This window comes from Leucoraja erinacea, chromosome 4 (assembly GCF_028641065.1).
Source record: "Leucoraja erinacea ecotype New England chromosome 4, Leri_hhj_1, whole genome shotgun sequence".
Taxonomy (NCBI): Eukaryota; Metazoa; Chordata; class Chondrichthyes; order Rajiformes; family Rajidae; genus Leucoraja; species Leucoraja erinaceus.
In genome coordinates, this window is record NC_073380.1 from 7,796,810 (window position 1) to 7,910,505 (window position 113,696).

Sequence of the window (113,696 nt, forward strand, 5' to 3'; positions counted from 1 at the left end):
CCGTTTTGTTCCCAACCCTGACCAGATTGATGCCGATGGTGACAGCAGAGGAAACAACTGCAAGGTCGACTTTGACAACAACATCCCAGATATCTATGACATGTGCCCCGAGAACAGCGCCATTAGTGAGACTGACCTGAGGACGTTCCAAAGGGGACGATGCAGATCTTTCCTAACTGGGTAGTACGCAACAAGGGCAGGGAGTTACTGCAGACCGCCAACTCTGACCCTGGCCTTGCTGTCAGATTTGAGGAGTTCAACGCCATCAACTTCAGTGGCACCTTCTACGTCAACATAGACTGCAATCTACGGTGGCTTTCTCTTTGGCTTCCAGTCCTGCTGCCGCTTCAAGGTGGTGATGTGGAAGCCAAACCTACTGGGAGTAAATGCTGTCCAAACCCACGGATACGCTAGCGTCTAGATCAAGGTGATGAACCCCACCACAGGACGAGAGGGGAGGAAGCACCTCACCTGTGCAACTATCTAGGAAGAGACTGGCAACACCCTCAGACAGGTGCAAACTTTATGGCACAACCCCAATATCGGCTGAAAGGATTACACTGCCTACAGGTGGCACCTGATCCATTGACCCTAAACAATGGGCTAAGTGTTCGGCTGGCGACCGGAAGGTAGCCGGTTCGAATCCCGCTTGGAGTGCATACTGTCGTTGTGTCCTTGGGGCAAGACACTTCACCCACCTTTGCCTGGGTGTAAATGTAATGTTTGAAGCACTTTGGGGTCAATGCAAGTGACTGTGATATAAATAAGATTATGGCTCTATCATTAAGCTCATCAGGATGGTTCTCAATACTTGTGAGAACTGGTTGCGTGTATTGGTTTGATGGACTTTTGGGACTGTGATACATTATGGTTATCATTCAGCTAATTGCTCTAAAAATTGTGGTGGGAATGAAAGAGTTAATAGTCAAATCTAATAGTCAAATCTAAAATGGAGTCGTTCTTCTACAAAAGCATGGACTAGTAGAACAAAAGAATGGCTCGGTGCCAAGTCTGAATGACTTTGTAAATTATATGGAACACAATATGGAGGACAAGTTGTCTTTTCCATAAAGACATTAAGATGGCAACCTGCAGTAATAACATGTGCTTCATTCAAGGCCATAAAGAAGCCAAGAATGAAAAAATAGCTGACGCTCCAGAGATAAGTAATAACTTGATATTGGATGAGCTTGATTTGGACCCAGCTTTCCTATATTGTGAAAGGCTACAGAATCTTTCAGTCATGCCATATTCAGACTTGGTAGGAGTGTTTTAGTGATAAGAAAAATGTATAATTGTGCTAACTCTCCTTTGTTGTGTGAATGGGAGCCCGAGAAGCACTGAGCAACGTTTAAGTTCATTGTAGATCTTTGCCACTCCCGTCTGACGAATCAATTAAAGATTGCCATGGCCTACCTTCAACATTTGTTGCTATCTGCTTTTTAAGAAACGAACTTTGACAGATAGCACTACAATTTTTGCACCACTTTACTCACAATTGTCTTGTGGTGTGTTGTACCAAGTTTTGTTCAGATTTATTTTATATTTTACAAGTTATTCACATTTTTTACTTTACAAAATCCCAATTTGAGAAAAAATTCTTCCCTCTGCACTGGCAGTTACAGCTTTGACATCACAATGGGATTGTAGCCCTGCCCGCTACAATGTTGCAATCCCAGGACACGGAGTCCTATCAGCCCTAGCAATTGCATTTTTTTTAAAGTTTAAAATGAGGGAGGGTGAATAAGGGGAATTGAGCAGCCCCTGCGCTGTTGGGGACCATGGGTGAGTGGTGGAATATTGCGTTGGGGGAACGGGTTGCATTGGGGGAATGGGTGAGTGGTGGAATATTGCTTTGGGGAACGGGTTGCGTTGGGGGACCAGGCCTCCCATGTAATAGGTCTGAACTGGTCCACTTGGTCTAACATATGTAAATAAAACAGACAAAACATAATAGTGCAAAGACAAAAACAATACTGCCACGTCTATGTAGTTGGGAGCTTATTTGGAAATTGTAGTGTTTAATAGCCTGATAGTTGTTAAGAAGCTGCTCAGGAACCTGCATGTTACAATTTTCGGGCTCCTATACCTTCTTCGCAATGCAGGGGTGAAATGAGTGGTCAGAATCATGATGCTGGCTGCCTTTTTGAGGCAGCAACTGCTGTAGACCCCTTCGATGGTGGGGAGGTTAGTACCTGTGATGGACTGGGCAGTGTTCACCATTTTCTTTGCAATCTTCGTTGCTGAGCATTTGAGTTGCTGAACCAGGTTGTGATGCAACTAGTCGATATGCTTTCTACTGTAAACCTCTAGAAGATCAAGAGTATTCGTTAACATACCGAAGTTCCTCAATCTTCTAAGGAAGTAAAGGCATTGATGGGCTTTCTTTACGATTGCATTAATGTGCTGAGTCTAGGACAGATCTTCAGAGAGTTGAAGTTTTTGGCTCCACTACTATCCCGTCAATGAAGACAAGTTTGTGGAGCTTCGGCCTTCATCTTCCAAAGTCAACGATCAATTGTTGACTTTGGAAGATCCTTAGTTCCTTAGTTTTATGACGTTGAGAGCAAGGTTGTTGTTCTGGCACCATCTTCCTCTTATAGCCAAACTCCTCATCATCTGTACTCCGTCCAACAACAATGATGTCATCGGCAAATTTGAAGATGGTGTTGGAACTGTGTCTGGCTACACAATCATGAGTATAGAGCGAGTTGAGTGGGAGAGGGGGTGAGCACTCAGCTTTGAGGTGCTCCTGTGCCAATGGATATTGAGGAGCACAATTTGTACTGATTGTGGTCTATTGATGAGGAAGTCGAGAATCCAATTATTGTGGGATGCGCAGAGACCCAGTTCCGTGAGCCTGGTAATCAGTTAATTATGCAAGGTTTAATCGTATAAATTTTTTCCATGTTGTAATATGCAATAGATCTGAGCATACAGTATTATATTTTGTGCTGGATATAAACATTGGAACACACTAGAAACCCAATCATTCAAACGTGTGTCAAATTTATTATAACCTACATCTTTTCAGATAACTGATGAGACTAATTTGCTTGTGGTATCAATGTTTTCCAATCTCAAATTTGGGGGGAAATGTTTTTTATGACTAAATAATGGTAATGTGTAAGTTAATAAACAAAGTTTTTGTGTACAAGGAAGAACTTTGAACAAGTCAGGATGCAAGTTTTAATGTGTTTTGTAATGAATAGACATTAATCAACAATTACATACTTTCACTTTTTGCTTACCAATGTTAAAATCCCAAAAGTATGATTCATCGTTTATACGAACCAATCCATTGAAGAAATCATTTTAAATTGGAGTAATATTAAAATAACTATTAGAGCCTGCAAAATTACATTATTGCAAGCAATTTCCATTTTTATTAAGTTACCTTTTTTTTTAGCCATTTCTTCAGCCTCAAAAAATTCCCTACTCTTCTTCAGGAATATGATTTAAATTCTTCTCCAGCATAGTCGTCAGAAATCAGTAAATTGATGAGAACAAAACTATTTAAGAGTTGGTCTCAATTACAACAACCCTAAAGATGTTCCATTTTTTAATTGAGTTTTTAATAACATATATATCATTGGTTAACAATTTTTCTATCCCCAGTCAATGTTTGGAGAGTCATTCTATGACATAAATATTTCATAATTCAGTACCTGTTTAAAATAAGATTTTTTTTCTTGACATTTCACTTCAGCCTTAATCTTGCATATAATTCAATCTTCATTTCACACTCGAAAATATTCAAAAACTACAAATCGCTATCTGTAAGAAATCTTCAATGTCATCGGCTGTTCAGCCTGCTTTGTGAAATCATTGAATGCTGAAGATAAACTGGAGCTGATATCCAACAATGACCAAGGTTAATAAAAGTGAGATTGTATACAGATGACTAAATTCCTATTGGCAGGTAACTCGGAGAAATTGCATAACATAAAAAAATTATTGGACTACTTCTATACTAAATGACAAGAAATATATTTTATAATTCATTAAACATATACCCATCTTAATATTGGTGATAATAGAATACATATCAATTACTGCACTACAGAACATATATCACTGTTTTACAGAATATTTAATACTAATTAATGTGCTTATAAATTGCATATAAATCAAACATTCATCAACTAGGGCACATTACTTCCAGTCATTATTTATCATATAAGCAATTGGTAATATTTTTCATGCATTTGGATATTAATATTTCATTTTTAATATTTCATACATTAAGCTATTTTATAGATATTTTACATAATTCATACTACACAATTTTTCTACTACAATGAAGGTCACTTTCAGTTATTATTCAGAACCCACCATGAAGCTGTAAAACAAAATAAAGAAATAATTCACTGAGTTGCATTGTATGAATGTTCATGTGTAAAACATATGCATTGTGAACCATTTAATTGGAACAGCTACCCAATGGACATCAGATTTGAATTCACAGACAACCCATTTCCTCTGGATGTTTTGCTAGACCAACATCATACTTTAGTGCCCTTCTCCTATATTTATCTCATTTTGAACTATCCTTCAGCTGGTAAAAATTGTCTTCTGTAACCCTAAAAACTTAATTTGTGGTCCCTTAGGCTTTTCTAACTATCAAATGAAAATGTTGCTTATTATCTATATTAATTTAGATTCATGGTATTATCTAGGCAACTCATCAATGTACTCTTTTGATTGTTTTGATAGGATTCTTTATGAGTGCCCAGGGCCATACACAATTAGTTAGCTCCCATTGCAATCAAGTACAAATTTATGCTTCAGTCCCTTATTTGGCTCTATTCCAGAAACATGTACATTAAGGTAATACATCCGTTTTCATAGAATATAATTCTTTATGTATGGAAAACGTAAGATTAGTAATGTGCTTTGTCAAGCACATTTGCATCGTACCAGGTACAAGCATTGTTGTTATTAGCTCTGGAGTATCCAAGAAATCCACATTGCTCCTTTGGAAGGTCTTGCTATCATTGGTCTGGATGTGCCTAAAGTAATTAGCATGTAAATCAAATAAAATCAATGACTAAATTGTCTTAATCTAACTAGTACACATAAATTACATATACCAGATAGCATAAACCAATAAATAGAAGAGCAGCAATTGATGGATGTGCAACTTCAGTCATTTTACTTTACAAACTTACATTGATATTCAGTGGAAATACAAAAACTAGTTTAATCTCTCTCATTTAGAAAATGATATGTTCCTCCAATAGTTTGTCTGAATTGAATATCTCCCACTTGTTAGTCATAGAGATATACTGCATGGAAACAGGCCCTTCCATCCTGACCAAGATGCACCATTATCGCTAGTCACATTTGCTTGCGTTTGGCCCATATCTCATCCAAAACCTCCCAAACCATGTACCTGCCCAAGTGTATTTTACATGCTGTTATAGTACTTGCCTCAACTACCTCCTCTGGCAGCTCGTTCTATATATGTATCACCCTCTGAGTGAAAAAGTTGCTCCTCAGTTTCCTATTCAATCTTGCTCCTCTTGCCTCAAACATATGTCCTCTTGTTTTTGATTCTCCTATCCAAAGTAAAAGACTGCATTCACTCTATCGATTCCCCTCGTGATTTTATACACCTCTATAAGATCATCCCTCGGCCTCCTGCTCTCCCAGGAATAAAGTCCTAGCCTACCCAACTTCTCCTGATAAAGCTCAAGCTGCCCCTCATGTTGTGGCAACAATCAGAAAGGAGGAAGAGAGAAAACGGGGAATTATAGACCAGTTAGCCTTACATCGGGGAAGTAAGGGGAAGATGCTTGAGTCGATTGTTAAAGATGTTACAGCAGCTCATTTGGAAAGCTGTGAAAGGATCGGTCAAAGTCAGCATGGATTTATGAAGGGGAAATCATGCTTGTCTAATCTGGAATTTTTTGAGGATGTAACAAGTAGAATGGATAGGGAGAGCCAGTTGATGTGGTGTATCTGGACTTTCAAAAAGCCTTTGACAAGGTTTCACACAAGAGATTAGTGTGCAAAATTAAAGCACATAGTATTGGGGGTAGGGTATTGACATGGATAGAGAACTGGTTGGCAGACAGGAAGCAAAGAGTAGAAATCAACGGGTCCTTTTCAGATGGCAGGCCGTGACTAGGCAGTGACTAGTGAGGTGCTGCAAAACTCGGCCCTGGGACCCCAGTTATTTACAATATATATAACATCAAGTTCAAGTTAAGTTCAAGCTACATTTATTGTCACGTGCACCAATTGGTACAGTGAGATTTGAGTTACCGTACAGCCATACGAATAAAAAATAGTACACGATGCACTATAGAGTTTAACATAAACATCCCCACACAATGGAATCAACGTTCCCACTGTGAGGGAAGGCAAAGTTCAGTCATCTTCCTCATTGTTCACCCGTGGTCTCATGGATTATCATTGGTCTTATATTAAATGTGTGGATGAACAGGAGATAAAATGAGGTAGGTCAAGATATGAGTGATTTAATGGAAATGGAAGTAGGTGTTCTTGATGATGGAGAAAATATCTGATTGTTTTTTATTCCAGAATCAAATATAAACGCTGTCTAATTTAGTTCTTCTGGTGTTTGGATAGAGTGTAAGCAGGATTTGTACTGTTGCTGGTCCAAAGTAAAGGGAACTGAGTACGAACCGTTTCAATCAAATTCCTGGGTAATACATATCACCACCATACCCACCTCTTTAAATATCGCTCATATTTACAGCTATGGCTTGGCAAAACAAAATAGGAAATGTTATTCATTTACTTTTTGGTATTCCAACAAAATGTATTTTCCATCCAATGCAACCCTAATTTCAAGTTACTTACATTTTCCAGAGGTTGGTGTTTTCCCAGAATTCATAAAGTATAAAGCGGGATTCGTTTGTTAGCTTCTGTACAGAAATACTAAGATACAATAATTGTCAATAAATCAAATGGAATATAACAATATAAATCAATTATTGGTAAACAGTTTGTGGTATGGAGCACAGCAAACTATCTCAAATTTAGAAGATTTTTCAAATACGCACTTGGTATTTCGTCATAATCATACAGCACAGACGCAGGCCCTTTGGCACAATGAACGCGTCCATGCCAACCAAGGTGCCTCATCTAAGCTACTCCCATTTGCCCGAAATCTGCCTAAACCTTTCCTGGCCAAATATCTTTGAAGGAATTTAATATTTATTTATACAGGCTTTTAGAGTATCATCATTAATGGTTAAACCTCTGCTTTCTTGATTATTCTCCTATAGGTTCATTCCAATCCTGTGACATGACTATATAAATATTTAGGCTGGTACACCAGTGCTGTTTTGGAGGGTCTATTCTGCTGGAAGAGGTTTGTTATGTGAATTCGTCCCTCAGCCCTCACCCAGCTGCTCTCTCATGGTCCATTTCAAAGAAAGTTGGGGACATTAATCCTGGTATCTTGACTAATATTTATCCCTCATCCACCCTCTTTAAAAAGACCTGACTGTCATCACAAAACTATTGTTGGAACTTGCTGTACAAAATATGTCTGCTCTATTTAAATTAGTGGCTACAGTTCAATCATACTTATTGTTTTGCATGACATAGAGAGACATCCTGAGACTATGGAAGATGCAATATAAATGGAAAACTTTATCAAAATATAAGTTATTAGATTGAAAGTATTATTTCATATGAGATTACTTCATCACCAGATATATCTTTAAAAGTTAACATATGAATCAAAATGGCATGCAAACATCTTTATGGCCCTGTCCCACGGTACGAGTTCATTCCAAGAGCTCTCCTGAGTTAAAAAAAAATCAAACTCGTGGTAAGCGCAGAAAATGAACGTAGCGGATACGTCGGAGCTCGGGGACGTCTCTTAGTGGCTTGTAACGCTAACGGCAGATACTCGGGAAGACTCGCTAATGGCAGGTAAGCTCGGGAAGACTCATGAAGGTTTTTCAACATGTTGAAAAATGTCCACGAGAGCCCTGAGTACCGACGAGCGGCCATTACTGTAAATCTCCGAGCTTGAATCGGGGCAAACTCGGGAGAGCTCTTGGAATGAACTCGTACTGTGGGACAGGGCCATAAAGCTTGTATGATGAAAGAACTTAATTGTTTGAATAATCATGTTGCCGGTGGCAATAAATCCACTACAGTTTCAGCTCACGGTCCACATTTCAAATAACGAAGATATTCTGGTGTATCGAAATATTACCAAAATAAATATTCAACAATTTTCTTTCAACTCTCAGTGGAAATTCCTAATTTAAGTACGGATCCACCGCCAATTCTCCGACAATCTTGGTTCCAGAGCCTTGCCATAATATTTGTTTTGCGGAACAATAGAGATCACAGCTTTGGGTTGTCGAGATGCTGGCCCCGCAAATTTGGCCTCGGAAGTCGACTACGGGAACGTTCTGGCAGGGCCGGATTTTCAGAGCCTCAGCTGCAGGGGGCAATCCTGCTGATCGGCTACGGAAATCGGCTATGGGAATGGTCTCTGGCTGTCTCCGGCCAGACTAGAGTTCCAGAGCCCTGGCGCCAGGGGGCAAATTCAACCCGCCAATCTGTCGCAGAAGTCCCGATGAGGTCGAGGTCGGCCGCCTCACCCGGCCAAGGCACCACATTTTGGAGGGGGTCATCGGGGGGATTTCAAGTGCTCTCTTGTAATTTTGTCCGGATTAATGGAGGTGCCGGACCACCAGTTATCGGAAAATTAGTGGTGGACCTGTATGAGGTATAACCATAATTTTCATGCTATAAACTGGACGAGCATGCATTAAAAATCATGCAGGAAATGAAGGCCTACAGCATTTCATTAAAATGTAACTTTTAAAAATTAAGCCAGTATAGCTACTCTATTACATTTCCGATTGATAGGAATCTTCACTGAAACTAGTTCAAAAGCAGACCCCAAGGTAAGTGATGCAAAACTGTTTCATAAGCTGTGAATTTATAACTCGTTTTTCTGAATACCTTTTTATTCTAATCACTGCTGAAATAAATTATTGCATTGTGAAGAGCAAGGACACAGTTCAACAAAAGTTCTGAGACAGACCTTTATCTTCGTGAACCTGCATCCAGTATTCCCGAAGTGGCGTTCTTTATAGCAGCAAGACCAAGCCTAGACTTGGCGACCATTTTGTCGTACACTTGTGCTCAGTCCACCAAGGCCTACTGGATTTCCCGGTTGCTAATCATTTTAACTCCTCTTCCCATTCCCACACTGACCATTCTGTCCTGGGCTGCCTCTATTGCCAGACTGAAGTCACACGCATACCAGAAGATCAGCACTACATATTCTGCTTGGGTAGATTACAACCCAGGGGAATGAACATTGAATTCAACAATTTTAGGTCCTGCTCTCCTCTTCCCCCCCCCCCACCCCCACCCCTACTATTACCCCATCTCTTCCCTGTGCCTCTCCCCTTCCACCTACATTCCTTCCACTGACTTCACAATTTGCAAATCTACAGTGCATTCAGAAAGTATTCAGACCCCTTCACTTTTTCCACATTTTGTTACGTTACAACTTTATTCTAAAATGGATTAAATTCATTTTTTTTTAAATCATCAATCTTTACACAATACTGCATAATAAAAAAAAGCAAAAACAGGTGTTTAGAAAATGTTGCAAAGTAATTAAAAAATAATAACTGAAATATCACATTTGCATAAGTATTCAGACCCTTTACTCGGTACTTTGATGAGGCGCCTTTGGCAGCGATTACAGCCTCAAGTCTTCTTGGGTATGACACTACAACCTTGGCACACCTGTATTTGGGTAATTTCTCCCATTCTTCTCCGCAGATCCTCTCAAACTCTGTCAGGTTGGAAGGGGAGCGTCAATGCACAGCTATTTTCAGGTCCCTCCAGAGATATTTGATCGGATTCATGTCCGGGCTCTGGCTGGGCCACTCAAGGACATTCACAGACTAATCACGAAGCCACTCCTGTGTTGTCTTGGCTGTGTGCTTAGGGTTGTTGTCCTGTTGGAAGGTGAACCTCTGCCCCAGTCTGAGGTCCTGAGCGCTCTGGAGCAGGTTTTCATCAAGGATCTCTCTGTACTTTGCTCTGTTCATCTTTCCCTCGATCCTGACTAGTCTTCCAGTTCCTGCCACCACCATGTTTCACCGTAGGTATGGTATTGGCCAGGTGATGAGCGGTGCATGCTTTTCTCCAGATGTGACACTTGGCATTCAGGCCAAAGAGTTCAATCTTGGCTTCATCAGACCAGAAAATCTTGTTTTGGTGCCTTTTGGCAAACTACAATTGGGCTGTCATGTGCCTTTTACTGAGGAATGGCTTCCGTCTGGCCACTCTACAATAAAGGCCTTATTGGTGGAGTGCTGCAGATATAGTTATCCTTCTGTAAGTTTCTTCCATCTCCACAGAGGAGCTCTGGAGCTCTGTCAGAGTGACCATCGGGTTCTTGGTCATCTACCTGACCAAGGCCCTTCTTCCCCGAATGCTCAGTTTGGCCGGGCGGCCAGCTCTATGAAGAGTCCTGGTGGTTCCAAAGTTCTTCAATTTAAGAATGACGGAGGCCACTGTGCTCTTCGGGACCTGCAATGCTGCAGAAATTGTTTTATACCCTTCCCCAGATCTGTGTCTCGACACAATCCTGTCTCGGAGGTCTACGGACAATTCCTTTGTCTTCATGTCTTGGTTTTTGCTCTGACATGCACTGTCAACTGTGGGACCTTATATAGACAGGTGTGTGCCTTTCCAAATCATGTCCAATCAATTTAATTCATCACTGGTGGACTCCAATCAAGTTGTAGAATCATCTCACGGATAATCTTGGAACAGGATGCGCCCAAGTTCAATATTGAGTGTCATAGGAAAGGGCCTGAATACTTATGTAAGTGTGATATTTCAGTTATTTATTTTTAATTACTTTGCAAAAATTTCTAAACACCTGTTTTTGCTTTTTTCATTCTGAGGTATTGTGTGTAGATTTGTGATTAAAAAAAAAAAGAATTCAATCCATTTTAGAATATGGCTGTAACGTAACAAAAAGTTGAAAAAACATGAAGGGGTCTGAATACTTTCAGAATGCACTGCATATCTCACACCTTTTGATTTTTCGTCTCTGGCATTTGTCCAACCATCTACCTATTTTTTTTTAAAAAACCTTCCCCCGTATCCACCAATTACTTTCCAGGCTTAGTCCTGTCCCTCCTCTCTTCTAACTTTCTCTACCCCTCCCCCCCCCACCTCACCACAATCATATAACCATATAACAATTACAGCAAAAAGGCCATCTCGGCCCTACAAGTCCGTGCCGAACAAATTTTTTTCCCCTTAGTCCCACCTGCCTGCACTCATACCATAACCCTCCATTCCCTTCTCATCCATATGCCTATCAAATTTATTTGTAAACGATATCAATGAACCTGCCTCCCCCACTTCCACTGGAAGCTCATTCCCCCAGCTACCACTCCCCCTCATATTACCCCTAAACTTCTGTCCCTTAATTCTGAAGTCATGTCCTCTTGTTTGAATCTTCCCTATTCTCCACACATCAATCATTTTAAAGAAGGGTCCTGACTCGAATGTCACCTATTCATCATTCTCCAGATCTCCAGAGAATAAAGACCTAACTTATTCAACCTTTCTCTGTAACTTAGTTGTTGAAACCCAGGCAACATTCTAGTAAATCTCCTCTGTACTCTCTCTATTTTGTTGACATCCTTCCTATAATTGGGCAACGAAAATTGTACACCATACTCCAGATTTGGTCTCACCAATGCCTTGTACAATTTTAACATTACATCCCAGCTTCTATACTCAATGCTCTGATTTATAAAGGCTAGCATACCAAAAGCTTTCTTTACCATCAGCCTGAAGAAGGGTCCTGACTCGAATGTCACCTATTCATATTCTCCAGAGATGCCTGACCTAATGAATTACTCCAACACCATGTGTATTTTTTTCTAAACCAGCATCTGCAGTTCCTTTTTTCCACAAAAAAAAATATGATGTGAACTTTAATATTGCAGTGCAGTAAAAATAAATTTGACACATTTCCATACTTACTGCAAGCATCCTGTTTGTGTGGTTGCAGATACCACATACTGTCTCAAAGCTAAACGGAATACTTCCAGTTCTTCTTCCAGTATTGACATCTGTCGCTGAACAATAAGAATATGCTGCGGAAAATAATTCATTTTTACAATAAGCAATTACAAAATAAAAAGATCTTAAAGTATTGTTATCAATTGCAAATATGATGAACATTTGACTAATGAAATTTGTATTAGTTCATAGTCGTCAGTGTAGAACTACAATGACTTCTTCAGAAATACATTATTTATTAAAAAAAATTATGTATCTGTTAACACTTAATTCTCATCAAATATGATTTTGCGATTTTATGTTAAGTCTAGCTTTAGTTAGGTGAGAAATAGACAATAGACAATAGATGCAGTAGGCCATTCGGCCCTTCGAGCCAGCAACGCCATTCAATGTGATCATGGCTGATCATCCCCAATCAGTACCCCGTTCCTGCCTTTTCCCCATATCCCCTGACTCCTGCTATCTTTAAGAGCCCTATCTAGTTCTCTCTTGAAAGTATCCAGAGAACCGTCCTCCACTGCCCTCTGATGCAGAGAATTCCACAGACTCCCAACTCTCAACATCTCCATTCTAAATGGCTCACCCCTTATTATTAAACCGTGGCCTCTGGTTCTGGGCTAGCCCAACATCGGGAACATGTTTCCTGCCTCTAGCATGTCCAAACCCTTAATAATATTAGATATTTCAATAAGATATCCTCTAAATTCCAGAGCGTACAAGCCCAGCCGCTCCATTCTCTCACCTTATGACAGTCCCGCCATCCCGGGAATTAACCTTGTGAACCTTCGCTGCACTCCCTCAATAGCAAGAATATGTTAATTTTGAGAAACAAGTTGGACTCATTTTTGGAGATTAAGTACTGAGAGCCAGTAGCAGGAGTAGCTGAGATGTAAGCGTGGACCGATGCACTGTACTTTGTGGATATGGGTCCACATTTCTTTGTGCAGATGTTGGGAGAAGGAGGACCGTCATGTGCACTGGGATGTAAGGTTGTCAGACCAGAAACAAAGAGGACGTGGCAGACGTTACTTGTGGAAATTACTACCTGTAGTAATTTGCCCTGGCCACACCGAACATTGTGAGGTTAATGTAAACCTCACAATAAAGACTGCATGGATGAACTACAACAATTGTTCATCCCAGTTTGGCAAAATAATAAATCAGGGAAGGTAGTGCATCCGTGGATAACAAGGAAAATCAGGGATAGTATCAAAACAAAAGATGAAGCATACAAATTAGCCAGAAAAAGCAGCCTACCAGAGGACTGGAAGAAATTCAGTCCAGCAGAGGATGACAAAGGGCTTAATTAGGAAAGGGAAAATAGATTATGAAAGAAAACTGGCAGGGAACATAAAACCGACTGCAAATGTTTTTATAGATATGTGAAGAGAAAAAGATTAGTTAAAACAAATGTAGGTCCCTTGCAGTCAGAAACAGGTGAATTGATCATGGGGAACAAGGACATGGCAGACCAATTGAATAACTACTCTGGTTCTGTCTTCACTAAGGAAGACATAAATAATCTGCCGGAAATAGCAGGGGACCGAGGGTCAAATGAGATGGAGGAACTGAGTGAAATCCAGGTTAGCCGGGAAGTGGTGTTAGGTAAATTGAATGGATTAAAGGCCGATAAATCCCCAGGGCCAGATAGGCTGCATCCCAGAGTACTTAAGGAAGTAGCTGCAGAAATAGTGGATGCATTAGTGATAATTTTTCAAAACTCTTTAGATTCTGGAGTAGTTCCTGAGGATTGGAGGGTAGCTAATGTAACCCCACTTTTTAAAAAGGGAGGGAGAGAGAAAACGGGGAATTACAGACCAGTTAGTCTAACATCGGTAGTGGGGAAAATGCTAGTTGGTTATTAAAGATGGGATAGCAGCACATTTGGAAAGTGGTGAAATCATTGGACAAAGTCAGTATGGATTTATGAAAGGTAAATCATGTCTGACGAATCTTATAGAATTTTTAGAGGATGTAACTAGTAGAGTGGATAAGGGAGAACCAGTGGATGTGTTATATCTGGACTTTCAGAAGACTTTTGACAAGGTCCCACATAAAAGATTAGTATGCAAACTTATAGCACACGGTATTGGGGATTCAGTATTGATGTGGATAGAGAATTATCTGGCAGAATTGAAGCAAAGAGTAGGAGTAAACGGATCCTTTTCAGAATGGCAGGCAGTGACTAATGGGATACCGCAAGGCTCAGTGCTGGGACCCCAGCTATTTACAATATATATTAATGATCTGGATGAGGGAATTGAATGCAACATCTCCAAGTTTGCGGATGACACAAAGCTGGGGGGCAGTGTTAGCTGTGAGGAGGATGCTAGGAGGCTGCAAGGTGACTTGGATAGGTTGGGTGAGTGGGCAAATGCATGGCAGTTGCAGTATAATGTGGATAAATGTGAGGTTATCCACTTTGGTGGCAAAAACAGGAAAGTAGACTATTATCTGAATGGTGGCTGATTAGGAAAAGGGGAGATGCAACGAGACCTGGGTGTCATGGTACACCAGTCATTGAAAGTAGGCATGCAGTTGCAGCAGGCAGTGAAGAAAGCGAATGGTATGTTAGCATTAATAGCAAAAGGATTTGAGTATAAGAGCAGGGAGGTTCTACTGCAGTTGTACAGGGCCTTGGTGAGACCACACCTGGAGCATTGCGTACAGTTTTGGTCTCCTAATCTGAGGAAAGATCTAAAAGGATCAGGGGGTTAAAGACATTCTTGCCATAGAGGGAGTACAGAGAAGGTTCACCAGACTGATTCCTGGGATGGCAGGACTTTCATATGAAGAAAGACTGGATAGACTCAGTTTGTACTCGCTAGAATTTAGAAGATTGAGGGGGGATCTTATAGAAACTTACAAAATTCTTAAGGGGTTGGACAGGCTAGATGCAGGAAGATTGTTCCCCAAGATGTTGGGGAAGTCCAGAACAAGGGGTCACAGTTTAAGGATAAGGAGGAAGACTTTTAAGACCGAGATGAGAAAAACATTTTTCACACAGAGTGGTGAATCTGTGGAATTCTCTGCCACAGAAGGTAGTTGAGGCCAGTTCATTGGCTATATTTAAGAGGGAGTTAGATGTGGCCCTTGTAGCTAAAGGGATCAGGGGGTATGGAGAGAAGGCAGGTACACGATACTGAGTTGGATGATCAGCCATGATCGTATTGAATGGCGGTGGAGGCTCGAAGGGCCGAATGGCCTACTCCTGCACCTATTTTCTATGTTTCTAAACATAAGGAACTGCAGGTGCTGATTTACAAAACAAGACACAAACCGCTGGAGTAATTCAGCAGTTCAGGCAGCATCTCTGGAGAACATGGATAGACGATGTTTTGGGTCTTCCCACTTACTGTTATATAAAGAAGATAGACACTGCTAAACTGCTGGAGTAACTCAGTGGGTCAGTGGGTCAGGCAGACTGTCCGATGAAGGATCTCGACCTGAAACGCCACCTTTTCGCCAGGGATGCTACCTGACCCGCTGGGTTACCCCTGCATTTTGTGTCTCTCTTTGGTATAAACCAGCCTCTGCAGTTCCTCCGCACACATATGTCTGGGAGTGGCCCGGGATGTAGTGAGGGCTGGCATATCAAAGCCTGGGAATGGCCAGGATCAATGTTCCGATGCCTCTTGAACTCACCTTGGAAAGTGATAAAGCTAAATCCTTCACGTACACAAATGTGATATCTATTTTCACAGCTGTCCTCTTAAATTAGCACTGCTTCTCACAAACCTCCATAGCTTAAAATATAGATCACGTATACTCTCCCCACACTTTTGGTATTTTATCTTTGTTTTGCAGGATAAAGTTACGGACGGTCATATAAATTAGGAATAGAAACCCTCTGAGCAAGTTCTGCCATTTAATAAGATCATGTTTGAACTGACTGCAACTATGCAATTCTGTTTATCTATGGTAATTGTTCTTTATCTATCCATGTCTGCCTTAAAAAATATTCAGACTCTGCTTCCACAGTCCTTGGGGAGTAATGTTCCAATGATTCATGGCCTTAGAGAAAAAGGTTTCACCACATTACTGTCAAAAATGAGCAACCTCTATTTTGTAAACAGTAGCACATAGTTCTAGATTCTCACCCAAAGGAAACAGCCTCTTTAAATCCACTTTGTCAAAACCTTTCAGAATCTCATAGAATCCTGGGGGTTAACATTTTGGATGACTTATCCTGGGCCCAGCACATAGATGTAATCATGCTAGTGCCTCTACTTTTGGGGGGAATTTTGAAGAGATTCAGCGTGCCCCTAAATACTCTAGCAAACCTGCAGATGCATGGTAGAAAGTATCATGCCGGGTTGCGTCATGGCCGGCTACGGAAATTCCAATGCAGGAACACAAAAGACTGCAGAAAACGGTGGACATCTTTCTGTCCGTTACGGGCACAGCTCTCTTCATACTGAAAGCCTTATGTTTCACACCAGGTTCATGAAGAGCTTTTCTACAACTGTCAGGTTCTTGAACTGACCTGCGCAACCCTAATCCTAGTTCAGTATTCAAAAAATACAGACCACTTCTTGCACTACCATCGACTTGATTTTTGAATTATTTTGCACAAATGTCTTGTTTTTTGCACAGTGTTCGGCAACTGTGGCAGGTCTTGAATGTCATCACTTCCTACTAGGCAAAATCAGAGTGACAGCTCAAGTGACAGCGAAGCTTCACTCCCTGACGAGCTCAATGCATTCTATCCACGCTTTGATAGGGAGAACACTGATGTGCCTTCCCAAGCCCCCATACTTGGTGATGGTGTCACAGTCACAGAGGTCAACGTCAGAAGATCCTTCTGGGCGGTGAACCACCAGAAAGCGTCTGGACCTGATGGTATACCTGGTCATGTTCTTGTGTCCTGTGCAGACCAACTGGCTGGAGTTTTTGCAGACATTTTCATCCTCTCATTAATGAGGTGTGAGGTTCCTAGCTGCTTTAAGAGGGCCCAAAAAGAGTAAGGTGACATGCCTCAATGACTATCGACTGGTGGTACTAATGTCTGTGGTGATGAAGTGCTTTGAGAGGTTGGTTATGGCGTATATCAACTCCTACCTCAACTAGAACCTAGATCCATTCCAATTTGCCTACCGCCACAACATGTCAACGGAGGATACGATCTCACTGGTTCTCCACTCTGCACTGGACCACTTGGACAATAAAAACACATATGTCAGGCTGTTGTTTATAGATACGATCATCCCCTCCAAGCTGGTTACCAAGCTCACGGAACTGGGTCTCTACACATCTCTCTGCAACTGGATCCTTGACTTCCTCATCAACAGACCACAGTCTGTTCGAATTGGTAGAAATATTTCTTCCTCAATAACAATCAGTATTGGAGCAACTCAAGGCTGCGAGCTCAGCCCCCTGCTCTACTCACTCTATACTCAGGATTGTGTAGCCGGACACAGTGTGAACTCCATCTTCAAGTTCACCGACGACACCATTGTTGTAGGACGAATTACAGATGATATTGAGTCAGAGTACAGAAGTGAGATCGATCGACTGACCAAATGGTACCAGCACAACAACCTGGCTCTCAATGTCAGTAAAACCAAGGAACTGATTGTGGACTTTGGAAGAAGAAGGATGAGGACCCACAAACCTATCTATATTGACGGGACGATGGTGGATAGAGTCAAAAGCATCAAATTCCTGGGCGTGTATATTTCTGAAGATCCTTCCTGGACCCAACACACTGATGCAATTATAAAGAAAGCACATCAATGGCTCTACTTTCTGAGAAGATTGCAGATACTCTTTAGGAAAGCTCCCCCTCCCCTCAACTCTGTCACCATCAACAACACCGCAGTCACATCTGTGTAGTCTTTCAAGTTCCTTGGAGCCATCATCTCCAAGGACCTTAAGTGGGGGGCCATCATCGACTCCACAGTCAAAAAGGCACAACAGAGGATGTACTTCCTGCGGCAGTTGAGGAAACACAATTTGCCACAGGCAATGGTCGTCTAATTCTATACTGCCATCGTAAAGTCTGTCCTCACCTTCTCCATCATGGTCTGGTTTGACTCAGCCACCAAACATGGCATCTGGAGGCTGCAGCGAATCGGCCGATTAGCTGAGAAGGTTGTTGGCTGCAACCTTCCCCCCATTGACGAACTGTACACTGCAAGGGCCAGGAAGCGAGCGGGTGAGATCATCTCTGACCCCTCTCACCCTGGCCACAAACTCTTTGAATCACTTCCCTCTGGAAGGCAACTCCGGACTGTCAAAGCTGCACAGTTAGACATAAAAACAAGCTTTTTTTCCACGAGTAGTAGCTCTATTCAATAACCAAAAATCTGTAGCCTTCTTTTGATCTGGTATTATTTCATTCACATGTTTAAACGATAATGTTTTATTATTAATGTTTAATGTTTTATGTATCATTGTTAATTGTCACCGTATGTCACTTGCGAGTGGAGCACCAAGGTAAATTCCTTGTATGTGAATATACTTGGCCAATACACTTATTCTTTCATGTCATAGAGGATTCTCTTGAACTTTTACAGATGTACAATAGAGAGCGTATTGACTGGGTTATATACATGCATTGAACTATTTTTTCTCGTTATTATATTGTTCACAATGTACTATGTTTACATATTCTGTGTAGCTGCAAGTAACAATTTCATTGTTCTATCTGGAACCAATGACAATAAAACTCTTTAAGAAGGATTTTGGCCCGAAACGTTGCCTTTTTCCTTTTTTGTGTACCTACAATAAAACTATTGACTCTTTGTTTTTTATTTCACTGTATTGTAGAAATATGTGTGTAATTTACATATAATTTCATTATTTTTGTGTGTGTCTATATGCCTATGATGCTACTACAAGCTAGATTTGCATTGAACCTGTAGCTCATTGTGATTGTGCATATGACAACTTGACTGGAACTTGGTTTCAATCAAGTTCTCTATCTTCTGAACAGCAGATCCAAGCCTTATTTTCATAAGATAACCCACCTAATGAAGTATTAATATGATAAACTTTCTCTGGATTTGTTCCAATGCATTAAAATGTGTGCAGTACTTGAAATGTTGTCTCACTGAATAGACCTCATTATTTTGCGTTCCATTTTCCGAGCAACGAATGATAAATGCCTGTTTGTTTTCCTAATTACTTGCAGTATCTGCCTGATAGCTTTTTGTGAATCATGTACCATGAATCATGTTCTGCAGATCCCTTTGTATGTTAGAGCTCTGAAATCTCTCATCATTTAGATCAGATGCTTTTATATTTTTCCAGCCAAAATGGACAATTTCACATTTTCCCATGTTATACTTAATTTGTCAGATCTTAGGCCACTCATTTAATCCACCAAATAGCCCTCAATGACTTCATAACACTATTTGTAATCTCTTTTTTACCTGCTCATCAACTCTCCACCCACGTACACAAGGGGTAACAATGAACTCCAGGAGCATGGGTATAATGGTAAAAGAAGCATGTTGCTTTATTTTAGTTGCTTCCATAGCTGATGGGTATCTGGGTATTAAACAAATCGAGTACCTGTGCTGGCAGTGGAACTCTAGCAAGTGCAGAAGTCCGGGTGGTGAAGTTTACTAATTGCACATTCACAATGTTTTACAAGACTTTCGACTACTGTGGGACATACAACATATCCATGGAATTTTCCTAAGGGTCTATAGTTACCCAAGCTAGTCAGATGATACATATAGTGCCTTTAACATTCTCTTGAAAATGTTCTTTCACATTAAAATGTAGCTATTCTTTACACCCTAACATATTTGTATAAATATCTGCCGCTACATCTTGACTATGATCAGCCATGATCACATTAAATGGCGGTGCTGGCTCGAAGGGCCGAATGGCCTACTACTGCACCTATTGTCTATTGACGGACTGATCACCTGGCTTAATTTGTCTAATTTAGCTAATTTTACTCTCAAGCCTACAGTATATAGGAGCAGCGTAGCAGTGCTGTAGAAAGTGCAGCTGACCACAGCTCCAGTGAACTTGGTTCAATTCTGACCTCTGCAAATTCTCCCTGTGACATGTGAGTTTCCCCTGTGTGGCCTCACTCTGACAGTGAAAACGCACGTTGGAGGAACAGCACCTCATATTTCGCTTGGGCAACTTATAACCCAGTGGTATGAATCTTGATTTCTGTAACTTCAAGTAACCCTTACTGTCCCCCTCTCTCTGTCCCTCCCCTGTCCTAGTTCTTCTACCTGTACCACTGTCCTCCTGATTCATTTCTGTATGCCTCATTGTCACCTTCCCCTCAGCTAACCATGAACCATTGTACATTTCCTTGATCATCATCTGCTTTGATCAGTCCTTTTCATACCCTTGTAACCTTCCATATCTCCAGTTTCCCCTCTCCTCTGACTCTCAGTCTGAAGACGGGTCTCCACGCGAAATGTCACCCATTCCAGAGATGCTGCTTGTCCTGCTGAGCTACTCCAGCATTTTGTGATTATCTCCTTCCTACACATATTGAGTATAGAAGTTGGAATGTTATGTTAAAGTTGTACCAGACGTTGGTGATTTGGAGCATTGTGGTCAGTTTTGGTCTCGCCATTCTAGGAAGGGTGTCATTAAGCTGGAAAGAGTGCAGAGATTTGCCTGCTTATGTGCTGTATGACTATAGTTAGATTGATATACCCCATTTCAATTATTGCCGTACATTTCTTACAAACTCCTATTATTATTTCAAAACACTAAGTAACTCAGTGGGCCAGACAGCATCTTTAGAGGACATGGAACATATGATGAGCGTTTGACGGCACTGGGCCTGTACTCGCTGGAGTTTAGAAAAATGAAGGGGAACCTCATTGAAACGTACAGAATAATTAAAGGCTTGGATAGAGTGGATGTGGAGAGGATGTTTCCACTGGTGGGAGAGCCTAGGACTAGAGGTCATAGCTGCGGAATTAAAGGACGTTCTTTTTGGAAGGAGATGAGGAGTAATTTCTTTAGTCAGAGGGTGGTGAATCTGTGGAATTCTTTGCAACAGAAGGCTGTTGAGACCAAGTCAGTGGATATATTTAAGGCAGAGATAGATAGAGTCTTGATTAGTACGAGTGTCAGAGGTTATGGGGAGAAGGCAGGAGAATGGGGTATTGAGGGAGAGATAGATCAGCCATGATTGAATGGCGAAGGAGACTTGATGGGCTGAAAGGCCTAATTCTGCTCCTACCACGTATGACCTTATGAACGGTCTCGATCCAAAAAATTACCGATCCATGTCTTCCAGAGTTGCTGTCTGACACACTGAGTTACTCCACTACTTTTGCATGTTGCTGACGGTTCGAGCATCTGCAGTTCCTTGTGTCTCCTATTATTTATTCCTTTATAAGATATCTTAATGTGTGGTTACAGTTAGATGGCATGCACACTACTCCTATAAGTGATTTCTTGCCTTTATTGTTTTTTATCCTCACTGAAATTGCCTCTACGTCCAGGTTTTCTAAACTTATGACACCTTTCTCTATTCCGTTAAGAACGTGTAATTAACGGAGCCGCTCTGCCACCTTTTCTCTGTTCCATGAACTTCATAAATTTTGTTCACTCTTCAACATTTAAATCATAATCTATGTAACCTGCAGGTATGCCTCTGTAATGGTTACTTTATGTGCTTTCAAATACTAAACCTTTAGTTTTGTCCTTTATTATTTTTGTATCCTCTAGCCTTATCTACAGACTTACTCGTAGATTTGTAATCTCTATCCTTTACAGTATGGTTCCCATTTCCCAGAGTAATAGCTTTTTCTCTCGCCTTGACCCTTTCATTTATCAAGTCTTTGCAACTGTGATCCCTTACCGTTACTATTTAGTTTAAGATTCTGTCTAGTTACAGTACGTGGCTTGCTAGAACTCTGTTCCCAGCACAGTTTAGATGCCAATTATCACAACAATATATCCTGGGATGGGAACATACCCAGCACACTGGAAGTAGTTCCAAAGGCACAAGAAGCTGCAGGAGAGGATTCTCCTCAGAAGTTAAGAGAATATGGGTATGTTACAGGTACAGATAACTAAATAAATGAACGACAGGATCTCTCATATGCCTCCTTCCCTCGTTGTGATTACATTTCCTCAGAGGACCTCTAAAGGCCTGTCCCACTTGGCCGTCATTTACGCGACAGGCCGGTAGTGACTGAAGCACGACGGTCCCGTGCGTCATCATGCGTCCGCACAGCCGTCTGGAGCACGTGGCGTCATTTGAAGATGGACACAAAATGCAGGAGTATCTCAGCGGGACCGGCAGCATCTCTGGAGAGAAGGAATGGATGATGTTTCGTGTCGAGACCCTTCTTCAGTCTGAAGAAGGGTCTCAACCCGAAACGTCATCCATTGCTTCTCTCCAGAGATGCTGCCGGTCCCACTGAGTTACTCCAGCAATTTTGTGTCCATCTTCAATCGTCTTGGCCCCGCTCTGGGAGTAGGAGTGGGAGCGGATCCGGACTGCAACGGCCGTGAGCCTCAGGCCGAGCTCAGCAATTGTTTGCCTGCTTCTGCTGCTGTTGCAGGTGAGACGTTGCGCCGCGCCATGGTCTTGGGTCTGTCCCACTTTGGCCGTCAGTCACGTGAAATGCCGGTGGCGCGCGAAGATTTCATGCAGGACGAAGTCCACACTCCTCCACGCCACTCCACACTCCTCCACACCACTCCATGCGCCCGTCCCCGCGCTACCCACACGCTACCTACACACTAGCAGGTCATGTAAATGGTGCGCGGATGACAGCCAAGTGGGACAGGCTCTTAAGCATGGAACCATTAATTACCCATGTTGTGTCCATAGACGTTTTATCAAACAAAATTTGGAACTGAGTCAGTTAAGAGTGGGTTGGATCACTTTGTGCAGTTAGTAGCCTCAGGTCAATTGTTTTATACTTCGAGTCGTAGAATCATAAACTTAGAAACAAGCCCAATTTGTCCATGCCAATCTAAACTAGTTCCATTTACCCGTGTCTGGCCCACATCCCTTTAAACCTTTCCTGTTTATGTACCTGGCCATGTACAGAAAACATTAGCAAATTTGCAGATGACACAAAGCTGGGTGGCAGTGTGAACTGTGAGGAGGATGCTATGAGAATGTAGGGTGACTGAACAGGTTGGGTGAGTGGGCAGATGCATGGCAGATGCAGTTTATTGGTGATAAATGTGAGGTTATCCACTTTGGTAGCAAAAACAGGAAGGCAGATTATTATCTAAATGGTGTCAAGTTGGGAAAAGGGGTAGTACAACAGGATCTGGGGGTCCTTGTTCATCAGTCTATGAACGTAAGCATGCAGGTACAGCAGGCAGTGAAGAAAGCGAATGACATGTTGGCCTTCATTACAAGAGGAGTTGAGTATAGGAGCAAAGAGGTCCTTCTGCAGTTGTACAGGGCACTAGTGAGACTACACCTGGAGTATTGTGTACAGTTTTGGTCCCCTAATTTGAGGAAGGACATTCTTGCTATTGAGGGAGAGCAGCGTAGGTTTACAAGGTTAATTCCCAGGATGGCGGGACTGTCATATGCTGAGAGAATGGAGTGGCTGGGCTCGTATACTCTGGAATTTAGGATGAGAGGGAATTTTATTGAAACATACAAGATTATTAAGGGTTTGGACATGGTAGAGGCAGGAAACATGTTCCCAATGTTCAGGGAGTCTAGAACCAGGGGCCACAGTTTAAGAATAAGGGTTAAGCCATTTAGAACGGAGACGAGGAAACACTTTTTCACACAGAGTTGTGAGTCTATGGAATTCTCTGCCTCAGAGGAAGGTGGAGGCCAGATCTCTGGATACTTTTAAGAGAGAGTTAGAAAGGGCTCTTGAAGATAGCGGAGTCAGGTGATATGGGGAGAAGGCAGGAACAAGGTACTGATTGTGGATGATCAGCCATGATCACATTGAATGGCGGTGCTGGCTCGAAGGGCCGAATGGCCTACTCCTGCACCTACTGTCTATTCTCTATTATTGCAAAATCGATTAGAATATCACTGATTTGATGATGGCAAATCTCAAAGAACCTTCTACTCCAGTTAATTTAATTCATGATGTCTGATGACCAGAATTAGAATTTTATATGCTGATGACATTAAAGTTTGAAACATTTAACTGGTTCCCCCTAATTTCTCAGACATCAACTTTCTCTTTCTCTGGCATCAAACTGTTGAGCTCCCTTTTCGCCCATATTCCTGCTGGGTGCAATTTGACAAAAACATTCAACTATGACAAAATAATTTCTGGCCTGTGTAATATCTCAGATTCATTCTGTCCTCTCATACATAAATGGTTAAGCTATCATTTACATGCTCTCAACAATGGAAATTATTTTTAAAAATCATTTGAAAAAAACTTACAGACTTAGCATTTTCCTGCATTACTTCTTCCTCCAATGGTTCCAGCTTCAAGTTCTATAAACAATACCAATAAAAAACAATGAGACCGGTAAGAAGTTAAGATTGAATATAAAATAACATTCTGTTCTTCAAAAAAACTCAAGACAGGGTTAATTAATAATTTCATACATAGAGATCCTTTGAGGAAATGTGCCGGAGTAACTCAACAGGTCAGGCAGCATCTCTGGAGGACATGGATCGGTGATGTTTCATTACGGGACTGTGAGACTGAAGAAGGGACCTGACCCGAAACATTGCTTATCCATGTCCTCCAGAGATGCTACCTGATGTCTTGTAAACCAACATCTGCAGTTCCTTGTGTCTCCATTCTGTTCTTCCATCCATGCAAGGAACACGGTGGGGAAACCACTTAAAAGTTACATTATAAATTGACAAGCAGTAAAAACAACTCTTGGATTTAGACAGCGTAGGAGATTTTTTTTCCATGCAGTAATCAGACACCACCATTCCAAAGAATATAACTACTATTACTGTAGTTTTATTACTATTACTGTACTATTGACGAGTAATTACTTTTATTTACACTTTGACAACAAGCAAACTTATTACTATTGAGAAATCCTTTGGTTTTCAAAATCCAGCAACTTGTTAGTTATGTCTGAAAATCTCTCACCCCAACCCATTTCTCCATTGACGCAATTGTCTTTAGATAATAGACAATAGACAATAGGTGCAGGAGTAGGTCATTTGGCCCTTCGAGCCAGCACCGCCATTCAATGTGATCATGGCTGATCATCCCCAATCAATACCCTGTTCCTGCCTTCTCCCCATATCCCCTGACTCCGCTATTTTTAAGAGCCCTATCTAGCTCTCTCCTGAAAGCATCCAGAGAAGCTGCCTCCACTGCCCTCTGAGGCAGATAATTCCACAGACTCACCACTCTGTGAGAAAAAGTGTTTCCTCGTCTCCGTTCTAAATGGCTTACTGCTTATTCTTAAACTGTGGCCCTGGTTCTGGAATCCCCCAACATCGGGAACATGTTTCCTGCCTCTAGTATGTCCAAGCCCTTAACAATCTTATATGTTTCAATGAGATACCCTCTCATCCTTCTAAACTCCAGAGTGTACAAGCCCAGCCACTCCATTCTCTCAGCATATGACAGTCCCCGCCATCCCGGGAATGAAACTTGTAAACCTACGCTGCACTGCCTCAATAGCAAGAATGTCCTTCCTCAAATTAGGGGACCAAAACTGCACACAATACTCCAGGTGTGGTCACACTAGGGCCCTATACAGCTGCAGAAGGACCTCTTTGCTCCTATATAATGTGATATTCTATAACACAAGGCGGATTAGGAACATATCTTTTGCCTTACGGCAGAAATATCTGTACTTTGCATCAATATACACCTTAGAAGTTGGACATGGAGAATAGTAAGATCTGTGTGAGCTATGCAAACATTCTACCGCATGTTTACTGTACATCAAAATGAGGTGGGGATTAGATCGATCGCGTTATTTAAAGAGGTAAGAGAAGAGAATGCTGGTGCCTTGACAGAGGTCTTTGCATCCACTCTAGCGACTGGTGAGGTTTCAGAAGAATTGGGAGTAGCTCCTTTTATTCAAGAAAAGGCAAACAAGATAATCCAGAAAATTACATCAGTAGTAGAGCAGCTATTGTAGAGGAACCTCAGGGATAGGATTTAGTTTAGTTTGTTAGTTTTGTTTATTGTCACATGTACCCAGGGAACAGTGAAAAGCTTTTTGTTGTGTGCTATCCAGTCAGCGGAAAGAATATACATGATTACAATCGAGCCATCCACTGTGTACAGATACATGATAAAGGGAATAATGTTCAGTGCAAGATAAAGTCCAGTAAAGTCTGATTAAAGATCGTCCGATGGTCTGCAATGAGATAGATGGTAGCACAGGACTGCTCTCTAGTTGTTGATAGGATGGTTCAGTTGCCTGTGGCAGGTCATGTCTTATGAACTTGATTGAGTTTTTTGAGGATTTACCAAAGTTCTTCATGCTAGGCTGATCCAGAATATTAAGACATGTGACTAAGATCAATGGTGGCTTGGTAGATTTGATTCTAAATATTTCTTCACTGGCTGTTCTGCTTGTAGTGAATGGCCAGAGACAGAGGGTGGTGGTGGAGGGATGTTTCTTTGATACAAACTGGTGGTCTGTGACCAGTAGCATTCCACAGGGATCAGTTCTGGGATCTCTGCTGTGTGTGATACATATAAATGATTGGATGATAATTTAAATGGGGTCATTTGTAAGTTTCAGGGGATACAAACATAGGTGGAGTTGTGGATTGTGAAGAAAATTGTCAAAGGATATTGCAAGATGTAAGATCAGTTAGAGATGTTAGCGGTGTAATGTCAGATGGAGATTGATCCAGCCATGTGTGAGACATTGTATTGCACATTGGGAGGTTAAATGTAAAGGTCAAGTACACAGTTGGTGAAAGGATCTTTAGGAGCAAACTTTCCAACCTGTCTACTTGTGTTGATACTTTCAGGAAGATTGTCAATAGCTGTGAAAGTGGCAACAAGTTGAAAGGGTGGTATATAAGGAAAACATTCTGCATGTTTGCCTTCAGTAGTTGGGGCATTAAGTATAAAGGTCAGGATGGCACTTTGCAGCTGGATAAAGCTTTGTTTGGACTGCATTATTGGAGCATTGTGTGCAGGTCTGGTCACCCCGTTTTAGGAAATGATGTGGAGGCTATGGAAAAGGTGCGGAGAAGGTGTGACAGGGTACTGCCTGGATAAACGTACTTAAAGAGAGGCTGGACAAACTTGGATTGTTCTCTCTGGAGGAAGAGGAGAGACCTAATAGAAGTATCTAAACTTCTAAAAAGTGTTGATAGGCTAGATGGTCTGAGTTTTTTTCCCCGGATGGAAATGTCAAGAGAGCATAGGTTTTATCTGAGATGGAGGACTTTTCAAGAGATGTATGAGCGAAGATTTTTATACAGCGAGTGTAAGGCGCCTGAAACATTTACCAGGAGTGTGGTGGATGAGCCAGAAACAATGGCAACATTTAAGAATAATTTAGACAGGCACATGAATATGCAGAGAATGGAGCAATAGAGATACAGTTCGATACTCTTGTCCACAAAGACATGTTGAGAGAGATAAACCAGATTTAATTGCTGTGGTATGTTTATTAACTATAATAAAGGTAACAATAAGCACCTTTTACAATTACATGGATAGGACAGGTTAGGAGGGATATAGACCAAAGGCAGGCATGTGGGACTAGTGTAGCTGGGACATGTTGGCCGGTGTGGGCAAGTTGGGCCGAAGGGCCTGTTCCCACGCTGTATCGCTCTATGACTCTAAACGTCAAAATCAACTAATTGGATGGGGAAAGGTGAGCTATTAAAAATTAAAAAGTAGGTTCAAAAATAAATGACAAGAAAAAACAAATGTTTCACATTGATAAGAGCAATCTGTGTACAGGAGTTTTATACAAGATAATTTCTTATTCTATGTCAATTCGCAAGACCATTGTTATATATAACTTGCATTCTGGATAGCACATACCTTCTTTTCCAGGCGATCAATTAGCTTCTGAAGTCTGTTTATCTGGGTCATCCACTGGATGTCCTCATCTGCACGGACACAAACACATGAAAAAAATATTTTACCCTTTTAAAGTGCAATGTGAAATCTAGTGACATGAAGTGTAACGGTCCAGATTTTTCCCCTTGGCAGTTACTGACAGAGTTCATGGTGAATGTTTATCTGGTGGACAAGTCTAAATATTCCTTCCCTCGTGAAGGAACCTAAGGCTGGTGGCGAATAGCTACCAATGGCATTTAGGATTAGATTAAAGGTTCAAAGGTTTCAAAGGTCTTTTATTGTCACGTGTATCAATTAAGGTACAGTGATATGAGAATTAGCAAAACTGTTCTTTGCTTCTCAGTTTATCAGAAGAGAGGTACTGTAGGTCTTAATTCTGAAGCAATTTAATTTTTCCTTAAGCATCACCTTTAAAACAGTATGTCGGAAGGAACTGCAGATGCTGATTTAAACTGAAGATAGGCACAAAAAGCTGGAGTAACTCAGTGGGTCAGGCAGCATCTCTGGAGAAAAGGAATAGGTGACGTTTCGGGTCAAGACCCTTCTTCAGACAGATTATTTTTTTGTTAATTAATAATGTTTTGGAGCCATCTAACTAAATATTCTGCCATTCTTGTGGTTTGCATTTGGACATATCAGATTCAGATTCAGATTTAATTTTAATTGTCATTGTCAGTGTACAGTACAGAGACAACGAAATGCATTTAGCATCTCTCTGGAAGAGCGACATAGCAAATGATTTGAATAAATAATAATAAGTGTCCGGGGGGGGGGGTGATTGGCAGTCACCGAGGTACGTTGTTGAGTAGAGTGACAGCCGCCAGGAAGAAGCTGTTCCTCGACCTGCTGGTTCACCTGCAACGGAGAGACCTGTAGCGCCTCCCGGATGGTAGGAGGGTAAACAGTCCATGGTTGGGGTGAGAGCAGTCCTTGGCGATGCTGAGCGCCCTCCGCAGACAATGCTTGCTTTGGACAGACTCAATGGAGGGGAGCGAGGAACCGGTGATGCGTTGGGCAATTTTCACCACCCTCTGCAATGCCTTCCGGTCGGAGACAGAGCAGTTGCCATACCATACTGTGATGCAGTTGGTAAGGATGCTCTCGATGGTGCAGCGGTAGAAGTTCACCAGGATCTGAGGAGACAGATGGACCTTCTTCAGTCTCCTCAGGACGGAGACAGAGCAGTTGCCATACCATACTTTGAAGATATGGGATCACCCACTTGGGAACTCAAATGTTAGGATGGCCAATGACTACCAGATTATCCGTGACTTCTTGAATAGTTAAAAATGATACTTTGTTTTAGTCAAGGTAAAACGCCAGTGCTCATAGTGCAACACACCAATGTGATTAAAAAGACAGAAACAAAATAAAGGTTAATCTACAAACACTGGAACATCAGACCAGCAGTACCAAACCTGAGTTTAAGATGCTGAAATTAGAATTGTTTGGAGACAGGCTATTATATCTCTGAAGTCTTCGAATGGCTCGTTTTCCTGACCAGTTGATTGAAAGTTGCTCCGGTTTTACTGGGCCTTGTCTACAAATGACAACAAATAGAAGTTAGCCTTTCCGTGAAGTTATCTCCAGCCTTCTTTTCTTGAAACATGTAGCGGGGTGACGCCTGTTTGGTGGTGAGTAGTCGCCCAAAGAGTCGTACCTTTTTCTGGTCGCCGCTGGATTTTCAACATGTTGAAAAGTTTTGGCAACCTGCTGCGACTATGACGGGTGCCGGCAAATCGCCGAAAAAAATCGCGTAAGTAGGACAGACCCTTAAAGGTTAAAAGCAGTTCTCAAGGACGGTGATGCTGTCTAACTTTCCATTATACCCATGGAAAAATAGCTAAGGAAGATCCATATTTCTGCTAATTTGTTCCTAGTGGAAATCAAACCTTTCCTTAAAGCCACTGGAATATAAAATATCTTCATTTTATCTTAATAATTTTGCTACTTGAAGAAGTGCTACATATTCTGAAGGGTAGCTTAGATGATAAATCTGCATTTCCTCCTATTTATGTCAGTACCATAACCCATCTTCTGCCATATAAACATTAGTCACAGAAGCAGTAAACTTTGACTGAAAGCCACAGTAATATAGCCTGGAGTTCTCAACATCCTGTCAGGCATGATTACGTCTGTCCTTATTTTTTAAACAGCAAAACGCTGGAGCAATATTCTGCAAAATGATTCCAGGATTCTACATCAGACACAATTAGTATATTTAAGAGGCATTTTGACATTCAATTAAATAGGCTAGACATGGAGGGATACCATCTTAATGGGGGAAATGGTATTAGTGTAGATGAGGATAAAGGTCGGCATGGACATGGTGGTGCAAAGGGCCAGTTTCTCTTCTGTATGACTCTATGATCATGACTCGATATCTGTTGCCCAATTAATTTATTTTCCTAGATACTGTATGAAATTATGTTGGCAAGTTATGTGGGGGAAGATGACAGTTCCTCTAGTAATTGTTTCCGTAAATTATTTGGACATGGAACAGCACAGCATAGAAACAGACCTTTGCCCATGATGTCTGTGGCAAACATGATGCCAAATTGAACTAATCCGTTATTCTTCCATTGCCAGCATATCCATGTGCCTATTTAGAAGCCTCTTAAATGCCACAATCCTATTTGCCTCCACCATCATCCTGGCACCAAGCTCCAGTCACCCACCCAGGAGTTAAAAAAACACAACTCCTTTAAACATTTGCCCACTAGTGGGAGAGTCTTGGACCAGAGGGCACAGCATCAGAATAAAAGGATGTACCTTTAGAAAGGAGATGAGGAGGAATTTCTTTGGTCAGAAGGTTATGAATCTGTCAAACTCATTGCCCCATATGGCGGTGGAGGCCAACTCAATGGGTATTTTAAGACAGAGATTCACATATTCTTGATTAGTGAATATGTGTATGTAATGTTAAAATTGTACAAGGCATTGGTGAGGCCAAATCTGGAGTATGGTGTACAATTTTGGTCGCCAAATTATAGGAAGGATGTCAACAAAATAGAGAGAGTACAGAGGAGATTTACTAGAATGTTGCCTGGGTTTCAGCAACTAAGTTACAGAGAAAGGTTGAACAAGTTAGGGCTTTATTCTTTATTCTTTGGAGCGCAGAAGGTTAAGGGGGGACCTGATACAGGTCTTTAAAATGATGAGAGGGATAGACAGAGTTGATGTGGACAAGCTTTTCCCTTTGAGAATAGGGAAGATTCAAACAAGAGGACATGACTTCAGAATTAAGGGACAGAAGTTTAGGGGTAATATGAGGGGGAACTTCTTTACGCAGAGAGTGGTGGCGGTGTGGAATGAGCTCCCAGTGGAAGTGGTGGAGGCAGGTTCATTGGTATCATTTAAAAATAAATTGGATAGGCATATGGATGAGAAGGGAATGGAGGGTTATGGTACGAGTGCAGGCAGGTGGGACTAAGGGGAAAAAATTTGTTCGGCATGGACTTGTAGGGCCGAGATGGCCTGTTTCCGTGCTGTAATTGTTATATGGTTATATGGTTATATGGTTATTAGTAAGGATGTCAGGGGTTATGGGAGAAAGGGAGTAAGAATGGGGTTGAGAGGGAAGAAATGGGGTAGATCAGCCATGATTGAATGGCGGAGAAGACTTGATGGGCTGAATGGCCTAATTCTGCTCCTTGAACATGCATTTAAAGCTGTCTTTGAGATTTCCACCCTGAGAAAAAGATTCTGATTGTCTACCCTATCAATACCTCTCATAAATTGATACAATTCTATCAATTTGTTCCTCAGTCTCTGGCCAAATGCAAATTTGTCCAACCTCTCCTAGTAGCTAAAAACCTCTAATCCAGGTACCCTCTTCTGATGTCATTGTTAACGGGTTCTTCAGTTACATGCAGAAGCTCTAAAAGTGGAGGAAAGAACTGCAGATGCTGGTTTAAATCAGAGGTAGACTCAAAATGCTGGGGTAACTCAGCAGGACAGGCAGCATCTCTGAAGTGACGTTTCGGGTCGAGACCCTTCTTCAGACTGAACAAGGGTCTCGACCCGAAACATCACCCATTCCTTCTCTCCAGAGATGCTGCCTGTCCCACTGAGTTACTCCAGCATTTTGTGTCTACCTGCAGAAGCTCTAAGTTTGCCTTTCACTGCTTATGGTGGATTTCTCCATTGCAGTGTACATTGAAGTTTTGTGTAAGAAGTTCTTCTCACTTAAAAATACAAAATCTGTTCAAACAATCTGGACTGGGTTGGCCCCAATGCAGGGACATCATCTTCTCAACAAAAGGGACATACCCTCTTGTAATGGGAAGAGCATAAACAGATATAAAAATACTTAAACATTTTCCAGGAGATGATCATTTAAAGATAGAAACATAGAAAATAGGTTCAGGAGTAGGCCATTTGGCCCTACGAGCCAGCACCGCCATTCAATATGATCATGGCTGATCAATCTAAATCAATATCTCGTTCCTGCTTCCTCCCCATATCCCTTGATTCCGTTTGCCATAAGACTATATCTAACTTTCTCTTGAAAACATCCAATAAATTGGCCTCCACTGCCTTTTGGTGGCAGAGAATTCCAGATTCACAACTCTCTGGTTGAAAAGGTTTTTCCCTCATCTCAGTCCTAAATGGCCTACCCCTTATTCTTAAACTGTGACCCCTGGTTCTGGACTCCCCCCAACATCGGGAACATTTATAATGGTAAGATAACTGATGGCATTCAATGATATCTTGAATTTGGGGGAATTTTGTCAAAATTATTGGGATAATTTACTGTATAGATTTCTCTATGAATATTGTGAGACAATTGCTATTGGGGGATACATATAATAAATCATTCCATCAGATCTTTTAAATGCTTGCTTGATGTACCTATTTGATTGGCTAATTTTAGAAATGACTTCAGAAACATCTGGAAATATCCTTACATCAGAGAAATTGCGGTTAAGTGTTGTTACAACAATGAGGTCTAAGACATTAGATGCTTCCATGCTAAGCATGCATCATTGTGCCCAGAATAGCACAAGAAGCACAACAGGAAATGGCTTGACCTTGGTCATAGCTGCAACCTGGAAGTTTATACAACCTTAAAACCAGGGAGATGAATGTTTCACAGGTCAGTTATAAAGACACAATATACAATGTTTTAAATACGCCTCTATCTGGTAGCATTGACCAAGCATTCAGGATTTCCTGAAAGTGAAACTTCATTGCTTAATCCTCGAGAGACACAAGGAACTGCGGATGCTGACATCTTCAGCAAAACACGGTGCTGGAGTGACTCCGCAGGTCAGGCAGCACATGTGGAGGGAAAGGACTCCATGACCAGGCGACGATGCGGGTCGGGACTCTTCTTTAGTTTGAAGAAGGATCCTGACCCGAAAGATTGCCTGTCCATTCCCTCCACAGATGCTGCCTGACTCGCTGTGTTCCTACAGCATAGAAACATAGAAACATAGAAATTAGGTGCAGGAGTAGGCCATTCGGCCCTTCGAGCCTGCACCGCCATTCAATATGATCATGGCTGATCATCCAACTCAGTATCCCGTGCCTGCCTTCTCTCCATACCCCCTGATCCCCTTAGTCACAAGGGCCACATCTAACTCCCTCTTAAATATAGCCAATGAACTGGCCTCAACTACGCTCTGTGGCAGAGAGTTCCAGAGATTCACCACTCTCTGTGTGAAAAAAATTCTTCTCATCTCGGTTTTAAAGGATTTCCCCCTTATCCTTAAGCTGTGACCCCTTGTCCTGGACTTCCCCAACATCGGGAACAATCTTCCTGCATCTAGCCTGTCCAACCCCTTAAGCACTTAGTGTTTTACTTAATCTTGTATACCTAGAAGATTAAAAAAAAGATACAATTGGCCTACCCATCATTGAAATTCTTGTAAGTGTTTTGATGTTTCAGTGGCAAAAAGTATTTGGGGAATTGAACGATATAAAACAAATTCAAAAATGTATTTAATTTTTGCATGTAAATTTACAAGAATAAACTGCTCAGTGATAATAATTCCCCGTACTCCCACTTCCCAGCTCTAAATACTTGCATGTTGACTCGAATAGATCAGTTAATTATATGTTTTCTTTGAAGTTACAAATATATTTTTGTTGGAAAAGATCTCTTTCAGATTGAAGGTAGACACAAAATGCTGGAGTAACTCAGCGGGACAGGCAGCATCTCTGGAAGGAAGGAATGTGTCGAGACCCTTCTTCAGACTGATGTCAGGGGAGTGGGTGGGACAGAGATAGAAAGTAGCCAGAGACAGTAAGACTGGTCCCAATTCCTGTACTCAGTACCTTGACCAATTTTGTCAAGCACGGCAAACACTTGTCCACCAGAGTGGCCACATTCATGGAACAGGTGCCTGAACCCCTAGGTCTCTGTTCTACAACACACCCCAGCACCCAACCATTTGCTCTTTCAGATTGTCCAGCTAATTAGGTCACTCGTTATAATATTGAGTGTTCATAATTAAAAAAACAGTTAAATTGATAAAAGGCCTCCAGACTCAAATGTTATCCCCGTTTCTCTACAAAATTGCTGCCTGACCTGTGAAATGCTTCCAGCATTTTCTGTTCCAGTTATTAATGTTGTGGCTTGGAAAGGGGGAGAATTGCAATTTTTATTCTGCTGCACCAAAGAAATGTTGAAACTGCTTTCACTCTGTAAACAAATAACTTTCCAAACTTATTTGAAGGCCTTAGGTGCAAGGTGAAAGGGAAAAGACTTAATAGGAACCTGAGAGGCAACTTTTTCCACACAGAGGGTGGGTATATGGAACGAGTAGATAGGGCCGCAAATATAATAACATTTAAAAGACTTTTCGCACAATCTCATCCTTTTCAATGACTGCAGATGCTGGAATTAGTGTCAAAAAAGGAAGCGCTGTTGTAGGAACTCTACGGGTCAGTGTCTGATCTGATTTCCTTTAGCAGTACTCCTTTTTTCCTTCACTGTGGGGTATTCTGGTATTAACACTTTTTTGCCCACCGTAATGGCTTAAGTTTCATCACTTCAGTTTTTGGTGCTATACCTACTAATTTTGTGACATCTTTGGTTGAGAATGGTTAACATCTGAGACAAATACTGAGCAATTTCAGGTGGTTGTGTGCATCCTGTGGAGACTTCCCACCAAAATTGCAGATGGAAGCCGACAAACCCCCCAAAATTAAGTATATATTATAAGATTAAATGTTATATTATGGTGTGGAAATCAAATCAATTAAGTTCTCTCTTTGAAGTGCAATCTCATTGATAATTGCTCGTCTGTATACATCTGCCTTTTCTTGAAAGATCAGAATGTGAACAGATTGTATAAGAATTATAAATTTATTACAGCACACAATAATAGACACTAGGTGCAGGAGTAGGCCATTCCGCCCTTTGAGCCAGCACCGCCATTCAATGTGATCATGGCTGATCATCCCCAATCAGTACCCCGTTCCTGCCTTCTCCCCATATCCCCTGACTCCGCTATCTTTAAGAGCCCTATCTAGCTCTCTCTTGAAAGTATCCAGAGAACCGGCCTGCACCGCCCTCCGAGGCAGGGAATTCCACAGATTCACCACTCTCTGTGAGAAAAAGTGTTTCCTCGTCTCCATTCTTAATGGCTTACCCCTTATTCTTAAAGGGGTAAGCCATTTAGAACGGAGACGAGGAAACACTTTTTAATGTAGGGATAACTTGAGGCAGTGTGTCTTAAATTTCTTACTGGTATAATGGTACTAATAAGCATAGTTTATTTTAGTCAGACAACAGTGTGAAGAAGGGTCTCGACCCGAAACTTCACCAATTCCTTCTCTCCAGAGATGCTGCCTGTCCCGCTGAGTTACTCCAGCATTTTGTGTCTACGAACCTGAAAATCATCTGTTTATTCCCATTCTTTGCTTTCTGATAACCAATTTGAGTTCCTGAGTAACTCCTTGTTTGCCCTGAATCAGCTCCATATCCTACTTATTATCCTTTTACACAGTAGAAAACTTTGGATTATGTTATATGTCAGCTGTCACTCTACTCTCATTAAGGATTTGTTTGACTTGTTTGTCTTTTTACTCCTTATTTCATTTCCTCTCTGCATAACAGCCTGGTTCCCAGTTCTTTCACTGACCCACCATACAGTATATTCAGATAGTCTTATTCTAATATGTAGCCAACTTTTGAAAGAACATCACCTTTTTTTTCCCAAACTGAAAACTGATCATTAAATGTGATTGGCAATTAGTTTAGAGATACAGCATGGATACAGGCCCTCTGGTCCAACAAGTCCATGCCAGCCATCCATCATCACACTAGTTTTATGTTATCCCATTTTTTTCATCACACCAGGAGAAATTTGTAGAGACCAATTAACCTACTAACCTCCACGTCTTTGGGATGTGGAAGGAAACTGAAGCATCTGGAGGAAACCTTTGCTGTCACAGTGAGAACATGCAAACTCCATAAACAGCACCAGAGGTCTGGATTCCGCCCTGGTCTCTGACATACAAATCAGCAGCTCTACGCACATATATGGAGGCCCAGTGTAAAGCAGTGACGACAATTGGTGTGCAATATAGGAGTGACATTGCTGTTGAAAAAATGGCAAGAACATAAGCTTCACAAATGGCGTGGATCTTGAATGCTTTTACAAGAGGGAAAAAGTTCACCATTACCGTTATAGTTCTTGCATATTCTGATATTTCCTTGCCGGCTAGCTCTTCTCTGTCATTCACACTATCCTAATACTTCCTGCATTGTATTTTTGAGTGCAGTATTTTAATGGAGCTGTGGACGGGTGCCAGTGGTACTGCATCTAATTTTGTTTTACCGGGGCAGGTTTGTTCCCTATTTTGGCAGGTTCACAGATCTCATATTGCAGCCAGACATTTTAATGATCTATGCAGCTTGGGATTGCAGCAAAATCTAAGTGATCCAAGTTCTCTAAAATGTCAGCATGAGCCACCTCAGTTCTGAATTGATCATTAGACCAGGTAACAATATCGCAAACAATAACTGCAACCACTGACAATGTTTTGTGTTAAGTATAAATGGAACTAATGTATTAATTCAAAATTAGTCTAAAAAAATTATGGTCAAATATAAATTGGTGACATCTAATACACTGCAAAAATTCTTCAGGCATGTTACCACAGGGATGGAAAACTGCCTCGCCAATTAAGCTCTGCTTGATCCTACTGGGAAGACTGGAGTCAGGGATGGGCTTGCTGATTTACATAGAACATAGAATAGCCCACAGTGTCCATGTTGACCATGATGCAAATTTAAATTGATCTCATCCACCTGCACATTGTCTATATCCCTCATCCCCTGTTTGTTCACATGCCCATCTAAATGCCCCTTAAATGTTATTATTGCATCTGCGTCTACCACCTCCCCAAACAGTGCATTCCAGGCCTGTACCACTCTCTATATAAAATAAAACTTGTTTTACAAATCTGCTTTAACCTTTCGTCAGCTTCACTCCCAAAAGTTGGCCTCTGTAAATAGATCCCAGGGAGTGGGTGAGAAAGTAAGTTAACAGGGATTCCTCAACATTTTCACCTTGGGGGAAAAAGACTGCACATCTACCCTAACAGAAATCAATCCAACTTAGTCCAACCTCACCTCATTGTTAGTGCTCTCTAATCCAGGCAACATCCTTGAAAACCTATTTTGCGCTCTCTTTAAAGCCTCCACACATATCCTGTAAATATGTTCAGCTCAGGTCTACAGATTCATGAGATTAACTTGGTTGCAAACTGGAGAAAAGGAGAAGGTAAAACTGTACTGTTGAGCCATTGCAAACCCCACCAAAGGTATCGAACCTCTACCCTGTACAAACAGCAATGAAACTGCTGTCAACATTACTGCTGTCAATTCCACGCTGCTTCAAGCTGTGGGCCCTGCGGATATGCTAGTCTTCTCATTTGCACCCTTGCAGTTGTGAACAAGATGTAATCATGATGAATCCAGTCTCCATCCCTTCCTCCCAACAGCTTTGACTCTGACATCGGGAGGAGAATGAGGAGTGCAGGGGAGAGATAAGACTTTGCCTTCCATCACAGTGAGGAGGAGATTCACTGTGATGGATGTTTGTGTAAATTGTGTTGTGTCTTGGTTCTTTTTCTTGTGTGTATGACTGCAGAAACCAAATTTTGTTTGAATCTCAAAGGGTTCAAATGACAACAAATAAATTGTATCATGGTTCATGGGGAGACGGGCAGACGGAGCCATGCCCCATCAGCACAACCCCCCAATAAACGCTGCATTTCTCAATGCACTTCTTTGAAACCCTTTGAATCTTCTCTTGTGCAGTTTCACTGAGACTTTGATAAAATTCATAAAGGGCTGGAAAACTAAAGCAAACTAACTCACTTATATAAATAGAGAAAAGAGGCCTTAATACAGTATATACTACTTCTGGTATATTTCTGAAGTGCTAACCTATCTTTTCCCTTTTTGGATTCTGGCTGGCACTCTCTCTATTTTTAGCATTTCTGCATGTATTTCAGGATTATGCTTGTTTGAATGTAATCACTTTCACATCTTTTCTGTAAAATTATTTTGGTACATTTGGTAATTAACATTATTGGCAGCACTTGCAAAACAAAATTGATGACTAATGTTTGTAAAAGTAATGCATTGCCTGACTTGAGCTACAACGGTATACATGAAGATGGAGCATATTCCCCTGCCTTTTCTCTTTAAATTGCCCACAAATTATTATTTGCTTATCCAATATTGATTTCACAGAGAAAAGCTGTGGTGTAGAGAAATGGGATGAAGCTGACATGACAATGGGGAGGGCTGATTCTGTCCCCATGACACCATGTTTGCAACCTAGCAGTTGAACTGAAGAATCTTCCCAATGTGCTTGCACTCTTAAATGCCTGTTTTTGAAAGATATTGGCAAAGGCCTTTAAACACATCTGTTGACTTTTGTTTTCTCTGATGTGAATGTATGATCTTAAGACCATCAAATAGAATCAGGAATAATATCATGAGAGGAATAGATCGAGTAGACGCACAAAGTCTCTTGCCCAGAGGACCAGAGGACATAGGTTTAAGGTGAAGAGGAAAAGATTTAATAGGAATCTGAGAGGTAACTTTTTCACTCAAAGGGTGATAGGTGTACGGGACTAGCTGCAAGAGGAGGTAATTGAGGCTGAGACTTTGACAATCACAATGTTTATGAAACAATTAGACAGATACATGGACAGGACAGGTTTCGAGGGATGTGGGTCAAACGCAGGCAGGTGGGACTAGTGTAGATGGGACACGTTGGCCGGTTTGGATGAGTTGTGCCCAAAGGCCTGTTTCCACACCGCGAGAAAGTGAAAGAATATATGCTTTAAAGAAGAACAATGTGTGAGTACAAATGTGTGGAAATACATAGATATGGAATAAATGGTAGCAATAAAACCGTGGCAATGCTGATTCTAGGCTCACCTTTCCTGGCGCGTTTGCTCCTCTGTAGTTTCCATCGCACATTCCAAGGAATTCTGCAAAGACTGAAACTGGTTTACAGTTTCTTTCAGCAGAAGACGTGTCACAAACTGTTCCAAATTACTTGAATTCTCGTAATCCTGTAAAAAAAATAAATAATGCAGAGACTAAACTAGCAAGATCAAACCACATTTTACTGAAACAATCCTAAATAAGGTGAGTGGGGCGAGATTTAATAGGAACCAGAGGGTGGTGGAAAGAGCTTCCAGAGGAGGTAGTCGGGCAGGTACTTTAACATGTAAAAGACATTTCGACAGGGCATGGGTAGGAAATATATAGAGGGATATGGGCTAAAGAAGGGCAAATGGGACTAGCTTAGATGTATGTTGCATCTTGGTCAGCATGTTCAGGTTTGGCCGAATGGCCTGTTTCCATGCTGTATGACTCTATCGCTCCATAAATAATAATAATTCAGTTGGTATCGTGCTACAGAGTGAAATTAATGCAATTGAACTGTTTTTTGAGCAAGCCAGTGCAATTTAAAGCACTGGAGGAAATGGGGTTATTCAGTAGCTTTGATTTGATTTGATTTGAATTGATTCAACTTTATTATCATTGTCCATAGTACAAGTACTTAGACAACAAAATGCTTTTTCCCCATACAGCCATACGAATTAAAAAAAATAAAAGCACAGAACACAATAATCCATAACACAAACATCCCCACAGCGGTACCAACGTTTCCCACTGTGAGGGAAGGCACCAAAGTTCAGTCAACCTCCTCGTTGATGTTCTCCGATGTTCACCCGTGGTCTGGGCCTCCTGAGCTCCCTGCAGTCGCCGCTATGGGCGGCCCGATGTTCAGGCCCTCTCGCCGGGACGATGGAACTCCGACGTCGGAACAGAAGAACATCCTCAGCTTAGACACCTGGCCTCTCATTTCTGCCATTTGGGGTGACATGGTCAATCAATGCGCACTTGTGTTTCCCATTCTGAATTAGGTTTTTTTTAAGCTGGAAATTGATAATGTATTAAATCTATTCTTTAATTGATTTGGTAGTTAAACTTAAGTTTGTTTGCATTTCACAAATAATCATCAACGCCGCATCAATGTCAGCGCACGTGCGCCCCTCCCCTCCCCTCCCCTCCCACCGACTCTCTCGGGCAGTGCACCTGCGCCGCTCTCCTTGCTCGACCCCGCTCCCCCTGGTTGGAGCTGTTCCGCTCACGTGAGGCGCCGCCAACGGCGGTGGGGAGGGGGGGCTATAAATAACGGGAGCAGGAGAGAGGCGGCGATTAGTTGAGGCGAGGATTAGGTGTGAGGTGGAGTTTAGTCGTGAGGTGGGAGGTTTAGTTAAGTTGAGGTGGGGTTAAGGTGTGAGGTTTATTTGAGGCGCGAGGTTTAGTGAGGTACGGTTTATTCGAGGCGAGGTTTAGGTGTAAGGAGAAGTTTGGTAGTGAGGTATCATCGAGGCGGGGGGTTTAGTGAGGCAAGGGGATTAGTTGAGGTGTAGGTGAGGAGAAGTGAGCGTAGGTGAGGTGAGGAGAAGTGGGTGTCTGAGCACAGGAAGGGAAACCAAGGTGCTGCTGAAGGAGACAAGATCACAGCCTTCTGTGGCAGAGAATTTCACAAATTCACTGCTGCGTGAAAACGTTTTTTCTCATCTCAGTGCTAGGCAAAGAGACATTTCAGGTAACATATTTTTTGTAAAGATGTTTTCAGCTGAATGAGGCCTCATTTATTGAAACATTTAAGATTGTTAAGGGTTTGGACACGCTTGAGGCAAGAAACATGTTCCCGATGTTGGGGGAGTCCAGAAGCAGGGGCCACAGTTTAAGAATAAGGGGTAAGCCATTTAGAACAGAGATGAGGAAACACTTTTTCCACACAGAGAGTTGTGTCTGTGGAATTCTCTGCCTCAGAGGGCGGTGGAGGCCGGTTCTCTGGAAGCTTTCAAGAAAGAGTTAGATAGAGCTCTTAAAGATAGTGGTCAAGTGATATGGGGAGAACAAGGTACTGATTGTGGATGATCAGCCATGATCACATTGAATGGTGGTGCAGGCTCGAAGGGCCGAATGGCCTACTCCTGCACCTATTGTCTATTGTCTATTTCATGAAATGTATATCTCTTGGCTGTTATTTTACTGCTTATGTGTTAGAAAAATTGTAAGCTTCTGTTATGTAAACTACCAGCAGAAAGCTTGAGGGTAGACAAAAATGCTGGAGAAACTCAGCGGGTAAGGCAGCATCTATGGAGCGAAGGAATAGGTGACATTTTGGGTCGAGACCCTCCTTCAGACAGAGGTGGGGGGGCGGAAAGAAGAAAGGAAGAGGCGGAGACAGTAGGCTGTGGGAGAGCTGGGAAGGCGAGGGGAAGTAGGGAGAAAGTAGGGAGGAACTGAAATAAATTTTCATTAGGCGAGAAATAGTATTGGGTAGGCTAATGGGACTGAAGGATGATAAATCCCCGGGGCCTGATGGTCTGCTTCACAGGGTCCTAAGGGAGGTGGCTCTAGAAATAGTGGACGCATTGGTGATCATTTTCCAATGTTCAATAGATTCAGGATCAGTTCCTGTGGATTGGAGGATAACTAACGTTATCCCACTTTTCAAGAAAGGAGCGAGAGAGAAAACAGGGAATTACAGACCAGTTAGCCCGACTTCAGTGATGGGAAAGATGCTGGAGTCAATTATTAAAGAGGTAATAATGGGGCATTTGGATAGCAGTAAAAGATTAGTCCTAGTCCGCATGGATTTATGAAAGGGAAATCATGCTTGACTAATCTTCTGGAATTATTTGAGGATGTGACAAGTAAAATGGATGAAGGGGTGCCAGTGGATGTAGTGTATCTAGACTTTCAGAAAGCCTTTGATAAGGTCCTGCACGGGAGAATGGTGACTAAAATTAGAGCACATGATATTGGGGATAGGGTGCTGACATGGATAGAAAATTGGTTGGCAGATCGGAAGCAAAGAGTAGGAGTGAACGGATCCTTTTCAGAATGGCAGGCAGTGGCGAGTGGAGTACCGCACAGCTCGGTGTTGGGGCCGCAACTGTTTACCATATATATTAATGATTTGGAAGAGGGAATTAGGAGCAACACTAGCAAGTTTGCAGATGACACAAAGCTGGGTGGCAGTGTGAACCTTGAAGAGGATGTTAGGAGGTTGCAGGGTGACCTGGTCAGGTTGAGTGAGTGGGCAGATGCGTGGCAGATGCAGTATAATATAGATAAATGTGAGGTTATCCAATTTGGCGACAAAAACAAGGGGGCAGATTATTATCTCAATGGGGTTAGGTTAGGTAAGGGGGAGGTGCAGCGAGACCTGGGCGTCCTTGTACACCGGTCACTGAAAGTTTGCGTGCAGGTACAGCAGGCAGTGAAGAAAGCTAATGGAGTGTTGGCCTTCATAACAAGAGGATTTCAGTATAGGAATAAAGAGGTTCTTCTGCAGTTGTATAGGGCTCTGGTGAGACCACATCTGGAGTATTGTGTACAGTTTTGGTCTCCTAATTTGAGGAAGGACATCCTTGTGATTGAGGCAGTGCAACGTAGGTTCAGGAGATTGATCCCTGGGATGGCGGGACTGTCATATGAGGAAAGATTGAAAAGACTAGGCTTGTATTCACTGGAGTTTAGAAGGATGAGGGTGAATCTTATAGAAACATATACAATTATAAAAGGACTAGACAAGCTAGATGCAGCAAAATGTTCCCAATGTTGGGCGAGTCCAGAACCAGGGACCACAGTCTTAGAATAAAGCTGAGGTCATTTAAGACTGAGGTGAGATAAACTCTTTCACCCAGAGAGTTGAGAAGTTATGGAATTCCCTGCCACAGAGGGCAGTGGAGGCCAAGTCACTGGATGGATTTAAGAGAGGGTTAGATAGAGCTCTAGGGGCTAGTGGAGTCAAGGTATATGGGGAGAAGGCAGGCACGGGTTATTGATAGGGGGCGATCAGCCATGAACACAGTGAATTACAGTGCTGGCTTGAAGTGCCGAATGGCTTCTTCCTACACCTGTTTTCTATGTTTCTATTATTCTCTGTTTCTAAAGCAAAGACTACCTGAAATTGGGGAAGTCAATGTTCATACCGCTGGGGTGTAAATTGCCCAAGCGAAATATGAGGTGCTCCACCTCCAACAGAAAGATTGAGTCACTTTCAATTTATTGTCTCCTTCAGCAGCAACTCGATCTCCCTTCCTGAGCTCAGACACCCACTTCTCCTCTGGTCACCTACACTCACTTCTCCTCACCTACACATCTTCACCTCGACTAATCCCCTCGCCTCACTAAACCTCCGGCCTCGACGATACCTCACTACCAAACTTCTCCTCACACCTAAACCTCGTTGCCCCCTGAACCCCCACTGGAGCGTTGACCCCTGAACCCCCACCGGAGCGTTGCCCCCTGAACCCCCACTGGGGCCTAGCCAGCCTCCTGGACCCCTGGCCAATACTTTTTTTCTGGAGGTGAATATCATGCTCAGTCCACATTGCTCAAAAATCTGGGGTCTACTGTATGAGAAGGTTTAAAAAAAAAATAATAATATTAATAATATAGTGTAATTCAATACAAAATAATAGTTAAAATAAAAATTTAAAGGTTATTAAAGTATGATGTAAGCTAGCCGTAAACGAAAAAAACTTTCAAATTAAGGATGTTTCATTCTAAATATATTTAATATAAAAGAATTATAATTTAAAACACTATGAACATTTATGACAGAATTAAAACTTGTGGCGATCTGTCGTGGAACAACCCCATTGAAGAAGATTACAGTGGTTACCCAGACCTCGTTGCTGGTTGCCAATGGGGCCCCCATAACAGTTCAAGCTTCAGGGCCCCAACAATGTAAGTCCGCCACTGGGCATTGGCCAAGAATAATAAGGACACATGGGACAGGTAAAGGCAGCTGGGATCAAGTATATCCCTGGAGGAGTTTTGGGGAACTAAGGAGCAAAGTAAAAAAGGGCAAAAAGAGGCCAGGATATAGTTATGGCAGATAGCATTAAGGACAATCACAAGAGATTTTATAAATACATAAGGGAGAAAAGGGTAACTAAAGAGAGAGTGGGTTTCCTCAGGAATCAAAATGGTCAACTCTGTGTGAAGCCACAGGAGGTGGGCAAGATCCTCCATGAGTATTTTTCCTCTGTATTTACCGAGGAGAAAGACAGGAGGACAGAGGAACTTGGGGCAGTCAATGGAAGTATCTTGAGAGCTGTCAATGTTAGAATAGAATAGAATAGTTTCTTTATTGTCATTGTAACATGGGCCATGTACAACGAAATTTAAAATGTCAGCCAGTCAGTGCAGCATTCAAACATTTCTAAAGTTAACGAAACATCCACGGTAAAATAATAAAGATAAGCAAATAAATAAATATCACAGACAAAGCACGCATACACACCCAACCCTCCATCCTTCTGTCGATTTCACCGTTACCACAGTCCCTTAGTCTGTATCGCCCCTGCGTTCCTTGGCGGCTACATTTAGTGCTTTTATAGCAGTGGGGTAAAAACTGTTTTTTAGTCTATTTGTCCTTGTCCTTGTAGATCTGTACCGTCTGCCTGACGGCAACAGTTCAAACAGGGAGTGTCCGGGGTGGGAGATGTCCTTTATTATATTCTGGGTTTTTTTGGTGCAGCGGGAACTGTGTAGGTCCTCCAAGGTAAGGAGAGGGCAGCCGACAATCCTCTGGGCGTTGTCAATGGCCCTCTGGAGCGCTTTCCTCTGAGCCGCTGTGCAGCTGGTGTACCACACGCATACACAGTATGTTAGTATGCTCTCAATGGAGCACCGATAAAAGGACAGCAGCAGCCTCTGAGTGATGTTGTTCTTCCTGAGCACCCTCAGGAAGTGCAGTCTCTGCTGGACCTTTTTCAGCAGCGCAGTGGTTTTCACGCTCCACGTCAGGTCCTCCTCAATGTGGATTCCCAGGAAGCGGAAATCCGCCACCCTCTCTACACAGTCCCCTCTGATGGTCAGTGGTACCATGTCCGTTTTGTTTTTCCTGAAGTCTATTATTACCTCCTTCGTCTTTGAGGTGTTGAGGAGCAGGTTATTTTCTTCGCACCACACTGTCAGCTGCTCCACCTCATCCCGGTAGGCGTACTCGTCCCCCCCGGAGATGAGTCCCACCACTGTAGTGTCATCCGCAAATTTGACAATGGTGTTGCTGTGGTGGGCGGGGGTGCAGTCATGTGTGTAGATGGTGTAGAGCAGGGGGCTCAGTACGCAGCCCTGTGGAGAGCCGGTACTGAGGCTGAGGGCCGTGGATGTGTGATGGCCCACTCTGACTCTCTGGCTTCGACCCGACAGGAAGCTGTTTATCCACGTACAGGTGGAGTGTGGAAGTCCCAAGTCCCCCAGTTTGTCCACCAGTTTGTGGGGAAGGATAGTATTAAAAGCAGAGCTGTAGTCCACAAAGAGCATCCGCACGTAGCTCCCCCGCTGCTCCAGGTGAGACAGTGCAGCATGGAGAGCTGTGGCTACAGCGTCCTCTGTGGATCTATTCGCTCTGTATGCAAACTGGTGGGGGTCAAAGCTTCGGGGCAGAAGTGATGTGATATGACCCCGGACCAGTTTTTCAAAACACTTCATCACCACTGGTGTGAGTGCGACTGGCCGGTAGTCGTTGAGGCTGGAGATGTTGGTTTTTTTGGGCAAGGGGACTATGGTGGAGGACTTCAGACAGGGTGGGACAGTGGACTGGGCCAGAGACTGGTTAAAAATCCTTGTAAGGACTCCAGCCAGCTGGTCTGCGCAGTCCTTCAACACGCGTCCAGATACGCCGTCCGGACCAGTGGCCTTCCTTGGATTGATGGCCCGCAGAGTGCGCCTCACCTCATGCTCCTCTATCTTGAGGGGTAGGCTGCTGTGGACCATGTGCTGTGATGTGGCTGTCTCGGGTGGCTCCACTTCAAAGCGAGCAAAGAAGTGGTTCAGCTCCTCTGCCAGCGAGGCGTCACCTTCAACAGCTCCAAGGTTGGTCTTATAGTTGGTGAGATACTGGATCCCCTGCCACACCTGCCTGCTGTTATTACTGTCCAGGTGGTCCTCTATCTTCCTCCTGTAATTTGATTTGGCCTCTCTGATGCCTCTCTTCAGGTTAGCTCGGGCCGTGCTGTATAAAGCCCTATCGCCAGACCTAAAAGCGGTGTTCCTCTCTTTCAACAGCCGCTGGACCTCCCGGGTCATCCAGGGCTTCTGGTTGGGGTAGACCCGGATCTGTTTGTCCACTGTGACCGTGTCCATGCAGTTTTTTATGTAGCACAGTACACTGTCTGTGAACACCTCCAGGTCCCGGTGTTCAAACACCTCCCAGTTGGTCCTGTCGAAACAGTCCTGCAGCTGCTGAGAAGCACCATCAGGCCAGGTTGTGATGGTCTTTGTAATGGTAGGAGCGGTTTTCCTGAGGGGGGCATATGCAGGAATTAAGAGCAGGGACATATGGTCAGACTGGCCCAGGTGTGGTAGTGGTCTAGCCCTATAGCCCAGCTTGATGCTGGAGTAGACCTTGTCCAGGGTGTTTGCTCCTCTTGTAGCACATTTAACATGCTGGTAGAATTTGGGCAGCATTTTCTTCAAGTCCGCGTGGTTAAAGTCCCCTGCTATGATGTGAACACCGTCAGGATATGTGCTCTGTTGACTGCTAATGCTACCATACAAATGACCGATAGCCGAGTTAGCATTGGCATCTGGTGGTATGTACACAGCAGTTATCATGACAACAGTAAACTCTCTAGGGAGGTAAATGGGCCTGCACTTAACAGTCACATACTCCAGATTTGGGGAGCAGTGACTGTCCACAATCACTGTGTTTGTACACCAGGTGTTATTCACGTACACACAGAGCCCTCCACCTCTGCTCTTACCAGAGTCTCTTGTCCTATCATGACGCTGTGCTGTGTAGCCTGCTAGCTCGATAGCAGAGTCTGGAATGAAAGAATGAAGCCAGGTCTCCGTGATCAACAGGATACAGCTGTCCTTCACGCCATTTTTAGCTGCAGTCTGTAGCCTCAGCTCATCCATCTTGTTCACGAGGGATCTGGCGTTCGTTAGGAACAGGCTGGGGAGCGGTGGTTTCAGTGGCTGCCTCCGTAGCCTCGCTAGCGCGCCGGCCCTGCAGCCTCGCCTTTGCTTCCTTTCTCTGCGCCGTCTTCGCCTCCTCCCCGCGGGGATGGTGATCCACGGGGAGTCGGGGCTCCTCGCTATGTCCGCCGGGATCTCGTTGCAGCGGACAAACTCGGCGGTAATCTCCCGTTCGCTACCGACCCCGATCCTGAGAAGGTCCTGCCGGCCGTAGGTGTTGGTCGCCCGACAGTAAGTACATAAAACACAAAACAACACGTACATGTACACGAAAAACATGAAGCACTGACCAGGAGGACACCGGGCCGCTGCAGCTGTGTGCGCCGCCATCTTGGATGTTACGGTCAAAGAGATGCTGAAGGTACTATCATGTATGAAGATAGAAATATCTCCTGGGCCTGATCAGATATAGTGCGTGGGAGGTCATGTCACACAGATCTGAGGTTTTTTTAAAGATGTGACCTTTATTTGAAAAGGTCAATGAGGGCAGAGCTGTAGATGTTGTGTACATGGACTTCAGCAACGAATTCAACAAGGTTCCGCTGCTGTGGAAGGTAACATCGAATGGAATCCAAGGAGAGATAGCTGAATGGATAGGAAATTGGCATCATGGAAGGAAGCAGACGGTGATGGTGGAAGGTTGCTTCTTGGACTGGAGGCCTGTGACTAGTGGTGTGTTCGCAGGGTTCTGTCCTTCAGCCCGCTACTGTTGGTCATCTATATCAGTGATTCCCAACCTGGGGCCATGGCAAATTTCAGGGGGGCCACAGAACAAAATTGGGATTTAGGGGGGCCACAGGTTCAATGAAGGGGGCCACAGAACTACCACCCTGTTGCCTCCTAAATTTCAGTTCTAATAAATTTAAATCTATGTAGTTGAAATATTTTTGATGTTTGTGGAATAGAATAAAAGAGAATATATGTGCAATTAATAGACACTGATATTTTTATGGAAGGTATTATAATATTGAAGTACTTTTTTTCTGCAGGAAAGGGTACAGAGAAGATTTACGAGGATGTTGCGAGGACTAAAGGGTATGAGCAATAGCGAGAGATTGAGTAGGTTGAGATTCTATTCCTTGGAGCACAGAAGGATGAGGGGTGATCTTATAGAGGTGTATAAAATTATGAGAGGTATAGATCGGGTAGATGCACAGTGTCTCTTGCCCAGAGTTGGTGAATCGATGACCAGAGAACATAGGTTTAAGGTGAAGGGGAAAAGATTTAATTGGAAAATGAGGGGTAACCTTTTCGCACAAAGGGTGGTTCAGGCAGGGACTATTCCAACATTTAGAAACAGTTAGGACAGGTTTGGAAGGATATGGACCAAAGGCAGGCAGGTAGGACTGGTCTAGCTGGGACATGTTGGTCAGTGTGGGCAAGTTGGGCCGAAGGGCCTGTTTCCACACTGTATCACTCTATGACTCTTATGACTCAAAAAATAACTTGGATTTACACTGCACTTTCAAAACAAATGTCAGATGTATGTCGGGCAACATGAAGTGCAATGAAAAATTGTTGGGCAGGCAAATTAAAGCATTTTTAAATTCATTTAGTTTAAAGATACAGCGTGGAAACAGCCGAGTCCATGCCGGCCAGCGATTCCCATACACAAGCACTATCCTACACACTGGGGACTTTTTTTTTACCAAAGCAATTCCTACAAGCTTGTAGGTGTGGGAGGAATCTGGAGCAGCCGGAGAAAACCCACGCAGGTCACGGGGAGAACCTACAAACCACATAAAGATTGCGCCTGTAGTCGGGATCAAACCCGGGTGTCTGGCCCTGGAAGGCAGCAATTTTACTGCTGCGCCACCGTGCTGCCCCATTGTTAAAGGGGAAAGTTTGGTGGACGATTTTGAAGGTGGAGAAATTGATTTCACAATGTAAACATTGAGGGAGAGAATTCTGGAATATCAGGTTTTGTCCGTGGATTAATATGCAAACTATACTCATAGTGGCACACATTGACTAAATTAAACATTGTTGCTCAAAATGTTGCTCAAATTAATTTGCATATCAGAAAATATGAACTGTTCTACAAACTAGTTCAATCAGGTAGTATTTTTAATATGTAATAGACAATGTGCTGGAGGAACGCAGCATCTGTGGAGGGAATAGACAGGCAATGTTTTAAGTCAGGACCCTTCTTCAGACTCTGTGAAAACCCCTGTACAGCGTCCCGAACTGAAACATCATCATCTATCTATTTCACAGATGCTGATTCTGCAATTTGTATTTTGCTCAAGATTCCAGCTTCTGCGGTTCCTGTATCAGTATTTTGATTTTCATTGCATGACCAGATTTTGCGAGGGTGGCAACGAATTTTATTAATGCGACTGAAACTGGATTTTTAACTGTTTCTCCCATAACCCAGTAAACTGATTTTAAATAATTTATGTGATTTTAAAAGGCTTTATGGATACATTTACCAGTTTCAAAGTACAGGTTGTTCCCAGGTTATGGCATGGTTCCGTTCCAGAGCATTGTTCAAACACAAACAGTTCACAAGTTGGAAATGCAGTCACGAACCTAGTTCCCACAAGGCAGAAAATGTATTTAGCCCTGTAGCAGCAGGCAAATTCATCCTGCCAGTTCCTTAAATACTCGCTCGTATGTAGCGGATGTACATACAGTAAATCGGTCATTTGTAAGATGGGGTTTACATGCAATGAATTTTGTGCAGGGCAAGTTTTTTACATAGAGAGTGGTGAGTACCTGAACTCATTACTAGCGGTGGTGGTGGAGGCAGATATGACAGTGTTGTTTAAGAGGCTTTTAGGGGAATGGAGGGATATAGGTCACACTAGACTAAGTGGGACCCGTTGGGTCCCAGTCATACAGGAGGCCTGGTCCCCCAACGATAACCATTCCGCAACACAATATTCCACCACTCACCCGTTCCCCCAACGCAACTCGTTCCCCCAACACCAACCCGTTCCCCCAATATTCAACCACTCACCCATTGCTCCTAACTGCATTCCCCCTCATCCCCCAGCACTCCCTCCCCCTCCTCTTCATGTGTGGGAGGGGGGAAGGGAAGTGGGGGGTGTGGCGGAGGGGTGTGGGGTGGGAGAGGAGGGGTGTGTGTGTGGCAGGAGGATGTGGGGTGGGAGGGGAGGTGTGCATGTGGGCGAGTGGTGTGTGTGGGCGGGGGGAGGGGTGTGTGTGGGCGGGGGGAAGGGTGTGTGGGCGAGTGGTGTGTGTGGGCGGGGGGAGGGGTGTGTGTGGGTGGGGGGAAGGAGGTGTGGGCGGGGGGGCTCGTGGGGGGATGGTTGTGGGCTGAGGGCGTGTGTGGGGGAGGATGGTGTGTGGGTGGGGGGGAGGGTGTGTGTGGTGGGGGGAAGGGTGTGTGGGTGGGGGGAGGGGTGTGTGGGTGGGGGGAGGGGTGTGTGGGTGGGGGAAGGGTTGTGTGGCGGGGGGAAGGGTTGTGTGGGCGGGGGGGTGGGGGGGGGGTGTGGTGGTGTGGGTGGGGGGAAGGGTGTGGGCGGGGGGAAGGGGTGTGTGTGGGGGGGGGGGTGGGGGGGGGAAGGGTGGGTGGGGGGGGGAAGGGTGTGTGTGGGGTGGGGGAAGGGGTGTGTGGGCGGGGGGAAGGGTGTGTGTGGGTGGGGGGAAGGGGTGTGTGTGGGTGGGGGGGAGGGGTGTGTGTGAAGGGTGGGGGGGAAGGGGTGTGTGGGTGGGGGTGTGTGTGTGGGGGTGGGGGGAAGGGTTGTGTGTGGGGGGGGGGAAGGGGTGTGGTTGGGGGGGGGGGGTGTGAAGGGTGGTGGGGGGAAGGGTTGTGTGGGCGGGGGGAAGGGTGTGTGTGGGTGGGGGGAAGGGTGTGTGTGGGTGGGGGGGAAGGGTGTGTGTGGGTGGGGGGGAAGGGTGTGTGTGGGGGGGGGGAAGGGTGTGTGTGGGTGGGGGGAAGGGTGTGTGTGGGGGGGGGGGAAGGGGTGTGTGTGGGGTGGGGGAAGGGTGTGTGTGGGTGGGGGGAAGGGGTGTGTGTGGGCGGGGGGAAGGGGTGTGTGGGCGGGGGGAAGGGGTGTGTGGGTGGGGGGAAGGGTGTGTGGGCGGGGGGGAAGGGTGTGTGGGTGGGGGGGGAAGGGTTGTGGGGGGGGGGTGTTGGGGGGGGCTTGTGGGGGGATGGTTGTGTGTGGGCTGAGGGCGTGTGTGGGGGAGGATGGTGTGTGGGCGGGGTCGACGCTCCAACCGCAACCTGTGGATTTCACCATCAAGGAGCTCGCAGTCTTGGGTAGAGGCTGATGTCGGGAACCTCCAGTCACAGAAGCTTCAACAGCCCCGACACGGGGTCCGATCACCCGGCTTGGGGGAGCTGAGATTCCCCCGAAGCGAGTGCTTGATTGCCCGGTGCGGAGGGCCCCACCGCCGGCTACGGGAGCCAAGATCGTCCCCTTGTGAGAAAGGGGTTAATAGGGATGGTTGATTTATACTAGAACTCTGAAAAATATAACTTACAAAGAAATGAGCTTATCAGCAGAAGCCAGACTGCTGGTAGAATAAAGTAACAATATACAGAACAGAGAGAAATTCTAGATAAAGAAAGTAACAAAGATAAAAACTCCAGCAGAAGCCTTGACGTCAGGAGATGGTCCGAGACATTCCTGGACATTCTCGTGGGAATGTGGGCTTTATGTTATGATTGGACGAAACTCGATGGGGAGACATGAGGTAGTGACCATAGTGAAGAAAGGTATAAAGATAGAAAGCATCTCCATCTTCTTTGTGCCTCTAGGGGACATCAGAGGAGAGGCACCTATTCTGCAGAATATGAAATTAATAAAAACACTTCTTTGTCTGAATTTGTCTCAAGAGCATTTGTGATTTTTGAATCTCACACCGTCAACGGAAGGCTCGTGGCCCCCGACCACGGGAGAACAAAGAAGGGAAGAGATAGATTTTTTTTTTCGCCTTCCATCACAGTGAGGAATGTGGTGGAGCTGCTGTGGTGGATGTTTATGTTCAAATGTATTTTGTGTGTTTTGTTGCTTTTTATTGGTATGACTGTATGGCAAATCAACTTCCTCGTATGTTGCAAAACATACTTGGCTAATAAAGTATGATAATGATTGCGATTATCACGAATTTTAAATGATCACAACAGGTCATACTTTAGTTCCTGTCGAAGTGTACAAAGATCAGCTTATGAAACAATCTAACATAGAAACACGGATTCATCACACAATACGCAGTCAGGAATTGCAAGGTCATTTTTAAAAATGTAAGCTGACAAATTCTTTCACTCTGATGTTGACCATTAATCCATTGTTGGCTGGTTCACCTACTGATGCAAGCTGAGGAAATGGAGACACTGATCTTTTTTGTATAAAGTCAGTGGCATTGTTGCTGACTAATACTACTGGATTTGTCAGACAAAGCAGAACCTGACAATAATGAATGAATGCAGTGCAGCTTCTAGTATTCTACAGCCCTAAACAACATCATGCTTCAGTCCTTAGAGGGTACTGCAGTAAATCACAGCAATGATGTAGGTGCTATAGCCTGCGATTTTGTTGTCGAGGGAGAGGTGAGAACTTGTCTCTCATTTCTCAAACTGTGACCTACAAATTATTGCAGAGGAAGTGGAAGGAAGAATGCAGTGAAATATTTAGTACCAAAGGTCCAGGAGGCCATTATGAAGATGGGTATGGACAATAAATCATCCTCTAATAGTGAGTTTTTCAGAAGCAGACTTTGCAGAAATTCCAGTATCTGACTGGATAAGCACTGAGAACTGATACTTGGAAGAGCACCTCAGCAAAATAAAACTTCAGACAATGACAATCCACCTCCAGTTTAAATTCCATTTGGAATATTTTGGAGGACCAAGAAACCAAGAAGAACCAAGACTAATACATATATAATCTATCAATGCTTTTTGACATAACCCCAACCAGCCCTCATAATTCTCTCCCCCATTCTAACCATCTCCCAAATGAACAGAAACTGAGATACTGAGATAAGTAGGAAAGCTTCAGTGACATCCCTATTGCAGTAGACAGGGACATTGGGGGCGGGAGGGCCTGTTCCTGTGCTAAACTGTTCTGGTCATCGCGTAACAGGAGGAAAATTAATGCTTTGGAGATGGTGCAAGACAGGTTCAACATCTAGTTGCTTAGATTAGAGAATATTAACTATAAGGAGAGGATGGACAAAGATGTTTTCTCTGGAGCCACAGAGGCAGAATTATGAGAGGCATAGATAGGGTAGATAGCCGATCATTTTCCCAGGGTGGAGATGTCACATACTAGAGGGCATAGATTTAAGGTAAAAATGGACTGTTTATCGGAGATTTGCCAGTCTCGGTTGCTTAGTTCTCATGCTGCCTTAGTTATTCCACGAGGCTATATGCATCAGGATCATGTAATATATTGTGGACCTACTCTTACTGAATGTACATTAATTTACCATTTACAGTTCTGCATCTCGCATAAGGCTATGTAAATACCAGTACTTAAGCACAACTGCATGACTCATATATTTCCCCCCCAAACAAAAGAAATCACGTACTATTCACAACTATATCATATGTTATTAAGATTTCATGCATTATTACATTGCTATTGCAATAGTTGAGTTCACATTTTGAGTTAAAAAATCCATGCAGTCTTCAACTCACTTTTAGATTCATATTGATCAAAAGAGGTCTGTGATCACTATTGTTATGTTACATAATTCAGTGTCATTCAATATTGGCTGAATGCGGGATATTAGCAGTAGGAAGGAACTGCAGTTGCTGGTGTAAATCAAAGGTAGACACAAAAAGCTGGAGCAACTCAGCGGGATAGGCAGCAACTCTGGAGAGGAATGGGTGACGTTTTGGGTCGAGACCCTTCTTCAGACTGATCAGTCTCGACTTGGGTCTCAACCCGAAATGTCACCCATTCCTTCTCTCCAGAGATGCTGCCTGTCCTGCTGAATTGCTCCAGCTCTATGTGTTTACCGTGGGATATTAGCAAATGGGTGCTTAATGCATTTGGACTTATCCCCTCCGCCGCCTTAATCAGATGAATATTAAATGCATTTGGATTTACCTTCTCCAGCTTGTTAACCCAATGAACATTTCATTTAGAAGGTAGACACAAAATGCTGGAGCAAATGGAAATTCGTGATGTTTCAGGTCGGAACCCCTCTTCAGACCTGAATTGTCAACCATTTATTTTCTCCAGAGATGCTGCCTGGCCCGCTGAGTTACTCCAGCACTTATGTCTATCTTCAGCTTAAAACAGCATCTGCAGTTCCTTTCTAAACATTTAATTCATTTACACTTGTCTTCCTTATCATGCTAATCCTCTTATTTTAGTTTTCAGTGGACAACTACCATTGTTATGGTAACAGTAAACAATTTCTGATAAATGCATTAAGTATAACTGCTGTTACAAGTAAATTTATTGCTCTTGAATTTTGGTGAAATGCTAAGCATTTTCAATTTCATTTAATTTGATTTATAATATTATTGTGATTATATATTACTTTTATCAGAAATACTAGAAGCTATGACAACATAATTGTTCCACTGGACTGAGAAGTCACTTATCATTATTGTCAATTGGTTTTCCTATCCAAATGAATAATATCATTTCTATTTCCTGGAGATATGGTGTTGGAGATGCGTGAAGCTTATGTCAAGTTAGGTGACATATTTTTGACTGATTATTCTGTGAGTCTGCCCAAGTAAATTTAGAAACATTCCTTTGAGACAAATCTCTCTTTCAAAAGGTTTTCCAAAGCTTATTTTGGTAACATTCCCAAGTTTAAATCATACATTAATTTCTCTGACAACTAAAGACCAACAACTCAGCATTGCAAGCCCAACTCCTGTGCACTTTGAATGTGCTGTAGATTTTCTTGCAATAGTTACCTCGGGCCCTAATTCTAAGGATTTTATTGTTCTCTTTGGGTCATATGACAATAAAACACTCTTGACTCTTGTCATTATTCATTGCATTCTTTCCTCATCCTCCCCATTCCCCATGATAGTCAGCAAAGGGTTAGATAGCGAATTAATCTTCTCTACAGGTATCCCTTGATTAATGGCAATCGAATTGATGAATTACCAGTATAATCACATCGACTCTTTGGGTCCTATTTGCCTGCTTTTGGCCCATATCTCTCCTATCTTTCATATCCGTGTATTTGTCCAAGTGTCTTTCAAATGTTGTTACAGTACCAGCCTCAACTACCACCTCTGGCAGCTCATTCCATACATCCACCACTCTCTAAGTGAAAAAGTTGCCCCTCGGGTTCACATTAAATCTTGTCCCTCTGTCCTTGAACTGCAGATGCTGGTATAAACCGAAGATAGACACAAAAAGCTGGAGTAACTCAGCGGGACAGGCAGCATCTCTGGAGAGAAGTAATGGGTGACGTTTCGGGTCGAGACCCTTCTTCAGACTGTTGTAACAATCAGTGTGTCACCCCACATGCATAGAAATACACAGTACCAAATGCCCGTAATGCATCTCTCCCACATTTATTAATTAATTGAATTGATTGATTGAAAGATGCAGCATAGAAACGGGACCTTTGGATTACCATATCCATGCCGACAATCCATTACCCGTTTACACTAGTTCTATGTTCCACTCTCTACACACTAGAGGCAATTTACTGAAGCTCTTTATACTACAAACCCAAGTAGAACCTATAACATTTCTACTTAAAAAAAACATATGGCGGGACCAGGTGTGTCAACGGTTAAGGCAGGAGAATGGGGTTGATAGATAGATCAGCCATTATTGAATTCTGCTCCTAGAACTTATGAACATGACCACATTTCCATTGTAAATTAAGGAAGAGATGTACTTTTATGAATTATCCCCTCTGCTTTGTTCCCGGCGCAAATTTATAATTATCTGCAGAACATCCACAGTGCACTCCAGTGTAATTTACTTTGCTGCCAGTCATTCAACCAGAAGGAAACAACTTCCAAACTTTCTAAATAACAATATTGTTGCATTTCTCCCAATGCCCACCAAAATCTGGGAGCAAAATATAGAAGCCCTGGAGAATTAGTATTTTTTCATTGACTTCCTCCTCATTGATGTTACACCTTGAGACACCATGGGAATGTTTGATATCACTACCTATACAAATAACACATTTTCGGTAACCACATCATTAACTGTTTGATACGTGTGCGGATTGTCTGCTCGAGCTTCTTTATGAATGCATTGTGGTTCACTTTTATGATATTAGAGGAGTCTCTTTCAAAATTAATCACTTTTGTTTCACAGCAGTTTGAAACACATGATAGGCAAGCTATTGACTATACACCTTCAGACGTATGGGCTGTCTGAGTTTGACCATGTACAGTAAAGTCAGATGACCTGATACTCATTGTATACAGCTGTGGGTTACCTCCGAGGAAGAAACTTGTGAGTTCATTTTCCACTGCAGGTGCTTGACCAGAAACACGGGGCTGATTTCCAGCATCTATTGTATTTTTGTTTTTGGATTAATGTCAAACTTTGACTTTTCATGACCTCTCAAAATGTACATTTAAGACGACCCTCTCCAATTCAGCCTATTAGTTCTGACCAGCTTGGGTATGTATAAACCCTTGTATGATGTGGTAGCCTTGCATAATTTCATGGAACAATTGCATATTCATAGTAGTCTAGTCTTGCAATTAGTGCATGTGCCATTAGTGAACACCACCACCTGGCCTGTCACGTACTGCAGCACCTGATCGAATTCCAGTGTCAGCACAGGTACTCCATGCTCACAGACACTTCCTTTAAAGCAAGACTACTAAGACCGAGATACTCATCAGCTGTGGAACTATACACTCACTTAGAATGAAGCAAGATTGCTTATTCTACTATTCTCCCCCCTGCTCAGGGTGTTCTCTCCTGCGATGTGCCCTTTGACTCGCACGCTAAATCTAATATTGTGTTTTTCCTTTCATGTTGTAAGCACCGTCTTTGTAATGCTTCCAGGCCCAGTCCATGCTTAACTCAGGATTTGTTTTGGCTATGAATTTAGTCTTTGAAGTCCAAATAAGAAATACACTAAAAGACTCAAAATGCTGGAGTAACTCCTTGAGTTAGGCAGCACGTCTGGAGAACAAGGATAGGTGATGTTTCGGGTCTGGACCTTCTTCAGACGGACTCGACCTGAAATGTCACCAATTCATATTCTTCAGAGATGCTGTCTGATCCTCCAAGTTAATTCAGCACTTTGTGCTTTTTTTTTTAATAAACCAGCATCTGCAGTTCCTTGTATCTCCTAAGAAATACATTCATTTATCTTCTTTTCTTCAACTTTCTTCATTCATTCATCGTTTTTCTTTTTCTTCACACTGTAGTGCGTGGGTCTCAAAATGAGGCAAGTAGTCTGAAGTTTGAGAAGCACTTTACTTTAATTCCTCCCGGTTCAGGGGAAGACGAAACCAGGGAAAGATGGCACCCAAACCCTGTCTTTTATACCCTCCGGCTAAGGACCGCCTCCGGACTGCGCCACTCCTGTGCCGAGGGGTTCGGCAGTATAATGGCACGACCCTTAGGAGCCGCCACAACACACTATATATCTCACGTCTTCTATCCTTTACTATCTAATTTCTTTTTCTTATTCTTATTTTTCTTTATTATAACAAAAAAATAAAATAAGAAGCTTTACATAAAATGTATTATGAAAATATATATTAGGCACTTTGGTGCCATATGATTAGACTTACTTCTAATAAAATAAAATATTAAAAAAAAAAAAAAATGTGTTATAAAGATATTCAATCATCAACAAAAACTAGATGAATATTCATAAAACTGACAATCATTGATGTCAGCCTAATTCTTGCATTCAGAAACTTACTTATCATTCAGCTTAAACCTATCATATTGAGGGGGATAAATCTTGAAGAACATGTATTGGTGCTCCGATATTGATTGAGCATTTGGAGTTAATAGTGATGTCTCAAAATTTGTAAACATTTTCGATTTATTCTTTAACACATTCGTTTTAAATACTGAATTCACTCCTCAAGGATAGCTGAACGTTACTTTTTCTGTGGTAGTGATGCATCGGACAAAGCTTACTTCAAAGCAATTTTACTTATTGTATTTCCTTCAAATGTGCAGATTGCCTCCTGTATAGCAATCACCTGCCTCATCCTTTGGTGCAACAGGGAACAAAGTAAGTGCTTGGAGGGCAAATCTGGAATGTTATCAAAGGAAAAAAGAATGATCTAACCTTTTTTTTAGTTATATCTTTTCCATGTTTGATATGGTAATGCAACCATGGTTGGGCATAAAAATCCTGAGCATATTTCCATTATAATAAGGGGGCAAATGACAGCTATTTTACTATGTTAGATATCTCTCTGAGATGTAATTAGCAGCCAGCATTGAATACTTCAGACATTTGGCACCCATTACAAGAGGCCACTATACCATTTACAACCAATGTGACTTCACCTTTCTAGATCTCAAATTAATTTGACACAAATGTGTTATTTTTTACTTGTTATTTTCACATTAGCAGTTATTTTCCCCCTGCAGAATGATATTCATGTATAAGGGATGGAAGTTGTCAAGGATGGGCAAAGTTCAGAGGCCAGATACAGGGGACTGAATTCTGCAGTGAATAACCTTGTCTTATTTTCCTCAGTGTACCACAACAAAATAGCTAACATAGATGATATTTCAAAAAAGGAACTTCTGTCAATTTCTATGGATAGGCTTGGGTGTACCCAGTAATTTGCCTTACAATGCCATGCCAATAGTAGAATATTGATCTGATCATGACTATAATGTTGCCTTTGCACTGCGATATTTCATCTAAAATTTGATTGTTATTTCTGTTGACATTCCTCCATATCAATATTCAAAAGGCTAAAAGTGCTGATTTGATATGGATGCAGCATACATTATTGAGAAGTTTTGGCATATATCTTAGAGTTAATAATTTCTACGTCTTTATCAATAAATATGGAGCTATAGATCGGTTAGATTACACGTACTTCTCTACGCAAATAAATAAACACATGAAGTCCAGTAACCCTATAATCTGCCCCAAAATATCCTATTATCATTGTAAAGTAAGCAGCTAAATACATTTTAAAAAGTCAGCTTAATGATTTGCAAATGATGTCTACCATAACCAAGGCTGCACTACATCATTTCATTGACTATAATGAAATAGTTTTGTTTAGTTTAGAGATGCAGCGTGGAAATATGCCTTTAGGCCCACCAAGTCTATGGCGACTATTGATCATTCTTTCACATTAGTTCTATGTTATACAACTTTCTCATCCACACATTAGGGGAGTTTTACGGAGGCTAATTAAATGACAAACTTGCTCGTCTTTGGGATGTGGGAGGAAACCGGAGCACCCAAAGGAAACCCACGTGGCAGAGGGAGAAGATGCAAACTCCGCACAGACAGCACCAAAGGGCAAAATCAAACACAGGTCTGTGGCTCTGTGAGGCAGCAGCTGTAGCAGCTGCATTACTATGCCATCCAAAGATGAATGTGCAATTAAGTAAAAACCAAGAAAAATTACTTCACATTAGAAATAAAAGCAGTGGGCCCATTGCATTTTCTCTGCCATCCAATAAGATTATTGCCTTCATGCATTTCTCCCATACTAAACTCTTGTCCCGTGATTCCTTTAATATCTAAAAATCCTACCTTGAATATATTCAGCAACTGAGCCTCCAAATCCCACGTCCAAATATTTACTAGAATCATGATGAAGACATTTCTTTTCATTGCACCCCTACATTTTATGCTTCAATGAAATTCTCTCTAGTTCTATATTCAAGAGAGAAAAGGCATTGTCTGCTTTATTTGTCCTTATTTGACAAAAGTATCATCCCAAAAAACCATTTTGATGAACCTTTGTGGTGCTCCCTTTTTTTTCACGAATAGATCCTTGAGGCAAAAAAGGTAAGGTGAGAGGGGGAAGATTTAATAGGAACCTAATAGGAGTCACTTTTTCATTCAGAGGGCAGTGGATATATGGAAAGAACTGCCAGAGGAGCTAGTTGAGGCAGGAATTATAACAGCTTTTTAAAGACACGGATAGGAAAGGTTTAGAGGGATATGGACCAAATGCAGGCAAATGGGACTAACTTAGATGGGGCAAGTTGTACAAGTTGGGCCAAAGGTCCTGTTTTCATGCCATGTGGCTCTATGACTCGGTGAGGTCTCAGGAGGACCAGAGATTATTGGAACAGGATGATTCTTTTCATGTACTCAAATTCCCCTGCAATCAATGCCATCATATAGTTTGCCTTCCCGACTGCAAGCTACAGCTGCATCTTCACCTTCAGTGAGTTGTTTACAAAGACATCCAGCCCGTTCTGAACACTGACACCTTTCAGCCTCTCTAGTAGTATGTTCTACAGCCTGTGATGAGATATTATCCTCTCACTGAATATTATCAGCAATGCTGGTACATCAGGGTTTCACATGATTCATGGATTGTTTGCTGCCAATGAATATGTAAATTAAGCAACAAGATACGGGCTAAGTTGATAGAAGTGGAAATATTTACAGAATATTCTTGAGAAATTCCAATCTTTCGGTAAGCCTAAACTGAGTGGCTAAGTTGAAGAAAATTGCAGCATTAACTTGGTCTGGATTTGGACTGATAAATTATACATGCCTGAACTTTAAGAAGATGCCATCATTTACCCTTTAGCTGTGAGCCAGAAACACAGTGGTTTCAGCAACATTTCAGAAAGATTGCTGCTTTGAAAATAATAAAGGCTTATCAATGGCCTCTCTAATATTTTAAATAATCATCGATAAATTAAGGAAGTGACAAAATGGTCCTTTCTTCATAAAAGATACAAACCAAGGCAACTAAAGAGAGCGGAAACAGACAAAGGAATGTAAGACAGAATGTGTAAGAAGAAACTGCAGATGCTGGTTTAAACCAAAGATAGGCACAAAAAGTTGGACAGGCAGCATCTGTGGACAGAAGGAATGGGTAACGTTTCGGGTCGAGACCCTTTTAAGAATGTAAGAATTGCTAAACGCAGAGCAACTCAACAGAGTACTTGCTCAACAGATCAGGCACAGCCAATGTTGCACATGGATGGCCGGGCCCATTCTGATGCAGAAAGCTATAAAATTGAGTCCAGCAGGTTGGTTGTACAGATGCTACTCCTGAAGCCCATCTTGCAGGAGACCAGGTAAAGGTGGGAGAGGCATGGAGAATTAAAGTGGTGAGCAACAGGGAGCTGATTGTTGCTCCAGTTTACTGAATACACATACATTTTGAGTTTGGTTTCTCCATAGTGCAGAACACCACATTGTGAACATCAAATGCAATACATGTGATTAGGAGAAGTGCAAGTGAATCATTGCTTTATGTGAAAAGACTGCTCGGATCCCTGGAAAAGGTGAAAGGACAAGTGTTGCTTCTCCTGTGATTGTATAGGAAATTACCATAAGAAGGAGGCTGAAATGGCAGGGAAAAAGATGTGACTGGTAGTGGAATCTCAATGAAGATGGTAGCAACTGCAACAACATATTTTCTGAATGTGAAGGCTGGCGGAGAGGAAGGTGAGAAGCAGGAGCTCTCCTTGCTCTGCCCAGAAGAAGAGTTCAAGCGTGGAAAAGGCATTTGGGCAGATATATGGAGAGGAAAGGCTAAACGGGCTATAGGCCAAATGCCAGCATATGGGACTAGCCCAGTATGCCAGATTGGGTCGGCACGGGCAAGTTGGGGTGAAGGGCCTGTTTCAATCTGTATGGCTCTATGATTAGAGTCATACAGCATGGAAACAGGACCTTCAGCCAAACTCATCCAAGATTCAATGATGCTATGACAACATCTAGAGTTGGGCCACTAAACTGCAAGTTCTGTGAAATTAGTGTGAAGTGCAGTAACTATCTCCAACAAGTCGAGTCTAAAGACCTCTCCTTGACACTCTATACTGTTAACATTATCACATCCCTCACCATCAATATGTTAGGTGGCACAAAGGATCAGTAAGATAATTACTAACAGATAATAACCGTGTTATTAAAAACCAGGCACATAATAACTGTGACTACAAAAACTGGGTCATCGGCAAGAGACTTACAATTTATTCACTGATTCCAACAGGTGAATGATTCCAACTATGAATGATGCCTGCAAAATTGGTCCAGGATCTAAAGATCATGGCTGGAGACCATTGTTGGGATGTTCTGGGCCAGAATGGGGACAAGGATGGAGTTGAAGGAGTTGGGGGGTGGGGAGAGAACAAAGGGAAGTCACCAATACGTTGGGAGTGGAGGAGGACATTGAAAAGACAAGGAATAAAGGCATATTTAAAATATTAACATGGACATCCTCTGGTTGGATTGCCAACACTAGGCTTGGACCTGTTCTAGGATGTTCCCATTGAATCACGGTGTTGCAAAGATGTTGGCACGGTTTTGTAATATAAGAGTGTGGTATTAAGTTTTTGAAATGATATTAAATGACCTAATAATTTTGTTGAAACATCATTTACAATAGTTTTCTCTATTCTGATGGAAGTAGTCACAATATCCAAAGCCTTTCCCCATAACATTTCCTATTCATATTATCCTGCTTGATCTACACTGTGCACACTTTATGACTTAAGGGATTGGACAGGCTAGATGCAGGAAGATTGTTCCTGATGTTGGGGAAGTCCAGAACAAGGGGTCACAGTTTAAGGATAAGGGGGAAGTCTTTTAGGACCGAGATGAGAAAAACATTTTTCACACAGAGAATGGTGAATCTGTGGAATTCTCTGCCACAGAAGGTAGTTGAGGCCAGTTCATTGGCTATATTTAAGAGGTAGTTAGATGTGGCCCTTGTGGCTAAAGGGATCAGGGGGTATGGAGAAAAGGCAGGTACAGGATACTAAGTTGGATGATCAGCCATGATCATATTGAATGGCGGTGCAGGCTCAAAGGGCCGAATGGCCTACTCCTGCACCTATTTTCTATGTTTCTATGATCTCCTTTCTGAAATGAGATGGCCAAAACTGCACACAATACTTGAATACAGTCCAACAAAAACATTGAATAATGCCATCAACACTCCTTTACCCTTGTGATGTATGTCATAATTTATTTAATTCAAATTGCTTTGTTTCATTAATTACTTCACATTAATAAGCAGTTCTGCTTTTGGTGATTTGGCTTTGGAGTTTCAAAACAGAAGTTTGGCCTTTGATTACCGTATTTAAAGCAATTTTAAACAGACTGCCAGGCACTTGAACATTACAGCCGGTAAATTGACAACCAAAGTAGTTCTGCTGAGGTAATGTGTGAATGATATTGGAAATTGATGATTATTTCTGAAAATAAATTGTGTGTTTAAAATAAAGTGTTATTTGGGCTAAATTCACCCCATCTCCAGCATGGAAAATACCTTTTACAATCCCAGAGACTTGTTTATTTAGTGCAGGTTATTCTTAGTATAGGTAAAATCATTCTTTAATTTTAAGTTGAGTTGGCAGCCATGGAAAACCTGATATTAATGATCTTGAAAAACTATGTCAGATACATTATACAGACAACATTTTGCTTAATTCATGTAATTATCAAAAATACAGCTTTCTTGGATGTTCATTATATCTTTAAACTCCACCAACTATGCAATTAGAATCATTAATAGACTAAATTGCCATGTTTTACAACCGCATAATTTTATAGGTAATACATTTTTTAAAGCCCCAGCAGCTTGTTCTAAGAAAATTCAATTTCAACCGAGTGTTTGGCTCTTTTGCAACATGAGTCATCCGACCACCTTTCATCTTCTATTGAAACGGTGCCTAATCAAAACACCCACTCTCTTTATTCACATTCCTGCACCTTAAGTTACATGGATCAGTATCTTCAAAAGATGAGACCAATTGTTGCCTGATCCACTAGCAAGCTGTGTGAAGTTGGTTGATGACACTGATTTACTCTGCAAATCTGATCATATTTCTAGCCATTAGCAATGCTTAAAAAGGAAGGCCAGTAGACAGTTCCCACTGCAGCACAAACGTATGCCTGGCAGTATAATGATTTGTAGCTGGAGAGACGCTTACTTTATTTTCCTTCCACTTTGGTGCCAGTTCATTTATTTCACTATTGATTCTGTGTTTATTTTGTTGTTTGGACAAAATCATTTGGCAAGATCTGTCAGCATATTTTTATCCGATACATAAGAAAACACACTTGTATGTTTTTGAAGTACCAGAGAACACATATACAATATATGTACTTACAAGGCGGAATCAGTAATATGAGCTTCATTTCAACAATGCAAATGTGCTAATTTCTTGTGGTCACCGAGCAAACATAAACATTTGGCAAGGAGAGAAGCTATTGTAGATTGGGTGTAGTTCTCTGCCTTTCTAAATTGCTTACTTTTAAACCTATTTCATAGTTGCTGAATTTTGAGTTATCTTTCTAATATCAAGGAGATATCTGCAAGTTCAATCAGTCTGCAATTAATGTGTATATAACACTAGGGATAGATGCAATTTCTGCAAGCGATAATATCTAAATAATTTTCATTTTGAAATTAATGCATAACAATGGAATATTGACCCTTCACCACCGAGTTCCCAAGACATTCGGCATTTTAATGCATTTCAGGGCTTCTCAAATTAACTTTACATATGTAATTCAATTCATTACCTGATATAGAGAAAATAAAATGATCATCCAATTAGTTATTTGAATGGATTATGGAAACAAGGGAGAGAAACATTGTTATGTTTCAGGCTCTTGGCAGCAGAGAGGAGGAGCAACAGCAGTTTAAAAGTTTGTGAATGGGTGAAAGGAAGTTCGGTTCTAACAGAGTGGCCATTTTGAGAGTAACTACTTTGAGAGGGGCTTCTTTGAGATGGAATCGTTGCTGGTAGGTAAAAGTGCAGGCTTTAGTAAATACAGGGCTTTGGAGAGGCTGGCACACATAATTGAGGTAAGGTGTTTTAGGTTTACTTCTTCTTATGACTGCTAGATGCAGTTTTAAGTGTGTATTAGAGTGGCAGTCAGTGAAATGGTATGCTCTTCCTGGGGAAAATCAGGGAGCAATCAAATGTCTCTGATGACTATGCCTGCAGGAAGTGTGTTCATTTGCAGTTCCTCGTAGACTGCATGGATGGATTGGAGTTGACATTTGGACACACCAAGGAGCAAACAGGATGCAGGGAGGGTAATAGACAGTAGGAGGTGGTCATATCAAAGGTTCAGCCAGTTAGGATAGGCAGGCAAGTGGTGCGGGACAAACTGGAGAGTTCATCCACTGAGGCAATATGTGTAGAGCTCAAATATAAGAAAAGTGCAGTCACTTTAATATAATTAACTTTAGGCTGCCCAATAGTTAGCAGGCGATAGAGCAACATTTTACAGAAAAATTGAAAACATTCAGGGTGTCATTGGGAGTGGCTTTAACTTCTCCAACATTAATGGAAAATTCCATACCAAAAGAGGCTTAGACGGAGCAGAATTTGGACACGTACATATTCTGGCTGCCATTCTTTGAATGTTCGGATGATACAAGGAACCAGAGTGGCAAAGTAGAGGGCTCAGTAGGTGATCCAATACGTTGTTGTGGCAGCTATAAATCTTTGTACAGGTGGGTACTGAGAGCATTTCACCTCCATAGGTTTATCACTTTATTTGGCAAATCACCATTTGAAGGTGACTGTATGGTGAGGAAAAGTAACAATATCAATTTTGTTATGATTCAGAAAATACTGTATGATAGGGGAAACTAAGCAACTGACACTGCCAATCAGCGCTCTAAAATTATAGTCTTCTTGAGTTTACTCGTTTGCTAAAATATCATTCAAAATTTGTCATTTGTGGTGGGACAGCGACACATCAGGTAGTGCTACTGCCTCACAGCAGTGAGACCCAGGTTCGATCTCGAACTCGGGTGCTGTCTATGTGGAGTTTGCATGATCTCCCTGTGACAACTTGGGTTTCCTCTGGGTATTCTGGTTTCCACCCACATCCCAACGACGTACAGGTTTGTAGATTAATTGGCCTCTGTAAATTGCCCCCGGTGGGTAGGGAGTGGATGCAAACGTGGGATGACATTGACTAGTGCGAATGGGTGATCGATATTCAATGTTTAATCATAGAGTTATACGGGACGGAAAATGACCATTTGGCCCATTGAATCTGTGCCAACGGTGATATGACCATTTATACCAATCCTATTTTATTCCACCCACATTCTTATCAACTCTCCCCAGATTCTACAACTCACCCACACATTTGGCCAATTCATCTACCAACCCACACAACTTTGGGATGTAGGAGGAAACTAGAACACTGAAGGAAAGTCTATCATCACAGGATAACAACCAAACACCACACAGATAGTTGGACAGGCAGGATTGGACCCAGGTTGCTTGAGATTTGAGACAGTGAAGCACATGTACTGCCCCAATTGTCTTGTAATTTTATATATTTGAATTCAAAAGTCTGTCTAACCTTGTAACATCAACGTTTTAATTAATAAACTAAATACTCACTTGCTTTGTTTTGTCCATTGCTTTTAATATAGAAATATTCAGATCTTCTAGAGCTGCCAAGACATTTTCAAACTCTCCTAAATGTTGAGAAAAGAATTCTGAAAAAGAAACATGTTCCTTTTGACTTGAGCCAGCATATTCATATTTCTCATCTTCCTCTATTTAAACATCAACTTGTCTCTTTTTGTTCCCATTTAAATAATTTTATAGGCATCAAAACATTCATAACTCAAAAGAAAACATGCAGTATTGCCAGTGATTTTATGAAGCCATCTACATTTGAAATATCTACGATTCAATTTGTTTTGCTATTTCTTTAGTTATTTATATGTGTGCCTAAGCAAAATAAGAAGGCAATATTATCTTAATCCAATATCTTATCATTTTTGGGTTTCGCTGCAGGCACACGTGACAATAAACTACACCTTTTGTATTTCTATATTTGCAGAAATAAATGGTCCATTCCATATTGTTTGTCCTGTAAATCATTTGCAATCTGCTACAGAAAAAAAATTGAGGACCAGAAATTCAGGTGACAATAGTGAAGTTTACATGGAAGTGTTATTATAAGGGTCGGGTACTTTTTGGCGCCTCTGTTTATTATATCTGTACTCATCAGAACCCTAACCATAACCCCAACCCTAACCCTAACCCTGACCCTAACCCTAACCATAACACCCCAAAACCCTAACCCTAACACCCCGAAACCTTGACCCCGAAACCCTAACCCTAACACCCCGAAAAGGCAAAACGGCGGTGCTGAAACGGCAGCGCTGAAACGGCAGCGCCAAAACGGCGGTGCAGAATGGCACCATTCCGTTATTATAAGCATTACATGTCATTTGGCCAACCAAACCTTCTGCATTCACTGAGAAAATCCACTCCAACTTGACACCATCTGAATTCATTTAACTCCTGAGAAACTTTTCTGCATATTTTATCCCATGTAATGGTAAATTAGGGAAGACACGGGACATCTTGGAGATTTTTCATCCTAGTTAGTACATCATTTCTATATCGACAATTTACTTTTCCATTGCTCTCTGACTTATCTTAGAATTTACAGATCATTCTGTTTGATAACAACACATTCAAACATAGTCCTAGATTTTGTTATTCATCAGCCACTGTTATGTGCATATCTTGCAATACTGATAATGCTTTAAAATTCTGTAAAATGGTTTGAAATATGTTGAGGTGGTAAAGAAACTACATGTTTTATATGATGAAGTCCAGCTCTTTTATATATAATAAGAACAATGGGCCTAACACTTATTCCTGGGTCGTCCACAAGAGATATCTCTGAGAAAAGCATCTGCTTACCACTGCTCTCCTCAATTTTGGATCTGTAGGCATAGGCTTCTTAACATAATTTGCTGTATTCGATCATTATTTATGGAGAGATAAGTTTATTTGGCCTTCCATCACAGCGATGTGGTGGATGTTTATGTAAATTATGTTGTGTCTTGGGTCTATTTGTTTGTAATGTATGGCTGCAGAAACGACATTTCGTTTGGACCTCAAGGGGTCCAAATGACAATTAAATGTATCTTGTATCTTGTATTATTTGGTATTCTATTTAATTAATTTTGGAAGACCCTATATCTGTTAAACTACCTGTCCCAACACAGTTAGCTCAGTATTTTTCAATAACTTTATAACAAATGTCATCAGATGAAAAACAGTAATGCCAATGTTGGCTGTCTTTTAGTAATTCATGCTTCTTCAAGTGAGAATCAATTTTGTCTTTAATTATATTTGATAATGTTTTTGGCACTATGGGTATTGGACTGAGTAGCCTGTACATACTCGGGTTTTCATACTCCATATTTTTTAACAGAAGTAAGACATTTGCAGTTCTTTAGGCTCCTGGAACTATCGATAAGCAAGATTGAAAGGCCTTCCCTTATCTCTATCCAATGTGCCCTCACCAATCTAGATTGTTTTTATATGGATCAGGTGATCGGTTAAACTTCAAATCATGGCAAACTATTCATCACTTCCTTTCTATGTACTTTTATGTGATCCAATATCTCCACATTTCACTTATTTCACACTGCCAGTTCATTAATTCTCATTCCTCTCTCTTAAGAGTTGCTTTTTTTTGTGAGATCTTATGATTTAAACATCACCAGCAAATTCCCTGCATAACTACACTTAAATTATTTACTTTGCCAGGGAGTTCTCTGAGATGCCCCTGTGTGTTGAAAGGTGCAAAATAATGCATCTTTCCCTTGTCCTTAATTTCTGCCCCCTCTGTGCCCAGAATACTCCAAAACATTTCACAGCAGATCAATCACTTTTCTGGCAAAAAACAACTGGCAATATGCACATTCAAAGACTGCACGAAAAGGAATGACACAAAAATTAAAACGTATTGTTCGTATTGGTTGAAGACGGAAGGTTCAGTTGAATCTTGAGAGTTTTTACAGCTACCAGTGCAAGTGGCTCAGCTCAGTTTAGTATTTAACCTACAAGACTGTACCTTCAGCATTTAGTCCTTCCTCAATAAGGCATTGTAGCAGTATCTTATCTCACATGGCCTCATCTGTGTGAGGGACCTTGAGACAAGAATCCCATCACTGAGTTAAACACTTACAATTATTGTTTTCCAATTGCAAAAACATGCAATGGTATTTCTTGGGAGACAGGACAAAGGCAGGCAGGACAACGACATGCCACCTAGCAATTAGGTTGCCCACAAAAATAAAGATCTATCTCAAAGCCTTTTAAGCAGATGCAGAGATTGACCTGAGGAATAAATAATAATTCATAATTGGCATTACAGGAAATAGATACAATTGTGCTGGAAAAGTATGCTCAGAAACCTAATATTTAAAAGATACATAAAATTAATTATAGATCAATTCAGGTCAGGTTGGGGAGAGTTCCCCCCCCCGCCACGGGTACCATGTAATCCCGTGCTACCTGCTCCATGGCTGGATAGTCGGCGACTAAACCGTCTCCCCCACCTGATTTGCCAGGTGAGGAGGGGGCTGTGGACCCCCAACAGGACAATAAACAAGACCTGTCAAAGGGCGGATGAGCTTCAAGCGAGCCAACGGCCATCCACACTTCAGTAGAAGTTGCGATCACTGTCGTACATGGCATTGTAAGGAACGATTATAAAGCACACACACCAAAATCCTATACTTCCAGCAGCGGATGTCCGCAGGGCGGAGATGTGTGGTGCGTCCGTCACCGTTTCCATCAGAAACCAGCACCACTGCATCGCTAATGTTGTCAACGATGATGATGATGATAATCAATTAAATAATCCCCACATTAAAATACAGGAAGAAGCATGCAAATATTTAATAATTCCAGTTCTATCACAACTCTTTTACAAATCACTTTCTCTAGTATTAATCCAAGGACACTTCCACAGAAGTTGGATAGTTTGGTTTTGAATTTAAATGTGAATTAAAAGAATAGTTTGGAAAAATATATTTCACTATTCCAAGCAGGGAATGAAGTGCTTAAAATATTCAAGGTAGTGCATTGCTGGCAAACGCAGTACATGCATTGCCTTGAAACAATATTTTATCTGTAATTGTATTTTACTTGTTGCTCCAGTGAATACAGCACATGGTGAAAAAACATCACTTACCACATATTTCCTCAATGTTGAGGTTGCTTAAACAGAAACAACATAGAAACAAAGATTTTTAGTTTTATATCAAACAATGTCTGCGTTTTACATTGCTAATTTTACATACAAATCACCTTTGAAGATAAAAATAACTATCAACATTGTTTTGAGTATGGTCCTGTTCCTCACTCAGTGGTGTCAGATTTCCATTAAAATGTTCCCTGAAAAAACATTAATTATTTAATAAATTAGACTAATATTAATGTAAAAATATTTTCAGTAAGAGTTTTACTCAGTTAGAGGGTGGTGGGTATATAGAACGAGCTGCCAGAGGAGGTAGTTGAGGCAAATACTATAACAGCATTTAAAAGACACTTGGACAGATAACACAGAGGCCACGGAAGGCTGTAGAGGCTAGGTTAATGGATATGTTTAAAGCATAGATAGATAGATTCTTGTTTAATAGTGTCAGGAGTTATGGGGAGAAGGCAGGAGAATGGGGTTAAAAGGGAAAGATAGATCAGCCATGATTGATTGGCGGAGTAGATTTGATGGGCTGAATGGCCTAATTCTGCTCCTCCCATTTATGGCCTTATGATCTTATACATGGAATGGAAAGGTTTAGCGGGATATGGCCCAAATGTGGATAAATGGCACTAGCCTAGTTGAAGAAGAATTTCAAAATGAGATAGTAAGAGTTTAGAGTCAGCATGTCCCTCCAGGAGTACAAGACAAAGATGGTAAGTTTGGGAACCCTGGTTAATGAAATATATTTAAGGTTTGATCAGAAAAAGAAGGAAGCATACGTCAGGTAACAGAAATGTATTGAACAAGTCACTTGAAGTTTATTGGGAATATAGGAGGAAACCTACAAAATAATTTTGTGGAATTCATTGCCACAGACGCCAGTGCGGGTGAAGTCATTGGCTATTTTTAAAGTGGAAATCGATAGGTTCTTGATTAGTAAGGGTGCTAAGTGTTGCGGAGATAAGGCAGGAGAACGGTGTTGAGAGTGATTGAGTGGCAGATCAGACATATTAGGCCAAATGGCCTTATTCTGCTCCAATGCCTCAGGACCTAATGAAGAAGATAGGAGGGCAAAAAAAAGGACCATGTCCGCATCATGATGGAAGCGCTGTAAATATTGGAGCACTGGTTAATCCCCAGGACTAGATGGGATCTATCCCAGGTTACTAAAGGAAGCAAGGGAGGAGATTGCTGAGGCTCTGGCTGTTTTTGCACCTTTGTTAGCCATAGATGAGGTAACTGAAGGATAACTAATATTGCCCCCTTGTTCAAAGAGGGAAGTAGGGCTAAACTTGGAAGCAACAGTCCGATGAGCATTACACCAGTAGTAGGGAAATTGTTGAACATTGTGAGAGACTCAATTTGTGTGGAAATGCAGGGACTGATTAGGAAGGATCAGCTTGGTTTTGTGCAGGGAAGATCATGTCTCACAAATCAAGTATTTTGAGGAGGTACCTAAAAAAATGATGAAAGCAGATCTGTGCACATAGTTAGATGGAATAGAGTAAGGTTTTTGAAAAGGTCCCACACAGGAATCCTGGCATTTTGGAAACACGATCCTAACTTAGCTAGATTATAGAAGGCAGATAGATAGTAGTAGTGGATAGGAATATTTTTGACTGGAAGTCCATAACAAATGGTGTATGGCAGGAATTGGTACAGGGACCTTTTATTGTTTGTCATATATATAAAAATATATTGTGTAAAAATATAGGGGTTAAATTCTCCATAGATTGTCACCTTGTGGTGGTGGAGAAGCTTGTGTGGGCCTGAGATCCTGAGAGCGATGCCGTCTGGAGCTTTGCTCCTGGTGGGGCCACCCGTGGAGGTAAGGTCGAGGGGGAGGTCTCTGACAAAGAGAAATTCAACCAAGACCTCAACGGTGGAACAGGCGGAGGACGATGGCTGACCTTAGTGGAGCATCACAACGGCTGGGAAGGCGGATGAAGGCTGCAGCAGGAAAGGGTCTCCGGTCGTCTTGGACTCCATGCCACTGGATCCTGACCCAGATCTGTCAAGGACCGTGGGGTGGCTGTCTGGGCACCAGTCTCCCCACGTTAAACAAAGTCATGCACATGCGTCCTCCATATAGGGAATAGCACCCTGGAGACACCCATGGTCAGCCACGACCGAAGGGGGCTAAGATAGCGGTTACGATGAGTAGGTTTGCAGGCAACACAATAATTGGTCGTGTTTAGATAGTGAAGAAGATTGTTTGTACAAGAGTTGGAATGCCATGTTGCAGATGACAAAACATTGGTTAGATTGCGTGTCGAATATTGTGTGTAGTTCTGGTCCACACATTACAGGAAGGAAGTGATAGCACTAGAGAGTGGAGACGAAATTCACCAGGATGATGCCCGGAATGGAGAGCTACAGTTATAAGGAGAGATTGGTTAGGTTAGGTTAGGTTTACTCTCACTGGAACATAGGTGGCTGAGGTGTGACCTGAATGAGAATTATGGAATTATGAGGAGCAATGAACTCCAGCAGTGAACTCAAAAATGGTTGCCAGACAAATGTTCCTGTTTTTTTCCTTATTTATTTAAAATATATATTACATTTGTAATTTTCCATTCCATAGAATCCTTTCAGAATATAGAGAATTTTGAAAGATCATAATCAATGCATCCACTAATATTGCCCCCACTTATTTTAGCCTCATTCATTTATCTGGTTTCTTGGTTTCTTGGTCCTCCAAAATATTCCAATTGGAATTTAAACTGGAGGTGGTGGAGGTTACATTTACTCTCATGATTATGATTATTTAAATTCCTCCATTATTTCTCCCATTCAAGTCCTATTATTATTGGTATATTTTAGTACCTCTCTTTGAAGCCAAATGCAACATATTTAAAATCTCTGCCATTTCCTTCCTACACATCATTAATTCTAAGGAGCTAACATTTACCTTTGCTGCTCTCAATCTTGTTAAATAATTGTAGAAGCCCTGGAAAAAAAACTTCTATGTTCCTTGCTAATTTACTCTTATGAACTATTTTCTCTAACTTTAGTTTTCGTCATCCTTTGCCAATTTCTAAAGTTCTCATAATTCCTACTATTTTCACAACGTCATAATATTTTTCCTTTAACCTAATACGATCCATAGTTTTTCTCCATTAGTCACAAACATTCACCGTTCCCTGTAGTCTATTCTTCAACAATCTGTACCTATGTTCAGAATAATTAATATTTGCTGAAAAATCAGCTATGGATTACTTATATTTAAGAAGGAACTGCAGATGCTGGAAAATCGAAGGTAGACAAAAATGCTGGAGAAACTTAGCGGGTGAGGCAGCATCTATGGAGTTTTTTTCTTTTTTTGCTGGAAAAACTCAGCGGGTGAGGCAGCATCTATGGAGCAAAGGAAATAGGCAACGTTTCGGGCCGAAACCCTTCTTCAGACTGATGTAGGGTGGGGGGGGGCGGGAAGAAGAAAGGAAGAGGAGGAGCCAGAGGGCTGAGGGAGAGCTGAGAAGAGGAGGAGACAATAAGGGCAACCAGAAATTGGAGGTCAATGTTCAAGTCGCTGGGGTGCAGACTGCCCAAGCGGAATATGAGGTGCTGCTCTTCCAATTTCCGATGGTGTTCACTATGGCCATGGAGGAGGCCCAGGACCGAAAGGTCGGATTCGGAATGGGAGAGGGAGTTGAAGTGCTGAGCCACAGCCAGATCAGGTTGGTTAATGTAGACCGAGATCGACTGACTGACCAAATGGTGCCAGCAAAATAACCTGGCCCTCAACACCAGCAAAACCAAGGAACTCATTGTGGACTTTGGAAGGGGTAGGATGGGGACCCACAGTCCCGTTTATATCAACGGGTTGACGGTGGAAAGGGTCAACACCTTCAAATTCCTGGGCGTGCACATCTCTGAAGATCTCTCCTGGTCCGAGAACACTGATGCTTGAACAAGGATTGTTCGACGTACCCTACAAAGAGGCAGGCATAGCTGGGGCTCATGCGCGTGCCCATAGCTACGCCTTGTATTTGGAGGAAATGGGAGGAGTCAAATGAAAAGTTATTAAGGGTATGGACCAGCGGAGAATAGTATCAGTAGACGGGGATTGGTTGGTTCTCCGGCCGAGGAAGAACCGGAGGGCTTTGAGATGACGGGGATTTAGTTGGTGAAAAAAGAAAGTTCTGTGCAAATGGGTTCTCATTTTATTACAAAATAAAGCTAATTTCTGAACAACCCAAGTACAGTAAACCCTACCAATGTGACAACTTTGGTGCTTCTTGCTTATGATTTTTGTTCACATATAACCTTGAAGAAATGTGATTGTTACTTTTGTTGCTCAATGAATGATTCGATGTACAATTACCCAAATGGCTTTCCCTTCAGCAAAGGAGGATACAACTTAAAGAAGATTAATTCTCTACTCTTATCTGCTGAGAGTCGTGAAATACATAGATGACAGCCTATGTCATTAGTTCACATGGTACAAAGCTGCATCTCACTTAGCTATCTATTCTGTAAAGCCCAGGTTAGCTTCCCAGACAATGAAACTGCCATTTAATGCAGCGTGAGACACCAATTGACAGCTGCAATTTTAGACTGAATTAACAGTGTGATACTGGAACCCCCCCCCAGCATTGCAATAACATGCCTCGTTTGACACTACACAGACCTGTCACAAACTAAAGATAAAAGGTTCTTTGATTCTCAAGATCTCTTTTGATTTGCACTTTGACAAATAACTCAAGCAAAACCTTGTAGCCAACCATAAACCCAAATAGATATGCAAACTGAATGTCAAAAGAATAAAAAATAATAAAAATAAATGAGAGCGAAGAAGGTTTAATGAATATTGATTATCGTGTCTGTTCTAACAGCAGCATTAATTCCAATTACATATGTCAAATCATTTATTTATCTGTGTGGTCTAATGTTAAACAGAATTGTTAACTGCTAACTCATCAATGTGGATCTCTTAAACATCTCTCTGATTAAAATCCTAGCAGTGCTAACCCCGAATGACGCATTCACATTCATCACTGAGATGCTGGGACGTATTTTGAAAATTATAAATACAAGCAGTTTACTGATTGAATCCAAAAACCTGATGGGATTTTATTCAACTCACTTTTCCGAAGGGAGTTCTCATTTTGTTCTGTCAGCAGGGATTGTATTATAATTGCAACTGTATTGACAGGTAAAATGCTTTTAGAAATCGTGGCTATCTCAAATGTATGCTCTGCTTGATTTGGAATCCTTTTGCGACAAAGACAATGAAAAGGTAATGGGTGATATCAATGGCGTTACGAGTGACGCACAGGGTATAGAAAGATGACAGGAGCAAATCTAGACTTGCAATGTTTTCTGAAACTCATAACCAGAATTTAAAAAATGTTTGTGAAATGGTCAATAATGCAAATTCAGATTCGGATTGGTTTATTGTCATATACTGTAAAATTTGGTGCAAATCATATTCCTTGTTTGCATGAAGTTCATAGAGTAACAGTATACGGTAATGATAGATATAAAAATAAAAACAATTTAATACAGGAGAGCAGAATGGTGCAGACAATAGAGTGTAATTTAAAGCAGCTCACAGATGATGGGTTGCAAATTAATGCGAGCTCTAGAAAGAAGCGAACAACTGAATTATTCAAATATCATATATTTGAAATATCATATTTTATTTTGTTTTTAGAAGGTTAAAAGACTGTTACATACTCAGCATACCCACCTGTTTCCAACACATTTAGATTTCAGTTCAGCAATTTGACTTCATGTGTCACATCTACTGTTTGACAAATCATTTTCATGTCTCCCACTGACAGCAAAATATTGCTGATGTTATATTTGAGTAGGAGCAAGCTACTTCTTCTGAAATAACTCTGTTTTTTTTTATTTAGAGCTAGCTGAATAATACCCTGTTCTACAAAAACCCAAATGCCAACATATTAATTACACACAATCTTGTGTCTACAGTTTAATGAAATCTATTTTCCTGCACTCGAGCACATGTTAACACATTTTAGTGTCGGAAGGTGCAATGTAAAAACAAACATTGTCAATGTTTGGATCTTTCACCAAAGACTGTAATGCTAAATATTGAAATAGTGATGTCAATTGACTGGTTTACTGAGATTTACTGGACTGAACAATCAGTTCTTGCGCAATTATTGTCTATTATGAAGAAATTGCTTCCAGTCTCAAGTGGAGACAGGTGTGAGAGTGTGGAAGGCCGGTTGTAAATCGTTCCAGGCATTTGTTACAAAGGATCATATTTAGTGAGGAATTGTTGGCATCTCTCCGCTAAACTGTTTGAAAATTTGGAAACTATGAAGACGTGGTAAGCTTTTTGCCAATATATTTCCGCTACCCACTGATGATAGACTCGTTTAGGATTTATGGAGTTTATCATGGTAATGACATCTTGAGCTTTGAAAACCTACACAAGGTTGGAGTTTTGAGGGTCTCGGAAAGTATTAGTGGATTTAATATGTTTTAAAGGCATTTAAAACATGTCAAACAATGTAAGTGCTGACATAATTTTAATTATTTTAAAGATTTCAATGGTTCCAGAAGTTGAAATCTTATCCCTTTCTCAGCATCCCACATATTCTAGTGTCTGATATGAATGTTTTTGTTCAAGAGCAGTAAGCATCAGGGGCAATGCCAGCATTAGTTATCCATCCTTAATTACTCTTGAACATAGAGGCAATTAAGACTCAATCATAATTTGATCTGGAGTCACTTAAAAGCCACACAACATCAGGATGACAAACTTCCTTAGAGATGTTTTAAAATGACAATTCAATATTTTATTACTACAGTTATTTTAATTACAGATATATTTATAATTACATTTATATACCCCAGTTGTCTTATTGGGATAGAGATTTCTGCCTGTGGATTTCTGAATCATTAGTTTCAAACCAATAACTTAACCACCACACTGCAAACCTCACAATTGAACCCAGAGAGGAAAGTGACTGTATAAATTGCATTGAAACATATTCACCATGAAATAACTTCAAAAACATGTTCAGAATCAAAAGCATGGTAACGTCATGGAAAGAGAAATGGTAAGCATGATGAAGAAACTTTAAAGTCTTTTGTAAAATGTCGCACCATCCCAACCTCAATCTATCCCAGTACTTTTGAAATGTACGTACTATTCAATGGAAGAAACATTGGCAGCCTAGTTTAATTGCATCAAGGAATCATGAAGCCCAATATGAATTTGGTGAGATCATCTTTTTTAGTGAGGTAGTTGGAGGGATAAATAATGTCAGGATATAAAGAAGAATTGAATGCTTTTTTCTGTAAAAGTGCAAAGGGATATTTACATCTACCTGAGAAGATAGAATCTGATATTCTTATCCAAAAAGCCGCACCTCTGCAATTGCAATATTACACAGATTAGGTGTTATGCTCATCCCTCACTGGCCCTGAATCTGCAAACCTATGTCTCAGAGGCAAGCAAATTCTTAATTGTTTCCCCCTTTCGATTAAGGTTCTCCTATCATGAGCAGCTAAAGACGTTCCCATTAGTGTCAGAGTCTCAAGCAAGGAAAGATAGTTACAAGATAAGGAGGCAGTAATTTAAAATGAGATGTATGAGAATATATTTTCACAGAAGGTAGTAAATCTCTGTAATTCACTACCCCAAAGGGCTGTGAAATTAAGGTCGCTGGAGGTATTTAAAGAGAAGATGGATGAATCTTTGTGAGTAAGTGAATTCAGGGCTATGGGGAACTGGCACAGAAAATAAGTTGATGGTTAGGCCACATCAGCCATGATAATATTGAATGGCAAGCAGGCTTGAGTGTCCTATGTTGCTCTTACAGTATGTTCTTGTGTTGTCCCAGGTGCTACTTGGAGGCATTGACTACAGCTCTGCATTGCCGTAAATATATTTAGGCAATATTATTCATTTGTTCTCTCACTCTGTCCATCTCTTTCTCCCTCTCTCTCGCATTTTAGTCATTCAATTGTTGGGTACAAATCAACATATTCAAGGCTGCACAAAATTAATTTTGTCATCACCTTCAATTCAAAATACTCTTAGGATCTTGCACTTGCAGCCTAGTTAAACTAAAGCACAAAAACATCTCTTCTGCACTCCTTCAAAGTCAGAAAATATTCCCCTAATGCAGTGCCAGTGGGCTTTTTTCCCACATTAATACACCAATAATAAAATTAAAATAATCCTCCACTTATTGAGAACGTAGCACATTAATCATTCACATATACCCTGATTGCTGTGGAGGAGGAAGATGTAGTATGTCAAATACAAGTCCGATAGAGATGTCTTGATCTCTAGGCAATTGAACTGAACTGAATTTAATTTAAGCCATCTGAAATAAAATGTCATTTGAGACATCTGAAATATAAATTGGTGTGAAATGCCAACTAGTCCCTTAGTAATGCCAACTGATTACTAATGAGAAATTGTGAAATATTGCATTTTCCACATTTTGAAACTGCCAATTTATCTCATCAATTTATGAATAAATGTAAAGAGTTATGTATTATTACAACTGTGACAGAGGAAACACAAAAATGTTCTTACTCAGTGTGGCTGCTATCAATGATACGGAACAATTCATGCATCTCTTCTGTGTTGAGAACTCCATCAGTAAAATAAGCCTTGAATTCATCAAAGGATAGCTTGCCATCATCTATAAGCAAAGAAGAGATTTAGAAGTCAGAATGTACCTTAGTCATCATCTACATCAAGGGTTCCCAACCAGGTGCAAATTTACCCCCAGGGGGGTACATTTCGCCTACCCAGGGAGTAAATTTGTTGATTCTGGATGTGTACATCTTTTTTCTCATATTCCGCTTGGGGAGTCTGCATACTGCAGGCATAAAAACATAGAAACATAGAAAATAGGTGCAGGAGTAGGCCATTTGGCCCTTCGAGCCTGCACCGCCATTCGATATGATCATGGCTGATCATCCAACTCAGTATCCCATCCCTCCCTTCTCTCCATACCCCCGATCCCTTTAGCCACAAGGGCCACATCTAACTCCCTCTTAAATATAGCCAATGAACTGGCCTCAACTACCTTATGTGGCAGAGAATTCCACAGATTCACCACTCTCTGTGTAAAAAATGATTTTCTCATCTCAGTCCTAAAAGACTTCCCTCTTATCCTTAAAATGTGACCCCTAGTTCTGGACTATTCCCCAACATCGGGAATAATCTTCCTGCATCTAGCCTGTCCAACCACTTAAGAATTTTGTAAGTCCTCGGGGACGAATAAAGTGCTTTGAATTGAATTGAATTGAATTCACAGCTCAGACTGAGAGACGTGACCCTCTCACTCCCCCATCTTGCAGAGACTGACTGAGGCACGCAAAACACTTCATAAATAAGTGAAATAACATTGTTATCTGCTATTAAAGTTGCCAGGGGTAAACGGGACAAAAAAATTGGGGACCCCTTACGGGTGAACAAAAATTTTGAAATAGTACAAACCCCTCAGATGATAATAATTCGCAATAACTTGAGATAGGATTAAAGTATAATGAATTGATCCCTTCAGAGAGTAGTAAATCACCCTAAAGCTGACCCCCATAGTTTTTAAATACTGATTAAGCATTAACACTTTTATTTTTCAAACCCAATTCCCCTAAAATCCTCGGGTTTGATCCTTGCGCAGCGGACAAGGGGGCCTCTGCAAGAGATATTGCCCAAAAGGTGGCCAAAATCACGAGCCGTGAAAGTGATGTGCGGTGTGTGTTTGTGATTGTGCAGTGTGTCTGTGAAATGCATGTGCTGGTTGATTAGTACAGAACAACACTGTAATGCGCCCTTTTAAATTGCCCCTCGGGGACAAATAAAGTGCTTTGAATTGAATTGAATTCAATTCACAGCTCAGACTGAGAGACGTGACCCTCTCGCTCCCCCATCTTGCAGAGACTGTCTATATATGCAATATGGCCTTCAGGAGAGAGAATCTCAACATAAATACTAATAATTCTTTTATTTTTCACATAGGAAAAATCCACTTACGTATGTAACAAAAAACACAAGGCAGTTGAGGCTGGGACAAGATCCCTTTTCGTAATTTTAAGAAACAGTATGGACAGGTACATGCAGGTAGGAGGCTGGGGTTTGGTACATGCATAGGGATATGGACCAAGTGCAGGCAGGTGGGATTAGTGTAGCTTGGACATGTTGGCCGGTGTGGGCAAGTTGGGCTGAAGGGCCTGGTTCCACATTATGACTAAAACAAGTTATCTGTGTGTCCCCTCTCTGTTTCAACAGTGACTTTAAATCTGTATCTTCTGATAGAAACATTTATGGCCATCTTTACGCCGAGATGAATCCTAGCATCTTATGTTTCTTTATGGTGCAAGTCTTTGATCCCAGGTACCATTCTGGTAAATCTGCTATAAACCCTTTCTTAAGAGTTACCCTACTTTCTAATGTGTGATATCCTGAATAAGCCACAAAACTCCAGTCAAGGCTTAACCTGCAATTTATAAATAAAAGTAGAGCAGCATCCTTATTTGTGAGCTCAAGCTGTCCATTAATAAAGCTGAGTTAATAGACCCTTGAAGACAGAAACAGGTACATTTATTATGGGGAACAAGGAAATGGCAGACAAGTTGAACAGGTACTTTGGATCTGTCTTCACTAAGGAAAACACAAACAATCTCCCAGATGTACTTGTGGCCAGAAGATGTAGGGTGATGGAGGAACTGAAGGAAATTCACATTTGTCAGCCTCTAGTCAAAACAAAATTCTTCTCATATCCATGTTAAATGGCCTTCTCTGTTGTTTTGAGTCTGTGAACATAGGTTCCCATCACCACAGTCAGGAAAAAATATAAACTCTGGTTCCATTTTATCAAGCACATAAGAATGTTGTATATTTCAGTGAGATGACCTTTTATTTTTCTAATTCAAAAGGATTTGGATTCAGTCTGTTCAATCTCTCCTCATATGACAAAATGGTGAAAGTTTCATTCTTCCTTAAATAGACACCAGAAAAACAGCACCTTATATAACTGTGAGGAAACATATCTTCTCTTGAACTCAAATCCACTTGCAATAAAGGGCAAAACATTGTTGCCTTCTTAATTGCTTGCTGAACCTGCATGCTAACTTTCATTGTTCATGAGCAAGGATTTTTAAAAGTTGCTAAAAAACAGTATGAAGGATCAAAGGCAGGTAAAAGTTCAAAGCTAATGTGTAAAGTGAGCTTTCAAAAAAGTATATACCTACTTGATTTCAATGCTACTGAAGCAAACTCTTTGCAACATCGGTTGCTCGAGACAGATGTTGACTATTATGAGTAGTGTTTGATCTGTTTACTGTGAAGTGCATTCAATGCAGAGTATTAGCCATTAAATGTTTGAGAATAAATGTGAGTATGTTTTTAATATTGTTTTTGTAATTGAGTAAACAGGTAGCTTTGAAACTGAGCAGCTTGATAAAAAAATACTGAAAATGCATTTGACACATTCAGGTTAAGATACCTTACCTGGATTTTTTTTAAGTAGGTTTTTTTTCCTTAGAGGAAAGTTTAGTGTTACTACAAAGTTTGTTAGTTAGTTTAGTTGCAATAAAAAATGTACAGCCAATTTCTGGGGTTAATTTTAGCAATGAAAGAAATGTAAACAGTAATGTTAAAATTAAAAAAAGGCAGGATCATGGGTTTTGCTGGGACTGATGGTTTTCCAAAGGGCAGGGGCGTATCAATTTTATTCACATTGACTTGAGGGAATACTTTAAAATTTGGAGATCTAACCAATTAGCAGGGTTCATTTAATTCATATGCAGCCCCCAAGCCGCACGTTAGATTGCTTTTGCCAGATGCTTTCAATATATCAAATGATACATTGGTAATATATATCATATATATATTATACTAGACCAAGTGCAGACCCGTTGGGTCTGTTCCCCCAACGTGCGGTTGTGGGGGGGGGGAGGCGGCATGCAGCGTCACACACACTAACTACCCCCGCACTCACGCTAATTACCCCCCTTGATATTATATTAATATTATTAATTTGCTCCTTTTACCCAATAACCACCCTATCTATGCATAGCCCCCAACCTGCAGTCACATCTAGAGAGAGGGGGGGGGGGGGGGGGGGGGGGCAGAGAGAGAGAAGGGGCAGAGAAGGGGCAGAGAGAGAGAGACACACACAGAGAGAGTGGCTAGAGGGATAGGGGGGTGGAGAGGAGGAGAAGAGGGAGGGTGGGTGAGGGGGGAAAGGGGGGGGAGGAGGGGAGGGGAGAGAGAGGGGGGGGGTGCTGAGGGGGGGAGAGTAGGGGGGTGTGGAGGGTAGGGGGTTTAGGGGAGGGAGGGAGAGGATGGAGGGGAGAGAGAGAGGTGGGAGAGAGGGGGAGAGAGAGGGTGTGCTGAGAGGGGGGTGAGGTGAGGGGGGAGAGGGGGGGAGAGGTGGGGAGCAGGGAGGGGGAGGGAGGGTGGTGGAAGGGGGTAGGGGTGTGTGGAGGGGATGTGGGTTTAGGGGGGAGGGACGGTGGGGGAGGGGGGAGAAAAAGGGGGGGGAGGAGAGGAGGGGGAGGGGGAGAGAGGGGGGGGGGAGAGGGGGGGGGGGGGGGAGGGAAGTAAGAAAGAGAGGGGATGGGAGAGGGAGAGGGGAGAGGGGAGAGAGGGGGGAGAAGAAAGAGGGAGGGAGAGAGGGGAAAGGGGGAGGGGGGAGAGAGAGGAGAGGGGGGGAGAGAGAGAGAGACAGGGGGAGAGAGAGGGATAGGGAGAGAGAGAGAGAGGGAGAGAGAGTGCCTTTTTACTTCAACCCAAACCCAAACAACCATTTGCAGGCAGTGCTTTTTTACTTCAAACTAACCATATATTCATTTTCAAACCACATTAAGGGTACTCACAGTGATGTAGACATTTGTTCAGTGTCATTCAGAGCTCAGAGTCAGAGACTAATTGACAGAGCTCCATCTTGCAGAGACTAATTGAGGCACACCACTTCCTGGTTTTATAGTCCCCCCTCCCCCTCCCTCCAGCAGGGGCAGCAGAGAGAATGGTGAATTTTGTAAAAACATTAATATCTCTGTCATTTTTCATCGATGGGAAAAATCCTCGACACACATGCGGCGGAGGGGGGCTCTGAGTGAGGTGGCCAAAAATGACGGCTGTAGGTGGCGGCGTTCTCTCGGAAATCGCAGCACAGACAGCCAAAAGCGGTCAAGAACAGAGATTTAGTAATATAGATATATATATATATATATGATATATGAATTATGGTAATCAACAATTTCTGTTGCTGGATTGATGTACAAATACAAATGTACAAATACGATAGTTGCTCAAAGAAGGAACAACATTCAAATCAAAATAGGACGTACATGGTAAATGGTAGCGAATTGAGCAATGCAGTTGAACAGAGGGATCTAGGAATAACTGTGCATAGTTCCCTGAAGGTGGAATGACATGTAGATAGGGTGGTAAAGAAAGCTTTTGGTGTGCTGGCCTTTATAAATCAGAGCATTGAGTATAGAAGTTGGGATGTAATGTTAAAATTGTACAAGGCATTGGTGAGGCCAATTCTGGAGTATGGTGTACAATTCTGGTCGCCAAAATTATAGGAAAGATATCAACAAAATAGAGAGAGTACAGAGGAGATTTACTAGAATGTTGCCTGGGTTTCAGCACCTAAATTACAGAGAAAGGTTGAACAAGATATGTCTTTATTCTTTGGAGCGCAGAAGGTTAAGGGGGGACTTGATAGAGGTCTTTAAAATTATGAGAGGGATAGACAGAGTTGACGTGGATAAGCTTTTTCCACTGAGAGTAGGGAAGATTCAAACAAGAGGACATGATTTGAGAATTAAGGGACAAAGGTTTAGGGGCAACATGAGGGGGAACTTCTTTACTCAGAGAGTGATAGCTGTGTGGAATGAGCTTCCAGTGAAGGTGGTGGAGGCAGGTTCATTTTTATCATTTAAAAATAAATTGGATAGGTATATGGACGGGAAATGAATGGAGGGTTACGGTCTGAGGGTAGGTAAATGGGACTAGGTTAGAGTAAGTGTTCGGCACGGACTAGAAGGGCCGAGATGGCCTGTTTCCGTGCTGTGATTGTTATGTGGTTATATAACATTCTGGAATTGCACAGCACCCCTGGTTTTGGGTAGTTTCTGAAGTGCTGAAATGAAACCTGTGACACGGAGATTAGAAATTTCATGATGGGAATATCCATCATTATTAAAATGGAGCAAGCCACCATTTAATTGCTGGAAAGGATGGCCAGTAGGTTTTGCAAATATAAATAATGTACTAGGATAGTACTTGGCCTCAAGCTTTCTGTCAGGCCAATAAATACATCACCCATTTCACTGTGTCACTTGATACGAGGCAGTACTTTCCTGGCAATGCAGCCTTTGGTTCAATTGAAATGTAAGAGATCTTAACCAATGTTAAGGCTGCAATAATATAACTCGTGCTGGCTGGCTGTTTCGAACCAGATGGAGTATGAAAACAAATTTCCTTTGCAACTCCCATCACACCAAGCGAGTCTGGGCTAATTTCACCATGCAAATTCCTTTGACATTCTCAATGGCCAACCAATTTTCCTCTAGATTATTAATCTAGGACTCTGGTAAACTAATCTAGTTCTTAACCCGTCTGAAGAAGGGTTTTGGCCCAAAACGTTGCCTATTTCCTTCGCTCCATAGATGCTGCTGCACCCGCTGAGTTTCTCCACATTTTTGTGTATCTTAGTTCTTAACAACTGTTAGTTGTTGACTCATATATTTGTGCTATCGACATCTCCAAAGCCTTTGACAGATCTTGGCATTGTCCATGTCTGATTAACATAAATCTCCCAACCAAGTGAAAGTTTCTATGAGTCATTTCCATTAACACAGGAGTTAATGAAAATGACACAGTCTGTTCTTACACATAATTTGTTCAATTATTTCATATCAATTTATCATTCATCACTTTTATTTTTTCCTCATTATCCAATACATATTGGAAATAGTTATGACTTTTGCCTCCAGAAACATCCCATCACATTACTGGAGATATGATTCAGAACTAATTAAGGTGTAAATGAGTTCTTCCAGTACAGCTACCTCAGGCATCTAACAGATAATCTGGGCGATTTCCTGTGGAATTTAGCCCACAAAAAATAACTAATTCAGTTAACACCTGGGTGGAGTTAAGAAGTAACTTGCACTCGCTAGTAATACGGGTATTTTAACAATGAGAAGCAATGGAATTTAATGCATTGTATCTCTAAACTAAACATTCTAAATCATTTCCCAATGGGTAAGATGCAATTTCATGCCATAAAGGACGACACACATTGTCCAACTTTATGAACGAGCTGCTTCATAATGAATTTGTTATTCTGCATATCTCCTCTGTCTGATGTTCATGTTGTGGAGAAAATTAAAATAATCCATTAAAATGCCCTCCTATAGTGGACCTTTATTAAGATTGATATTTTATAATTAGTTACCTGGGAACCTGAGAATTATGTTGCAGGTTTGGATGTTGGACATTTCTGATACGGAAATATCTGTATTTTGAAACCTTAGCATAAGGATTAGAAAAATAATTACACACTGACTGCTTTGTAAATAAGTTAGAAGCAAAATGCTATAATTAAATGAAGCAGCTTATGCCTGAAATAGCATTCAAAATATCCTGACTACCACAATCATGTCATGATGTTTTTCTATATTTTATCATAGACTGCACACTAATATCAATTGACGGTGGAGAGGGTCAATAACTTCAAATTCCTGGGTGTGTATACATCAGGAGATCTTTCCTGGACCCAGAACACCAATGCAATTGTAAAGAAGGCACATCAGCGACTCTACTTCCTTAGAAGATTATGGACATTCGGCATGTCAAAGAGGATTCTCCTAAAGCTCTACAGGTGTGCGGTAGAGAGCATTCTGACTCGTTGCATCGTGGCCCAGGTTCGGCAACTTGAACGACCAGGAGCAAAAAAGACTACAAAAAGTTGTGACCACTGCTCAATCCATCTCCGGCTTTGACCTCCCCACCTTTCAAGGGATCTATCGTAGTCGCTTCCTCAGAAAGGCAGCCAAAATCATCAAGGATCCACAGCATCCTGGCCACACACTTATCACACCACTGCCATCAGGAAGAAGGTACATGAGCCTGAAGACTTTAACGTCCAGGTTCAGGAACAGCTCCTTCCCCACAGCCATCAGGCTATTAAACACAACCAATAAGCTATGAGCTCTGAACTGCAAAAGACAATATTATTATTTGTTATTTGCACTATATTTGTTATTTATTGAACTTTTTCTTTTTTTTCCCTGTTATATACAATGTTTACATGTTCACATATTCTGTTGTGCTGCAGCAAGTAAAGGGCTTGTCCCACTTGGGCGCCATTTGCACATCACGCAGATGGCGCACGAAGATTTTGTATATCCCAAAATCTTGGGGCGCCGCGCGCGACCGCGCGTCACTGCCTACGTCATCACGTACCACGCGCGCGTAATGCGCACCATGCGCGCATCACATGCGCGTCACAATCCGCGTCGTCGTGCGTCGGACACGTAAATGATGTGCAAATGTGGGACAGGCCCTTAAGAATTTCATTGTCCCGTACGGGACATATGACATTAAAATACTCTTGACTCTTTTGACTCTAATAAGAAAAAACTAAGTTGCTTAGTTCATTATGATTAATGTTCCTTTGGGTTGCTGCCACAGAGCTACACCAAATTGAATAACAGCTTATCAAAGTCATATTTCCTTGCCAAATAATAACTGTCACAGGCTGCATTAATGTATAAGCTTGAACGGCAGTGTGGGCAGGCAAAAGAGGAAGTATACACCCAATTGTAAAAATGTCATAATTTCAGGAACATTTTTAAAGAACAGAATATGATTGAATATGGTGAGAATATCTGTCATAAAAGTTTAACAGAGCAGAATGAATCACTTATTTGATTAACATCCTGTATGGAATTTAGGTACCTCAGCAAATAGTTGCACAGCAAAAATTCTTTTTTCAAGTAATTGGCTGTGAGTCACTCAAAGATTGTGGGATAGAAGAAACTATTAATTAAACAGTACGAATGCCACTAGCATCCATTATTCCGTAGAACAAAGTTATCTTCTTTTTAGATGCTATGTCACCACAATCACTTGCTTCAGTTAACAATCCATTCGATGTGAAATAGTAATGGCCTCCTAACCTTGCAATGGATTTAGACACAAAGAACTGCAAATTATGGTAAATAATTCTACCAGCAGCAGCATAAAATCCACCCATGGAGGTGTATCCAAAAAGAAATAAATATGTAATTAACCAAAAATTGGAAATGGTAACCAAAAAGTAGATTTTTGAGAATATTGAAAAGGTGGTCAGGAAGAGAGAGGTTAGTTGGGAATTTTAAGAGCAAAAATAAAATTAAAACAATATATCTGCATTTAAAATTCCAGAATGTGCATTCATAAGCAGGGGGAACCACATGTTTGGGAATTTAACATGAGATTGAAATCTTTGCTTTTGAGGTGTTCGGGGAAAATACCAGCAAAGACAACAGTTATCAATAATTTGGCCATATTGAATTTAATTCAACCAACAGAGTTACATAACTTGTAACTTATGGATGGCAAACAATTAGAGTTTGGACCTTAGGTGAAGATCGTGGGCTTGGGAGATGCTGTTGAGGATCCTTTGATGAGTTGCCACAGTTCAGTTTGTTAATTAGTACACAATACTCCCGCAAGAGGAAGAGTGAATGTTCACGATGATGTACGGGGTGTCAATGAAATGCGATACTTTGTCCTGAATGATTGTATCTGTCTCCTGAAAAAAACAATTGTTGGAGATGAGGTCCTCCAAGCAAATTGAGAATATTCATTACATGTCTGATTTCAATTGTCGAGATGGTAGCAAAGCTCTGGGGAGTATGAAGGTGAATAATGCTAAAGAATACCAAGTGTTCGACCTGTTCTTGCAACCACAATTAATTTAGACTGGACTGCCATTTTGGTTAATGACAATCTCCCATTATGTTGATGGTGGGAAATCTAGAGGTGACGATACTAATGAACGTTAAGACTGATTGATGAAACTCTCTCATGTTAAAAGTATTAATTCCCAGAACTCATTGAACATGTATGTTACTAGCCACTTACCACCTTAGGTCCATATAGTCTGAACTGAGAAGTTGCAAGATTATACAAACTAGACTTGTATTCCATGGAATTCTGAAGATAAATAGTTGATTTGATCAAACTATACAAGATATCTGAGAAAACTGACAGAGATAAAAAGGAAAATAATCCCTCTGTTTGGGGAACTGTTAAAATTAGCATTAGATCTTCAAAACTCTTACCATTCTTGTCAGCTCTTCGTAAAATCTGAAATAAATCAGATGCAAAAATGTGCAATCAGTGTCAAAGCCATAGTGAGTTATGTCTAACAGTAGGAACTCAATGTGAAAAAGTTGTCATCTAATAAAAGTACTGGAAATAATCCATATGTTCTGCAGATGGATCACTTTGGTTAGTCACTTGTTCTAACACAGATCCTTTTTGATTATCTTAGCATATTACAGAAATACGAACATGATATGTGCTGGACATAGGTTCAACTAAGTTTGGAAATTTGACCCAAAATTACTTACGTTCATTCTGCATTACACTTGAAAACCAGCTTAGCCAATTGGAATTAATTGCTATGTCAACAAAAGCCACCTAAGAAGTTACATTCTAATGGAGCTGTCCCTCTGTACGAGCTAATTCAAGAGCTCTCCCGAGTTTAAAAAAAAATCAAACTCGTGGTAAGCATGTAGAATGTACGTTGCGGGTACGTCGGAGCTCAGGGACGTCTCTTAGCGGCTCGTAACGCTAACGGCAAGTACTCGGGAAACGCGGTAAGCTCATGAAGACTCGTGAACATTTTTCAACATGTTGAAGTATAGTCTGAACTGATTTTTCAACATGTTGAAAAATGTCCACGAGAGCCCCGACTACCTAAGAGCGGCCATTACCGTAATTCTCCGAGTTCGAATCAGGGGAAACTCGGGAGAATTCTTGAATTAGCTCGTACAGTGGGACAGCCCCATAAGTATTCTTATCTCAAATTTAATTGAACAGTTGTTTTCCCAATAAATTGGCAACACATGTGCACACATTCTATTTGTAATTATAATTGAAAATACATAAAGTGTACAGGTCCACCACTGATATTCCGGTAGCTGATGGTCTGGCACCTACTTTAATCTGGACAAAATGACAAGAGCATTGAGTGTGGTGCATGCTCTTTTGGGATGTGTTCCCCTGTGCTGAAAAAGTTAATTGTTTATTTATTTGCTAATTATTAATTCTTTATTTAAGTTTTTAGCAGTCCACAGTGCTTTAGAGATACAGGAGGGGTATAATTAGTGGGTCAGAGTGCATTGTTGAATTATTATTACGTGACCTCTGTTGGTCCGGTAAGACTCGAGAACCAAGGCTGCTGGAAAATCAATGGTGGACCTGCATGTCAATTAATCTGAGATAAAATTCTGACAAAAAATAAAAAGTGCAGGAGTAACTCAGTGGATCGGGCAGCATGTCTGCAAGACATGAATAAGTGGCATTTTGAGTCAGGACCCTACTACAGATTGATTGTAGTAGGGCAGAGAGATCTGGAAAAAAGGTGCGGCAAATGATGTGGTTACAGGTGAGGAGCCCCTACCTCTTTTATTGCTTTCTCGCCCTATTATAATCAGTCTGAAGAAGGATCCTGACCTGAAGCATCCAGAGATGCTGTCGTTCCCACTGAGTTACTCTAGCACTTTGGTCTTTTTTGTAAACCAGCACCTGCAGTTCCTTTGAATTATAAAATTCTGAGCATGTTTTTAGTGGAACACAGTGATTTAACATGACTTCCTAACTTTTATATTTAATTCCCTGACTGATGAAGGTGATCATACCCGCACACGTTTTTTGGTTGCCATTTTTATGGAACTATGGATTTGCACCCCAATTTCGTTCTGTACATCAAAGCACCTAAGGCTCCAGCCATTTACTGTATACTTTCCTCTTGCATTGGACCTCGCACAATACATCACCTCAAACTTATTTGTTTGGATTAAACTCCATTTGCCATTATCCATTCAAAATCCATCCATCAATAACGTTGGATCTCTTGAACATACCAATTTATTATTCATAAAGTCACATACTAGTTAAATTTAAGACTGCACAAATCATGTACAACGCAAGAAATAATTTACTTCCGGGAAACATACAAAAACTGGTTATGGAAAGACAGGGTGGGTATAATTTGAGATGGGAAATTAATTTTAAAAAACTCAATGTCAGAACAACGCTTAAAAGTATGTGCACAGCAATCTGTGGGGTGAATTTGTGGAATGGTCTGGACAGGAGATAAAACTTAGCACAGCATAATTTAGTTTAGGGGCTGCTGGAAAATCATGGTGGACCAAAAAATCTGAGATAAAATTTGACAAAAAGGAGTGCAGGAGTAACTTGGATGAGCATCTCTGTGACATTTTGAGTCAGGACCCTACTACAGATTGATTGTAGTAGGGCAGAGAGATCTGGAAAAAAGGTGCGGCAAATGATGTGGTTACAGGTGAGGAGCACCTACCTCTTTTCTTGCTTTCTCGCCCTATTATAATCAGTCTGAAGAAGGATCCTGACCTGAAGCATCCTGAGATGCTGTCGTTCCCATTGAGTTACTCTAGCACTTTAGTCTTTTTTGTAAACCAGCACCTGCAGTTCCTTTGAATTATAAAATTCTGAGCATGTTTTTAGTGGAACATAGTGATTTAACATGACTTCCTAACTTTTATATTTAATTCCCTGACTGATGAAGGTGATCATACCCGCACACGTTTTTTGGTTGCCATTTTTAACCATATAAACCATATAACAATTACAGCATGGAAACAGGCCATCTCGGCCCTACAAGTCCGTGCCGAACAACTTTTTTCCCCTTAGTCCCACCTGCCTGCACTCATACCATAACCCTCCATTCCCTTCTCATCCATATGCCTATCCAATTTATTTTTAAATGATACCAACGAACCTGTCTCCACCACTTCCACTGGAAGCTCATTCCACACCGCTACCACTCTCTGAGTAAAGAAGTTCCCCCTCATGTTACCCCTAAACTTCAGTCCCTTAATTCTGAAGTCATGTCCCCTTGTTTGAATCTTCCCTATTCTCAAAGGGAAAAGCTTGTCCACATCAACTCTGTCTATCCTTCTCATCATTTTAAAGACCTCTATCAAGTCCCCCCTTAACCTTCTGCGCTCCAGAGAATGAAGACCTAACTTATTCAACCTATCTCTGTAACTTAGTTGTTGAAACCCAGGCAACATTCTAGTAAATCTCCTCTGTACTCTCTCTATTTTGTTGACATCCTTCCTATAATTGGGCGACCAAAATTGTACACCATACTCCAGATTTGGTCTCACCAATGCCTTGTACAATTTTAACATTACATCCCAGCTTCTATACTCAACGCTCTGATTTATAAAGGCTAGCATACCAAAAGCTTTCTTTACCACCCTATCTATATGAGATTCCACCTTCAAGGAACTATGCACGGTTATTCCCAGATCCCTCTGTTCAACTGTATTCTTAAATTCCCTACCATTTACCATGTACATCCTATTTTGATTTGTCCTGCCAAGGTGTAGCACCTCACATTTATCAGCATTAAACTCCATTTTTATGGAACTATGGATTTGCACCCCAATTTCGTTCTGTACATCAAAGCACCTGAGGCTCCAGCCATTTACTGTATACTTTCCTCTTGCATTGGTCCTCGCACAATACCTCAAACTTATTTGTTTGGATTAAACTCCATTTGCCATTATCCATTCAAAATCCATCCATCAATAACGTTGGATCTCTTGAACATACCAATTTATTATTCATAAAGTCACACACTGGTTAAATTTAAGACTGCACAAATCATGTACAAAGCAAGAAATAATTTACTTCCGGGAAACATACAAAAACTGGTTATGGAAAGATAGGGTGGGTATAATTTGAGATGGGAAATTAATTTTTAAAAACTCAATGTCAGAACAACGCTTAATAGTATGTGCATAGCAATCTGTGGGGTGAATTTGTGGAATGGGCTGGAACAGGAGATAAAACTTAGCACAAACATAATTCAGTTTAAAAAGATGTACAAAAACACTTTTTTAAAAGGATATTGGGATGAGGATAGGTGATTTTGAGTGGGATATTTGTTATACTGATTGTATTGGGAAGGGTAATTATAGGGTGATGGGTTGTATATATGACTAAGAGATACTAGGTGTTTATTGCTGCTAAATTCGTATAAGATAATTATAAGCAGTTGAACAAGGGGTGGGAATTAAGAAGCTTTGACTTCTTCCTGCTCCTTTTCGGACACATACAATTCATTTATTTATAAATATTGTTTATGATACTTTATAAATATTCTTGTTTTGTTTTTTTGTATGCTGTTTCATACTTGCTTTCTATTTTTTATTCTGTTCGAAATGAAGAATTAAATAAAAGTTCCAAATTGTCTATATTCTGTTGTATCTTTTGAAGAGTGCGGTCCTGACCTCCCATCTACCTCATTGGAGACCTTTGAACTATCTTTAATCAGACGTTATTAGACTTTATCTTGCACTAAATATTGTATCCTTTATTCATTATCTGTCCACTGATTGTATACATGTATAATCTTTTCTTCGATTGGATAGTGCACAACAAAATGTTTTTTTGTGAAACAGGACTTTCACCACACAAAGCCGTACTGACTATACTTAAAGTATATGCTTTTCTAAATGTGAGTAAATTCTGTAACTAAGAATCTTTTCCACTGATTTCCCTATTACCAATGTAATTTTTATTTGGAAAATAGAGTTGTTAAATTATGCTTTATTTATATAATACCCTTTGCAATCTATTGGCATTCAGCAGCTCTTGAAGTGTAATCACTGTTTGTAATTTAGCGAGATGGAACAGCCAAATGACAAAATCCACAATCAGCAATGATGTAACTGTCTGATAATTTTATTGATGTTGATTACTGGTTACTGAGCATTCACCAAGATATTGTAAAAGTATCACAATGCTTTGTTGATTAGGGCCACAAAAGACAAGAAAGGGCCATGGTTTAATGTTTTGTGCAAATTTGGGACATCGGCCGTGTAGTGCTTGAGATAATGAAACTCCTGTCAAGGTTTTGTAACAATTAAACATTTCTATATTTTGTAGAAATTTAAAGACTCTTAAAATAAACTTATATAATTAAATAATAATATTAATTAAAACATAAAAAACATAACCCAATAATAATTAAAAGTATTAAAATAAAATTAATGGCCAGAAAAATATATGTCATCATCTTCGCTTGTACTGATGAAAGACGATGACTCTCAAATGTTGACTCTGTTAGTCTCTCCACAAATGCTTCCTGTCTAACAGAATATTTCCCAATTACCAGTATCTGCAGAAGTTCAATGTCAGTTGATACAACGATCTAGGTAAAGGTGTGGACCAGGGGTGGGGAATGCCGCATTAAGTTAGCTGTAATCTAATAAGGCCGCATCCAAGAAACTTCAATTAGATATGCTTCAAAATGTACATTATTTTGTAAAAATCTAACTACTATTTACTAACTTCAAAAAAATGAAAACATTTTGTTAATTCTAAAGTTAACTAATCTTTTAATGACGTTGTTGTGACTGCTTTTTGTGGGAAAACATTTGAATATTTGGTTGAAACATGGAGGTGCGCAATTTCAGCTGATCTTCTAGATGGGTAACTATCATTTGTGACCTTAAGGCCATCTTGATTTGGGTTAAGTAGGAGAATGTAGATTTGCAGCAATACGTAGTTAAAAAGCACGTATTTTGTTGAATCTTCTTTTACTCTTTGGTATTTTAAATACGTTCATTTTAAGATTAAAATAAAAATAATAAAAAATGAACAAAAACATTTAAATAAAAATAAAAGGATTTGGATTCATTCAAAAGGCCGCACTTAATGGCCAAGAAGGCCGCAGGTTCCCCACCCCTGGTGTAGACTGAGCAAATCACTTGCTTGCGTACGCAAGAGCATCTGTTCCTTTGAGGCTCTCTAAAGCAAATACCCGGGAGCATTTTAACAGTGTAGGAAGGAACTGCAGATGTTGATTTAAACCGAAGATAGACACAAAATGTTGGAGTGCCTTAGCTGGCCAGGCAGCATCTCTGGAGAAAAGGAATGGGTGACAATAGACAATAAGTGCAGGAGTAGGCCATTTGGCCCTTCGAGCCAGCACCGCCATTCAATGTGATCATGGCTGATCATCCCCAATCAGTACCCCATTGCTGCCTTCTCCCCTGACTCCGCTATTTTTAAGAGCCCTATCTAGCTCTCTCTTGAAAGCATCCAGAGAACCTGCCTCCACTGTCGTCTGAGGCAGAGAATTCCACACACTCACCACTCTCTGTGCGAAAAAGTGTTTCCTCTTCTCCGTTCTAAATGGCTTACTCCTTATTCATAAACTGGGGCCCCTGGTTCTGGACTCCCCCAACATCGGGAACATGTTTCCTGCCTCTAGCATGTCCAAACCCTTAACAATCTTATATGTTTCAATAAGATACCCTCTCATCCTTCTAAACTCCAGAGTGTACAAGCCCAGCCGCTCCATTCTCTCAGCATATGACAGTCCCGCCATCCCGGGAATTAACCTTGTAAACCTACGCTGCTCTCCCTCAATAGCAAGAATGTCCTTCCTCAAATTAGGGGACCAAAACTGCACACAATACTCCAGGTGTGGTCTCACTAGGGCTCTGTACAACTGCAGAAGGGTCAACTGCAGAAGACGTTTTGGGTCGGGTTACTCCAGCGTTTTCTGTCTATCAGCAATTTAACAGTGGTCGCAGTCATCTTTGCTGCCTAAACACGTATTTAAACCCTGCAAAAGTTGAATCCAGCGTTCCTTATATCTCAGAGCATGATATTTTGGATCGATTAAGCAGTTCTTCTCTACTCTACCCATATCCTCGATTACCCAAGTAAAATTAGGTTATCAACAAACCGCCTCGGAGGAGAACATAATTTCTGAATAGAGAGCTCCTAAAATTCCTTGGCAAAATGTTTTCATCCACCGTTACAGTTTTCCCTAAGGAGGAAAGGGACCAAATGGGAATCTTATACGAATGGGAGCAAATCCTATTTGTATGGGAGCCGAGATATTCACGCTGATTAGGTCTTAGCTTTGAAAATAAATGTTACCTATTTAAACTCTAGAAATATAGTGTTAATGTCTATGAATGTTTAAATTCAAATTTTGTATTAGGCTGTTTAATTTGCATCTTTAAGTGAGTGGGACCAGGTCACCTTTCCTTTGAGTTCAAATAGATCCAGTGACTGTGAAGCGTGAGGCAACGACAAAGGTTGGTAAATAATTTGAAGTTGATGTTCTTTTAAATTATTTACCACCCTTTGTCGTTGCCTCCCGCTTCACAGTCACTGTTGTTCTTTCAACCTCTTGATTTAAAAAAAAAATCGCTGTCACATTAACATTGGGGTAGATTGCAATTTGCGTAGAACTGATTGCAAGTACAATTAGTTTGAAACATAGAAAATAGGTGCAGGAGTAGGCCATTCGGCCCTTCGAGCCTGCACCTCCACTCAATACGATCATGGCTGATCATCCAACTCAGTATCCTGTACTTGCCTTCTCTCCATACCCCCTGATCCCTTTAGCCACATCTAACTCCCTCTTAACTATAGCCAATGAACTGGCCTCAACCACCTTCTGTGGCAGAGAGTTCCAGAGATTCACCACTCTCTGTGTGAAAAATGTTTTTCTCATCTCGGTCCTAAAGGATTTCCCCTTTCTTCTTAAACTGTGACCCCCTTGACCTGGACTTCCCCGACATCGGGAACAATCTTCCTGCATCTAGCCTGTCCAACCCCTTAAGAATTTTGAAGAGGTGTCCCGACCCAAAACGTCGCCTGCCCATATTCTCCAGAGATGCTGTCTGACTCGCAGAGTTTTTCCAGCACTTTTGAGTTCTATGCAAGATTCCAGCATCTGCAGTTCCGTGTGTCACATTCACATTGATGCTGCCGCAGATGCAATTAACTCTCCAAATGTTTGACTGAAAAAATATATGTTGAAATGTGGCAGCAATGGCAATATTTTGCTGAACATTTCCATTTATTCATTATTCTCGGCAATTAAAAACAATTTGCTTTAAGTAATTCTTCATCGTCCAAACTCCGCGATTTCTAATTAAGACCATTAATTTTTTTGTTTTTCCCCACTGAAAACTACAAATCTCAATTTCTCATCTCGTTTCCCCGCACGTCGCTAAACCGTTCTAAGTGTAATGTTGCAACAATGCACGTTTGATACACGTAGTTCTAAACAAGAGCAAGTACATTTATTGCGTGTGTTACAGCTGTTAACTCAGCCCAGCTCTCAACAATCGTGTTCGGTTGATGATATTTGGGAGAATTTTGGTTAATACTCACGTCCAGGAAAATAGACATGCCTTTCTTCAGTTGGAGCGGCGATGTGGCATCACAATCTGACGCTTCTGTTGAAAAAGGGTGTGTCTCCGGGCAAGCCATGGTTTGGTAGATTAATTATTAAGAAGAAAAACAAACTTGATGACTTTTGTTCTTCTGAATTGAGAGCGAATGAAATATTAAGAAATGCAGCACAGGTCTGCGCAGATGTCTTTCCCGAGAGCTATCTCTCAGCGATCTGTCGCTGCTTTGACTTTGTTTTGATTTGAGCAGCTTGCGCTGTTTCAGTAGCGGGGCTGTGCGGTCACACGCACAACACACACTCACACACTCATTCACAAGTCGAAGCCCTGCAGAGAGATGCATGCCTACGCGCTCAACCTCCGACAAATCTCAGCACAGACACTGCCGGCTTCACACAGCCTCCGCTGACAAACACCGTGGAAATGACTGGGGTCTTTATTCCCAAACACCACATCTACTACTGGATATAGACATACAATGCTGGAGTAACTCAGCGGACCAGGCAGCATCTCTGGCGATAAAGGAATAGGTGACGTTTCGGGTCGAAACCCTTTTTTCAGACTGGACTGGATATCGGTGTTCCGTTCATTGCTGCCTTTTCCCTCCATCCACGCCTCCTGTCGTTCTTCATCTCACGATTCACCCCCCCATTAATTTGATCTTCCGCTTTATTTATTTTTTAATTTGATTTGCTTCTTCTTGTTCTTTGTTGTTGTTCCTGCCATTTTATCCCCCATATGCCCATCTTCCTAATGTTGAAGTAATTGAAACATGAAGTGTCCAATTCATAGTCCAATTACTTGTTTGACAACATCTTCCAATGTTTAAAATGTCATCCTTGAGATAAAATACGAATGTAACACAAGACCAGAGTCAAAAAAACATCATTAGTTGCATTTGAAAGTTCAAACATTTTGAATATTCATTTTTGCAATGTCTCTAAATCTGTGAATAAAACTGTAAATGCACAATAACGAGATTCTAAGTTAAATCACATTCGTGAAGAATGAAGATTAAACAGAAAGGGCCCTAACACCTAGTTGCACATTCAACAAGCCATAAAAGCACATTGCCAAGTCTTAGCAAATTGAATCATCCCAATTCTTTCCATGGAATATTTTCTGAGTGATGATTCCCAGTTTTTCATTTGAACATGTTTCAATCTTTAAAATCAATTTGGTGGTAGTTACTATTCTCAGGCGATGAAACATTACAAGCCAGTGACTAGTGGAGTTCCGCAAGGGTCGGTGCTGGGGCTGCTTTTCTTCACGTTGTATATTAATTAAAGGGATTGAAGGCTTTGTGGCCAAATTTGCAGACTATGCTAAGGTAGATGGAGGGGTAGGCAGTATAGATGAAGACTCTGCAGAAGGACTTGGACAGGTTAGGAGAGTGGGCAGTAAAGTGGCAGATTAAATTCAGCATAGCAAACTGCAGAGTCATGCATTTTGGTAATAAAAATAAAGGTGTGGATTATTTTCTAAAAGGAGGGAGAATCCAGAAATCAAAGGTGCAAAGGAACTTGGGAGTGCTGGTGCAGGACTCCCAAAAAGTTAATTTGCAAGCTGAATTGGTAGTAAGGAAGGCAAATTCAATGCTAGCATATATCAAGCGGACTGGAATAGAAAAACAGAGATGTAATGCTGAGGTTCTATAAAGCGTTGGTCAGGCTGCATTTGGAGTACTGTAAGCAAATTTGAACAGGTTAAGGTAAGGGGTATTGAAAGGCTAGATGCTGAGCATGTTTCCCCTCGTTGGGGGTATATAGGAAGCATGTGCTGCCTATGGAGAGGGTCCAGAGGAGGTTTACAAGAATGATTCCAGGAATAAGTGGTTCAGCATATGATGAGCGTCTGACAGCACTAGGCCACTACTCACTGGTGTTTAGAAGGTATCTAGAACTAGGATAATCTGCCCCTTCAGGGAGAGACGAGGAGTATTTTCTTCTTAGAAGGTAGTGAATCTTTGGCATTCTCTCTCCTGAGAAATCTATGACAGAATTGTTGAATATACTGAATATACTGAGTTAGAAAGCTTTTTCAGCAGTAGGCAGGAAAGTGGAGAAAAGGCCAACAACAGATTATGCATGATCTCAGTGAACGTTGGAGCAGGCCAAGGGAACATATGGCCTCATTCAACCCTCATTGCTTGTGTTTTGAAATTTGCCTGTCAGTATATGTACCCTAGAAAATCAGTTGAACATAAAGCCAATATGAAGATAAGGAAATGGACCCTGAACAAAATATGAAAAAGGAACTAATTTTGATTTGAGCGTTGATAACTGTTTATTAGGTCTTTCTTAAACTATTGTAACAGGAATTCAATTTGTGCTTAATATGAACGCCTATGCTTGATGTTCTGCAATCTTTCACAACATTTTGGGGATTTTTTAAATGGTAAAAGCTGTTGAAAAAAATGGCAGAACCTTGTGAAAATATTCAGTGGCCTCATGTTTTGGATGTCCTTATTTCCAATGAGAGGATTTGTTGAGTATGTACCCCATCTATCTCTTTAACCACTAGATCCTGGTTTCACAAGTTATAGGAGTAGAATTAGGCCACTCGGCCCATCGAGTCTCAATCATGGCTGATCTCAGCCTCCTAATCCCATTTCCTGCCTTCTCCCCATAACTCTTGACACCCATTCTAATCAAGAATTTGTCTATCTCTGCCTTAAAAATATCCACTGACTTGGCCCTCACATGAGCTCCACAGATTAACTACCCTCTGACTGAAGAAGTTCCTCCTCACCTCCCTTCTAAAAGAGCGCCCTTTAATTCTGAGGCTATGCCATCTGGCCCTAGACTCTCCCACCAGTGGAAACATCCTTTCCACATCTACTCCATCTATGCCTTTCATTATTCTGTAAGTTTCAATGTGGTCCCCCTCAACCTTCTAAACTCCAGTGAGTAGAGGCCTAGTGCTGTCAAACGCTCATCATATGTTAACCCACTCATTCCTAGAATCATTCTTGTAAACCTCCTCTGGACCCTCTCCAGAGGCAGCACATGCTTCCTAGAAACCCCAATGAGGAGAAATGCTCAGCATCTAGCCTTTCAATACCCCTTACCTTACGTGTTCAATAAGATTAACTCCCATTCTATTAAATTACTCAGTATAGACACAACCTATTCTCATTAAATGACCCCCAGTGTCCAGGAGTTGACCCAACAAAGCTTCTTAGAACTGCTTCTAATGCAAATATATTTCTCATTAAATAAGACCAAATCTATCTAGGTGTGGCCACATCAGTATCATGTACATATGAAATAAACCATCACTATTTTAATTACTTGAATGCAAATTCTATTATCTTTTTCAAAATCATCAGAATCTTTGTTTCCCAGGTTAAAAAGTCAAATACTTGATGGGTATAGTTTTAAAGTTAGAGGGGGGGGGGTGTTTAAAGGAGAGAAACTGGAGAGATTTTGTACAGAGTGTAATGGAGCTGTAATGCACTACGATACGATGCAATACGATAAAACTTTATTCATCACCGGAGGGCAATTGGTTTAACAACAGTCACAACACACAACAAGGTATACGGAAATTTGAAATGGAAAGTGAAAACAAAGAGAAAAAGACAAGCGACTGTTGGCTGGCTGCCGTGTGCACAGACCCTTCTCCGGAACGAACAAATGAACAAATAAACAAACAAACGCAGGCTGGGTAGAAGATTCTAAAACTAGTCCCCTCTCTCCACCAGGTCCGCTTTTGTTCTCCCACTGTCTCTCACTGCGGTTCCCCCCAAGGCGATCCCCCCACCAGGGGTGATGATGGAGCACAATACAACACCAAGACAATAGGAATAGGCAGGAAATAGTGGAATGTAGATCACTTTGTGATAAACATATTTTAAGTCTATTTGTTGGACTATGTCAAATGACTACTTTTACAAATATCAAGAAATATGTTTGAAAGCAAAATATTGTTTTTAATAATCAAGGAATGGAAGGATATAGATCACATACAGCCAGATTAGATTAGTTTATCTTGGTATCGTGTTTGACATAGGCATCATGGGCGGAAGGGCCTCTTCCTGTACTATACTTTTCCATGTCCTATGTTCTAGTTTTGCCTGAAGTGGAAGCAATACCTCTTGAAATGTATTTAGAAGGCTCATGTTAAATATCTTGTTATTATTAGAGTAGAAATCAAGATGAATACAGAGAGTGATGGGGAGAACTGAAAAGAAATAAAGAAAAGTAAAAGAACACCTGAAGAAAACAAACATGAGTGAATAGGAATGATGATCTTGAGGTGAGCAAGCACTGGGAGAAATATTGAACGTCTTCCAGGTGATTTTTCATGTCATAGTAAAAGAAGAGAGAGCAATGTGATTGGATTTTAAAAATCCATATGAAAGTAACACCAGAGTCTGGAATATTGTAAATGTCACACATGGAAAAAAAAAAAATACGGGAGTGAAATGTACAGTTTTGGTCTCCAAATCTGAGGAAGGACATTATTGCCATAGAGGGAGTGCAGAGGAGACGGTTCACCAGACTGATTCCTGGGATGTCAGGACTGTCTTATGAAGAAAGACTGGATAGACTTGGTTTATACTCTCTAGAATTTAGAAGATTGAGAGGGGATCTTATAGAAACTTACAAAATTCTTAAGGGGTTGGACAGGCTAGATGCAGGAAGATTGTTCCCGATGTTGGGGAAGTCCAGGACAAGGGGTCACAGCTTAAGGATAAAGGGGAAATCCTTTAAAACCGAGATGAGACGAACTTTTTTCACGCAGAGAGTGGTGAATCTCTGGAACTCTCTGCCACAGAGGGTAGTTGAGGCCAGTTCATTGGCTATATTTAAGAGGGAGTTAGATGTGGCCCTTGTGGCTAAGGGGATCAGGGGGTATGGAGAGAAGGCAGGTACGGGATACTGAGTTGGATGATCAGCCATGATCATATTGAATGGCGGTGCAGGCTCGAAGGGCCGAATGGCCTACTCCTGCACCTAATTTCTATGTTTCTATGTTTCTATGTATGTACAACTGATGGATCGCATAGCATGTCTTTGGCCCAGTGGAAATTTTCATTGAAAATAATTCAGCATAAAATTAATTGAGACTTAGAAATATTTGTGTTAATAAGCTAATTCTTGTACTAACTGATTAAATATGTCATGCATTATTAGTTTTTTAGAGTTCTTTCAGGAAGGAAATGAAAAGGTTTGTGTAATTGATGACAATCAAAAAAAAACCCCTGTATATGCTGGCAATGCAAAATGTAACCAGTAAATGCTGGAAACACTCAGCAGCACCGATGGAAAGAGTGTGTGTAGGTGTGTGTGCGTGTCTTGCAGGTACTCCCCAGTTTATGACAGGTTTCCAGTCCTGAGAATAATTAGTAAACAGAACAGTTCGTAAATCATAAATGCAGTAGCAAATCGAGTTCTGATGCGGCAGAAGATGCCTGCAACCTCGCAGCAGCCGGTAAATCCATCCCCTCAGTCGCAATCATTCATTCGTTGGTTTGGGCTGTTCCTAAATCGGATGTTCATAAGTTGGAAAGACCTGCATTAATTGCAGAACAGTGAGATATACGCAACATGCCAGGGAGAACAAGGGTAATTGCTCTGGCAAGAGCATATGGTACTGGTGTGATATTGCATAATTTGGGGGTGGGGGGGAATAGGTTGCAGATAATGGTGTTCTCATTCACGTTTTGTTCTCGTTCTCCTAGCTGGTGGAGATCATCAATTTTATGGGTGAACAAAAGGATGCAGAAGTAGAACGGAGATGAGGAAACACTTTTTCACACAGAGAGTTGTGAGTCTGTGGAATTCTTTGCCTCAGAGGCCGGTTCTCTGGATACTTTCAAGAGAGAGCTAGATAGGGCTCTTAAAGATAACGGAGTTAGGGGATATGGGAAGAAAGCAGGAACGGGGTACTGATTGTACACATTGAATGGGGTACACATTGAATGGCGGTGCTGGCTCGAAGGGTCAAATGGCCCACTCCTGCACCTATTGTCTATTGTCTATAATGGACTCAACCCCTCACACCTGCCTGCTGTTCAGCAAAATCATGGCTGCTTTAAAAAAAATCAGCTGCATTCTCTTGTCTAAACCCCTTATACTCCTTGACTCCTTTAATATCCAAAAATCTATAATTCCTGGTCTTCTACATTTCTCATTGACTGAGTCCATGCTTGCACAAAGCAAAATCTGGAAACATTCTAGGATGAGCTGATAAGTGGACACATAAGACAGACTCTCACCACTTAGCTTAATCATTGCCAATTTCCTGACCATTATCATCATGTACGACAACATTGACAGAAACTCAGTTGGATGAGCCACATAAATACCGTGGCTACCACAGCAGATCAGAGGCTGGGTATCCTGTGATAAATTATTCACCAACTGACAGCCCAAAGCCATTGTACCATCCATGAGCTAAAGTCAAAATCTGTGACAGAATACTCTTCAGTTGCCTGGATGAATGCCTCTCCAATAATACTCAAGCGGTTTGACTACATCCAAGATAAACTTTGATTGGCACCTCATCCACCATCTTAAATACGTATTGCCTCTACCAATGGCACACTGCAGCTGCATTATTTGGCATCTAAACAAAAATCACCAACAGCCCCTCCTAAACCAGTGATGTCTACAACCAAGGAGGGCTAAAGCGAAAGGCCCACAGGAACGAAAGTACTTAAGTATTCCCAACCAGGTCAAACAACAGCCTGACTTGGAAACATTTCATTTTTGGCTCATTGTTTCTGGATATATAGTAGATCCTGGAACTTCCTATACACTTCACCAGTACCTCAGAACCTCAAGAAGGCTCTTCTCAAGGGCAATTAGTGATGGGGGATACATTGCTGGCCTTAGTGATGTTTGCATTCAGAAAAAAAATGAATAAATACATTTCAGATGCATTCAAAAACCCTCACAACTCTGAGAATCAACAAAGCTGGGAGGCAGGCTTTGTCAACAATGGAAGACTTTCAAGGACATTTCAACAGTGGGAGTCCCTCAATGTGCCTTTGAGAACCCTCAAATTTCATTGCTGGAGCCTTCGATATTTAGGCCTCCACGTCCTGGCATGGGGTAACCACAGATAACAAATGCAAGATTTTAGTTCAGGCCAATTAAAAATAAATTTTAGGAAGATCAAAATATAACATGTTTTCATTTGCATTATTTTGTCCATTAATTTAATTGTGCATTAACCTATTAATGCCTGTGTTCAAATTACACATGGGAGAATAACCTGTACATAGGGTCGCACTTGTTTATCATTGAAATAAATTCCTTATCACCTTGGAACAATAATTTTCATTTGTACAAAAGTGCCCTCTTCAGGGTGAAATTGGAAGTGCATTTGATTGGTGCAATATTAAACACTAATAATATATATATAATATATTATTATATAATCAGATGGGTCAAAAAACATGTTCAGGAAGCAGGGAGTGAGCACTTTTGGCAAAGCTAACGCAAAAATTCAAGCATGTTTTTGGATAACAACATATTTATTAGTGCATCATGTACAACCAAATAAACAGTCATTATAAGTTTAGAAGTTCATGTGATAGGAGCAGAATTAAGCCGTTCGGTCCATCAAGTCTACTTCGCCATTTAATCATGGCTGATCTATCTTTCCCTCTTAACCCCAGGAGATCATAGTTGCTGATGTAAGTGCTGTGTAGTGTTGAAGGGCCTGAAAGCGGAGGTAAGGGTGTATTGAAGTTGGAGAATTCACCGTTCATATTGTTGGTTGTAAAATGCCCAAGCAGAATGTGAGGTGCTGTTTCTCCAGTTAACCCATGTCACCTCTCCTCCAGAAGCAGGGTCATTGAGCTGTAATATACATACCTTGGTGATTTTGACAATTTTTGGAAAGATTGTTCCAAAGCCCATGACCGGTGGCATTGCTGAGACTATAAAAGATGACATGTGGTCTCATCTAATTCTCCTCCTCACATTCCACTTCACACTCGTTCCTCAATCTTTTCCAGAATACAAGGAGCAGAAGCTATCGTAAACCCACCTCACATCCCCAGTCCATTTCCCTTTTATCCCCCTTTTTCCCCTCTCTTTATGCCCTTCCATCCACATCATCCTTCTTTCCTCTCCTTATTTGACACCATTTTGTCTCACAAGCTATAGAATTAGGCCACTCGGCCCATCAAGTGCACTCCACCATTCAATCATGGATGATCTCTGCCTCCTAATCCCATTTTCCTGCCATCTTCCCATAACCCTTGACACCCGTTCTAATCAAGAATTTTTAGCTCTGAACTTTGTAATTTACTCCATCCATCTGCTAATCAATCCCCACTCTCCTGTATCCACCTATCACTTGTCAGGTCTGCCACACCTCTTTTTTTCTCACTTTCTCCCCCCTACTCCTAACAGTCCGAGGTTCCCAACCCGAAACCTCGTCTCTCCATGTTCTCCAGAGATGTGGCCTGACCCGTAGAGTTACTCTGTCTCCTATCTTGCCTCAACAAATTTTCCTTTGACTCCACCCATTTCCTCCAAACACAAGGCGTAGCTATGTGCACGCGCATGGGTTCCAGCTATGCCTGCTTCTTTGTAGGGTACGTCGAACAATCCTTTATCGAGGCGTACCTTGGCCCTATCCCCGAACTCTACCTCCACTACATTGACGACTGCATTGGTGCCACCTCCTGCATCCATGCAGAACTCACTGACTTCATCCATTTCACAACTAACTTCCATCCGGCACTCAAATTCACCTGGACCATTTCCGACATCTTCCCACCGTTTCTAGACCTCACTATCTCCATCGCAGGTAACAGACTACTGACTGACATCCACTATAAATCCACTGACTCCCATGGCTATCTGGACTCACTTCTTCCCACCCTGCTTCCTGTAAGGACTCCATCCCCTACTCCCAATTCCTCCGTCTACGCCGCAGGATGAGGTGTTCCAAACCAAGGCATCGGAGATGTCCTCATTCTTTAGTGAACAGGGGTTCCCCTCTTCGACTATAGATGAGGCTCTCACCAGGGTCTCCTCTATATCCCATAGCTCCGCTCTCACTCCCCATCCCCCCACTCGTAACAAGGACAGAGGCCCCCCTTGTCCTCACCTTCCACCCTACCAGCCGTCACATACGACAGATAATCCTCCAACATTTTTGCCACCTCCAACGGGATCTCACCACTGGCCACATCTTCCCATCTCCTCCCCTTTCGGCTTTCTGCAGAGGCCGCTCCGTAACTCCCTGGTCAATTCATCCCTTCCCACCCAAACCACCCTCTCCCCTGGTACTTTCGCTTGCAACTGCAGGAAATGCTACATTTGTCGCTTTACCTCCCCCCTCGAATCCATCCAATTGGGAGCAGTCTTTCCAGGTGAGGCAGAGGTTCACCTGCACCTCCTCCAACCTCATCTATTGCATCCGCTGTTATAGGTGGCAACTGCTCTATATCAGTGAGACCAAGCGCAGGCTTGGCGATCGCTTCGCCCAACTCCTCCGCTCAGTTTGCATTAACCAACCTGATCACCCGGTGGCTCAGCACTTCAACTCCCCCTCCCATTCTGAATCCGACCTTTCTGTCCTGGACCTCCTCCATGGCCAGAGTGAGTCCCACTGCAAATTGGAGGAGCAGCACCTCATATTTTGCTTGGGTAGTTTACATCCCAGCGGTATGAACATTGACTTCTCCAATTTCAGGTAGTCCTTGCTTTCTCCCTCCATCCCCTCCCCTTCCCAGCACTCCCACAGCCTACTGTCTCCGCATATCTTCCTTTCTTCTTCCCGCCCCCTCCCCCCCACATCAGTCTGAAGAAGCGTCTTGACCCGAAATGTCACCTATTCCTTCGCTCCATAGATGCTGCCTCACCCGCTGAGTTTCTCCAGCATTGTTTTCTACTGTTGCGTTACTCTAGCACTTTGTGTCTTTCCTCCAGCACTTAGTGTTTTGTTCAACATTCCAGCATCTACAATTTCTTGTGTCTACAGGTCAACTAATTATCATTCATCCAATGGCTTCAATCTACCAGGAAACATGTTGCTGGTGAAGTTCAGTGGTAAGAGCGAGAAAAATCTTAAGAGCAATGCAAACTGACTTATTTGTCCCCACAATGCGCAATGGTCTACGGCGGATCCTTTGGTTAGATTATCAGTTTCTTGTGATTAAGAATGTACATTGATTTATGAGAACAGTGATTTTTTATTTATTATTTTTCATTTTTTTATTTTATTTATTAGAAGTAGTGTACATTACAGTAATATAAGCCAAAAATAACATAATACATTTCCTGTACCACTTCATATTTTAAACTTTAAAAAGAAAAGTAAAGAGAGTTAAATAGGATAGTAAGTGTGTGAGTGATCAAAAGAGACCTTTAGAAACAAAAAATTCGAAAAAGAGTTAAGAAACAAGCCATAGAAAAAGAAAAAGCGAGAAAGAAAACAGAAGATATATTAAAAGTAAAAAAAGAGCTAAAAAGGGATATACCAACTTCGTATTTTTACTCACCCCTCACCAGGTCCTGAAACCATTTATTTTCAGAATTCTGTTGCACCTTGTACTTGTAGCAAGTCGATAAATGGAGATCAAATCTTTTGGAAATGGTCTGGTTTGCCTGCCAGAAGGAATCTCATATCTTCCAGGTGTAGCATTTCAGACATATTTGAAATCCACATATTTATTGTTGGTGTTGGGGCGTTTTTTTGAAATTTTTGCAATACTTTAACAAGGTAGTCCCATTCCACTTGATCGAATGCTTTTTCTGCATCCAATGAAATAATTGATAAGTCTTCTTCTTCAGTTTTATATGAATGCATTATATTAAACAGATGTCTCAGATTATTGCATGAGTATCTCTTGGGTATAAACCCCGTTTGATCCGCATTTATTAATTTACTAGCATATCTACTTAGTCTTCTAGCTAATATTTTTGCTAGTATTTTTTGATCTGTATTTAACAGTGCAATAGCTCTATATGAACCAGGTTCTTCTATATCTTTATCTTTTTTAAGTATGTGTAACCGTTGATTCCGCTAATGTTTCTGGTAATATTTGTTCTTTAAAAACATATGTGTACATTTTGTGTAAACGTGGTGTAATTATCTCATAAAAACTTTTATAAAATTCATTACTGAATCCGTCTGGTCCTGGTGTTTTTCCATTATTTAATGAGTTTATTGTTTCTTCTATTTCCTTAATTAAAATTTGTGCTCCTAGTTCCTCTTCTTCACTCAAGTTAAGTTTCGGGAGATTACATTTATCCAGGAACTCTGTAACTTTAGTATTGTCTGCTAACGTTTTAGATGTATATAAATTCTGATAAAATGGAGCAAATATTTTATTAATATCATTAGGTAGTGTTAACAATTCACCTTTATCTAATTTAATCTTTAAAATCATGTGTTCTTTTTCCCGTTTTTTCAATTGGTGTGCCAAAAGTTTGTGCGGTTTATTGCTGAATTCAAAATTTTCCTGTTTTGTAATTTGAAATAATCTTATAACTTTTGCTGATAATATTTTATTTTATTTAAATTTCAATATTGTTATTTTATTGTGTTTATCTATAGTTGGGTCTTTAGCGTTATCTAGATCCAATTGTCTAATTTGTTCTTCTAACTGCCTTCGTTCATTCTTATTCTTTTTATTTTGAAAAGCTTGATATGAAATTATAGATCCTCTAATAAATGCTTTGAAAGATTCCCATAGTTAAGCGGGTGAAATATCTGGGGTGTCATTGGTCTCGAAAAAAAGTTCCATCTGTTGTTTTAAATATATACCCCCTTGTGGATCATTTAAAATTTGTGGATTAAACCACCAAAACAGTGATATTTGAGAAGCATTTGTACATTCACTCTCAATTGACAAGGCTTAATGTTGCTGCCTGCATTTTTCTTGGAAACATCATATGAACACAACAAAATAGGAGCTGGGGTAGGCCTCTCAAGCCTACCCTGCCATTCAATATGGTCATGATCATAGATCTACGTTGGCCTCCATTCCCTTTCCATGCCAGTTCCCCGCAACCCTCAATTCCATAAACTTTCAAATATTTATCTATCCATTGTACTTGAGTATGATTTGATTGTATACAGTCTCTGATCTGATCCAAATGAATCAGGTATGTAGTATATCTGATGCATTTGGAAAGCATGCAAAGGTTACTAGGGAAATTGATGATGGTAAAGGGGTGGATGTTGTCTATATGGACTTCAGTAAGGCCTTTGACAAGGTTCCACATGGAAGGTTGGTTAAGAAGGTTCAATTGTTGGGTATTAATAGTGGAGTAGCAAGATGGATTCAACAGTGGCTGAATGGGAGATACCAGAGAGTAATGGTGGATAACTGTTTGTCAGGTTGGAGGCCGGTGACTAATGGGGTGCCTCAGGGATCTGTGTTGGGTCCACTGTTGTTTGTTATATACATCAATGGTCTGGATGATGGTGTGGTAAATTGGATTAGTAAGTATGCAGATTATACCAGGTGGTGTTGTGGATAATGAAGTAAATTTTCAAAGTCTACAGAGAAATTTGGGCTATTTGGAAGAGTGAGCTGAAAGATGGCAGATCGAGTTTAATGCTGATAAGTGTGAGGTGCTACATCTTGGTAGGACAAATCAAAATAGGACGTACATGGTAAATGGTAGCAAATTGAGGAATGCAGTAGAACAGAGGGATCTAGGAATAGCTTTGCATAGTTCCCTGAAGGTGGAATCTCATGTAGATAGGGTGGTAAAGAAAGCTTTTGGTGTGCTGGCCTTTATAAATCAGAGCATTGAGTATAGAAATTGGGATGTAATGTTAAAATTGTACACGGCATTGGTGAGGCCAATTCTGGAATATGATGTACAATTCTGGTCGCCAAATTATAGGAAAGATGTCAACAAAATAGAGAGAGTACAGAGGAGATTTACTAAAATGTTGCCTGGGCTTCAGCACCTAAGTTACAGAGAAAGGTTGAACAAGATAGTCTTTATTCTTTGGAGCGCAGAAGGTTAAGGGGGGACTTGATAGAGGTCTTTAAAATTATGACAGTGATAGACAGAGTTGATATGGATAAGCTTTTTCCATTGAGAGTAGGGAAGATTCAAACAAGAGGACATGATTTGAGAATTAAGTGACAAATGTTTAGGGGTAACATGAGGGGGGACCTTTACTCAGAGATTGGTAGCTGTGTGGAATGAGCTTCCAGTGAAAGTGTTGGAGGCAAGTTTGATTTCATCATTTAAAAATAAATTGGATAGGTATATGGACGGGAAAGGAATGGAGGGCTATGGTCTGAGTGCAGGTAGATGGGACTAGATGAGAGTAAGTGTTCAGCACGGACTAGAAGGGCCGAGATGGCCTGTTTCCGTGCTGTAATTGTTATATGGTTATAAAGCAAAACCTTTCACTGTACCTCGGTACACATTGCAATAATAAACCTAATCCATTTTCAATATATCCAATGATCTGGCCTCCATCATTCTCCAGGGAAAATAATTCCAGAGATTAATTACCATCCAAGAGAAAAGATTTCCAGGCAGTTAAGTTTTTCTTGGAAGACTCCTTAGTTTTTAAGTCAAATGGATGGAATCCAAATTGTTTGGGGGAGTTCATTGGGGAGGAGTAATTGAAGGAAATTGAGTTCATTTCCTTTTGTGGAGGAGTAATTGAAGGAAATCCCAGCATTGATTCTCTCCAGGCCAAACAAACAAATTGCTGCATTGGGTTGAGTTCCTGATTGTAGAACCAGCCAGTTATATTTCTACTGTTGCAATAATAAACCTAATCCATTTTCAATATATCCAATGATCTGGCCTCCATCTTCTCCCAGGGAAAATAATTCCAGAGATTAATTACCATCCAACGAGAGATTTTCTGAAAAGTTAGGTTAGACAGTGGGTGGCACCAGTTCTGGAATGACGCAAAATGCTGGAGTAACTCAGCGGGTCAGGCAGCATCCCTGGAGAACGTGAATAGCTGATGTTTTGGGTCAGGACCTTTCTTTAGATTGTCTCCAAACGTCACCTATTCATGTTCTCTGGGGATGCTGCCTGACCAGCTGAGTTACTCCAGCAATTTTTATTTCCTTGGTAAACCAGCATCTGCAATTCCTTGTTTCTACATTTTGCCACTCTTGTGTGTTGCCAATTAACCCATTCTAATGATTCAATTGAAGAAATACTGATAACAATTTAATTTTAAATACTAAATCCCTGAGTTTCTCTGGCTTCCTGAAACCCATCAGTGAAATAACAAAAGAAGCCAATCGAATCAATTCCATTAAATGATGACAATAAATTTTCAGTACTCAGAACAATATTCTTGCCTGCAGGTAGGTAACGGTTAGTTCACAATCATTTTGCTAAAAGCTAATTTCTAAAATTTATTGGTTTCCGTACTACACTTTGGTGGTTTTGTTCTGCACATAGGGTGAGTTGGCTTGATCAAGTCAGGAAAGATGTTACTACTGCAGCATTAAATTAGGTCAAATTTGCAGGAGAGTTTTACAGAGGTTCAGATAAAGTGCACAGCCGCAGTCTTTTTTTCTGGGGTATAGGAATTTAAAACTAGAGAGCATAGATTTAAGGTGAGAGGGGACAGATTTAAAAGTGACCCGAAACGCTACTTTTTCATACAGCGGGTGGTACATATATAAACTGAACTGCCAGAGGAAGTGGTTGAGGCAGTTACAATTGTGACATTTAAAAGAAAGGAAAGGTTTGGAGGGACATGGACACAGGCAAGTGAGACTTGTTTGATAAAGCAACTAGGTCACCATGGACGAGTGGGCTTTTCTGTGCTGTGTAACTCTAAGATTAAAATGGAGTTAGTGTGGAATTATAGTTTACAGTGTAATTTCATGTAGATACAAGGAACAGCAGATGCTGGTTTACCAAAAAAGACACACGGTGCTGCAATAACACAGTAGGTCAGGTAGTTTCACTGCTGTTTCCAGTAAACACGGCCTACATGTTTCATGTTAATGACATTTCACCAGAATTGATCATTTAAATGATACATCATGATCGGAAACAGAAAAGGACAGCGTAGTGGCACGGCTGGTAGAGAGCAGGGCCAGAGACCCGGGTTCGATCGTGACCTTGGCCACTATCTGTGTGGAGTTTACACAATGGTCAGTGTGGACTCGGTGTGCTGAAGGGCCTTTTTCAATGCTGTATGTCTAAGCTATATAAGGACATTTGTCATCCTTATCCAGTGTGGCTTTCATGTAACTCCAGATCCAAGATATGATTGAGTCTTAATTGACCCCACATTTCAAGAGTAATTAAGGATGGACAAGAAATGCTGGCATTGTCACTGTTGCCCACTTCTCTTGAACAAAAACATTCATGTCAGGCACTAGAATATGTGGAAGGACACATGTGCTAGAGTAACTCGGCAGGTCAGGCACGATTTCGGGAGTACATGGACAGATGACGTTTTGGGTCGAGACCTTTCTTCAGAAACGTCACCTACCCATGTTCTCCAGAGATGCTACCTGACTGGTGAATCATTCCAGCACTATTGTGTATTAACCAGCATTTGCAGTTATTTGTTTCTAATAGAAGACATGGGCAGCTGAGAAAGGGAAAATTTCAACTTTGAGAAAAGCAGAAAATACAGTAGGCTTTAGTGATTTAACCATCGTATTTTATTTCCATGCTGTATCTCGAAAACTAAAACCAATTTTAATAGATTTAAAAATAAAACTTATTTCCCTCGTGCCATTGGGAAGCAGGTACGGAAGCCTGAAAATTGTAATGTCTAGCTTCAGAAGCAGCTTCTACCCAACGACGATCAGGCTATTAAACTTGACAACCTCCAACTAAGCTCTGCACTACATAGACTTGGGGGCATTGTTTTTGTCTTTGCACTATTATTGCCTGATTTTTATTTATTGAACTACTTTTTGTTCAAAATACAACAAAGTGCAGTATTAACTCAGCAGGTCAGGTCGCATCTCCAGAGAACACTGTGGCGTTTTGGGCAGCATGGGGGCAGCGGTAAAGTTGCTGCTTTACAGCACCAGACCCAGTTTCGATCCTGACTACGGGTGCTGTCTGTACGGAGTTCGTACGTTTTCCTCGTGGGTTTTCCGTGGGTGCTCCGGTTTACATCCACTCCAAAGATATACTGTACACGTTTGTAGGTTAATTTGGCTTTGGTAAAAATTGTAAATACCCCTAGTGTGTAGGATAGCTTTAAGTGTACGGGAATCGCTGGTCGGTGCTGACTCGGTGGGCCGAAGAGCCTGTTTCCGCGCTGCATCTCTAAAGTTTAAAGTGCCGTTTTGGGTCTAGACCTCATTTGAAGAAAGGTCCCGACCTGAAACATCACCTAACCATGTCATCCAGAGATCCTGCCTCACCTGCTGAGTGATTCCATCACTTAGTGCCCTTTTGTGTATTAATCAGCATCTGCAGTTCCTTGTTTCTACTTTTTTATTGTTCATCCACACAACGCCAGAGACCCAGGTTTAATCCTGACCTCGGGTGCTATCTGTGCAGGGTTTGTACGTTCTCCCTGTAATCACGTGGCTTTCCTCCGGGTGCTCGAGATCTTCAATACTCCAAAGATGTGCAGTTTTGTAGTTTAATTGGCTTTTTGTAAATTGCCCCAAGAGTGTAGGGTTAGGGATAACATAGACCCAATGTACCTTAGTCTGAAAAAGGGTCTCGACCTGAAACGTCACCCATTCCTTCTCTCCAGAGATGCTGCCGTCCCGCTGA

At 41.4% G+C, this 113,696-nt stretch overlaps 1 protein-coding gene across 3 annotated transcripts; it reads right to left on the bottom strand.

The window, feature by feature from the left end:
• Window positions 1-3,163: 3,163 nt before the first annotated feature.
• On the bottom strand, window positions 3,164-97,572 carry necab1 (N-terminal EF-hand calcium binding protein 1). Of its 3 annotated transcripts, XM_055633621.1 has the most exons (13): window positions 97,001-97,572; window positions 88,861-88,885; window positions 79,097-79,205; window positions 70,561-70,586; window positions 66,951-67,048; window positions 39,406-39,542; window positions 29,411-29,532; window positions 27,954-28,021; window positions 24,395-24,448; window positions 12,031-12,143; window positions 6,832-6,909; window positions 4,921-5,012; window positions 3,164-4,342 (listed from the first exon to the last, which is right to left on the bottom strand). In XM_055633621.1, the coding sequence occupies exons 1-13, from the start codon at window positions 97,097-97,099 to the stop codon at window positions 4,314-4,316; spliced, it is 1,050 nt and encodes a 349-aa protein (XP_055489596.1). In that variant the 5' UTR covers window positions 97,100-97,572; the 3' UTR covers window positions 3,164-4,313. The 3 variants fall into 3 exon arrangements, with proteins under 3 accessions (XP_055489596.1, XP_055489598.1, XP_055489597.1); XM_055633623.1 differs by lacking the exon at window positions 70,561-70,586 and having other exon boundaries at window positions 97,001-97,552; XM_055633622.1 differs by lacking the exons at window positions 70,561-70,586; window positions 79,097-79,205 and having other exon boundaries at window positions 97,001-97,566.
• Between the last annotated feature and the right edge of the window lie 16,124 nt (window positions 97,573-113,696).

Coding starts and splice junctions, on each gene's coding strand:
- necab1 (XM_055633621.1), bottom strand. CDS start 97,099: ATGGCTTGCCCGGAGACACACCCTTTTTCAACAGAAGCGTCAGATTGT. Junction 67,049..70,560: donor CAACATTGAGGAAATATGTG/GTAAGTGATGTT, acceptor TTTCTTTTTCAG/AATTCTTTTCTCAACATTTA. Junction 39,543..66,950: donor CAATGGACAAAACAAAGCAA/GTGAGTATTTAG, acceptor TTTTTTTTACAG/GATTACGAGAATTCAAGTAA.